This window comes from Scyliorhinus torazame, chromosome 9 (assembly GCF_047496885.1).
Source record: "Scyliorhinus torazame isolate Kashiwa2021f chromosome 9, sScyTor2.1, whole genome shotgun sequence".
Taxonomy (NCBI): domain Eukaryota; kingdom Metazoa; phylum Chordata; class Chondrichthyes; order Carcharhiniformes; family Scyliorhinidae; genus Scyliorhinus; species Scyliorhinus torazame.
The window spans coordinates 64,423,522-64,565,880 of NC_092715.1; the positions used below are offsets into that span (position 1 = coordinate 64,423,522).

Sequence of the window (142,359 nt, forward strand, 5' to 3'; positions counted from 1 at the left end):
TGTAACATCTCAAAGTTTTCAGACGATACCAAGTTGGGTGGGAGGGTGAACTGTGACAAGGATGCAGAGACCCTACAGCATGATCTGGACAGGTTGGGCAAATGGGCAAATCAACAGCAGAGGCAGTATAATGTGGATAAGTGTGAAGTTATTCACTTTGGAAGCAAAAACAGGAAGGCAGATTACTACCTGAATGGTTGTAAATTGGGAGAGGGAGTGCGTAGCGAGACTTGGGTGTCCTTGTGCACCAGTCTTTCGTGTAAATCAGTTCGGACAGAAGTGAGGAGACACTTCTTCACAGACATAGTGGTGAGCCTGTGGAATCATTATCACAGAACGTAGTTGATGCTAAAACATTCAATATATTCAAGAGGCCCTGTCTGAGACCCACAGCACCCACTGTGAGCACCCCGTCCGAGACCCACAGCACCCACTGTGAACACCCTGAGACCCACAGTACCCACTGAGAGCACCCTGTCTGAGGCCCACAGCACCCACTGTGAGCACCCTGTCTGAGACCCACAGCACCCACTGTGAACACCCTGAGACCCACAGCACCCACTGTGAACACCCTGAGACCCACAGTACCCACTGTGAGCACCCCGTCCGAGACCCACAGCACCCACTGTGAGCACCCCGTCCGAGACCCAAAGCACCCACTGTGAACACCCTGAGACCCACAGTACCCACTGTGAGCACCCTGTCTGAGACCCACAGCACCCACTGTGAGCACCCTGAGACCCACAGCACCCACTGTGATCACCCTGTCTGAGACCCACAGCACCCACTGTGAGCACCCTGAGACCCACAGCACCCACTGTGAACACCCTGAGACCCACAGTACCCACTGAGAGCACCCTGTCTGAGACCCACAGCACCCACTGTGAACACCCTGAGACCCACAGCACCCACTGTGAACACCCTGAGACCCACAGTACCCACTGTGAACACCCCGTCCGAGACCCACAGCACCCACTGTGAGCACCCCGTCCGAGACCCAAAGCACCCACTGTGAACACCCTGAGACCCACAGCACCCACTGTGAGCACCCTGTCTGAGACCCACAGCACCCACTGTGAACACCCTGAGACCCACAGCACCCACTGTGAACACCCTGAGACCCACAGCACCCACTGTGAACACCCTGAGACCCACAGTACCCACTGTGAGCACCCCGTCCGAGACCCAAAGCACCCACTGTGAACACCCTGAGACCCACAGCACCCACTGTGAGCACCCTGAGACCCACAGAACCCACTGTGAGCACCCCGTCCGAGACCCTCAGCACCCACTGTGAGCATCCCGTCCGAGACCCAAAGCACCCACTGTGAACACCCTGAGACCCACAGCACCCACTGTGAACACCCTGAGACCCACAGCACCCACTATGAACACCCTGAGACCCACAGTACCCACTGAGAGCACCCTGTCTGAGACCCACAGCACCCACTGTGAACACCCTGAGACCCACAGCACCCACTGTGAACACCCTGAGACCCACAGCACCCACTGTGAACACCCTGAGACCCACAGTACCCACTGAGAGCACCCTGTCTGAGACCCACAGCACCCACTGTGAACACCCTGAGACCCACAGCACCCACTGTGAACACCCTGAGACCCACAGTACCCACTGAGAGCACCCTGTCTGAGACCCACAGCACCCACTGTGAACACCCTGAGACCCACAGAACCCACTGTGAGCACCCTGAGACCCACAGTACCCACTGTGAGCACACTGAGTGACACCCACAGCACCCACTGTGAGCACTCTATCAGAGACCCACAGCACCCACTGTGAGCACCCCGTCCGAGACCCACAGCACCCACTGTGAGCACCCCATCCGAGACCCAAAGCACCCACTGTGAACACCCTGAGACCCACAGCACCTACTGTGAGCACCCCGTCCGAGACCCACAGCACCCACTGTGAGCACCCTGTCTGAGACCCACAGCACCCACTGTGAACACCCTGAGACCCACAGTACCCACTGTGAGCACCCCGTCCGAGACCCACAGCACCCACTGTGAGCACCCCGTCCGAGACCCACAGCACCCACTGTGAGCACCCTGAGACCCACAGTACCCACTGTGAGCACCCCGTCCGAGACCCAAAGCACCCACTGTGAGCACCCTGTCTGAGACCCACAGCACCCACTGTGGGCACCCTGAGACCCACAGCACCCACTGTGAACACCCTGTCTGAGACCCAAAGCACCCACTGTGAGCACCCTGTCTGAGACCCACAGCACCCACTGTGAGCACCCTGAGACCCACAGTACCCACTGTGAACACCCTGAGACCCACAGCACCCACTGTGAGCACCCTGAGACCCACAGTACCCACTGTGAGCACCCTGCCTGAGACCCATAGCACCCACTATGAGCACCCTGTCTGAGGCTCACAGCACCCACTGTGAACACCCTGTCTGAGACCCACAGCACCCACTGTGAACACCCTGAGACCCACATTACCCACTGTGAGCACCCTGCCTGAGACCCATAGCACCCACTATGAGCACCCTGTCTGAGGCTCACAGCACCCACTGTGAACACCCTGTCTGAGACCCACGTTACCCACTGTGAGCACCTTGAGGCCCTCAGTACCCACTGTGAGCACTCTTTCAGAGACCCACAGCACCCACTGTGAACACCCTGAGACCCACAGTACCCACTGAGAGCACCCTGTCTGAGACCCACAGAACCCACTGTGAACACCCTGTCTGAGGCCCACAGCACCCACTGTGAACACACTGTCTGAGACCCACAGCACCCACTTTGTGCACCCTGTCTGGGGCCGACAGCGCCCAATGTGAACTTCCTGTCTGGGACCGACAGCAACCACTGTGAACACCCTGTCTGAGACCCACAGCGCCCACTGGGAGCACCTTGTCTGAGACCCACAGCACCCACTGTGAACACCGTGAGACCCACAGCACCCACTGTGAACACCCAGTCTGAGACCTGTGATATTGTACAAATGTATATCATGTGAAGGGTTCATGTTGTGTTAAGCGTAGACACTGGAGGGAGCTAAGGGACAGTACTATAAATTGCACTGGCTCTTGGCCTTGGGGTGGAGATTCGATTTGGATCTGAAGAAGATAAGATTAATAGTGTATTGCAGAGTTAGGACTTCCGGGTGCGGCTATGCAGAGCTAGGTCGCCTGTTCGGTAGCTCCCGCTTGGAACGGCCTTTTGGGCTCTTTACAGGGCCCCCAACGGCATTTGTTTGACATTTCCCGGTGTGGGAAGAAGACTGCAACATACCCACAACAACAGTGTCCCCCAGGAATGGTATGTCTCTTGGTTACCATACCCGGCAGAAACAGTAAAATATTTGGCTGTCGCTGCAGGGGAGAGAAGGGCCTCTTCCAGCATGCAGGCGGGGGAAGGGCAAGCTTAAAGCTGCAAGCTGACCTGAGGGCCTTTATTAAAGGTGAATTCTAGCAGCAGAGGGAACAACTGTGAAAAGATCTACCAAGGCCATTGAAGAAGCGTGGCCGAGGCTTCTGGTGGCGGCCATGGAGGAGTAGGTCGCGCATTCGGCAGCTCCCGTCTGGAACGGACTCTCAGACCTTTTTCAGAAGTTTCCACAGACATTTTGGGGCAGATTGGTGAAGCGAACACTGCCAAAAGGATTCCCTCTCGAGACTTCCGGTTGCGGCTATGCGGAGCTAAGTCGCACATTCGGCGGCTCCCGCAAAAACGGACCTTTGGGCTCTTTTCAGGGCCCCCAAGGGCAGTTTTTCGATGTTTCCCGGTGTGGGAAGGAGTTAATAATAGCTCCCCGTCAGTATATGGCTTTAAGTAGGAGTGGGGTGACAAAAAAGGTGGTGGTGGACCCGAAGAAGGGAGGGAAGAAGGACAAAATGGCGGCGGGCGGAGACCAGGCAGCGTGGAGGCAGTGGGCGGAGGAGCAACAGGAGGGTATACAGCGCTGCCTCAGAGAGATTAAAACGGACCTGCTAGAGCCGATGAAGGCTTCTATTGATAAGCTGCTGGAGACACAGACGGCCCAGGGGGTGGCGATCCGGGAGGCTCGACAAAAGATCTCTGACAATGAGGACGAGATCTTAGGCCTGGCGGTAAAGGTGGAGGCGCACAAGACGCTCCACAAGAAATGGCAGGAGCGGTTCGAGGAGATGGAGAATCGGTCGAGGCGGAAGAATCTGTGGATTCTGGGCCTCCCGGAGGGGCTGGAGGGGCCAGACGTGGGGGCCTATGTGGTCACCATGTTGAACTCGCTGATGGGAGCGGGGTCCTTCCAGGGGCTCCTGGAGCTGAAAGGGGCCCATAGAGTGCTGGCGAGGAGGCCCAAGGCTAACGAGCCTCCGCGGGCGGTGCTGGTGCGTTTCCATCGGTTCATCGATCGGGAGTGTGCGCTCAGGTGGGCCAAGAAGGAGAGGATCAGCAGGTGGGAGAACGCGGGGGTTCGGATATACCAGGACTGGAGTGCGGAGGTGGCGAAGAGGAGGGCCGGGTATTATCGAGCGAAGGCGGTGGTGCACAGGAAGGGGTGAAGTTTGGCATGTTGCAGCCGGCGCGATTGTGAGTTACATACAAGGACCGGCACCATTATTTTGAGTCTCCGGAGGAGGCGTGGGCCTTTGTTCAGGCCGAGAAGCTGGACACAGACTGAGGGTCGGGATGGGCGATTGGGGACCGCGGTGGATATGTTGTGCCTATTTTTGGTTCGGGGGGGGGGCTTTGCATTGTTTTGGGTTTCTTTTTCTCTGTGTTTTTCTCTTTTGGGTTGTGGAGGGTGGATGGGGCGGGTTGGGCACTGTTTTGGTTGGTGGTGGGGCTGGTAGGTGGAGAGCGCGGGCTTTTTTCTCGCGCCGAACACTGGGGGGTGGGGGCGGGGCGGGGAAACAAGGATTGTTTCCCGCGCTTAGAATGGAGGGGGGAGGGGGAGAGCCTGTGGATGGGGAGCGGGAGAGGAGGGTGTGCCACACAATGGGAGGAGTCGAAGGGGAGGCGGGAGTGCCCGGGGTCAGCAGGAGTCAGCTGAGTTGCGGAAGTGCAATGGGGGGAGTAAACCAGCTAGGGTGGGTCCTAGCCCGGTGGTGGGGGGGGAGGTGGGGGATTGAGTTGCTGCTGCTAAGGTCAAAAAGGAGCTGAAGCGAGTGGGGGGGGCTCGAGACAGGGGTATGCCGCTGTGGTAAACAGGCCGGGTGTGGGGTGCGGGCGCGTGGCTGGCCGAGGATGGGTCATGGCTGGTCGGCAGGGGAGGGGACGGGTAGCCCCCTGATCCGGCTGATAACCTGGAACGTAAGGGGACTGAATGGGCCGGTTAAGCGGGCCCGCATGTTCGCGCACCTGAAGGGGCTCAAGGTGGATGTGGTTATGCTCCAGGAGACACACCTGAAGGTGGCAGACCAGGTAAGACTGAGGAAAGGGTGGGTAGGTCAGGTGTTTCACTCGGGGCTAGATGCCAAAAATCGAGGGGTGGCGATCTTGGTGGGAAAGAAGGTGTCGTTCGAGGCGTCGAGCATTGTGGCAGATAATTGCGGTAGGTACATAATGGTAAGTGGTAAGTTGCAGGGAGAGAGGGTGGTACTGGTCAATGTGTATGCTCCAAACTGGGACGATGCGGGTTTTTTGCGGCGTATCATAGATTATCATAGAATTTACAGTGCAGAAGGAGGCCATTCGGCCCATCGAGTCTGCACCGGCTCTTGGAAAGAGCACCCCACCCAAGGTCAACACCGCCACCCCATCCCCATAACCCAGTAACCCCACCCAACACTAAGGGCAACTTGGACACTAAGGGCAATTTATCATGGCCAATCCACCTAACCTGCACATCTTTGGACTGTGGGAGGAAACCGGAGCACCCAGAGGAAACCCACGCACACACGGGGAGGATGTGCAGACTCCGCACAGACAGTGACCCAAGCCGGAATCGAACCTGGTGCCCTGGAGCTGTGAAACAATTGTGCTATCCACAAGGCTACCGTGCTGCCAGCGTATGTTGGGTCGGATCCCAGACTTGGAAGTGGGGGGCCTGATAATAGGGGGAGACTTTAACACGGTGTTGGATCCGGTACTAGATCGCTCCAGGTCTAGGACGGGTAGGAAGCAGGCGGCGGCTAGAGTGTTGAGGGGGTGTATGGACCAAATGGGAGAGGTGGACCCTTGGAGATTTGCAAGGCCGGGGGCTAGGGAATTTTCATTCTTCTCACATGTCCATGAGGCTTATTCTCGAATCGACTTTTCCATCTTGAGTAGGGCGCTGATAGCGAGAGTAGAGGATACCGAGTATTCAGCAACAGCCATTTCGGACCACGCCCTGCATTGGGTGGACTTGGAGATGGGGGAGGAGAGGGACCAGCGCCCGCTGTGGTGCTTGGAGGTGGGGCTGTTGGCGGACGAGGAGGTGAGCGAGCGGGTCCGAGGAAGTATAGAGAGGTACTTGGAGACCAACGACAACGGGGAGGTCCGAGTGGGGATGGTATGGGAGGCACTGAAGGCGGTGGTGAGGGGAGAGCTGATCTCCATTAGGGCCCAAAAGGAGCGGAGGGAGCGGGGGGAGAGGGAGAGGCTGGTGGGGGAGATGGTGAGGGTAGACAGGAGGTATGCGGAAGAGCCTGAGGAAGGATTGTTGAGGAAGAGGCGCAGCCTCCAGGCCGAATTCGACCTGGTGACCACCAGGAAGGCGGCAGTGCAATGGAGGAAGGCCCAGGGGGCGGTCTATGAGTATGGGGAAAAGGCAAGCCGGATGCTGGCGCATCAGCTTCGGAAGCGGGACGCAGCTAGGGAGATCGGGGGAGTTAAGGACAGGGGAGGGAGCGTGGTGCAGAGTGGGGTTGGCATCAATGGGGTCTTCAGGGACTTCTACGAGGAATTGTACCGATCCGAGCCCCCACGGGAGGAGGGAGGGATGGGCCGTTTCCTGGACCAATTGAGGTTTCCAAAGGTGGAAGAGGGACTGCTGGCGGGACTGGGGGCCCCGATTGGGCTGGAGGAGCTGATCAAAGGGATAGGAAGCATGCAGGCGGGGAAGGCACCGGGGCCGGACGGTTTCCCGGTCGAGTTCTATAAAAAATATATGGACCTATTGGGCCCGCTGTTAGTTAGGACCTTTAATGAGGCAAGGGAGGGGGGGGGCTTTACCCCCGACGATGTCCCGGGCACTGATCTCCTTGATCCTGAAGCGGGACAAGGATCCCCTGCAATGTGGGCCCTACAGACCGATTTCCTTGCTAAATGTAGATGCCAAGGTGCTGGCGAAGGTCTTAGCCACGAGGATTGAGGATTGTGTTCCGCAGATCATCCATGAAGACCAGACGGGGTTTGTGAAGGGGAGACTGTTGAACGCGAATGTGCGGAGGCTTTTGAACGTTATCATGATGCCGCGAGGGAGGGGGAGGCGGAGATAGTGGTGGCGATGGACGCTGAGAAAGCCTTCGATAGAGTAGAGTAGAGGTACCTGTGGGAGGTGCTGAAGAGGTTCGGGTTTGAGGAGGGGTTTTTCAGGTGGGTTAGGCTGTTGTATGAGGTCCCGATGGTGAGTGTGGCTACAAATAGGAGGAGGTCCGAGTACTTTTGGTTGCACCGAGGGACGAGACAGGGGTGTCCCCTGTCCCCACTGCTCTTCGCACTGGCGATTGAACCCCTGGCTATGGCACTGAGAGAGTCGAGGAACTGGAGGGGGTTGGTGCGGGGTGGGGAGGAGCATAGGGTGTCGCTTTATGCGGACGACCTGCTGCTGTATGTGGCGGACCCGGTGGGAGAATGCCAGAGGTAATGAGGATCCTTAGGGAATTCGGGGACTTTTCGGGGTACAAGCTCAATATGGGGACGAGCGAGCTGTTCGTAATTCAGCTAGGGGACCAGGAGAGGGGGATTGGCGAGCTCCCACTAAAAAGGGCAGCGAGGAGCTTCAGATATTTGGGGGTCCAGATGGCCAGGAGCTGGGGGGGCCCTGCATAGGCTTAACTTTACAAGGCTGGTGGAGCAAATGGAGGAGGAGTTCAAGAGGTGGGACGCGTTGCCGCTGTCCTTGGCGGGTAGGGTGCAGTCAATCAAAATGACGGTGCTCCCAAGGTTTCTGTTCCTGTTCCAGTGCCTCCCCGTGTTTATCCTGAAGGCTTTTTTCAGGCGGGTTAACAGGAGTATAATGGGGTTTGTGTGGGCGCGAGGGTCTCCGGGGGTGAGAAGGGTGTTCCTGGAGCGGAGTAGAGATAGGGGGGGCTGGCGCTGCCCAACCTTTGTGGGTACGACTGGGCCGCCAATGCGACGATGATGCGCAAGTGGGTGATGGAGGGAGAGAGGGCTGCAAGGAAGAGGCTGGAGACGGCGTCCTGTGTGGGCACGTGTCTGGGGGCGCTGGCAACGGCGCTGCTCCCATTCCCTCCAGGGAGGTATACCACGAGCCCGGTGGTGCTGGCGGCCCTCAAAATTTGGGGGCAGTGGAGGCGGCATAGGGGGGAAGTTGGGGCCTCGGCGTCGACCCCATTACGGGGGAACCACCGGTTTGCCCCAGGAAGAACAGGTGGGGGGTTTTCGGGGTGACACAGGGCAGGGATACGAAAGTTGGGGACCTGTTTGTGGACGGGACATTCGCGAGCTTGGGTGAGCTGGAGGAGAAGTATGGGCTCCCCCCCGGGGAACACCTTCAGGTACTTACAGGTAAGGGCGTTTGCCAGACGGCAGATGGTGGAATTCCCTCGGCTACTGCCACACACAGTACAGGACAGGGTGCTCTCGGGAGGTTGGGTGGGAGTGGGGAAGATCTCGGAAACTTACCAGGTGATGCAGGAGGAGGAGGAGGCCTTGGTAGTGGAGTTGAAAGGTAAGTGGGAGGAGGAGTTGGCAGAGGAGATCGAAGAGGGGACACGTGGGCAGATGCCCTAGGGAGGGTGAACTCTTCCTCTTCGTGCGCGAGGCTCAGCCTCATACAGTTTAAGGTGCTGAACAGGGCACACATGACCGGGAAAAGGGTGAGCCGGTTCTTTGGGGGTGAGGACAGGTGTGTTAGGTGCTCAGGGAGCCCAGCAAATCACACCCATATGTTCTGGGCATGCCCAGCGCTGGAGGAATTTTGGAAGGGCGTAGCGAGGACGGCGTCGAGGGTGGTAGGATCCAGGGTCAGACCGGGCTGGGGGCTCGCAATATTTGGGGTGGCAGAGGAGCCGGGAGTGCAGGAGGCGATTCTGGCCTTTGCGTCACTCGTAGCCCGGCGAAGGATTCTCCTTCAGTGGAAAGATGCGAGGCCCCCAAGCGTGGAATCCTGGATCAGCGATATGGCAGGGTTCATTAAATTGGAGAGGGTGAAATTCGCCTTGAGAGGGTCGGTACAAGGGTTCTTTAGGCAGTGGCAACCGTCCTTAGACTTTCTGGCAGAACGATAGACATTGGTCAATGGCAGCAGCAGCTCGGTGGGTGGGGGGGTGGGGGGGGGGGGTTACTTTATTTTTGTTTATGTTATTTACACTGGAGGGTCTCAGGGGGTGTATACACCTGTTGTGTTAAGTCGGGGTGTTAATGTTAATTTATTATTGATGAACGGTGGGGGAGGGGTTTGGGGGGTTGCTTTTTTAGATTGTGTTTTGTACTTAACCCTGTTGGGTTATTGATATTTTATGAAAACCTTTAATAAAAATTATTTTTTAAAAAAGAGTTAGTTAAGATATAATAGTTAAAGTTAATAGATAGAGATTGTGTTAATGAATGTAGTTTAATTCTTACATGTATGTTTGCTATTCAGAATAAGTGTCGAACACAAATTTAGTCGTGTTAATAAAATTAGTTCAGTTGTCCAAAATGACTTTGTGTATCCTTGTGATCACTTTGCCTTCCATCCCGGAAACCCATTACATAGATCACCACCAGACCTTCAGCACCCACTGCGAACACCCTGAGACCCACAGCACCCACTGTGAGCACCCTGTCTGAGACCCACAGCACCCACTGCGAGCAGCCATGCACGAGATCCTCACCAGTCGCGACTAACACAGCAACTTTGGCATCTCTGTCAAGTCGGAGTATTGCAGTTGCAGGTAAACTTTGAATGTTCCAGCTCTTAGAAAATATTTGCTTTTGAAAGTGAGCATGGGGAACATCACATTGATTATTCTTTACGCAATCACTTGTCAATGGCCCAGAAGTGGCTTAATGAGCCATCAAAACACCTCACAGGATGAGAAAATTGGAGAACTGCAATCAGGATATTGCCATTACCATTCAGTTAATTTGAAATGAAGCTTTTATGAATACAAGAGGAGTTCAGGTTGTAGTAAAAGGCCCATTTAAAGGTTGAAAATAGCCAATGACCTGCTAATAAGGATCTCCTCCTGATTTCCTGGCCCCACAGGCCTATTCTAAACCATGACAACACCTGTTATGCTGAATAGAACATTTGTCCTGTCACGTCCTACAACCATTATTCTAACTTTTTTGAAATACAATGAGTCATTTATTTTATTGATCTTATTTCCTTCGTATTGCCACGACTATCATTTTGGAATGAAAACTACATACATCTATTCATTCCTGTGATTCACTTCTGTAGAGTGCAAAAATCACCTAAACAATAGAATAAACTTTACCCAGAACCTCGCCAAGAGGTCCCTGTTCTGCTGCGTATTGATCTCAAAATCCTCATCCTCATTACTCTGTTATGAACCACCTCTGCAGTCTTCTCCAACATTAGTCCTTGCTTGTACCCCCCTGTTCAGGCACTTTGGCCATGTGTGCCAACCCTCACTCCCTCCCTCTCACCCCAATATCAATGGAACCTATCTGCTGCTCTTGTCCTTCTGATGGTAGTGGTGGTGGATTCGGCAGGTGCTGCCTAAAACCGTGGCCTGTGCTCGCTCGAACGCATCTTAGGTGTTGTGCTCTATAAATTGCAGATGCTATGTAAATGTACTGTATCGCTGACTGGATCACTGCAAAAAGTTCTGCTAGGACAGCAGACTGTTCTTGTTCCGGTTTTTAATATAGATTGTAGCATTTAGCATGTCCCCTTGGAGTCCCCTTCGAGCGAGCCCCTGATAAAGACGGCATCATTAACCAGATGGGAAGGGAGAAAGTAGAAACTCACAATTTCCCTACTGAGTGCTCCTTCATTAATTCACCTCCTGTTTACAAGTACCAACTTGTTTCCCTTACTGCATTCCATTTGACTTAAAAATACATTTTGCTAATAACAGAACCAAACAGTCATTAAAACACTTGTGACGAGTGAGACCATGCATGCTGTCTTTTAAAGCCCTCTTATTATTCAGCAACAAGAAGTTATTTTCCTGTAGAGATTTGCATACAGGAAACACTGGCATGCGTATGTTGATTCTACTCTGTTCTAACTTGTGGGACACAATAATTTTTCCAGTTTACTGGAAACAAACCACTGGAAATTGTTTTGGAAAATGGAAGCAATGGGTAACACGTTTCCCCAGCTGGAGCAGATACTTTTTTGGAAGAATGGATGATTAAAACAATACAAGGATTAGTTTGTTTTAAACTCAGGGGTGGAGTTATAAAATTAAGCAGATGAACCTCACAAAAATGTCAAAGAAAGACAAGCCAAATGTTTATGACTTTATTTCCTCAGGAGGTAGCTGACAGATTGCTATTTGTTAAACATAGCCCTGGAATTACCCTTTGTTTAAACCAAGTAAACTTGAATATTGGTTGAGAAATCTGATGGTTGTATTAAAATTCATTTTTGCTAAATAACATGCTGTAAAGAAGCACTTTCACAGACTTCACTAATGAACACAAAGGCATTTGTTGATAAGAATTGTACAGCAGCCTCGTGGCTGTAGCCAGCTCCCAAAATGTCTATTTGCCGAGGAGACCTTCTCACCACGGGACGATTCCACACTCTGGAGCCCTGATTGATCACCCAGGCCATGTGACTCTCACATTTAACTCTGATTTTCACAAACATGGATCAGGTGTACCGGCACTTGGGAAGTCTCCGAGGTGATTGGGTGCCCCTGGGTGGTCGAGCTCTGGGCAGGGTGGTACCCTGGCACCCAATGCCATCTGGGCTCCATGGTACTGCCAGGGTGCCAGACTGTCAATGCCAACATTCCCAGGTGGCACCTTGCCCATGCCAGGGATAGGGCCCCCGGGTGCCCTGTCCTTATGAGGTTGGGTGTGGGGGGGCTCAATGGCCCCTGATTGGTAAGTTGGGACGTTGAGAGGGTCCAGAGGCTGTGGTGTGGGTGGGGGGGTTCAGAAATTGGGCACCATTTAAAAATGATGGCCTGATCTCTTCCTGCACTGGTGAGTTGAGCTCGTTTGCGCAGGAAATGAGCCTAAATGCAGCCTCGGCTAGGCGTTCCTCGCCGAGACCCAAAAATTAAGCCGAGCCCCATTTAATAGCGGAGTCGTTCGCGGCGTTGCAAGCGTCGGAAAACACCCCGCTAAATGTGCCCAAAATGGGACTCATTTCCATTAAATCACACCCTAGGTCTTTGAGGGTTTTTTCTGTTTCTTGTAGAGCAGGGTAATTATGTTGTCTGAGATGCTTCCATAGGATCGATGTTCAGGAACTGCAGTAACAGGTATCTCTTCTGGCACAGGCGATTCATCACTATTTGCTTCCAGAGTCATCAGTTATGTCTATAACAGGTCAAGCAGGTATTTTAGTCCTTACAGGTTTGAAAACATTTCTTGGTGGCATGCAAAACCGGCATTTGCATGAATTTAAATGCGATTAGCAGGTTGGACACAGTATGCTCCGCCCTCCTGCGATGCTCTGCTCCTCTCATTTGGAGGTTTCACAGTGTGAATTACGACAAGTATTGACAAACGTGGACAAACATGGCTGCGGAGGGGGAGCAATGGGCGGCACAGTAACACAGTGGTTAGCACTGTTGTTTCACAGCGCCAGGGCCCCAGGTTCGATTCCCGGCTTGAGCCGCTGTCTGTGCGGAGTCTGCATGTTCTCCCTGTGTCTGCGTAGGTTTCCTCTGGGTTCCTCCCACAAGTCCCGAAAGACATGCTGTTAGGTCATTTGGACATTCTGAATTCTCCGTCCGTGTACACGAACATGCGCCGTAATGTGGCGACTTGGAGCTTTTCACAGTAACTTCATTGCAGTGATAGCGTAAGCCTACTAGTGACAATATAGATCATTAAAAAAAAGGAGGCTAAAGAAACACTGAAAAACCATTGAAAACCTTTGGGCTTGTGGGGCGCAGCTGCCTGGGTAGTGACTTGGTGCCAAGCCTGTTAACTTACCCCTCGGGATAGGGATGGCCTGGCCCAGATCACCATTGCTGTAGTCTTCCTTTTAAACGCACCCCTTTGGTGCTACTTACAGGCTCCTGGCTGCTCGCACTGCTGAGTGCTGCCTGTGTCCATTAAATTCTCAGGAGGGAACGAAGCAGGGGTGCCCCCTGTCCCCTCTGTTGTTTGCATTGGCGATCGAACCCTTGGCCATGAAATTGAGGGAGTCGAATAAATGGATTGGGGTGGTCCGAGGGGGAGAAGAGCATCGGGTGTCGCTATATGCGGATGACCTGTTGTTGTACGTGACGGATCCAGTGGAGGGGATGGTGGAGGTCATGCAGACTCTAAGAGAGTTTGGGGAGTTTTCGGGCTATAAGCTCAATGTAGGGAAGAGTGAGCTCTTTGTATTACAGGCAGGGGACCAAGAAAGAGGGATAGGGGACCTACCGCTGAGGAGGGCGGCGGGGAGTTTTCGGTATCTGGGGATCCAGATAGCCAGGAGTTGGGGGACCCTACATAAACTGAATCTGACGAGGTTGGTGGAGCAAATGGAGGAGGACTTCAAAAGATGGGGCATGTTACCGCTCTCGCTGGCGGGTAGAGTGCAGTCGGTCAAAATGGTGGTCCTTCCGAGGTTTCTGTTTGTGTTTCAGTGCCTTCCCATCGTGATCACCAAGGGCTTTTTTAAGAGAGTAGGTAGGAGTATTATGGGGTTTGCGTGGGTGAATAAGACCCCGAGGGTAAGGAGAGGGTTCCTGGAACGCAGTAGGGACCGAGGAGGGTTGGCGCTGCCAAACCTAGGGAGCTACTACTGGGCAGCAAATGTGGCGATGATCCGCAAGTGGGTTATGGAGGGAGAGGGGGTGGCATGGAAGAGGATGGAGATGGCGTCCTGTAAAGGAACGAGCCTGGGGGCATTAGTGACGGCACCGCTGCCGTCCTCGCCGTCAAAGTATACCACGAGCCCGGTGGTGGCGGCAACGCTAAGGATCTGGGGCCAGTGGAGACGGCACAGGGGTGCTGTGGGAGCCTCGGTGTGGTCCCCGATCAGGGGTAACCACCGGTTTGTCCCGGGGAAGATGGACGGGGGTTCCAGAGCTGGCATCGGGCGGGGATTAGAAGAATGGGGGACCTGTTCATTGACGGGATGTTTGCGAGCCTAGGGGAAGTTGGAGGAGAAGTTTGAGTTACCCCCGGGAAATGCCTTTAGATATATGCAGGTGAGGGCTTTTGTGAGGCGACAGGTCAGGGAATTTCCGTTGCTCCCGGCACAAGAAATTCAAGACAGGGTGATCGCGGGTGTATGGGTCGGGAAGGGCAAAGTGTCGGCAATACACCAAGAGATGAAAGAAGAGGGGGAAGCGCTAGTAGATGAGTTGGAGGGTAAATGGGAGGAGGAGCTGGGGGAGGAGATCGAGGAAGGTATGTGGGCTGATGCCCTAGGTAGGGTTAATTCCTCCTCCTCATGTGCCAGGCTCAGCCTGATACAATTTAAGGTGGTCCACAGAGCGCACTTGACGGGGGCGAGGTTGAGTAGGTTCTTTGGGGTAGAGGACAGATGCGGAAGATGTTCAGGGAGTCCGACGAACCATGTCCATATGTTTTGGTCATGCCCGGCACTGGAGGGGTTCTGGAGAGGAGTGGCGAGAACAATATCTAAGGTGGTGAAAGTCCGGGTCAAGCCAAGCTGGGGGCTTGCAATATTTGGAGTAGTGGACGAACCGGGAGTGCAGGAGGCGAAAGAGGCCGGCATTCTGGCCTTTGCGTCCCTAGTAGCCCGGCGAAGGATCTTGCTAATGTGGAAGGAGGCGAAGCCCCCCAGCGTGGAGTCCTGGATAAATGACATTGCTGGGTTCATAAAGCTGGAGAGGATTAAGTTTGCCTTGAGCGGGTCTGCGCAGGGGTTCTACAGGCGGTAGAGGAAGGTCGGTCAGCAGCAGCAACCCGGGGTGGGACATCTTTGGAGGGGGGGGAGAGAGAGGGGGGGGGGAATGGGGGATTGCTTGGGGGGATGGATGAGCAGGAGATAACATGAAGGGTGGGGGAAACTGGCACGTGCGGGAGAGAGCCAGTGTCTAAGGCTATGTAAATATACCATTTTGCCATGTATATATCTTGCTCAGTGCGATTTCTTGTTATTTTGTTACGGGGGGGGGGGGGGGCGGGGGGGGGGGTGTTATTGTTTGTAAGGGAGAAAAATTGCGTTGTCAAAAAACTTTAATAAATATATATATATATTTTAAATTCTCAGGAGGACTCTGGTCATCTGGGACACCTCCGAGGTGTTCTCTTCGGAGTCAGGAGAGGGTGTCGCCCAGGATGGGCCGTCGCCGTCGGCAGGGGGGCCTGCGGGAGGATGGACATGTAGTCAGTGGGAGGGATGGGTCAGTCAGTAAGGCAATAACAACTCACATTTGACAGCTCCCTTGGGTGGAGCTCGGTGTTTCCTCACCTCTGCAGCATCCGCCAGCCTCTGCGTGGGTGATCAATCTGTCCCCAGTCACCCCAGTCACCTCCAAGACCCATTCCTCGAAGGAGGTGAGGATTCTTAAGTCCGGCACCCCACCTCCAGTCTGGGGCCTCTCCCGCCGATTGTGGGAGAGTGTTTCCTGCGGAGACAAAGAGAGGGCATCATTAGCCATATACGTGGTTCACAGTGGTGGGTGGAGGGGGGAGGTAAAGGGAGGGTTTGGGGGGTTGAAGGAAGAGGCGGGTAGAGGGAGGGTTGGGGATCGCATGGGGAGTTGGGTGTCGGTTGCTCTCTTGGAGAGAGGGGTGGGAGGCATTGGTTCTACTCACTCATGCTGCCTGGTTCAGGTCTTTGACCTTCTTACAGCACTGAAGGCCAGTCCTCCTGGTCACACACTCTGAGCTGACAGCTGCCGCCACCTGATTCCACATGCCTTGTGGCTGACCGTTTGGGACCCTGGGAGGAACAGGACACCCCTCCTGGCCTCCACTGCGTCTAGGAGCCTCCCCAGGTCAGCATCCCCGAATCTTGGGGCCGGTCTCCTCAGCGCCATTGTTGCGAGCTGGCTGGGGTTGGCTGAGCAAGTGCAGCTTAAGTGCTGCTCGACCTTGTTAGCGGGGTGCTGGTGGGCGTTGTCCTTCCCTAACTGGCGAGCAGTACCATTTTGTTCGCTCTGCATGTCTTGTGCACCTTTTTCAACACTTTCCATGGGCAGCGCCATCTCCATTGTTTGTTTAAAATTTATGTCAACCTCTGCAAGAAATCTGTGTTGAATAGTGTTGTTATTTACACCACAGATTAATCTATCCCACAACATGTTATTTAGGGTGGCTCCAAAATCACAATACTCTGATAACTCCTTCAGTTTAGCAATTTAAGTTGCGATCGATTCGTCTGGGGTGCTCACCCTTGAATTAAATGTAAATTTTTGGAGTATGACTGATGGCTGATGTTGCAATTGAGCCTTCACCACATCCATGAGCTCATTAAATGATTTGGAGTCAGGCATGCTTTGGGCTATAAGACGACAAATATGGTTATATGTTTGAGTTCCACAGACACTTAGGAGACTTGCTTTGCGTTTTGCCTCCTCGCCCATTTCATTTGCTTGGAAATAATACCCACGGCGTTCAACATATTGGGGTGAATTCTCCACTGGCATTCTCTGTTCCACCAGCAGCACATCCCGATCTTGGGTTTCCCAGTGGTGTGGGGTGTCTACAATGGGAAATCCCATTGGCCAGCAGTGGGAACAGAGGACCCTGCTGCCAGCGACTGTGTGCTGCTGAGAAACACGTGGCTGGGGATGCAGCGAATTCATCCCATTGTGCCCTGTCCTCCCCAGAGGAGTCAAATGGGTCTATTCACCCAAAGAGGCATTCTGGTGAGTACTGTTTTTTCAGACTTATTAAAACAGAATACTCACAGGTACTGACAGGATAAGTTATCCTTATCACCAGATGTAAAGATACACTTTCACAGACTTAATTTGTGAGTACAAAAGGTTAGAACATAGAACATACAGTGCAGGAGGAGGCCATTCGGCCCATCGAATCTGCACCGACCCACTTAAACCCTCACTTCCACCCTATCCCCGTAACCCCTCCTAACATTTTTTCTGATGTGGAGATGCCGGCATTGGACTGGGTTGAGCTCAGTAAGGAATCTTACAACACCAGGTTAAAGTCCAACAGGTTTGTTTCGATGTCACTAGCTTTCGGAGCGCTGCTCCTTCCTCAGGTGAATGAAGAGGTATGTTCCAGAAACATATATATAGACAGATTCAAAGCTGCCAGACAATGCTTGGAATGTGAGCATTAGCAGGTGATTAAATCTTTACAGATCCGGAGATGGGGTAACCCCAGGTTAAAGAGGTGTGAATTGTGTCAAGCCAGGACAGTTGGTAGGATTTCGCAGGCCAGATGGTGGGGGATGAATGTAATGCGACATGAATCCCAGGTCCCGGTTGAGGCCGCACTCATGTGTGCGGAACTTGGCTATACGTTTCTGCTCGGCGATTCTGCGCTGTCGCGCGTCCTGAAGGCCGCCTTGGAGAAAGCTTACCCGGAGATCAGAGGCTGAATGCCCTTGACTGCTGAAGTGTTCCCCAACTGGAAGGGAACATTCCTGCCTGGTGATTGTTGCGCGATGTCAGTTCATTCGTTGTCGCAGCTTCTGCATGGTCTCGCCAATGTACCACGCTTCGGGACATCATTTCCTGCAGCGTATGAGGTAGACAACGTTGGCCGAGTCGCACGAGTATGTACCGCGTACCTGGTGGGTGGTGTTCTCACGTGTAACGGTGGTATCCATGTCGATGATCTGGCACGTCTTGCAGAGATTGCCATGGCAGGGTTGTGTGGTGTCATGGTCACTGTTCTGAAGGCTGGGTAGTTTGCTGCAAACAGCAAACCTTTTTTTTGGACACTAAGGGCAATTTAGCATGGTCAATCCACCTACCCTGCACGTCTTTGGACTGTGGGAGGAAACCGGAGCACCCGGAGGAAACCCATTCAGACACGGGGAGAACATGCAGACTCCGCACAGACAGTGAGCCAGCAGGGAATCGAACCTGGGACGCTGGCGCTGTGAAGCCATGGTGCTACCGTGCTGCCCGCTATTACCAAGCCTCATGGCTGTAGCTCTTTGCCTAGGAGCCTTTCTCACCACGGGGTGATTGCACACTCTTCCGATTAGCCACCCAGGACATGTGATCCTTACTCTGCTGTGTTGCCCTTCAAGGAGTAGTCACCAAACGTGCCCACATACTGGGCTGCATTATTGTTGTTTAAAAGGGTACATATTAATGAGGTGCCTATCTGGTTGTAAATGCACAGCAATTTCTCCAAACTGGAGAATTTTATGGCTCCCTCGCTGATGGGTTTGCAGGTGGGTGGGGCCTGTAAAAGTTTTCTGGTGGCCTTCCATCTCCCAGCTGCCCACAAACAGTCTACCATTAAGCAGCCCACCCACGCTCTTCCCGTTAAGATCCTCTGAGTGGTCAATTATTATTTACTAGCAAGTCACCCTGCTTTGGGCCTTGAGTAGGAAATTAGTGGGGGCAGTCCCATCAAGGGCCTCTTTTCCACATTAGGCACCCCCCACCACTGTCTGCTCCCCTACCCCCACCACACACCACCATGCAGGCATTCCCACCCATCACAGCCTCTCCGTCAAGACTTTCCCACTCACCAACCTCCCTGGGACCCTCATCCCTCCCCCCACTGTGGAAACTCCCGCCGTCTGAAAAATCCCGCCCTTTGTTTGGAGATACGAGGGGCCCAGAAATATTTTGAGCAGAGTCAACCAATTTATGGATTTATTTTAATACAGTGCTTTGAGAGCAGAATCATGGAAAGTACAGAATTTGGAAAAGTAAAGCAATTTTTATTACTGTTTAATAATGTTTTATCACGATGCTTCGGGCAAATATTTTGTGTGTATGACGTTTCTTGGATTCTCACATTGATGGTTAGGTATTGTAACATCATTCTATAATCCACAAAATTCCAAAATCCAAAACTGACTTAAGACCAAAGAACAATAGAGCACAGGAACTCGGTCCTCCACGCCTGCGCCAATCACGTGTCCTATCTGGACCAACCGCCTGAATCCTTCTATGCCCCGTCTGTTCATGTGCCTATCCAGATAAGTCTTAAAGGTCGCGAACGTATCAGCCTCAACCACCTCATTTGGCAGTGCATTTCAGGCCACCACCACCCTCGGTATAAAAAACTTGCCCTGCGCATCTCCACTGAACCTATCCCCTCTCACCTTGAACTTGTGCCCCCTTGTAATTGTCATTTCCATCCTGGGAAAAAGTCTTCAACTATCCACCTTATCTATACCACTCATAATTTTATAAACTTCTATCAGGTCGCCCCCTCAGCCTCCGTCTTTCTAAGGAGAACAATCCCAGTTTATTCAATCTCTCCTCACAGCTAATACCCTCCATACCAGGCAACATCCTGGTTAACATTTTCTGTACTCTCTCCAAAGCCTCCACATCCTTCTGGTAATGTGGTGACCAGAATTGGACACAGTATTCCAAATGTGGCTCTAACCAACATTCTATCAAACTGTAACATAATTTGCGAGCTATTATACTCAAAGCCCCGTCCTATGAAGGCAAGCATGCCATATGCTTTCTTTACCACAATTTCCACCTGTGCTGCCACTTTAAAGGATCTGTGGACCTGCACGCCCAGATCTTTCTGTGTGTTTATGCTCCTGATGGTTCTGCCGTTTGTTTTATAGCTCCTACCTGAATTGGATCTACCAAAAATGCGTGAAACAACGCGGCCCCAAACCCCCTCTGCCTAGCTTACTCCTAGCTAATGTCCAATCTCTAGAAAACAAGCTCGACGAACTTAAAGCCAGACTCACTTTTCAAAGAGAACTAAGGGACTGCTGTGTGCTCTGTTTCACGGAGACATGGCTCACTCCTGCTTCACCGGACTGTGCTCTACAACCAGAGGGCTTCTCAATCCACCAAATGGACTATACGGCGGCCTCAGGCAAGGCAAGGAGAGGTGGGGTCTGCCTCCTAAACAACACCTCCTGGTGCCTAGATGTAGCAACACTGGCGAGTTTCTGCTCCCGGACCTAGAATACCTGACACTAAAATGCCGCCCCTACTACCTTCCACGTGAGTTCAGCTCCGTTATCCTGACGGCAGTTTACATCTCACCCCACCACAAATAGCCTTGAAACGAAAGATCCCAAGGCCTTGTTCATTGTAGCTGGGGCCTTCAATCAGGCCAAGCTCAAGAGTGTACTACCAAGTTACCACCAACACGTCACCTGTTCCACCAGAGGCCCAAACATCCTGGACCACTGCTACACAAATATCAAACATGCTGTAGTGAAACCACTGTGTTGTATTGTGCTGCCACATATTGCGTGTTGTAGAGTATTGCCACTATATTACATGTTGTATGGTTTTGGCTCTGCCCGTGGCTCCCCCCCCTAGGGCCTGGGTATATAAGCTGCGGACTCTCACACTGCCTCATTCTGGGGCACGATGCCAGCTCTGTTGTAAGTCAATTAAAGTCACAGTTAATTCACTCTGCGTTCTCCATCTTAATTGATGGCATATCACAGGCCTACCACCCTATCGCTCACCCACACTGGCAAATCTGACCACAAAGCTGTGCTCCTGCTCCTGGCTTAGAAGCAAAAACTGAAGTGGGAGAATCCGTCAAAGAAAGTCGTGCAATGTTGGTCTGAGGAATCGGATGATCTCCTACGGGACTGCTTAGAGTCAGTGGACTGGTCAGTATTTAAAAACTCTGCGACCAGCCTGAACGAGTACGCCACTACAGTAACTGACTTCATTAGTAAGTGTGTAGAAGACTGTGTGCCAAAGAAGCAATTCCGCGTGTTTCCCAACCAGAAACCCTGGATGAACAGGGATATCTGCTGCTTGCTGAAGTCCAGGTCTGAGGCGTTCAAGCCAGGCGACTCTGACCTTTACAAGAAAGCCAGATATGATCTAAAGAAATCCATCAAAGATGCCAAAAGACAGTACCGGACCAAGCTCGAGTCCCAGGCTAGCCACACGGATCCCCGCCGTCTATGGCAAGGTCTGCAAGACATAACAGGCTCCAAGATGAAGGCATGTAAAATCGTCGGCTCCAACGCACCCCTCCCTGATGAGCTCAACGCATTCTATGCACGCTTTGAGCAAGAGGTCAGCAAGAGCATGCCCTCCACCCAAGAAGCCTCGGATGAACTTGTATCTGAGATCACCACTACAGACGTCAGAACAGCCTTCTCGAAGGTCAACCCACGGAAAGCCACTGGCCCGGATGGGGTACCCGGACGAGCACTCAGGTCTTGCGCGGATCAGCTGGCGGGGGTATTCGCAGGCATCATCAACCTCTCTTTACAACAATCTGAGGTCCCTATCTGCTTCAAGAAGACGACCATCATCCCTGTACCAAAAAAAGTCAAACAGCGTGCCTTGATGACTATCGTCCAGTGGCTCTGACATCCATCATCATGATGTACTTCGAAAGGTTAGCCATGGCACGAATCAACTCCAGCTTTCCGGATTGATTTGATCCACTACAGTTCGCCTACCACTGCAACAGGTCCACAACAGACGCCATCGCCTAGATAACAAAGACACCTATGTCAGACTCCTATTTATCGACTACAGCTCAGCCTTCAACACCATCATCTCCAAACTCCGTGGCCTTGGCCTCGGCTCCTCCCTCTGCAATTAGATCCTGAACTTTCTAACAGGCCACAATCAGTAAGGATAGGCAACAACACCTCCTCCACGATCATCCTCAATACCGGTGCCCCACAAGGCTGTGTCCTCAGCCCCCTACTATACTCCTTATACACCTATGACTGTGTGGCCAAATTCCCCTCCAACTCGATTTTCAAATTTGCTGATGACACCACCGTAGTGGGTCGGATTTCAAACAATGATGAGACAGAGTACAGGAATGAGATAGAGAATCTGGTGAACTGGTGCGACGACAATAATCTCTCCCTCAATGTCAACAAAACAAAGGAGATTGTCATCGACTTCAGGAAGCGTAGTGGAGAACATGCCCCCGTCTACATCAATGGGAACAAAGTAGAAAGGGTCGAGAGCTTCAAGTTTTAAGGTGTACAGATCACCAACCTCCCATGGTCCTCCCATGCCGACACTATAGTTAAAAAAGCACACCAACGACTCTACTTTCTCAGAAGACTAAGGAAATTTGGCTTGTCAGCTACGACCCTCACCAACTTCTACAGATGCACCATAGAAAGCATTCTTTCTGGTTGTATCACAGCTTGGTATGGAGCCTGTCTGCCCAAGACCGCAGGAAACTACAAAAGGTTGTGAATGTAGCCCAGTCCATCACGCAAACCGGCCTCCCATCCATTGACTCTATCTATAATTCCCGCTGCCTAAGAAAGGCAGCCAGCATAATTAAGGACCCCACGCACCCCGGACATACTCTCTTCCACCTTCTTCCGTCAGGAAAAAGATACTAAAGTTTGAGGTCACGTACCAACCGACTCAAGAACAGCTTCTTCCCTACTGCCATCAGACTTTTGAATGGACCTACCTCATATTAAGTTGATCTTTTCTCTACACCTTGCTATAACTGTAACATTATATTCTGCAGTCTCTCCTTCCTTCCCTACAATATGCATTGTTTGTACAGCATGCAAGAAATAATACTTTATACTAATACATGTGACAATAATAAATCAAATTTTAAAAAATGCATCACCTCGCATTTGTCCGGGTTAAATTCCATCTGCCATTTCTCTGCCCAAGTTTGCAGCCTATCTATATCCTGCTGTATTCTCTGACAATTTTCATCGCTATCCTCAACTCCTGCAATCTTAGTATTATCCGCAAACTTGCTAATCAGGCTAGCTACATTTTCTTCTAAGTCATTTATATATAGTACAATCAGCAGAGGTCCCAGTACTGATCCCTACTTGGATTTGGATTTGTTTATTGCCACATGTACCGAGGTACAGTGGAGCAGCTCAAACAGATCATTTAGTACATGAAAAGCAAAGAAAATACATAATAGGGCAACACAAGGTACACTGGCATCGGGTGAAGCATAGAAGTATAATCAGGTCAGTCCATAAGAGGGTTGTTTAGGAGTCTGGTAACAACGGGGAAGAAGCTGTTTTTGAATCTGTTCGTGCGTGTTCTCAGACTTTTGTATCTCCTGCCCGATGGAAGAAGTTGGAAGAGTGAGTAAGCCGGGTGGGAGGGGTCTTTGATTTTGCTGCCCGCTTTCCCCAGGAAGCGGGAGGTGTAGATGGAGTCAATGGATGGGAGGCAGGTTTGTGTGATGGACTAGGCGATGTTCATGACTCTCTGAAGTTTCTTGCGGTCTTGGGCCAAACAGTTGCCATACCAGGCTGTGCTGCAGCCAGATCGGATGCTTTCTATGGTGCATTTGTAAAAGTTGGTAAGAGTCAGTGTGGACATGCCAAATATCCTTACTTTCCTGAGGAAGTATAGGCGCTGTTGTGCTTTCTTGGTGGTAGCGTCAACGTGGGTGGACCAGAACAGGTTTTTGGTCAAGTGCTCACCTAGGAATTTGAAGCTGTCAACCTTGTTGATCTGACAGGGGTGTGTACAGTACTTTGCTTCCTGAAGTTAATGACCAGCTCTTTAGTTTTGCTGGCACTGAGGGACAGATTATTGTTGTTACACCACTCCACTAGGTTCTCAATCTCCCTCCTGTATTCTGACTCGTCGATGTTCGAGATCCCACCCATTATGGTGTAAAATTCCTTGAGGTTCTCCTTATTCCTGTCTGCCAAGGACATTTCGTGACCCCTTTTTGCCCTCCTAACTCTCTGTTTGAGCTCTTTTCTACTTTCCTTGCATTCCTCAAGTGCTTTATCTGTTTTTAGTTGCCTAGACTTTACGTATGCATCTTTGATTTTTTTGACCACACTCGCAATTTCCCTGGTCATCCATGGTTCCTGAATCCTGATTCCAAGAGAGGACACCTTGGCCCCATGCATTCCGGATTGGGGAGGTTACAGTGTACTATAATTTGTTTTATATTATAGGCAAAAATATGATACTGTATTAGCTCTTTATTTGCTCATAAAGTTCTACTGCCCAGTATTTTAGTAGAAGGATTAATGCATTTATTTTAGGCAGTTAAAGTGGAAATGAAACATAATTAAATGTTCACAAAGTAACATTGCCAAGAGTAATTTTGCCCAATATATTGTAAACGTACCTGGTAATCCATTTGTTTTCTTAGCAAAAAATGTCAAACAAATTAAATGCTGCTGATTTGAATTCTGATTTGTAGATCCCTCATGTCCCTTCCAGAAGAAAACATTCTTTTCTCCTCAGGATGTAATGAAAAAATACATCTGTACAAGTGATTGCGTTCGTTATACAATTGACATTTATTAACAATGGAGAATTGCTAAATGGTTTGTGAGGCTATGATTGAAGTGAATTATAATCAGCGAATATTGAATATTGTTATCGGCAGCACGGTAGCATTGTGGATAGCACAATTGCTTCACAGCTCCAGGGTCCCAGGTTCGATTCCGGCTTGGGTCACTGTCTATGAGGAGTCTGCACATCCTCCTTGTGTGTGTGTGGGTTTCCTCCAGGTGCTCCGGTTTCCTCCCACAGTCCAAAGATGTGCAGGTTAGGTGGATTGATAAATTGATAAATTGCCCTTAGTGTCCAAAACTGCCCTTAGTGTTGGGTGGGATTACTGGGTTATGGGGATAGGGTGGAGGTGTTGACCTTGGTAGGGTGCTCTTTCCAAGAGCCGGTGCAGACTCGATGGGCCGAATGGCCTCCTTCTGCACTGTAAATTCTATGATCCATGATTCTTATGACTTAGCCGTACAGCCCTCCATCACAAGAGCATATGTTAACTGAAGAGTATTTCACTGTCAGTATCTGGCACCTCTTTGTGTTATTTTTGTGAGGCCATAAAGAAACAAGCACAAGTTCATTAAGTCAAACAAAAAGTACCTTTTATTTGCAACAATATTTACACAGCATCAGTTGTTCACTACTGGTTCTTTCTCTAGCTGGTACCACACTGGCCAGCTCTATTCATACAGCTGAAAGATTAACAATTGCCCCACCCCTATATGGGGGGAGCACATATTCCCCAAGATCCCAGGGGTGGCAGTTTTCCCCAGCCAATAGGATCTGGGCAGGCTACAGCAGTTATGAATGGGTTTTACTCAATTTCAGGCTTACAGGCTGAAGAAATAAAGAGTCAATTTTGGAAATTTCTCTCTTGGGTGAAATCTTGTTGCTTCTCCTATGGCATGTTTGGTGGCAGGAGAGCATTTAATCCGGCATGAGGGTGGCAGGTTGGGACCTCAAATGCCTTTCTCCACCCCAATTAAGTCCAAAGCCTATCATCCCCATCCCGCTGTTGCTGGTATTAATCCATTGGCGGGTAGGGGGCTCTCCCTGTGAAGAGCATGATAAGCAAATCCTGATATGTTTGTTTACAGGCTCCCAGGGGAGGTCCCTTGTTCAAAGTCTCTTGTGCCTGATCGAGGAATCAAGCATCGGAAAGTGGCGGGGAGGGGGGGACCCCATGAAGTCTCATGGCATCAGATCAAACATGGGCAAAGGAAACTTCCTGCCGATTGCCATTGAACCCCCCCTGCCCCAGTCAGCTGATGAATCAATACCCCTCCCTGTTGAACGCTACTTAGAGGAAGTACTGAGGGTGGCAAGGCCATGTAATGTATTCTGAATCGGGGATTTCAATATCCATCACCATGAGTGGCTCTGTAGTGTCACATACAGATTGAGCTGGCCGAGTCCTCAAGAACGTACCTGCTGGGGTATGCAGCAGGTGGTGAGGAGACCAACAAGAAAGAAAAAACAGGTTGAGCTCATCCTCACCAAGCTGCCTGCTGCAGAATGCATCTGTCATTGACAGTATCATCCAAACATATGAATCAGGAGTAGGCCACTCGGCCCCTCGAGCATGCCCTGCCATCCAGTTAGATCAAAGCTGAACTGATTTCCAACAACCACAGAATTATGCATTCAGGAAAAAGTGATACGTAAAAATGAGTGAAGTGAGTTATCGACACATGATCTAGACAAGTCCAGTTAATAATAACAGCAATGAAAATTTGGTTAAAATCTACTACTAGGAAACAAGGCCTGAATATTCAGGATGACAGGTGCTCAGTGCCTGAGAGTCAGTGGGGAACATGTCCTCACTGACCCCAACAGGCCCATTGTCATTTGACGCTCAATTAAGCATTGATTGGCAGCAGCTGTCAGTCAAGTTGATTGACAAACAGCTCTCCAACCCCTCCAGACATAGTGCTCCAGTGGCCAGAAGAGATACTGCAGCACCATGCCTGAGCCTCAATCCCAAGACTGTACATCGCTTGTGTGCTGGAGATGATCATATTGTGCAGCCAGTCATCTCCATACTAAGATCCTGATGTGCGGGCAAGTCCAACAGATGGGGTGAGTGAGGGATGTGTGTGTTTACTAGGACCTGAGCTGCAGTGTTATGTGGAGCCTGAGTTTAACACACTGGTTGTGACGGGGAGCTGGTCAGGTTTCCTGGCCGGGGTGGGATGGATGGGAACAGGGGTGTGGTGGACAGGCAGGGTTTGGAGACATCTCATGATCCTCCGGGGTGGGCTAGCCAATAGTGTCACAGGTGAGGCTTTTATTCTGAGAGGGGCTGTGTGCCAGGGGAGGTTCTGACAGCCACAGGGCATGTGTCCTTTGTTTGGGGTGATCTCTGCTCAATCTCTGCTTCCTCTGCTGTGAGGCACTTTTCAGGAGTGCACTGAGGAGTGCTGACACCTGGTGGGCCGGCGATTGAACATGGCCATGCCCATCCCCTTGATGATACTGCTGGGATATGGGGTTTCCAGAGGGACGGGCTGGATGGGGAGTCACATGCCCCCTAAGCATTTGCAGGATACTGTCAGAAGCCAGAAGCCCCTGAATTGCAGCTAGGGGTTAGGTTTAAATAGAGTCACATAGTCATTGATGTTTACAGCATGGAAACAGGTCCTTCGGCCCAGCTTGTCCATGCCGCCCAGTTTCTATCACTAAGCAAGTCTCACTTGCCCGCATTTGCCCCATATCCCTCTATACCCACCCTGCCCGTGTAACTGTCTAATTGTTTTTTAAAGGGAAAAATTGTACCCGCCACTACCCCTGCCTCTGGCAGCTCGTTCCAGGTGCTCACCACCCTCTGTGTGAAAACATTTACCCTCTGGTCTCTTTTGTATCTCTCCCCTCTCACCTTAAACCTATGCCCTCTAGTTCTAGACTCCCCTACCTTTGAGAAAAGATGTTGACTATCTACCTTATCTATGATCCTCATTATTTTATAGACCTCTATAAGATCACCCCTAAGCCTCCTACACTCCAGGGAAAAAAGTCCCAGCCTATCCAGCCTCTCCTTATAACTCAGACCATCAAGTCCTGGTAGCATCCTCGTAAATCTCTTTCTAGTTTAATAATATCCTTCCTATAATAGGGTGACCAGAACTGAACACAGTATTCCATGTGTGGTCTTACCATTGTCTTGTGCAACTTCAACAAGACGTCCCAACTCCTGTATTCAATATTCTGACCAATAAAACCTAACATGCTGAATGCCTTCTTCACCACCCTGTCCACCTGCGACTCCACCTTCAAGGAGCTATGAATCTGTACCCCTCGATCTCTTTGTTCTGTAACTCTCCCCAACTCCCTACCATTAACAGTAGGTCCTGCCCTGATTTGATCCACCAGGATGCATCACCTCATGAATTAATGCAGCAATGGGGGTCTCAGCCTGCGCACCCCGATCCTTATTACCAAGTCATTCCTTGCTACTCTCTGAGGTCCAGGCATATACCCACCAGCAAACCCAAAAGGTTTGGAGATTTTTCTTACCTTATTGCTCCCCCTCAACAACCATGGCACCCGGGCCCCACTCATAAATACTTTCCCCAATTGATCCCGCCTGAGAGGGCTGGAGCATTATGGGGGGTGGAGCATTGGGCTTCCAGCTGGGTAATTGCATTTAAATCCATGTAAATTGTGGTTTTGCATGGTGCCACTGGCGCAGGGCATCTACCTCACTGCTGCCGCCAGTGGGGGACCAGAGCATGGCAATGGGATCAGAGCGGATGGCCGGTCACGTTTTTAGGCCGACACTTGATTCTTCGCCTGATCACGAATCTCGCAACCGGTATTGGGTAGAGGAGAATCTCCCTGTGATGTAGCAATTATAACAGGTAAGCAATTTAAGTTTGCATTTGATTGGCAACTTAATATTCCTAGTCATTAATTTTTCAGGAACAGCTTGGAGAAAATAAAGAGATGTGGGCAGTGTTAGTGAAGGATTATATTATAGGGCTGGGACGCATGGATTTCCTAAGGGGTTAAAGTAAATCAGAATCCATGTAAATAGAGTTAAGAAATCGAAAGAGAAATGTTACAATTTTTAGTGTCCAATATAAACCACCTAACAATGGAAATAAAATGAGGGTGGAGATCAATGAATGGTTTGGGAGACAGCAAGAACAACAGGGCATTATATTGAGTATTTTGAACTATCTCAAGGGAATGTATATGGCCAAAGTAGGGAGCACTTTTTCCATCAGCCATTGAATGGCACCATGTTGCTCCAACACGTTTAAGACTGCTTGATAAGTCAGTATGTCTAATAAAGAATTATTAGCTTGTTTCAGTGTGAGCATTTCAATATAATTTAGAAATGCATGAATTAATGAAGGCCAGCCATCACAGATTTGTTCAAGGTAGCTCCCGACGCTGGAATCGTGGCAGGCGCCGGTTTGCCGCTGAATCGCAATGCTCCGCTTCCTCGAAAACGGCGTCAATGTGACGCACGCCGCGTGTAGTTGAAACGCCGTTTACATATCATTAGTGGGCTCACCCATGATGCTGCGCCTCTGTAGGGCCGTGTGCCCGACGGCACGGTCCACGTGTGGTCTCAGAAATCATGAACCTGGCGAGGTGGCTGTTGAGAGAAGGGTGTATGGACAGTGCCCAGCACCGCCACACTTCGGTGACAGCTATGCCACTGGCTGGGCAGCTTCTGCCAGGCTCGGAGGGTATTGTGGGGATGGCCAGGAGGTGGGCTGTGAGGTCGGAGGGGACGAGCATGCAATACTATTACCACAGCCAGCAAGACAGCCGTGCGGCTGCGCATGCCGCTGACACTTGCTGGATCGTATAGGTGCACCCCCCGCCCCGCCCCCCGCCCCGCCCCTGTGTGCTCTCTGGTCCCAGCCAACCCATTAGCTGTACAGGTGCTGCAGCACAACCTGTCCCACCTTTTCGCCCCCGATCAGTGTGTGTGGGGGTGTATTGTTTAAGCGCGACTGCAGTTTGTCAACCCTGCGAGTGTCTATCATGGACCCAGCGATATCTGCACCATTTTTCGTTGGTTTCGAGGGTGTTCCAAGCGACGCCGGTGCTAGCCCCTCACTGGTAGCAGAATCGGTGCAGGTGTGGTGTCGATTTTTCTGACGTGAAAGTCCACGGATTCTCCGTTGGCGTCAGCACTGAGACTCAGAAACTGAGAATCTGGCCCGATATGTATTCTCTGCGCTTTCTATTTTGAATAAAACCTTCCTACTAATGGAGGGATTATTGGAAGTAATTTGAGACCTGCATTAATCGGCTGCTGGCTGATGAACCTTTCAAAACGAAGTGTTGTGAAATCAATCCAGGTGAAACATGCGAGGTTGCAGCTCAAGATATTACAATGTCACCTGAACAGTTTTAACTGAGTGCAGTAACTTGAATGTGAATTACAGGAATAAAGACAAGGCGGTGGCTTCTCCACAAATCGCGATCAGGCGGAGAATTGGGCGTCAGCCGAAAACCGAGGTCGGACCGGGGGCCCAACGGGAGCGCCATGCGCCGGTGCCTTGATTGTGGCATGAATCCGTTCCACGCTTCACACCGGTGTGGGCATGCAAAACGTACAGTAGCATTCGTTTACATATCATTAACGGGTCCGACGCGGTAGCCTCCGGCCTCCCACCATGTGCCGTCCCCACCTGGCGGAAGAGACACCGTCGCGGTTCACTTGTGGTGTTTAAAAACAGGGATCGTGCCGTGGCTGCTGAGGGGGTAAGAGGAGATAAGAAAAGTTTCCAAAGGCGCAATGGTGCACTGACCGTTGTGCTGCATGCTGGGGGGGAGTCTGCCAGGGCCTGGGGAAGGAGCTGTGGGCGACCAGGAGACGGGCTGTGGGTCCGGGGTGGTCCCCCGGGGCCGGGGTGGTCGGGCATGGAGTGCCATCTGGCTGCACGCCCTGCTGACTGCCCACTGTGTCTCGTAAATGTGCAGAGTGCCACCGGCCGTATGGGTGCCCCCCTCCCCCCAGGCCACTCCCCGAAGAATTCTCAGACTCCACAGCCGACCCATCAATGGGTGTGGCGCGGTCCAGCGCAGGCCATGGCCCACCAGGTGCTGGCACTCCTCCGTGCACCCATCTGAGGCACTTAGCCACTGCAGTGGGCGCAGGGGAAGAGCAGAGCACACCCCGAACAGCGGACGCATGCACAGTGGTCTTTGGCACCCACCCTGGCTCACTGCCCCTTACAGGACAACCGGCCATCACCAAACCCTGCCTGCCCACTGTGCCCCTGCTCCCATCCACCCTCTCCCGCACAGGTAGGCACAACCTGTGCATTACAATGAGGACACATGCAGCTAATGTCCCAATGGGTGCCCATCCCCCTCGCCCAACCCTATCAGTTGGCCCTGCCCACACATGCCACCAAGCATGGCACCGGTTGGTAACACATGGTGGCCCCCGCCACAGCCAGGTGCCACCCTGCTGGTGGGGTAGCACACAGCCCACCCGAGAAGGGCACCCTCAGTAGACCCCACAGAAGGGCGCAGGACAGCGTTGCGCTGGCATGGGTAGCACCAGCCACTGGCATCCTGCCAGCAAGGACGGGTGGCAGGGTTAGAGGCCCCCGGTGCCTTGCACCGACAGGGCCAGTGGCATGGTGTGGAAGGCAGAATGTTGGGTGTAGCGGTCGGGAGTGGGGGTGGGAGGGGAACATGTGGGGTAGGGGCTGCAGGAGAGGCTAGGGCCACCGCGTAGCCTGTTGGACCCGAATGGGAACTTGGAATACGCACCATGCTAACATGTCTGCTCCTTCAGGCAATGGATTTAGGAGTCCGGCCAAGAATGGTTGGCATCTGCCTGTCCACGGTGGTCCTTGCGGACGCACTGAGGCTGCACGAACAGGAGCTGCTTGGGGAGGACCCTGCAGAACAGGAGCTTACACCAGAGCAGGGGCCAGCCAGTAAGGCTGGCGTGCCGGCTGTCCAACAGGCCAAGGAAGAGGTGGGAAGGAGGCGCCACCTCAGGTGTCGCGTTTATCGGCAGCACCTATCCTTCGAGGACCTGCCAGAGCGTGTCGCCGATGACTGTGGCTGAGCAAGGAGACCTTGCGACATCTATGCCGGATGTTGGTGCAACTGGAACCGGGGAGGGCTCCTTCCAGGCTTTGAGTGGAGACCTGTCTGGGATCCTGCAGGCGTCCATGCACAGGGGCATCCACGCTTCACCACAGAGTGTTGGCCCTGTGTTGGCAGTATCAGTGGGTCGAGCCCATGGGGTGGAGGATGATGACACGCCCAGATGTCCCATTCCATTGTCCCCCGGGTAATCCCTGCATGCATATTAGCCAGTCCATCACATGGGCGCACAGGCCTTCAGGGGAGGCAGGAGTGGGGATGGGGTCCGGGGAGGGATGGTAAGCCAAGATGTTTCACTCACCAGGAAGGCCCTCCCACATGGCACCCCACATCTCTGGCCCGATCCCCCACTGCCTCCGAGCGCAGCCCGATGGGTAACCCCGACTGTCCCGGGAGCCCTGACCCATGCTGTCTTCCAAGACCCACACCCCACATCACTGGCCTCCCACACACCTCCCACCCACTGCACCACCCCCCCCCCCACCCTGCCCACATACACACACATTACCTCACCGCCCAACCGGGACAACATCCGCACCCAGCCCATTTCTTACGCCCTTCAGATAAAGCACTGAGACAGTTCAGAACGTCAGTGAACATGTGTCTATTTGTGCCAGTGCTATGTACAATAACTGTGCTCTAGCCCCTAACGCTATCCTACGTGCTGCACCCATGTCAATTTAACTGGTGTCTATCTTTTTAATCCTATGTGTCCTCATGCTCTGTCTAGGTGGGTTCCCAGCGGTGATTCAGAGGTGGAGGTGGCCTGGGTTTCCCACCCTGTGACCTGGGTCCCCTTTGGTGGTTGTTCTCCGGAGCAACCGGTCCTGGATGGGCCTGGCAGTCTTCGCAGGTGGTGTGGTGCGTGCCAGCCTGTTCGGTCCGCTGCCCATCGGAAGCGCAGGGACAGGTGGGGGGGATTCAGAGACACGGCGGTGTTCCAGCATTTTCCCTTGCGGGAGCCACGACAGGGGCCTCATCATCTCCTCCTCCCTCAGGGTGCCTGATGGCCTCCGGGCTACTCCTTGGGACGGTTGTGCAGCCAGAGCAAGCTCCACTGCCACCTGACACTGCCAGTCTTGGAGGCCCACTCTCGTCTCAACCAGGGTTTCAATGCTCGCGGCCATGGAGCACAGGGACTGTGCCACATCCTTCTGGGATTGTGCCAGCCAGGCTCCTAAGTATCTGGCTCATGTTAGCCAGTGCCCAGCCAATGGCCTCGATGCCTGCAGCCATGGCCCAATGTGACTGGGAGTGTGGCCAGGGGCATGGAGCTGGTGACTCACCCGGGCCGCCCTGAGGTCATGAAACTTCTTTCTGCATTGCTATCCAGTCCTCGTGGTGGGGCCCATGGTGCCCACAACATCTGCCACCTCCGCTCAGGCCCGCTTGACATCAGGGGTGGCAGCCTCCTTCCCACCCAAGGGTGCCCCACCTCTCCTCCATTACATCCAGCAATATTTTAAGCTCTGCATCCGCGAATCTCAGAGCCACACTCCAGGGTGCCATCTTCTTGGCTGGAATGAGTGTGTTTGGGGAGTGGAGTGCTTATATACAGCTGCAGATTGTCAGGCCCTTGAGTGCCATTCCCGACCCAGCGAATCACACGCCGGTGTGCGTTGGAATTGCACTCGAACTTTGTTGTGTGAATGTAGACCCGTTAGCACACCCTGAATGGCTCCAGCAGTCACACCCACATCGGGACCGTGGAACACCCCCTATTCAGTCCTCGCTTCAGCATTTAATCTCACAAATGTAGAATTCCACCCAAAGTCACGACGAGCGATAATCTTTGTCAATAAAACAGTACGTTTGAAAAAAATAGATAGTTTATAGTACTTTATTTTGTCTTTGGATTCAATATAGATGATTAAACTTCAATATACAGATTATCATGCCATTAAAATGTTTATTAAAAGGATTTAATTGGGGTGACAGCATACTAAATAATGATACAACTATACTTAATAATATTAAAACCTCTTATTAGAAATGCTGCATTAGTTAGTTAATGGAGAACACCGCCTGAACTCTCCTGTCACTCTTTTGGGTGGAGTAGCTTTTACTTATGAATACACTGGGAGTGACACGGGAAGGGGTGGGTTGGCAGTCAAAAGTCTGGCGAAATCCTTTGTTTGCCTACCTAGATTGGAGTTTTAACACACAGGATGCACCTTCTATCATGGCTAGATTAACTGCCCAGCCTGACTGACAGGCGGGAAGGCAGGAAGGAGAATGGTAGTGACGAATGTGATATAAAATAGTTACTTTAGAGATATTAGTTACTGTAATGTAGAGATAGACCAGTCTCATTCTGGTGAGTTCACAGACAAAGGATTTCAGACCGCATGGCAAAGCAAGGAGGAGGTGTGTCCACCAAAGGAGGAGAAAAGGATGCTGGGTAATAGGGGCCAGAGGAAGGAATTGGAAGTGAGCCAATCAGAATGTCTGACTAGGGAGGGGTATAGGATGACCTATGGGAATCGTGTATGTGAAACTTGATACCATTTGAATTGATTTGCAGAGATCCCTTTGTCTCTTTGTTCATTCGCTTTCCGGGGTGTAGGAGACTGGATGTGTCTTATGCCTCTGAGATGAATCAGGCTTGCAAGCCAAATAAAATAACTAATGCTGTATCTGCAAATCCATCTCGACTTTTATTGAGGCCAGACTGACGGGTAAAGAAATTTGGGATTTGTCAGTAGAGGCTATGGGGACCAGGTGGGTCCAATCTATGGCAGGGAAAGTGTCTGATCCTGGGGCATCAGGTCCTAGGTGTGGAGAATCGGGTCCCTGGGCCTGGTCTGGAGAGGTTTGAGCCTTGGTCCAGGGGTACCCAACTGAAGAGCGACCCAGTCTCCAATACTGGGTACAGACCCTGGGGGGGGGGGGGGGGTTGGTGGAACTGTGGCAAGGGAAGAGAGGAATCAGCACATACTTAAAGCGTTAACCTTCCTTCTGGCAGAGGATTGGTTGCCAACCTTTTTCCGACTGTAATGAAATCCAGAAGTTGCCGAGTTGGAGCCTGCATCCCAGCACACTCGGAGTTTAACCCTTTAACTACCACCCAATTCCACCCTTTTACCCAGGTTAAAATTCTACTCTTGGTCTTATAAAATGCGAATGTGCTTCGCTTTGGAAATTTTAATGCAAGTTTGATCCCCGAAAAGAAATTAAGTTGCCACCTCGTTATTGTCAACCAATCCGGTATCTTTGACACAAATTGTGGAGGGGACTGGTCGCCCTTCCTCAGAGGGATTTTAACACTTTCCAAGTACATACTGAGTTTACAATTTGTCATAACAAAACAAAATGACCACTCCAGTAAAGCATTGAATGAAGATATTGCTGTTAATTATCTTCATTTATACCATATTAGATTGCCTCACAATGTGTTTTATACAGTGCTGGAGGTCTGGTGTAACAGAATCGATCCTAAACAATAAATATGAAGTAGGCATAATGACATCACCATTGAAGCAAATCAAAAGTTTTAGCAAGCAATGGAACACTTTCCTGCTGGCCGAGTGACCATTCTGGCTGCCGATCTGACTAAACATTTACTGACTAATTGACTGGCAGAGCAGCAGGAAACCACCAGAGTTAATTAATTAATCAGAGAGAAAACTCAGCAGCTACCTGGCAAAGTTCTAATAAATGAATTAACAAAGTAGTAACAAGACATCCACTATAGATCCCAAAATGTATTTTTTGACAGCATTACTGCTGCGCCGCAGCCTTACTCCCTAAATCGGAGAGTGGGAGGAATCTGCACACAGGAATCCACTCAATCAGCGGCGTAGCAAAAATCCTCAACCCCATTCTCGTTCTGTTTGTCCAACTCGTGGCGCCCCAGCTGACTGTACTCAAACGTTAGGCGATTTATGTACTTGCCGCTGGACACAATCCGCACCACGGTGTTGTCACAGCTGACCTTCATCTGTGCTGTAATGAAAGATTTTTCGGTTGAAAACAAATTACTTTCAAAAGTGGGTCCGATAAAGAATCGAAGGCAACAGCTGTGGACCTGACTGCTGTTGCCTCCTGCAAGCACAGAAGAATCTGACAGAATTGTACGGCACACTAACCGCAAATTCCCACCTTCTGAAAGTTTACCAAAGTTATGCAAGCGAACCATAGGGGGAGAGAAATTGGATTAGACCCAAAACTGGACACTGCGGTTCCTGATATGTGATGAACCCCACCCTTTCACTGCGATGCAGGCAGCAAACAATCTTTTATTGTCACAAGTAGACTTACATTAACATTGCAATGAAGTTACTGTGAAAAGCCCCTAGTCGCCACATTCCGGCGCCTGTTCGGGTACACTGAGGGAGAATTCAGAATGTCCAACTTACCTAACAGCACATCTTTCGGGACTTGTGGGAGGAAACCGGAGCACCCGGAGGAAACCCACGCAGGCATGGGGAGAACATGAAATGAAAATCGCTTATTGTCACAAGTAGGCTACAAATGAAGTTACTGTGAAAAGCCCCTAGTCGCCACATTCCAGCGCCTGTTCGGGGAGGCTGTTACGGGAATTGAACCGTGCTGCTGGCCTGCCTTGGTCTGCTTTCAAAACCAGCGATTTAGCCCTGTGCTAAACAGCCCCAGTGCATGCAGACTCCAGTGTCCCAATCCAGGCATCAAACCTGGGACCCTGGAGCTCTGAAGCAACAGTGCTACCCATTGTGCTACTGTGCTCACACTATCTGCCAATTCTAATGGTGGTATTGTGTGATCCAGTGCTCAATGCCTCCAAATCTCAGCAGGAGGCCTGGTTCCGTGCAAGGCTATCTCTCCCAAGTGTATTCTGGCTGCAGGTAGTGCTGGAAATAGCTGGGGAGAGTCTTGGAGCAGAATGAGCAGTGCAAATGGTGTAACATGACAAGAAAGTATATTCCTATGGTCTCTGATGCAGCACTAGAGGCCTTGGTGGAGAAGGAGGAGAAAGTTCCTCTACCCACAAGGGTCATGAGACCCTCCAGGCAGTATGAAGGAATTGTTCACTGCTGTCAGTCCAAACAGACTTGCCCCAAAGATTTGGAAGCAGTACAGGGGGATGTTTAATGACTTCACAGGAGTGGACAAGGCTAGAGATGGCATCTTGAAGGGCTACAATTTACTCTCCCTCCGCTTCACCCACTTACCAACATTCTCCATCAAGCATTCATACTGAGCACCTCACTTCACCCTCACATGCCTAATGTTGCAAATCTTACATCCACATCTCAGTTTGCCAACAGTGGCAGCTATTCAACTGTGGAAGGCACATCACCCAAACACATTGCACTACACTCAATGATACACTTCCCTCTTTCTTACAGGACATGGAGGCCCATAATTGGGGGGAGGGGGACCGGCAGCAAGGATGAACAGGCATAACATCCTTGATGGAGAAAGTTGCCTTAGAATAATAGAGGTCTACAGCACAAAATTGGCTCTTGGGCCCATCACTGCGCTGGCCAAAAACAATCACCGAAGTATTTTTTTTTAAAAATTCTAATTAAGTGGGAATTTTGCATGGCCAATCCACCTACCCTGCACATCTTTTTGGATTGTGGGGGTGAGACCCACGCAGACACGTGGAAAATGTGTAAACCCCACATGGACAGTGACCCAGGGTCGGGATCGAACCCGGGTCCTCGGCGCCATTAGGCAGCAGTGCTTACCACTGCGCCACCGTGCCGCCCTCCACCTAACCATTCTAATCCCATTTTCCAGCACTTGGTCCATACCCTTGTATGCCTTGGCATCGCTAGTGCGCATCTAAATACTACTTAAATGTTATGAGGGTCTCTGCCCCCACCACTCTTTCAGGCAGAACTCCCATCACCCTCTGGGTGAAAAATGTTTCCTCACATCCCCTCAAAACCTCCTGCCCCTTACCTTAAATCTATGTCCCCTGGTCACTGATCCCTCCACCAAGGGGAAAAGTTTCTTCCTGTTTACTCTATCTATGCTCCTCATAATTTTATACATTTCAATCATGTCCCCCCTCAGTCTCCCCTGCTCCAAGGAAAACAACCCCAATCTATCCAATCTAGCTTCATAACTGAAACTCTGCAGCCCAGGCAACATCCTGGTAAATCTCCTCTGCACCCTTTCCAGTGCTATCACATCCCTTCTGTAATGTGGGTTGCAAGAGCTGGATTCTCCGCAGCCCCGCGCCGAAATCACGTTCGGCGCGGGGGCGGAGAACGGCCGTTTACAAGGAAATCGGGACCGGCGCCGCTGAAGCAATTCTCCGGTCCCTGCACGGTCTACGCTTCGCGGCTAGACCATTGACAGAGGCCCTCCCCGCGATTCTCTGTGCAAAACTGGCCGAGTTCCTGACGGCGTGGTTCTAACCATGTATCGGCCTTCGGGAACCGGGGTGGTCCGCGGCCGCCCTGGTTGGGGGGGGGGGGAAAGTCGATCACCGGGTGGGGGGGGGGGGCCCTCGTGGATGGCCAGGGGGTGATCGGGCGGCATGGATCTGCAGGCGTGCGCGATCTCGGGGCGGGGCCTACAATTTGGATGACAGTCCGAGTCCGCCATCGCGCAGGGCGCGGACACCTGACCGGAAGTGCAAGGCCCCGTATCCGCAGCCAGAGCTGAGAGGAGCAAACCGGGGCCCTGCCAGACACCTGCAGGTAGGAGAATCGCTCAGGACCTTCTTAAGGAAAGTCCACAGTGATTCGCCAGCGTGGGGACATAGCCACATTTTTGGAGAATCCAGCCCCAGAAATTCAGACAATACTCTAGCTGTGGCCTGTGGTTTTATAAAGTTCCAGCATAACCTCCCTGCTCTTAAATTGCATGCCTCAGCCAATAAAAGCAAGTATACCACATATTTTTTAAACCACTAGATCCACCTATCCTGCTACCTTTAAGGGACCGGTATACATGCACATCAAGGCTCCTCTGATCCTTAGTGCTTCCCAGGGCCCTGCATTTATCATGCATTCCCTTGCCTTGTTTATCCTGCCCAAGTGCATCACCTCACACTTATCCATATTGAATTCCATTTGTCACTGATCAGCCATTCTGAGCAGCCTGTCTATATCATCCTGTAATCCAAGTCTATCCTCCTCACGACTTACCACCCAATCAATTTTCATATCATCCACAAACCTACTGTTCAATCCTCCTACATTCATTTCTAAATGAAGTACATAAACCATGAACAGCAATGATCCTTCACTGATCCTTGCGGGACCCCACTGGACACAGGCTTCCAGTCAGAAAAACACCCCTCAACCATCACCCTCTACTTCCTGCCACTCGGCCAATTTTCAATCCATTTTCTTGGATCCCACAGGCTCTTAACTTCGCTATCCGTCCCCCCATGTGGGACCTTATCAAACAGCTTGGTGAAGTCCAAGTAGACTATGTAAAAAGCATTTCCCTCAACCACACAACTGGTCACCTTTTTGAAAAATTCAATCAAGTTGGTCAGACATGACCTCCCCTTAACAAAACCATGCTGACTGTTCTTGATTAAACCCATTGATGCAGATTTTACTGTTGGTGGGTGGGCCAATTGGCCTGGCGGCCTTACGTTTTTGCAACAAACACTTTCCTGGGCGGGATAAAATGTTTGGAATGATATAAAAGAGTGATGCTTGAGGGTTGAAGTGCTGTGAGGGCTGCTGTCAGCTGCTTGAAATTGCAGTGTCGAAACAGTTTGAAGCATTTTGTTAAAACTCACTTCGTTTGTACAGAACCACACCTACCTGAGGCAGCTCCACAGCAGCTGTCAGCCTTCAGGGAACTCGCCGGAAATGCCTACCCACACCCTCACTTCATTCAGCAACCACCTTCTTCCCGCCATTGATTGCCACCCCCCACCACTGCTCCCAGCAGCATTGAGCCTTTCTCAGTGCGCATTTCACGCTGGCTGCCAGTTCATTGACCAACCAGCGTGAAATTGTAGTTGGGGTCCGATCCAGAAGCGCATATCGCATCCGCTTCCGAGGTCACGGAATGCGCGCGCCCGATGCGCACAAGTTTCAAGACAATTGAATGTTAATCTTTATAGCTCGAGGATTAGAATGGAAGTGGCAAGGGGCAGCATGATGGCACAGTGGTTAGCACTGCTTCCTACGGCACTGAGGTCCCAGGTTCGATCCCAGCCCTGGGTCACTGTCTGTGTGGAGTTTGCACATTCTCTTCGTGTCTGCGTGAGTTTCACCCCCACAACCCAAAGATGTGCAGGTTAGGTGGATTGCCTAAGTTGAATGGCCCCTTAATTGGAAAACAATAATTGGGTACTCTAAATTTGTTTCAAAAAAAGAATGGAAGTGGTGGAAATCATGCTTTTTCTATACAAAGCCCTGGTTAGAGCACACGTGGAATACCCTGAGCAGTTCCTGGTCACCAAGCTTTAGAAAGGATATATGAGCCTAGAGCAAAGGTTGACAAGAATGAGAGCTAAACTTCCTGGTTTAAATTTCTAGGAGAAATTACACAATCAAGGATTGTGTACACTGGGACTTAAGAAGTTTAGGGGAAGATTTCCAGAGGTTTTCAAGTTATTAAGAGAAACAGAAAAGCCAAATAAAGAAAAAACATTTCCACTGGTTGGGGAGCCCAGGTCTTAAGGTTGAAATTAGAAACCATGAGGAACAGGGAAAGGCAGGAGTTGAACACGTGGCTACAGGGATGGTGCAGGGGGGAGGGTTTCAGATTTCTGGATAATTAGGGCTCATTCTGGGGTCGGTGGGACATCTACAAATGGGATGGTCTACACCTGGACCAGAGGGGTACCAATATCCTGGGGGGGAAATTTGCTAATGCTCTTCGGGAGGGTTTAAACTAGTTCAGCAGGGGCTTGGGAACCTGAATTGTAGCTCCAGTATACAGGAGGTTGAGAGTAGTGAGGTCATGAGTAAGGTTTTAAAGTTGCAGGAGTGTACCGGCAGGCAGGAAGGTGGTTTAAAGTGTGTCTTCTTCAATGCCAGGAGCATCCGGAATAAGGTGGGTGAACTTGCGGCATGGGTTGGTACCTGGGACTTCGATGTTGTGGCCATTTCGCAGACATGGATAGAGCAGGGACAGGAATGGTTGTTGCAGGTGCCGGGGTTTAGATATTTCAGTAAGCTCAGGGAAGGTGGTAAAAGAGGGAGAGGGGTGGCATTGTTAGTCAAGGACAGTATTACGATGGCAGAAAGGACGTTTGATGAGGACTCGTCGATTGAGGTAGTATGGGCTGAGGTTAGAAACAGGAAATGATAGGTCACCATGTTAGGGGTTTTCTATAGGCCTCCAAAAAGTTCCAGAGATGTAGAGGAAAGGATTGCAAATATGATTCTGGATAGGAGCGAAAGCAACAGGGTAGTTGTTATGGGGGGCTTTAACTTTCCAAATATTGACTGGAAACGCTATAGTTCGAGTACTTTAGATGGGTCCGTTTTTGTCCAATGTGTGCAGGAGGGTTTCCTGACACAGTATGTAGATAGGCCAACGAGAGGCGAGGCCGTATTGGATTTGGTACTGGGTAATGAACCAGGACAGGTGTTAGATTTGGAGGTAGATGAGCACTTTGGTGATAGTGACCACAATTCGATTAAGTTTACTTTAGTGATGGAAAGGGATAGGTATATACTGCAGGGCAAGATTTATATCTGGGGGAAAGGCAATTATGATGCGATGAGGCAAGACTTAGGATACATCAGATGGAGAGGAAAACTGCAGGGGATGGGCACAATGGAAATGTGGAGCTTGTTCAAGGAACAGCTACTGCGTGTCCTTAATAAGTATGTACCTGTCAGGCAGGGAGGAAGTGGTCGAGCAAGGGAACCGTGGTTTACTAAGGCAGTCGAAACACTTGTCAAGAGGAAGAAGGAGGCTTATGGAAAGATGAGACATGAAGGTTCAGTAAGGGCGCCCGAGAGTTACAAATTAGCTAGGAAGGACCTAAAGCGAGAGCTAAGAAGAGCCAGGAGGGGCATGAGAAGTCTTTGGCAGGTAGGATCCCTAAAGCTTTCTATAGATATGTCAGGAATAAAAGAATGACTAGGGCAAGAGTAGGGCCAGTCAAGGACAGTAGTGGGAAGTTGTGCTTGGAGTCCGAGGAGATAGAAGAGGTGCTAAATGAATATATTTTGTCAGTATTCACACAGGAAAAAGACAATGTTGTCGAGGAGAATACTGAGATTCAGGCTATTAGACTAGAAGGGCTTGAGGTTCATAAGGAGGAGGTGTTAACAATTCTGGAAAGGGTGAAAATAGGTAAGTCCTCTGGGCCGGATGGGATTCATCCTAGGATTCTCTGGGAAGCTAGGGAGGAGATTGCTGAGCCTTTGGCTTTGATCTTTAAGTCATCTTTGTCAACAGGAATAGTGCCAGAAGACTGGAGGATAGCAAATGTTGTCCCCTTGTTCAAGAAGGGGAGTAGAGACAACCCCAGTAACTATAGACCAATGAGCCTTACTTCTGTTATGGGCAAAATCTTGGAAAGGTTTATAAGAGATAGGGTGTATAATCATCTGGAAAGGAATAGTTTGATTAGACATAGTCAACACGGTTTCGTGAAGGGTAGGTCGTGCCTTACAAACTTATTGAGTTCTTTGAGAAGGTGACCAAACAGGTGGATGAGGGTAAAGCAGTTGATGTGATGTATATGGATTTCAGTAAAGTGTTTGATAAGGTTCCCCACGGTAGGCTACTGCAGAAAATACGGAAGCATGGGATTCAGGGAGATTTAGCAGTTTGGATCAGAAATTGGCTAGCTGGAAGAAGACAAAGGGTGGTGGTTGATGGGAAATGTTCAGACTGGAGTCCAGTTACTAGTGGTGTACCACAAGGATCTGTTTTGGGGCCACTGCGGTTTGTCATTTTTATAAATGACCTGGAGGGCGTAGAAGGATGGGTGAGTAAATTTGCAGATGACACTAAAGTCGGTGGAGTTGTGGACAGTGCGGAAGGATGTTACAAGTTACAGAGGGACATAGATAAGCTGCAGCGCTGGGCTGAGAGGTGGCAAATGGAGTTTAATGCAGAAAAGTGTGAGGTGATTCATTTTGGAAGGAATAACAGGAAGACAGAGTACTGGGCTAATGGTAAGATTCTTGGCAGTGTGGATGAGCAGAGAGATCTCGGTGTCCATGTACATAGATCCCTGAAAGTTGCCACTCAGGTTGAGAGGGTTGTTAAGAAGGCGTACGGTGTGTTAGCTTTTATTGGTAGAGGGATTGAGTTTCGGAGCCATGAGGTCATGTTGCAGCTGTACAAAACTCTGGTGCGGCCGCATTTGGAGTATTGCATGCAATTCTGGTCGCCGCATTATAGGAAGGACGTGGAAGCATTGGAAAGGGTGCAGAGGAGATTTACCAGAATGTTGCCTGGTATGGAGGGAAGATCTTATGAGGAAACGCTGAGGGACTTGAGGCTGTTTTCGTTAGAGAGAAGAAGGTTAAGAGGTGACTTAATTGAGGCATACAAGATGATCAGAGCATTGGATAGGGCGGACAGTGAGAGCCTTTTTCCTCGGATGGTGATGTCTAGCACGAGGGGACATAGCTTTAAATTGAGGGGAGATAGATATAGGACAGATGTCAGAGGTAGGTTCTTTACTCAGTGAGTAGTAAGGGTGTGGAATGCCCTGCCTGCAACAGTAGTGGACTCGCCAACACTAGGGGCATTCAAATGGTCATTGGATAGACATATAGACGATAAGGGAATAGTGTAGATGGGCTTTAGAGTGGTTTCACAGGTCGGCGCAACATCGAGGGCAGAAGGGCCTGTACAGCGCTGTAATGTTCTATGTTCTATGTTCTATGGGCGGGATTCTCCACTGGTGGGATGCTCCGTTTTTCCGGCAGCCCGGGGGTTTCCCGACGGCATGGGGCTGCCCCATAATGGGAAATCCCATTGACCGGCCAGTGTAACGGAGCATCCCGCCGGCGGGGGGAAACAGAAATGTAGTGGGGCGGAGAATCCAGCCCCATTTCTGCACACAAAGGATAACAGACATTGGGAACTCTTCAAAAAACAGCAATTGATTGTTAATTAAAAACTGAAATTGTTAGGTTTTTGTGAATCAAAGCTGTTCAGGGATGTGGGGCAAAGGTGGGGCTGGGGCTGGATTCTCCGATTTGCAGACTAAGTGCTGATGACGGCGTGGGAAGAGTGGGGTTTGACACCAGAAAAAATGATGCAACAGTTGCACCAATCCTCCGTGTGGTGGGGGGCGAGCGGCTTTACCTGTGGATACGGCTGGAGAATTGCCTGGTCCGTGGCCGCGCATACGCACGGCAGCGGTCTGCGGCGGCCGCACTGTGCAACATGGCACTGGGCGCGCGCGGACCTGGCCTGCCAAATAATGGCCCCCAGTAACCCCCCACCAGTCCCCCCAGCACTCGCCGAAGCCCCCCGGCCAGCAGCATGGCTCCCCCCCCCAACTGTGGCAGCGCTGGACACAGTCCGCAGCAATTTCGGTGCAAATGGGGATTCTGTGGCCGATTGTCGAACGCGATTTCGGAGTCAGACAATCCCACCCCTGGTGTTAGGTCGCAGACCAGCAAAGCATCTGGAAAAATTCAAGGCAAACAAGCAGAATCAACATGGCTGAATGAAAGGGAATTCATGGGTGTGATGTAACCACCATGTTGTGCCTGGTGTGTATCTGGGCGCACCGATAAAATTATCAAGAAAGGCCAAAATTGGGATTCGCACTGGATCTCGCCCAGATGTGACGACGTATCATTAACCTTCATTTGCATTAATTTCCATCTCATTAGTGCGACTGAAGTTGAATGCAGCGACCTCCCAGCAATTAACCGGCTCCCAGCAAGAAATCACGCGGGCATCATTTTACATTCCATTTTAAGCTGGCGCAATGGTTGCTGAGGGGAACTGAGATGGTGAGTAGTAATTTCCACTTTCTGGCATGCAGCTCAAGGGCACTGGAGCTGCTGTCCCGATGCTTTAGCCAGGGAATGCCTCAGGGGGGTTGGGCTTGGTTGGGGGCGCTGAAGTGTTTCAGGTCAGGGGTCACCCCTAGGCCAGGGTTGGGGGGGGGGGGGTAGGGGGGTTGTGGGGCTTTTTGTCTGGGAGGCCTTCAAGCCATCTTTAAATATTGTAAATACCCATAACAGGGGCAACTACAGCTGCTCTCCGTCGGTCCTACCAAAAACATCCAAGACAGAGTCCTGGTCTTGGTTCGATGCTGAAAGTCACTTGAACTCCCTTTGACTGTGAGCAGCCTCTAGCTTCACAGCTGAAGGCTATTGTGAATAAAAAATTGGCCTTATTAGTTGTAAGAGCACCTCACAGCCACAGAGCATGGTACCACAGAGGTTAGCACTGCTGCTTCACAGCACCAGGGTCCCAGGTTCAATTCCGGCTTGGGTGACTGTCTGTGTGGAGTCTGCATATTTTAAGATTGCTGATGCTTTTTTGCACACTGCAGTCAATCCCTCCAGGAACGCAGAGGCAAGTATATCTCCAGTGGAGCTGGCGGGACATGCCCTGGCACTGCCCCGGTTGGTACTACTAACCTGTGCCATGAGCAATGCTAGGGGCAGATCCAAGTGGGAGCCCCGCAGGGGGATGCATTGGTGTGCGGTGGTCATGGAGGTGAGCGGAGATTGGAGGGGGGGGGTTTGCCGCCGATGAATATCGGGAGGTGGGGGCGGTTCCTGCTAATTTATGTTGTGGGAGAGCCCTGAGACCTCCGAGATGTGGGCTGAGGGCTGTTCAGCTGCAGCGCTATTTGGGGTGCCCTTTAAAAATGGTGCCTCAATCTGTTTGGAGCAGGTTGACGGCTCTATGAGGCCCCACCCCACCTGACTGATGGTGTAAACCACACCCGCTCATTTGCGTTTGGCAAAGAGGCTCAAGATTCAATGAGGAAATTGGTCTGTGCAACTGGAAAGTTACACACCAGGGGCGGGATTCTCCGCAATCGGCGCGATGTCCGCCGAACAGCGCCAAAAACGGCGCGAATCAGTCTGGCATCGCGCCGCCCCAAAGGTGCGGAATTCTCCGCATCGTGAGGGGCCGAGCCCTCATCTTGAGGGGCTAGGCCCGCGCCGGACTGATTTCCGCCCCGCCAGCTGGCGGGAAAGGCCTTTGGTGCCCCGCCAGCTGGCACGGAAATGACTTTGCCGTGCGGCACATGCGCGGGAGCGTCAGCGGCCGCTCACTGCATCCCCGCGCATGCGCAGTGGAGGGGGTCTCTTCCGCCTCCGCCATAGTGGAGACCATGGCAAAGGCGGAAGGAAAAGAGTGCCCCCACGGCACAGACACCCCCCGGGGCCAGATCGCCCCGCGCCCCCCCCAGGACACCGGAGCCCGCCCGCGCCGCCTTGTCCCAACGGTAAGAGAGGTGGTTTAATTCCCGCCGGCGGGACAGGCATTCCAGCAGCGGGACTTCGGCCCATCGTGTGCCGGAGAATCGCCGCGGGGGGGGGGGGGGGGGGGGGGGGGCGCCGACCAGCACGCTGCGATTCCCATCCCCGCCGAATATCCGGTGCGGGAGAATTCGGCAACCGGCGGGGGCGGGATTCACGCCAGCCCCCGGCGATTCTCCAACCCGGCGAGGGGTCGGAGAATCCCGCCCCAGTTTTTTGTCTTAGCCTGACACTTTTCTTTTCTTAAATCTAGAGTACCCAATTAATTTTTTTCCAATTAAGGGGCAATTTAGCGTGACCAATCCACCTATCGTCGTGGTGGACAGATGGACAGGTGGACAAACTCCACATGGACAGTGACCCAGGGTCAGGATCGAACCTGCGGCCTCGGCGCCATGATGCAGAAGTGCTAACCACTGTGCCACCGTGCTGTCCCTGAACCCTGAAACATTACCAAATTCTGTTAAGCTTCAACCCAGAGATTTGGCATAAATAGGTCTTTGTCCAGCTCGCGGGTTTTCTCTCAGATGGTCGTTAGCTTCTGGGCTGTCTGGCGGATAGGCAACTTCTTCCTCAAAAGGCAATAGGAGCAGAGTCTTTGAATATTTTTAAGGCAGAGCTTGATAGATTCTTGAATGACAAGGGGGTGACAGGTTGACATAGGGGTGAAAGGTTGTTGGGGGGTAGGCAGGCATGCCAGGCTGAAGACAATCAGACCAGCCATGATCGTATTGAACGGTGGAGCAGGCTCAAGGGGCTGAGTGGCCTACTTCTGCTTCTATATCTCATTGAATGGTGAAATAGGCTCAGGGGGCTAAATGCCCTCCTCTTCAACATTTGCTTTGTTGCAGAGGACACAAGCCAGGATTTTGATGGGCAACATAGAGGAAAAGGCTAATGAACATGCAGACAGAAATGGTTGTTGTCCTGTTAAGTCTGCTAGAAAGTCTCCTCTCTCTGTAAAGGGGCTAACAGTCCAACACCAACTTAACACAAGGATGTGCAGAAGGTGGGGGCCCATTCTTTCCAATGCAGAAGTGGTGGCCAACTCCCTGTGAGCACGAGTGGACCCAAAGATGATGCTGTATCTCATGGCCAATATTCAGCTTCCATTGCAGCACGAAGCAGTGTCTAAGCAGCGCAGACTGAGGTCACAATATCTCAGTTTGATGCCAAGCAGGCTCAGACTGCTACTTTCCCTCAGAAAACTATGCTCAAGGAGGCTTGCAGGGTCTCTCAGCAGTCTAGCTGACAGGGTGGAAACAGCACGGGCGGGATTGTCCGTTGGCTGATGCCGGAATCGCGAAACGCGATTGGGCGGAGAATCGGTCTGGACGCCAAAATCGTGGCGGCCGCCAGGTTCACACCAAATCTCAATTCTCCAGTGCCTCGACAGCGGCCTCAATGTATTCCACTCCGCGCGTACAGTAAACAGCGTTGACATATCATTAGCGGGCATGACCCGTGATACTCCGAAGCCTCCACGATCCACCGCTTCCACCAGGGGAATTTCCAATGGCGAGGTTCACTTTCAAAAATAGTGAAACAGGTGCTGTGGCTGATGAGGGGGAGACAGGGGGGGTACGGGAAGTGCCCAACATTGCCATAGTGTGCCGAAAGTTGTGCTGCTCGCCAGGGCGATTCTGCTAAGGCCGGGGGGGGAGGAGCAGTGGTTGGCCAGGAGTTGAGCTGTGGGGTCGGAGTGGGGGGACACGGGACACCAATGGCGCAGCCTGCGAGGCAGACTTGCAGCTGGGCACGCCGCTGACTGCTCACTGTGAATTTAGTGCCACAGGTCGTATGGGTGCCCCCCCCAGGGCACCCCCCCTAGGTACCCCCTACTGACCCATCAACGGGAAGGACATGCTCCAGTGCCATCTTATTGGCTGTGCTGAGTGTGTGTGGGGAGTGGAGTGCTAATATACGGCTGCAGCTCGTCAGCCTGTCGAATGCGAATTTTGATCTCGGCCGACACCGTTTTCCATTGGAATCTATTGTGTTCCACGTGGTGCACCGCGGTGCTAGCCCCTGGACGGTTGGTGGATTGGTCCAGTTGTGGCACCAGTTTTGCTGTCGTAGAACTACACTAATCCTGCCTGGCATCAACACTTAGTCTCAGGAATGGAGAATCCAGCCACATCGCTGGCTTTGAAAGCAGGCCAAGGCAGGCCAGCAGCATGGTTCGATTCCCATACCAGCCTCCCCGAACAGGCGCCGGAATGTGGCGACTAGGGGCTTTTCACAGTAACTTCATTTGAAGCCTACTTGTGACAATAAGCGATTTTCATTTCATTTCATAGGTTTGGTTGGATCCCTGCAAAGCCACATTTGCACAAAGGCAATCTACCCTGGGAAAGCCCAATATTGTGGCAAAGTCAACAAAGAGAAAACAATAGGCTCCCATCTCCTGTCACATAAAACATCAGTTACCCCCCTTATTCAACAGCGGACAGTGAACTAGGAGATGCTACAGATGTTGCCTGCTTCAGCTTGGATAGATCCTGGTGTAAAGAAATTCAGGGCGACAGTGACCGTCACCGGCAGAGGCTGCAGATCTACCAACAAGACGTGGTAGATTTCCTTTTATAAAATGGGGTCAATGCATACACAGCTTCTGGGTAAGGTTCAGATTAGAGAAATGCTCCTGAGAAACCGTGGGTGGAAATGACCATCAGAACACTTGCACCCTGACCTCTTTTTCCCTCAGCGAACAGCTTTTCCTCTTCTGTTCTGCATCTGCTCCATCTCTCTGACAGGCTACGGTTCAAGAGGGTTGGTGGCTACAGAACCCATGATTGAGAACAAAGACCAAGACAAAGTCAGAACCAAGGCCTTTGCCACATGCAGCACCACTCCCTGTCGATGCCATCAACTTTAAACAACAAATGAATCAGCAACAAATGTGTAGAACTGGATTAATATTTAGACGCTAATGTTTTAGGCAGTGCAACAAAGTCATTTGATCTAGTCAGTAGATCAAAACTCTCCCTCGTACCTCAGATTCAATGGGCAAGCATAAATTAACAAGAAAGAAAATTCTGACAGAGAAGTTTACCTGCGATAAGACAAAATTGAATTTAAAACGTCAACATTATTGAACCACAGCACAGAAGTCTCTGAAGGAGTTAACAAATTGTCCCACTCAATTGTTCTTTCATGATAGCTCTGCAAATTCCCACAAATATCACAAAAGATCAACACAAGGGTACTAATTAATCAACTGCAACAAGGACATAGACAGAGGATGTCCTTCCAGACATGGAAATACATATATTTAAAGTGAAAGCATCTTGTTAGCCCACCTGTGGCTGGTGGATTTATGGAATCAATCCCTCTCACCTGGTCCACTGAAAGAGTAGCAAATGTCAGCCACTGGATACATCCTGCTGGGGTCCAGTCTGTTCCCTCCCAGAAGTTGCACAAAATCAGTTGCTCCAGCGCAGCTTTGAGCAGGTATCTAATGCAGATTACACAAGGAAATCCAAACAGCTCATTCATGGGTGGTACTCCATACGGGATAGATCACAAAGCAGAACATAATAATCTACTAAGGTCCGCAGTTGACTGAAGGTAAAGACATTGGGTATATCAGTTTAGCTTGAATGTAAATGTAAATTCTAACCAAAACTTGAATTTGCAGTGAGGGGCTGAAAGGATCATTGAACACGATTTCACGTTTAAGGCACACAAACTAAAACTAACATTGACCAAAACACTATTCCAGTTGGCAAATGATGCTCTAAACTACATAAAATTATCTCCCATTTAACATGAAAATGACGGAAAATCGCTCTGCCATGACTTATAATTTAATCCGTCCTATGAGTTGACATTTCAACTCCAGGAGTGATTCGTAGCTCCTGGGCGGGATTCTCTGATCCTGAGGCTAAGTGTTGACGCCGTCGTAAACGCCGTCGCGTTTCTCAACGGCGTCAACATGGCCTCGGGAGCAGCGATTCTGACCCCTACAGGGGGCCAGCACGGCACTGGAGCGACCCACGCCGCTCCAGCTGCCGATGACGGTGTCAGATGAGTGCTGCGGGTCTGCACATGCGCAGTGGGGCCGGCAACAATGCGCGCATACGCGGTGGCTCCCTTCTCCGCGCCGGCCACGGCACAACATGGCGTAGGGCTACAGGGGCCGGTGCGGAACAAAAGAGTCTCCAGCCCGAGAGGCCGGCCCGCCGATCGGTAGGCCCCAATCACAGGCCAGGCCACAGCGGAGGCCCCCCCCCCCAGGGTTGGACCTCCCTCCCCCCCACCAGACCGCCCCCGGATGCATCCACGCCGAGGTCCCGCCGGGTAAGACCACACGTGGACGGCGCCGGCAGGACTCGGATTTTTTGTATGGCCGCTCGGCCCATCCCGGGTGGAGAATCGGTGGGGGGCCGTGTAGAGTGGCCTCCGACCGGCACTGCGCCGGCGCCGATTCTCCACTTTCCGGCGGACCAGCGTCTGAGCGGCGTCGTGCGATTCGCGCCCGGCCCGGCGATTCTCCGGCCCGGCCTGGGCTGAGAGAATCCCGCTCCCTGTTTCCTTTTCCAGTCGGATGACTTCTAATCCCCAAACTTCCATGATAAGTGTTATCCCTCCCTCTAGCCAAAACTGAACTCTTTTCGCTTTGTTTAAACCCACAACCTCGGTCTCTTCAATTTGAGCACCGGCTCCTGACAATGTTTGTGTGGTGAAGAATAGAGATATGCTACCTCTATCTCGCTGCTCTTTTCTCTCAGATTCTTGCAGAATGACCCTGTTTGGGAGGTTCAGTGATATTTTTGTGAAATCATCCAACCCTAAATTGGCTTCCCAAGGACTCTTCGCCTCTCAAAGTCCATTTCCATGGCAATGTGAATTGCATGGGTCTTGTATCCAGGTAGAAATGCTAATTAGTTATCCTCTAGACCCCATCTTCAATCTATTTTGGAATTAAATGGACAATTTATGTATAAGCATGTTTAAAGCTCTGATATTCCTTATACTTCCCTGGGACTGGGAGGCGAACAGCATTGTCAGCACAGTCACCATGCTCCCTGTTTCTTCCCAGTAAAACAACCTGCCGCCCCACCCCCACCCTCCCCCATATCCTTTAATAACTGACCCACCCAGGGTTATTGTCTGCAGAGCAGGTCTCAAAGCCTCCTCGTTCCCCCAAACTTACCCTAAATTAAGAACACAGGCCCAAAACACAACAATCTTACAAACGTCATGGGCGGGATTCTCCACGAACCGGCGTGGCGGGCCACTCCCGCGCCAAGGAGTGGCATGAACCACTCCAGCGCCGGGCCGCCCCGAAGGTGCGGAATCCTCCGCACCTTCAGGGGTTAGACTGGAGCCTGAGTGTTTGGCGCCGGACCAGCCAGCGCGGAAGGGCTTGGCGCCACGCCAACTTGCGCCAAAGGGCCTCCACTGGTCGGCACATGCGCGGGAGCGCCAGCATGTGCTGGCGTCATCCCAGTGCATGCGCAGGGGGGTTCTTCTCTGCACTGGCCATGGCGGAGATTGACAGCGGCCGGTGCGGAGGGAAAGAGTGCCCCCACAGCACAGGCCCGCCCACGGATCGGTGGGCCTCGATTGCGGGCCAGGCCACCGTGGGGGCACCCCCTGGGGCAGATCCCCCCGCGCCCCCCCGAGGACTCTGCAGGCCACCCGTGGAGCCAGGTCCCGATGGTAAGGACCTGTTGTGATTTACACCGGCGGGATCCGCCGAAAACGGGCAGCCACTCGGCCCATCGCGGGCTGGAGAATCGCCGGGGGGCCGCTGCTAGCGGCCGCCAACCGGCGCGCACGATTCCCTGCGCCGGTGAATTCGGCAGCCGGCAGGGCCGGGATTCACGCCGCCCCCGGCAATTCTCCGACCTGACGGGGACTCGGAGAATCCCGCCCCCTATTCGTAAAAACGTTGGTTGATGTTTATTTTTGATTAAATGAACCCATCTTTTATTTGTTCTTAAGACATACAAAGTCTCTCTCCTCGGGTGGGGGGTAGATGTGGAATTACTTAAATCAAACTTCACGTTTTAGTCCACTGTATACAACTTGGAAACAGGTTCCAGCCGTCATCACTGTCATGGGATGCGTGATAATCCTGCAGGAGGTGTGTGTTCAATCTGAACATTAACAGGTAGGTTGCCATGGGAATAGGGACGGTAGCAAAGTGAAGACTTTATCTGTATTGAAACAGCTGTCTTTGCTCTATTCAAGTTATACAATACAGCTCACAGAAACATGAAGCAGTTGTTTGCTTTGCATCAACATAGGCTGTGAAGTATAATTCAGATGTCAAATCGCTTTATTTCAATTTATCGAAGCGATCAGTGCCCACCTCCAGCGGGTTGCGTCACTCCACTTTGTCTTCTCGCAGATGAAAGTTTAAATTGTTTTGTTAGCAGTCAGCCAATGTTTGAACACCTATAAGCAGAGTTTTATGTATGCTCGAAAATTCACACAAACAGAAATCCATTTTCACTGGCCAGCGAATGACACTGCACCTAATGTAATGATATATCTCGTGCCAGTGTAGTAAAGGGTTAACATCTGAAACTATGTATAAATCAAACGTTAGATGACGTTACTAATTCACCGTATAAAAAAAACAGCATCTCTAGGAATTTTGGGAGAAGCTGAAGGGAACATGATGAGAAGCTTAGGAGAACAGAGTGAGAATTGATTGTAGAGATATTGGGGGCGATTCTCCGATATTGAGGACAAGTGTTCATGCTGTCGCGTTTCACAACGGCGCAAACAGGGCACGGACACAACCTATTCTGGCTCCCAAAGGGGGCCAGCACGGCGCTGGAGCAGTTCATGCCGCTCCTGCGTCCTTATGCGGCGCCCGCACCAACCCGCTCATGCGCAGTTGGGGCAGCCCAATCCTGCGTATGCGCAGTTGGGCCGCGCCAACCTGCGCATGCACGAGGAACGTCTTACGCACGCCTGTCCCTCACCAACATGGAGCTGGTGTTCTGGAGCCGCGCGCGGAAGGAGGTAGGCCCGGGGGGGGTAAGAGGCTGGCCCGCCGATCGGTGGGCCCCGATCGCGGGCCAGACCCCATCGGAGGCCACCCCGGTGAAGGAGCCCCCCCCCACCCCCCCACAGGCCGCCCCCCCCCAGCGTTCCCGCAGAGTTCCCGCTGGCAGGGATCAGGGGTGGACGGCGCCGGCGGGAACCTGTCGTGTCGTAGCGGCCGCTCGGCCCATTCGGGCCGGAGAATCACCACCCGCCGGATCTCCGAGCGGCCTGGTGCGAATCGCGCGCCGCTAGTTTCTGGGGGGGGGTGGGAGAATCACGTGAGGGGGTCGGGGCGGCATGGCACGATTCACGCGGTGCCCCGGCGGTCTCCCACCCGGGGGGGGGGGTTGGGGTGGGGGGAGGAGAATAGCGCCCATAGCATGAGGTGAAGTCATAGTGTATTTTATTCGTCAGATAGAATATTGATTACTGTACTACAGATTCAGAATTATTAGTTTAGTACCGGTTACTCAGTAAAGTGTGCGAACCTAATAAAAGTTAGGAGTGTAAAATAAATTTATTTTGATTCAAACTTCTTATTTTCATTTTCTTTGTCAACACTACAGGCACATTTCTCCGATATGGAGGCCAAGTGTTCGCGCCGGCGTGAACGCCGTCGCGTTTCATGACGGCGCGAACAGGGCCCGGGCATGACCTATTCTGGACCCCACAGGGGGCCTGCACGGCGCTGGAGTGGTTCACGCTGTTCCAGCGTCTTTACATGCCGCCAAATGGGCGCCGCGCCAACCCGCATATGCGCATGACACTGCACCTAATATTCTCCGATATTGAGGACAAGTGTTCATGCCGTCGCGTTTCACAACGGCGCAAACGGGCCATGCCATCCTGCGCATGCGCGGAGAACGTCTTACACACATCGGCCCCTCACCAACATGGCGCTGGTGTTCTGGGGCCGCGCGCGGAAGGAGGTAGGCCCGGGGAGCGAGAGGCCGGCCCGCCGATCGGTGGGCCCCGATTGCGGGCCAGACCCCATCGGTGGCCACCCCGGTGAAGGAGCCCCCCTCCCTCCCCCACAGGCCATCCCCCCAGCGTTCCCGCCGGCAGCAACCAGGGGTGGACGGCGCCGGCGGGAACCTGTTGTGTCGTAGCGGCAGCTCGGCCCATCTGGGCCGGAGAATCGCCGCTCGTCGGTTCTCCGAGTGGCCCGGTGCGAATCGCGCGCCGCTGGTTTCTGGGGGGGTGGGAGAATCGAGTGCGGGGGTCGGGGCGGCGTGGCGCGATTAGCGCGACGCCCCGGCGATTCACCCACCCGGCATGGGGGGGGGGAAAGAATAGCACCCTACATATTTGGCTATCTTGAAGGAAAAGGGCAAGGAATATAAAACCTAATGGTTCCTTGTCACTTTCCGTAGCTACCTTCAACATGTCAAGGAGCTGAAACCTGTGTGTGGCAGTGGAGATTAACAATGTATTCCTATCTAAGGGAATATGTAATGTATATTGCAATTAATAGAGCTATGATTGGTGAAACCAGGCAACAAGTTACATGAAGCTCATGAGAGTTGACTATACTTGTACAAAATTAATACATTGCAGATTTATGACATAGGCTTATTTTAGTACATACAGTGAACAATTATTTTGTGAAGGTCACAATAGTCCCCAAATACTCATACAGGGAAATTTGCTCAATCATCTCCAATTTGCTTATTTTTCTGTATGGGTTCATCAATTGAGAAATGAAACATTTTCACCTTTTTGCATTAAGTATCAACCACAAGGAAGCGAGGTGAAGTATCGTCAGGTGTAAACAGATTATAGCTGCTCTCACTTCAATGATCTCTGTTCTATCCCAACTTAATGCCGTAAAACCAGTGTCAGGAAAACATTAACTGGTATCACATTTTCATTTCAACAAAAAACATAAACACCTCCAGGCGCTTTGCAGAAGCGTTATAACAATCTCAACGACGTAAGGAAAATCTTAAGACAGATGACCAAAGGTATGGTCAAAAAGGAAGGTTTCAGGTAGCATCTTAAAAAAGGAAAGAAAGGTGGGGAGGTTCATGAAGGGAATTCCAGAGCCAGCTGAAAGCACTGCTGCCAATTGTGGAGCAATGAACATCGGGCATGAGTCGGAGGATTGTGGGTCTGTAGGTGGCTACAGAGATAATGCTGGGCAAGGCCTTGGAGTGATTTGAAAACAAGGATCAGAGTTTCAAAATTATGACAGTGAGCACGGACAATGATGTTAATGTAGGTCAGTGAGCACAGACAATGATGTTAATGTGGGTCAGTGAGCACAGACAATGTTAATGTAGGTCAGTGAGCACGGGCAATGATGTTAATGTGGGTCAGTGAGCACAGACAATGTTAATGTAGGTCAGTGAGCACGGGCAATGATGTTAATGTAGGTCAGTGAGCACGGGCAATGATGTTAATGTAGGTCAGTGAGCACGGACAATGATGTTAATGTAGGTCAGTGAGCACGGACAATGGTGTTAATGTGGGTCAGTGAGCACGGACAATGATGTTAATGTGGGTCAGTGAGCACGGACAATGATGTTAATGTGGGTCAGTGAGCACAGACAATGATGTTAATGTAGGTCAGTGAGCACAGACAATGATGTTAATGTAGGTCAGTGAGCACGGACAATGATGTTAATGTAGGTCAGTGAGCACGGACAATGATGTTAATGTAGGTCAGTGAGCACAGACAGACAATGATGTTAATGTAGGTCAGTGAGCACGGACAATGATGTTAATGTGGGTCAGTGAGCACGGACAATGATGTTAATGTAGGTCAGTGAGCATGGACAATGATGTTAATGTAGGTCAGTGAGCACGGACAATGATGTTAATGTGGGTCAGTGAGCACTGACAGACAATGATGTTAATGTAGGTCAGTGAGCACGGACAATGATGTTAATGTAGGTCAGTGAGCACGGACAATGATGTTAATGTAGGTCAGTGAGCACGGACAATGCTGTTAATGTGGGTCAGTGAGCACGGACAATGATGTTAATGTAGGTCAGTGAGCACAGACAATGCTATTAATGTGGGTCAGTGAGCACGGACAAAGATGTTAATGTAGGTCAGTGAGCACGGACAATGATGTTAATGTAGGTCAGTGAGCACAGGCAGACAATGATGTTAATGTAGGTCAGTGAGCACAGACAGACAATGATGTTAATGCAAGTCAGTGAGCACGGACAATGATGTTAATGTAGGTCAGTGAGCACAGGCAGACAATGATGTTAATGTAGGTCAGTGAGCACAGACAATGATGTTAATGTGGGTCAGTGAGCACGGACAATGATGTTAATGTAGGTCAGTGAGCACGGACAATGATGTTAATGTAGGTCAGTGAGCACAGGCAGACAATGATGTTAATGTAGGTCAGTGAGCACAGACAGACAATGATGTTAATGCAAGTCAGTGAGCACGGACAATGATGTTAATGTAGGTCAGTGAGCACAGGCAGACAATGATGTTAATGTAGGTCAGTGAGCACAGACAATGATGTTAATGTGGGTCAGTGAGCACGGACAATGATGTTAATGTAGGTCACTGAGCACAGACAATGATGTTAATGTAGGTCAGTGAGCACGGACAATGATGTTAATATAGGTCAGTGAGCACGGACAATGATGTTAATGTAGGTCAGTGAGCACGGACAATGATGTTAATGTAGGTCAGTGAGCACGGACAATGATGTTAATGTAGGTCAGTGAGCACGGACAATGATGTTAATGTAGGTCAGTGAGCACGGACAATGATGTTAATGTAGGTCAGTGAGCACGGACAATGATGTTAATATAGGTCAGTGAGCACGGACAATGATGTTAATGTAGGTCAGTGAGCACAGACAATGATGTTAATGTAGGTCAGTGAGCACAGACAATGATGTTAATGTAGGTCAGTGAGCACAGACAATGATGTTAATGTAGGTCAGCGAGCACAGACAATGATGTTAATGTAGGTCAGTGAGCACGGACAATGATGTTAATGTAGGTCAGCGAGCACAGACAATGATGTTAATGTAGGTCAGTGAGCACGGACAATGATGTTAATGTAGGTCAGTGAGCACAGACAATGATGTTAATGTAGGTCAGTGAGCACGGACAATGATGTTAATGTAGGTCAGTGAGCACGGACAATGATGTTAATGTGGGTCAGTGAGCACAGACAATGATGTTAATGTATGTCAGTGAGCACAGACAATGATGTTAATGTAGGTCAGTGAGCCCGGACAATGATGTTAATGTAGGTCAGTGAGCACGGACAATGATGTTAATGTAGGTCAGTGAGCATGGACAATGATGTTAATGTGGGTCAGTGAGCATGGACAATGATGTTAATGTAGGTCAGTGAGCATGGACAATGATGTTAACGTAGGTCAGTGAGCACGGACAATGATGTTAATGTAGGTCAGTGAGCACGGACAATGATGTTAATGTAGGTCAGTGAGCACAGACAGACAATGATGTTAATGTAGGTCAGTGAGCACGGACAATGATGTTAATGTAGGTCAGTGAGCACGGACAATGATGTTAATGTGGGTCAGTGAGCACAGACAATGATGTTAATGTATGTCAGTGAGCACAGACAATGATGTTAATGTAGGTCAGTGAGCCCGGACAATGATGTTAATGTAGGTCAGTGAGCACGGACAATGATGTTAATGTAGGTCAGTGAGCATGGACAATGATGTTAATGTGGGTCAGTGAGCATGGACAATGATGTTAATGTAGGTCAGTGAGCATGGACAATGATGTTAACGTAGGTCAGTGAGCACGGACAATGATGTTAATGTAGGTCAGTGAGCACGGACAATGATGTTAATGTAGGTCAGTGAGCACAGACAGACAATGATGTTAATGTAGGTCAGTGAGCACGGACAATGATGTTAATGTAGGTCAGTGAGCCCGGACAATGATGTTAATGTGGGTCAGTGAGCACGGACAATGATGTTAATGTAGGTCAGTGAGCATGGACAATGATGTTAATGTAGGTCAGTGAGCACGGACAATGATGTTAATGTAGGTCAGTGAGCATGGACAATGATGTTAATGTAGGTCAGTGAGCACGGACAATGATGTTAATGTAGGTCAGTGAGCACGGACAATGATGTTAATGTAGGTCAGTGAGCACAGACAGACAATGATGTTAATGCAAATCAGTGAGCACAGACAATGATGTTAATGTGGATCAGTGAGCACAGGCAATGATAAGTTAGCCGGATTTGGAGGGAGTTAAGACTTGGGCAGTAGAGTTTTGGATTACCTCAAATTTTGAGGATAGAACAACGGAGGATGGCATGCAGTGCACTCCAAGTCATGGAGTTACAAAGGCGTTAATGAGGTTTCAGCAGATGAGCTGAGGGATGCTGTTGGATAATGTTATGCAAGTGGACATAGGTGGCCTCAACAATGGCAGGTATATGTGATCAAATGTTCATCACATGGTCAGATATGATACCAAGGTTACGGACACCATGGTTGGGCCTCTGACAATTTGCCAGTGAGAAGGCTCGAGTTAGTGACTAAGAAATAGAGTTTGCTGCAGTGGCAATCATCTCTGTAACCTCTACAGTGAGACTGGCAACTTCATAGCAATTAGCGTCAAACTGGATTTTTAAAAAATGGTTGTACCCATGCTTTTACAGGCCAGGATTGAGGGAATTGAGGGATTAAGTGTATTCGCAGATATCTTCACTGCTCCGCTCTGAGGTCCCCAGCCCCTTCAAGAAGACTACCATAATACTAGTACCAAAGAAGACAAGGTAGCCTGCCTCAACGACTACCGACCCTGACATCGGTTATCATGAAATGCTTCGAGCGGCTAGTCATGAGACGGATCACTGCCAGCCTCCCATTCGGTCTCGATCCACTGCAGTTTGCCTATCACTGCAACCGTCCACAGCAGATGCTGTCTCCCTGGCTCTACAATCAACACTCAAACATCGCAACAACAAGGACACCTACATCAGACTGCTGTTCATCAACTACAGCTCCGCCTTCTACGCCATTATCCGGACAAAACTAATAACCAAACTCCGCAATCTGGAACTTGACCCCTCCCTGTGTAGCTGGATCCTCGACTTAATCACCACAGACCGCAATCTGCCAGGATAGGCAACAGCACCTCCTCCTCAATAGCCCTCAACTTCAGGGCTCGCAAGGATGTGTGCTCAGTCCTCTACTGTACTCGCTATACACACATGACTGTGTGGCAAGATTTAACTCCAACTCAATCTATAAGTTTACGGATGATACGACTGTGGTGGGCCATATGTCAAACAATGACGAATCAGACTTCAGAAGGGAGATAGATCACTTGGTTGCATGGTGTACCGAAAACAACCTCTCTCAAAATGTTGGAAAGACCAAGGAACTGATCATCAACTTCAGGAAGCGTAGCACGACACACACTCCCATCTGCATCAGTGGCTCCGAAGTGGAGATGGTCGATAGCTTTAGGTTCCTGGGGGTCACCATCACCAACAATCTGTCTGGTCCACTCACGTTGATGCAACAGTCAAGAAAGTCCAACAACGTCTCTACTTCCTACGGAAGCTAAAGAAATTTGGCATGTCTGCATCGACTTGGTATGGCAACTGCTCGGCCCAAGATCGCAAGATACTGCAGGGTGTGGTGAACTCAGCCCAACGCATTACACAAACTTGCCATCCCCACATTGATTCTATATACACCTCCCGCTGACTCAAGAAGGTAGACAGCATTATCAGAGACCCCTCCCACCCAGGCAATGCCTTCTTCCAGACCCTTCTATCAGGCAGAACGTACAGAAGTCTGAAGACCCACACATCCAAACATAGGAACAGCTTTTTCCCCACAGCTACAAGACTCCTCAACGACTCCCCCTCGGACTGATCTGTTCTCTGTAAGAACACTATTCACAACGTCCTATGCTGCTCTTGCATTTGCTTTGTTTGGCCCCTTGTTCCGCACTGTAACCAATCACAGTTTGCCGATGCACCATTTGTCAATGTTCTTTGTTAATTATTCTTTTTGTCTACTATGTACGTACTGTATACGTTTCCTTGGCCACAGAAAAATACTTTTCATTGTACTTCGGTACATGTGACAATAAATCAAATCAAATCACTTAAAATTCCATCTGACGTTCCAGAATTCTGATCTGGAGAAAGCACCTCTATAACCTCTGACTCTCCTCAGTTCCTGGAATGTTTGTGAACAGTTTTGATGTGTTGTCCTGTCCCCAAAACATCCAACATTCTGTAACCTGTCAGGTTCTTCATGCATACATGTTTTGGTTGTGCCCGAAATTCTGGGACACTTTCTTTAGCACCATGTCGGCAGTGTTACAGGTGGACCTAGAATCCAGTCCCCTGGGAACCATATTCGCGGTGTTGAACTTGCCGAAGCTCCAGACAGGGGCAGCGGCAGATATCTTAGCCTTTGCCTCGCTGGTGGGTTCGATTAGGTTGGAGATCAGTTTCTCCACCCTGTGTCTCAATACGGCTGGGAGATGTAATTGAGTTTCTGAGGCTAGTGAAGGTTAAATTTAGTTTAAGAGAGAATGATGGGGGGCGGGAGTTTCTGAAAGATGTCGCCATTTATTTCTCACTTTAAGAAATTAACCTCAGTCAGCAGCTAAATTGCTGAGTTAATTAATTAATTGTTTTCGGGTTGAGGAAAGATTTTTAAATGTTAGTTAAATTTGTGTAATGTAATTTATGTATAAGAAAAATTCTGAAAAAGCTAATAAAAATGTTTAGAAAGATTGTTCAGATTTTGCAGGATTCAGCAGCAAGCTTTTCCGAATGCTTTTGAAATCATAATTTAAAAAAATTAATTACAGTATTATGTGACGTGTTACATTACACACAATTGTAATCCAGCCTGAATTCTTTGTGGATCATAATTACCTGTAAGTCATTGAAATGTCCCAGGGTCAGCTCAGAGATCCTGATCTCGGTTGGATAAATGATGGAAAAGCTGCAGTTTCTCTTCTGATGCGGAATGACCAATGTGAATCTTCCATCAGGGGTCTGCGAAATCACATTGCAAGCTTTGTGGAAGAGCAAACAATACTTGAGAACCAGAATAGCTACAAAAGTGCAAGCTCTTCAGCTCTAAAGGCCTGGTTCTGCTTTCAATGCCAACCCTTTCATCCCATTTTATTTTGCTAGCCTGTGCTATTTCAAAGAACAAAGAAAAGTACAGCATAGGAACAGGGCTTTCGGCCCTCCAAGCCTGTGCCGACCATGCTGCCTGTCTAAACTAAAATCTTCCGCACTTCTGGGGTCCGTATCCCTCTATTCCCATCCTATTCATGTATGTGTCAAGATGCCCCTTAAACGTCACTATCGGCCCTGTTTCCACCATCTCCTCCAGCAGCGAGTTCCAGGCACCCACTACCCTCAGTGTAAAAAAACTTGCCTCGTACATCTCCTCTAAACCTTTCCCCTCGCACCTTAAACCTATGCCCCCTAGTAATTGACCCCTCTACCCTGGGAAAAAGCCTCTGACTATCCACTCTGTCTATGCCCCTCATAATTTTGTAGACCTCTATCATGTCGCCCCTCAACCTCCGTCGTTCCAGTGAGAACAAACCGAGTTTATTCAACCCATCTTTTCATCTCCATCTTCATTTTACCCATTTTCACCAGTCCATTTCCTGAACATAGTGAAAGAGAATTCTCAGCCTCCCTCTGTGGATCTGGTCGGTAGCAGAGGGCAGTGGATCAGGGATGTGTTTCATCATGCCCCTCCCATTTCTCCATCGAGCCACACCTGTTCCATACAATATGCCAATCCATTTATCGAACATCTCTTGTAAAAGATATCTAAAAGGCAGATGCACATTGTCTGATGTATTTCTCGACACCTGTACCATGATAGTGCTGGGTGCCAAGGATGCCTGCTCGCCGCTGGAGCCCAACATTGCAACAGGAGTGGAGAGAACTCTTTTACATTTTAAAAATCCAGAATGCCTGTAAAATCAATTGATTGCATTGGCCAGAAGGCAAATTCCAAAATTTAAAAACATTCTGGATTTGAGGCCCAATACAGGCAGGCTCCCAAGTGCAAAATGGGCATCATCCCAAAAGGGAGTTTCACAATTGGCCCGAAGCAGGAACATATCAATTGAGAATAAATTAGCTATTCCACTTTGTCAAGGGAGTAAAATGTGGGCCGAAGTATTCTAAAGAAACTGAGGTTCATTACTCCTTCCGACAATTCAACTAAAGTGAGGCATTAAGTATAATGTTCAAACAGATGTGAAAATGCTGAGTGCTTTTTAAGGTAATGCTCCATCAAGATTGATATATGGGAGTGCAAATTGAACAACATATATCATACATACATTTACAGTGCAGAAGGAGGCCATTTGGCCCATCGAGTCTGCACCGGCCCTTGGACAGAACACCCTACTTATTCCCACACCTCCACCCTATCCCCGTAACCCAGTAACCACACCTAAACTTTTTGGACATTAGGAGGCAATTTAGCGTGGTCAATCCACCTAACCTGCACATCTTTGGACTGTGGTAGGAAACCAGAGCACCCGGAGGAAACCCACGCAGGCACAGGGAGAAAGTGCAACCTCCACACAGGTAGTCACCCGAGGCCAGAATTGAACCCGGGTCCCTGGTGCTGTGAGGCAGCAGTGCTAACCATTGTGCCACCGTGCGGTCACTGTGGCTATTCCTCAGGTACAGAATTTGGGTTATGCTCTCTTGCATTCAATCTTTTCTGAAATATTGCTGGCTCTTGGAAGCTCTACTTATTGAATATCTCCCATATGGCATCTATTTGTACACATAAGGCACTGGATTACTCCCTAATCTAACAATCCACTCTTTGAACAATTACCCTCGAGCAATTGGAGTTAATGACCAAACAGCGTACACATAGAGTTAATGTAGTTTGCAGTGTTGAAAGGAGAAATATGTCAGAACACGCTTTCTGGAAACAAATCCCGAGAGCCTATTCTACTGCTTTCTCTGTGCTGTATTACTTCTGATAGAGGGGGTCAACATACAATTCTCATCATGCATTTGCTCAGCTCGAGCCACAAACTGATTTAATGGCTGTGTAATGTTCAAAAGACATCATGCATGAAGCCAGACTGAATGCTCGTTGTGCTAACGTAAGCACGTGGTAGCTACTTTAAAAGCTTTTTTTTCTTCTAGGCTGTGCTGAAAGCTTCATCATATCTTACAGCTAAAGCATATTGTTTTAAATGAATTCTTGGTTGACAATAAGTACCCAAAGATGAGGTGCAAGGCTAGGAATCAATCCTCGCAGGTTTTCAGGTCCAGACTCAGTGGGCAGCAAGTCGAGTTCGGACCCCAATGATGGGTGAAATGGGGGTCACAACCCCACACTATGTGACGAAAATTTTCCCGTCAATGATTTACTCTGAATTGTCCAGTTAGTGGGCAGAGAGTGGGCTCGGCCTCCAATTAAGAATGGCAGGTTGGGTCTGGATGTTGGAGGACCAGCAGGAGGCTCTCCAGCTCAAAGGGAAATGTAATAATCTACAGGAGGCAGGGGTTCTGTCACCACACCGGTATTTATTTGCAGTAACTTATATACAAGAGCAGCTCCAATGGTGCTGCTAGCATTCCAGTCAACTTAAGACTGCCTCACAAAGCCTACACAGGTGCTTATATGGGCCCCCTCAATGAGCTATCATTGAGGGAGCTCATACTCCAATTGGCCAACCAATAATGCCAATTGGAGGTCATTACACCCCTCCCCCCAAGGAATTCCTGCCAGCTGGCATTCCTCTGAGCTTCTTCTTGCTCCTCCTGTCAGGGTCTGTCACCTGTGTCGTCCGCCGGGTCGTTCTCCGACGTGGGTGGGGTGTACCTTATAGGTGCCTGTCTTTTCCTTGACGACCCTTGGAAGTTGTACTTCCTCCTCCTCGGGGAGAGGTGTCGCAGCGGCCTCGTCGAACGTGTCCATCTCCGACGACTGGATGACGGGGTCTGGAGAAATTGCTCGGGGCTGGGGATCTTTCCCGTCTGAGCTATCCCAGCTTGAGGCAGTCCTGCTTCGACTGCCTCCAGGTGTGGTTCTGCTGCCCTTATTTGGTCTAGGTGTTTCTTCAGCACCTTACCTCCTATCGAAACTTGATATGATATGGGCCCTGTTTGGGACCTTACCATGCCTTTGACCCACGTTGGTCCATTCCCATAATTCTTGACCCAAACCGGTGCCCCCACCTGGAAATGTCTCTGCTGCCGATTATTATCATGCCCCCTGCATTGGACCTCCTGTTGTTTCTCCACTTTCCCCGTTAAATTTGGGAAAAGGAGACTCAGCCTCGTTCGCAGCCGCCTTCCCATTAAGAGTTCAGCTGGCGGTATGCCCATTGTGGAATGCGTCCTGTAATCAAACAGCCAGCGGGAGAGCTTTGTGTCCATTGACGCTGCCGGCTGCTTCTCGAATCCCGCTTTTAGTGTCTGGACCGCTCTCTCTGCGAGGTCGTTGGACGGTAAGGGGCCGTTTTGATGTGGCGGACTCAGTTTCCCTTTAGGAATTTTCCAAATTCCCCACTTGTGAATGCCGTTCTGTTGTCCGATACCAATACCTCCGGAGGTCCATGTGTTGCAAACGAGGCCCTGAGCTTTTCAATTATCGATGCTGTGGTTGCCGCGTTTACCTGGTGGACGTCCAACCATTTGGAGTGGGCGTCCACTATCACCAAAAACATTGAGCCCATGAAAGGGCCGGTGTGGTCAATATGCAGGCGGGTCCACGGTCTGCCTGGCCATTCCCATGGGTGCAATGGCGCAGCTGGTGGCACTCTTTGTCCCTGTTGGCACTCCTGGCACCGACGTACCAAGGCTGCTATGTCGGTGTCCAGTCCTGGCCACCAAACGTAGCTTCGAGCTAGCATCTTCATTTTAGATGCCCCTGGGTGTCCGTGATGTAACTCGGTTAAGATTGCCCGACGGCCCTGAGCTGGGACTATTACCCGGGCTCCCCATAATAGGATACCGTCTTCTACGGTTATTTGGTCCCTTCTGTTCCAGTATGGGTGCATCTGGGGCTCCACTGGTCTCTCCAGTTCCCCTGTTAGCAGTAAATGCTTCATCTTGGCTAAAATGCGTCTTTTTGCGTCCACAACCGAATATCTTGTGCGTCCACTGGTAGGGTGTCCAAAAAATTTAGAGTCATTACTGTCTCCTCTACTTTCGGTATTAGCGGCGGGGTGTCTGGGAGGGGAAGTCTGCTCAAAGCATCTGCATTTGTTACTCGCGTTCCCGGTCTGTGCTCCAGAACGTATCTAGACGCCGCCAGTAGCAACGCCTAGCTTTGGATTCTAGCTGATACAATTGGGGGTATTGACTGGTCTTCTTTTAATAACCCTAATAACGGCTTATGGTCCGTCACTATGGTGAATTTCCGCCCATACGGATACTGGTGAATTTTTTTTACTGCAAATATCACCGACAGTCATTCCTTCTCGATTTGGGCGTATTTTCTCTCAGCCATCGGCAAGGCCCAGGAAGCATAGGCTATTGGCCGTTCTTCCCCATTCCTTCCTCTATGGGCTAAGACGGCTCCTACCCCGTAAGGTGATGCGTCACACGTGACCACCAACTCCTTCCTTGGGTCATAATGCTCTAGGACATTTTCGGATGACAGCTGCTCCTTAATGTCCCTAAATGCTCGGTTTTGGCGGGCGGACCATTTCCATTCTTGTCCCTTTTTTAATAGCTGGTGGAGGGGGTTCTAGGATGGACGCCCTATTGTCAATAAATTTGCCATAATATGTTACCAATCCTAGAAATGATCGTAGCTCCTGGACCGTGGTGGGAGCTGGGGCTTCTTTTATTGCCCTTACTCGGTCTTCCAATGGGTGTAAGCCCGACTCGTCTACTTTATATCCCAGGTACGTCACTTGTGGGGCCAGAAAAACACATTTTTCTCTTTTCAGCCATACGCCTGCCTTTGCGAAATGCCTGAGCACTTCCTCCAGGTTCCTTAAGTGTTCCCTGTTTGTCCTACCCGTGCTTAAGTCATCGTCCAAATAAATCGCCACCTGCGGTAGTCCCTGCAGAATATTTACCATCGTACGCTGGAATATAGCGCAGGCTGATGACACTCCGAAGGGTAGCCTAGTATAACGAAAAAGTCCCTTCACGGTGTTGATCGTAGCGAACTTCTGGGAGTCCTTGTCCAGTTTTAACTGCAGGTAGGCGTGGCTCATGTCCAGTTTCGTGAACAAAAGCCCACCTGCCAATTTGGCATATAGGTTGCCTATTTTCGGGATCGGGTATTTGTCCAGCAGTGCGTATTTGTTTACCGGCTGTTTGAAATCTCCACAGAGACGTATCGAGCCGTCTGGCTTCAAAATTGGTACCACCGGCGCTGCCCATTCCGAGAACTGTACTGGTCTGAATGCCGTAACCTTTCTATTTCGACATCTACTTTCTTCCTTAATGCAAAAAGGTACCGGCCTGGCCGTACAAAATTTCGGAAGGGCTTCTGGGTCCACGTGCAAAGTTGCTTTGGCGCCTATAATTTCCCCCAAACCTTCTTGGAAGACCTCTGTGTATTTTTGGAGTACTCCACTCAACTACCCGCTTCCACTCTGGAAAATTTTCATCCAATCTAAGTTTAGGTCTTTCAGCCAGTTCCATCCTATTAAGTTCTGTCCGGAGCCCTCTATTATCGTCAATGGTAATCTGAGCAATTGTTTGTCATATTCCACGGGTACATGAGTCGTGCCTAGAACTTCCAGGGGTTCCCCCGTGTAGGTTTTAAGTTTTGTCGATGTTTTTGTTAGGGTTAGTGGCTGGAGTCCATCTTTGATTTAAAAAATGCTGCCACTCCCATTACTGATACGGCCACACCAGTGTCTATTCACCGTTCACCCGTGGGGTAATCTTAATAGGTTCTGCTTTCTTCGTCACACTATTATATAACTGTTCCCCTTCGGAGGAGGATGGGGCATCTAGGTTGTGTACTTCCCTGCGTCCCCACCTACTATTCCTCTTTTGCCACCTCCTTCTAGGGTTTCTGTCGCTGTTACCCCACTCTGTCTAGTGCCAGAAACGGTCCTTCTCTGTTGGGGGAGCCTCAGCTGGTAGTTCCCTCTGTCTCCAGTTAGTCCTAGCAGACTTGGGGGCAGTTCTGGGGTTTTCCTTTGGCCCTCTGTTCCTCAGGCTTTTCCTGAGGCAGCTATCCGGTAGCTGGACCCATTGTGGTAGTCCCTCTCCCAGGTATCTACCTCCATTGGCGTGCCCTGTAGTTCCAGCGCCCCACTTGCTGCCTTTTCTAGAGACAGTGCGAGCTGTAACGCCCACCTGCAGTCTAGCTGCGTTTCTGCCAACAGGCACTTCTGTATTTGGAGGTCATTTATGCCACACACTAACCGGTCCCGAAGCATTTCGTTTAGCATCGGGCCAAACTCACATTTTTCCACCAGCCTTCTCAGGCGGGTCAAGAAATTTGTGACTGACTGTCTTCCCGCTTTGTTGTGTAGAATCTGTACCTACTCAAAATGAGGGGTGGTTTTGGGTCATAGTGCTCTTCCACCAATTTCGTTAATTCTTGGAAAGGTATCGTGTCCGGCGTATTGGGATAAGTTAGACTACGTATAATGGCGAAGGCTGAGGGTCCGCACGCCGACAGCAGTATAACCCATTTCCTTCCGTCCTCCGTTATCTCATTGGCCTGGAAAAAGTAACACATTCTCTCCACATACTGGGACCAGTCCTCAATAGTCGGGTCGAATGCATCCAACTTCCCAAAAAGAGCATTTTTGAAAGAGCAAGGCTTACCCTCCGAGTGCGGCAGCTGGTCTCCGCAAGGTTCTTTGTTTACCTCGTCGCCACTGTAATAATCCACAGGGGTTCCGTCACCACACCAGTATTTATTTGCAATAACTTATATACAAGCGCAGCTCCAAACAGTGCTGCTAGCATTCCAGTCAACTTAAGGCTGCCTCACAAAGCCTACACAGGTGCTTATATGGGCCCCCTCAATGAGCTATCATTGAGGGAGCTCATACTCCAATTGGCCAACGAATAATGCCAATTGGAGGACATTACAGGAAATGAAGTTTGCAGTTCGGGTAAGAGAGCGAGAGAGGGAGGGTTTCCATTTTTGAGGGGCCCTCTTGACACATTTTGAAACTTTTAAATTAAAACTGGCCTCAGTAGCCAGGCAAGCATAGAGGAGGAAGAACCCTTCCACACAGTGGCCTGTTGCCACAGCTGAGGACAGACAGATAAAGAAGGCCTTAAAAGCCTGGTCTCCCATTCAGCCACTGGGAGGCCTTCTTCAGGCAGCTGGCCAAGTTTCTGAGTGAGAGGGGCACCAAGGTCAACTGGAAGATTCCAGTTAGCTTCTGACGATAGGTCTTATGCTGTCACTTCAACCCTTTAATTGGCTACCTGCCGCACCTGACCACAAACCTACGAAGAGAAAAATGGCCTGGTGGCAGGCGTACTGATGATGGTGACAATTATTGTGTTCGCCTGCCCCTGTGCTCAGCCCCATCGATGGGGTGGGGGGGGGGGGGGGGGTGACAAAAACCCTATCCAGTGTTGCAGAGGGAGCATGCGGCCACCGCAAGAGACCCGAGAATCAAGAGACGTTGGTTGTCAGAACTCATCTACAAAATTGGGATGCGCCGCTGCTCATCGCCCATCCCATGGGAAGTTTACTGATGGGAGAAATAAATTCTGGTGCACCTGACTCACTGGCAGAATTCCTCAGGTCCGTCATGGTTGGGGAGTTGGAACGTTCTGGGAGTTGGAATGTTCTGGGGGGATGCTTAAATGAATGAGGCATTGTTACCTGTCATGCGCAGGCTGTCTCATTGCTAAATGAGTGTGCTCTGCGCCTGTTATACCTGACGAGCAGGCACAACATATACTCATTTCTATGCCATCCTGTTTGGCTAAAGGCATCCAGTTTGCATTGTCTTTATTTTACAATAATAAAATGAATATTTTTGTTAAAATGTAAACCTTGTGCAATTTTCACAACTCAGTTTCACGTCTCCTGCATTCTCTTTGAGAGAAACATAATCCAGCTGTTCCACTGTAAAACATTACAGAGGTTTTGTCGATGACAAATGGCAGACTGATAAATTATTTTTCAAACTATAATAATGTGTATATTATTTATATTTATTATGATAACCTAATGAATTCAGAATGATCAAACACTGCACATTTTTAAAGTTGCCAATAGCTGTATGTGCTACTGATGTTCGTCTAATAATGCTATTCAATTGATTTATGGCATATGATTAAAATCTGGATGCCACAATTTTTCATGGGGATGTGCTTTGCTTATTCAATGGAACGAAGATGTTCCAATTCTTCCTCATTTTTAAATGTTTGCCTTATTCATGCTTTGAATGTTCTCAAAAGACTATTTTATATTTAATGTACATATTTATATTCAATTTTTTCCTCGTGCTAGCACGGAATCACAGGTTTATGGCTCAGAAGGAGGCTATTTGGCCCATCATGTCAGCACCAGCTCTCCAAATGATTAATGTCCCTCGTTCCACTTCTGCCTTCTCACCGTAACCATGCATATTCTTCCTTTTTAAGTCTTTTGAATGCTTCAGTTGAACCTGTCTCCACCACACTCTCTGAGCATTCCAGACCCACGGCCACTCGCTGTCTGAAGAGGTTTTCCCTCAGATCACTGTTGCTTCTTTTATAAATTACTTTAATTCCATCCCCTCTCATTCTTGACCCTTTAACGAGTGGGAAGTTTTTCCTATCAACTCTGACCAGACCCTTCATGATTTTTACTTCCTCCACCAGATTTCCTCTTAGCCTCCCTTTCCCAAGGACAAGAGTCCTACCTTCTCCAATCTATCTTCATAACTGGAGCTCCTCATCCTTGGAACCATTCTCATGAAACTTTCCTGCACCCTTTCGAATGCCTTCACATCCTTCCTAAAATGCACCACACACACCTGGATTAAATACATTGTGGCCAAACCTGTGACTTTTAAAAGTTCAACAGCAGCTCAGAGCCAGGGAACCGTCACAGGCGATGATTGTGGAGTTCCACAAATACCAAGATAAGTGGAGTGGATCCTGAGATGGGCGAAAAGTACAAAAGGTGCAAGTGGGTGGACATCCCATCCACTTGTACCAAGACATGGGGTGGACCTGGCCAAGCGCTGGACAAAGGGCATAAGAAGCAGAGAATCATAGAATCATAGAAGTTTACAGCATGGAAACAGGCCCTTCGGCCCAACCAGTCCATGCCGCCCAGTTTTTACCATTAAGCTAGTCCCAGTTGCCCGCACTTGGCCCATAACCCTCTATACCCATCTTACCCATGTAACCATCTAAATGCTTTTTGAAAGACACAATTGTACCCGCTTCTACTAATTCCTCTGGCAGCCCATTCCAGACACTCACTACCCTCTGAGTGAAGAAATTGCCCCTCTGGGCCCTTCTGAATCTCTCCCCTCTCACCTTAAACCTATGCCCTCTAGTTTTAGACTCCCCTACCTTTGGGAAAAGATGTTGACTATCTACCTTATCTATGCCCCTCATTATTTTATAGACCTCTATAAGATCACCCCTAAGCCTCCTACGCTCCAGGGAAAAAAGTCCCAGTCTATCCAGCCTCTCCTTATAACTCAAACCATCAAGTCCCGGCAACATCCTAGTAAATCTTTTCTGCACTCTTTCTAGTTTAATAATATCCTTTCTATAATAGGGTGACCAGAACTGCACACAGTATTCCAAGTGTGGCCGTACCAATGTCTTGTACAACTTCAACAAGACGTCCCAACTCCTATATTCAATGTTCTGACCAATGAAACCAAGCATGCCGAATGCCTTCTTCACCACCCTGTCCACCTGCGACTCCACCTTCAAGGAGCTATGAACCTGTACTCCTAGATCTCTTTGTTCTATAACTCTCCCCAACGCCATACCATTAACTGAGTAGGTCCTGGCCTGATTCGATCTGCCAAAATGCATCACCTCACATGTATCTAAATTAAACTCCATCTGCCATTCGTCGGCCCACTGGCCTAATTGATCAAGATCCCGTTGCAATCCTAGATAACCTTCTTCACTATCCACTGTGCCACCAATCTTGGTGTCATCTGCAAACTTACTAACCATGCCTCCTAAATTCTCATCCAAATCATTAATATAAATCACAAATAACAGTGGACCCAGCACCGATCCCTGAGGCACACCACTGGTCACAGGCCTCCAGTTTGAAAAACAACCCTCTACAACCACCCTCTGCCTTCTGTCGTCCAGCCAATTTTGAATCCAATTGGCAACCTCACCCTGGATCCCGTGAGCTTTAACCTTCTGCAACAACCTACCATGCGGTACCTTGTCAAAGGCTTTGCTAAAGTCCATGTAGACAACGTCTACTGCACTGCCCTCATCTACCTTCTTGGTCACTCCCTCAAAAAACTCAATCAAATTTGTGAGACATGATTTTCCACGCACAAAGCCATGCTGACTGCCCCGAATCAGTCCTTGCCTCTCTAAATGCTTGTAGATCCTGTGTCTCAGAATACCTTCTCGCAACTTACCTACTACAGACGTTAGGCTCACCGGTCTGTAGTTCCCAGGCTTTTCCCTGCTGCCCTTCTTAAACAAGGGCAAAACATTCGCCACTCTCCAATCTTCAGGCACCTCACCTGTGGCTGCCGATGATTCAAATATCTCGGTTAGGGGACCCGCAATTTCCTCCCTAGCCTCCCACAACATCCTGGGATACATTTCATCAGGTCCCGGGGATTTATCTACCTTGATGCGCTTTAAGACTTCCAGCACCTCCTCCTCTGTAATATGCACACTTCTCAAGACATCACTATTTATTTCCCTTAGTTTCCTAACATCCATGCCTTTCTCCACCGTGAATACCGATGAGAAATATTCATTCAGGATCTCACCCAACTCTTGTGGCTCTGCACATAGATGCCCTTGTTGATCCTTAAGAGGCCCTACTCTGTCCCTAGTTACTCTTTTCCCCTTTATGTATCTGTAGAATCTCTTTGGATTATCCCTTGCATTATTTGCCAAAGCAATTTCATGTCCCCTTTTTGCCCTCCTGATTTCCCTCTTAACTCTATTTCGACAATCTCTATACTCTTCAAGGGATCTACTTGATCCCAGTTGCTTATGTACGTCATATGCCTCCTTCTTCTTTTTGACCAGAGTCTCAATATCTCGAGTCATCCAGGGTTCCCTACTTCTACCAGCCTTGCCCTTCACTCTAAAGGGAATGTGCTTACCCTGCACCCTGGTTAACACATTTTTAAAAGCCTCCCATTTACCAGCCGTCCCTTTGTCTGCCAATAGTCTCCCCCAATCTACCTCTGCAAGTTCCTGTCTGATACCATCAAAATTGGCCTTGCCCCAATTAAGAATTTTAACTCTTGGGCCAGACCTATCATTCTCCATAGCTATCTTAAAACTAATGGAATTATGGTCACTTGTCCCAAAGTGATCCCTCACTACCACTTCTATCACTTGCCCTTCCTTATTTCCCAAGACGAGGTCAAGTTTTGCCCCCTCTCTAGTCGGTCCATCCACATACTGAATGAGAAATTCCTCCTGAATACACTCAACAAATTTCCCTCCATCCAAGCCCCTAATGCTATGGCTGTCCCAGTCAATGTTGGGAAAGTTAAAGTCCCCTACTATTACCACCCTATTATTCTTGCAGCTATCTGTAATCTCCTTACATATTTGCTCCTCAATTTCCCGCTGACTATTTGGGGGCCTGTAGTACAGTCCTACCAAGGTGATCTCTCCCTTCTTATTTTTCAGTTCCACCCATATAGACTCAGTGGGCGAACCCTCGGATATATCCCCTCTAAGTACTGCCGTGATGTTCTCCCTAATCAAAAACGCCACTCCCCCTCCTCTCTTACCTCCTGTTCTATCCTTTCTATAGCATCTGTACCCCGGAACATTGAGCTGCCAGTCCTGCCCCTCCCTTAGCCATGTTTCAGTCATAGCTATAATATCCCAGTCCCATGTGCCCGTCCATGCCCTGAGTTCATCCGCTTTGCCCGTCAGGCCCCTTGCATTGAAATAAATGCAGTTTAATGTAGACCTTCCTTGCTCTCTGCCCTGCTTTCTCTGGTCATGCTTTACACACTCTCCCTTCCTGCCTTTTGTTTCTGTCCCCACTGACTTCCTACATCGGTTCCCATCCCCCTGGCACATTAGTTCAGGAGTGTGGAGGGGGTAGAGCTGAGAAAGGGGGGAGGGAACTAGGAGGGGGGAAACATGAGGGGGAGGAGTAGTACGGTGGTTGCAACGGGCTACATGTGGAGATGAAGGGAAAGGGGAAGCAGTTGCCGGATATTTTGAATGGCCCGAGAACGAGGGCAGGCCTGATCGGACAGGGCCAGGCCCACATGGTGAGTATGGTTGCCCCCACAGGAAGGGGGGGGGCGGGGCAGGCCCCCCATCCCCTCATCCGCATAGTTACATGGAATGTGAGGGACCTCAACTGGCTGGTGAAGAGATCCTCGCCCATCTCAAGAATCTGAGGGTTCACTCATGTTTCAATACCAGAATGAGGGTGTGTGGCCATGTTAGTTAGCAGGATAGTTTCATTTATGGCGACAGGCACAGTGACGGATCCAGGAGGGTGATTTTTTAAGATTAGCGGGACCCTGGAGGGGCCTCGGTAGTTTTGGTAAATATATACGCCCTGCACTTGGATAATTGAATGGCGCAGCAGACTTGATGGGTCGAGTTGCCTAATTCTGCTCCTATATCTTATGGTCTTATGACTTGGAGTTCATCAAAACATCGATGGGCGAAATCCCACTGGACTCCCACTGCCTAATCAAGGGGGCGGGGTCTTTAACTGTTTACAAGACTCGACGTTAGACAAGTCCAAATCCAGCACAGGTAACGTGTCAGGCATGGTACGTGAACTGAACACCTTTATGGAACAGATGGGGGGTGGGGGAGTGAGGAGGGGGGGGGTGGTAGACCTGTTGGGGTTCCACCACCCGGAAGAAAAATAATTCTCCTTCTCCCACGTGCAGAAGGCCTACTCACGGATGGACTTTTTTGTGGTAGGGAAGAGGGTGCTTCTAGGAGCAACAAAGGCGGAATACTCCGCCATTATAATCTCTGGCCACGCGTCACACTACATTGACGTGTGGTTGGAGAAGGGACGGGACCAGCGCCCTCCCATGGAGGCTGGATGCAGCTCTCCTCACTGATAAGGAATACAACACTAAGATACCCCAAGCCATCAAAGACTATGTATCCTGCAAGTTCTAGGAGGCACTGAAGACAGTGATCAGGAGGAAATCAGGGCCCTTAGGGACAGGAAGGAAAGGGAAACCAAGCAGCAGCTGATTGACTCCATACTGGAGGTGGATCGGTGGTACCCCACAGCCTCACCCGTGGAACTGCTGCTGGAAAGGAAAAAGCTGCAGGTGGAATTTGACCTGCTCTCCATACGGAGGGCAGACTACTAGCGCTGCCTTTTACGAACATGGAGACAAAGCCAGCCGCTTGCTGGCGCACCAGCCAAGAAAATAGGCTGCCAGGAAAGTGAAAGCCCAGATCAGGGACAGTAATGGTAGGATGTTAGTGGACCCAAACAAGGTCAATAAGGCCTTGACAAACTTTTCCCGAGGGCTCTACACCTCCGAGCCCCCGGAGGGGGCCTCTGGGCTGGAACAGTTCCTCAGTAGACTGGGCATACCGGTGATGGGGGAGGACAAAGAACAGGTACTGGAAACACCGCTGGGGCTGGGTAAAATCATGCAATGCATCAACTCTATGCAATCAGGGAGAGTGCCAAGACCCGATGGGTTCCCGGCATTTGGACTCGAAACGTTAGCTCTTTTCTCTCCCTACAGATGCTGCCAGACCTGCTGAGATTTTCCAGCATTTTCTCTTTGGTTTCAGATTCCAGCATCCGCAGTAATTTGCTTTTATCCTTTTGATGTCCTGGACTGTTCTCCTCACAGCTCAGGGGCGGGATTCTCCGACCCCCCGCCGGGCCGAAGAATCACCGGGGGGGCGGTGTTAATCCCGCCCGCCGCCCCGCTGGCGGCCGGTCGGGGGCCGTTGGCAGCGCCGCCCCCCCCCCCCCCCCGGTGATTCTCCGGCCCGCGTTTTTGGCGGGTCCCACCGGCGTAAAATACACCAGGTCCATACTGGCGGGACCTGGCTCTGCGGGGAGCCTGCGGAGTACTCGGGGGGGGGGGGGGTGCGGGGGGGATCTGGCCCCGGGGGGGGGCCAGGGTGGCCTGGCCCGCGATCGGAGCCCACCGATCCGCGGGTGGGCCTGTGCTGGGGGGGTACTCTTTCCCTCGGCGCCAGCTGGTGTAACGGTCCGCCATGGCAGGCGCGGAGAAGAACCCCCCTGCGCATGTGCTGGGATGACGCCAGCACATGCGGCAACTCGCGCAGGCCGGCGGAGGCCCTTCGCGCTGGCTGGTGTGGCGCCAACACCGCTGGCGCCGGCCTAGCCTCTGAAGGTGCGGAGGATTCCGCGCCGGCCCGCCCTGCTGGGTAGGGGAGAATCCCGCCCCATAATGCTTTCAAGTTGAGTAGCATCCCCGAATTTTGAAATTGTGCTCTGTCAACCAAGGTCATTAATATATGTCAGGAAAAGCAAGGATTCCAATACTGAATCCAGGGGAAATCCACTACAAACCTTTCTCCAGCATGAAAGACATCCATTCACCCAATAACCATTCCCGTTTGTCTCCTGTCACTCAGCAACTTCTGTGTCAATATTTCTCCTGTCCCTTTTATTCCATGAAGTATAACATTGCCCAAACAGTTGTGTGGAAGTTCATGTATACCATGCCAAAAGCATTTCTCTCATCAACACTCTCTGTTACCTCATCAAAACACTATTGACATTAGTTAAACATGATTATTCCTTAAGTAGTCCATGCTGGCTGTCCAGAATTAATCTGCATTTGTCCATGTGGCTATTACTTTTGTCCCAAATTATTGTTTCTGGAGGTTTGCCCACCAGTAAAGTTAAATTGATTGGCCTGTGGTTGCTGGGGTCATCCTCAGCCCTTTAATTGAACAAGGGTGTAATATTGCAATTCCCAAATCCTCTGGCACCACCTCTGAGTCTTAGGAAAAACTGAAAAGTTATGGCCATGCCTGCCCATATAATTTCCATTCTCACTCCCTGCATTAGTCTTGGATGCATCTCACCCTGTCCTTATCAACTTAAAGTACAGTTCGCCTATCCAATACTTCCTCCTTTTCAATGTTAAACACTTCTCGGAGAATCACCGAGGGGCGGCGTGAATCCCGCCCCGCCACTCCGATGCCGGCTGCCGTAATCTCCGGCACCGGTATTCGGGCGGGGGCGGGGATCATACTGCGCCGGTCGGGAACCGTTGGCAGCCCCCCCCCCGGCTATTCTCCGGGCCCCGATGGGCCGAGCGGCCGTCAGTTTCTGGCCAGTCCCGCCGGCATGGATTAGACATGGTCCCACACGGAAGGACCAGGCTGGTAGGCTGGCTGGTGTGGTTCTCAGGGAGGCCCCAAGTCCCTGAATTACATCCTCTTTCACCATGGCCTGGGTAACATTTTCTTCCTTGGCAAAGACAGATGCAAAGTATTCACTTCATACCTCAGCTATGCCCTCTGACCCCATGTGTAAATCCTGGGCGGGATTCTCCGGTCTCCGACACCGAAATCACGTTTGTCGATAGGCTGCAGAATCCACGTTGGCGGCGAAATCGGGCGGCGCCGCTTTTGCGATGCTCCGCCCCATCCAGACGGCAGACTCTAGGAGTACGCCACACGCCGTTGGGCCGGCCTCAGGACCTGATCCCCCGATGGGCTGAGTGCCCGACGGCGTTGGTCGCGTGTGCTATTTTTTCCCGGGAACTTGGCGTGGCGGCTGCGGACTGGCGGCTGCGGTTTTAAGTCCAGCGTCACCGCACTTGGGGGGAGCTGATCCGCGGGCAGGGGGGATTTTGGCGGGGGCTGGAGGCACTGGTGGGGGGGCGGCGCGCCTGGCCAAAGGGGGTCACTATTTCGCAGGACGGGTCCGCGCGCGGCCGGCCCGCCATGTTGCACGGCGCAGCCGCTGCAGGCCGCCGGTGCGGCCACGGACCCGGCAATTCTGCGGCCGTATCCGCAGCTACGTTGCGTGCCTGCTAGCCCCCCACCAGACGGTCATAAAACGCTACCGTTCCCACGCCGGCATCAGCACTCTGTCTCAAAATCGGAGAATCCAGCCCCCTGTTTTTGGTCTCGAAATGGCCCCACTCTTCCTTTTACTACCCCTTTGCTATTCATACGCCAATACATTTTTTTGCCACATATTCATTGCATCTGACATCTTATGTGGTTTATGGGTAATCCTCTGGAACAATAACAGTACTAGGGTGTGCATTTCCCCGTCGAGTCTCCATCAGGTGAGGACTTATTGTGCAACTAGATTTATCAGCTTGGGTGGTGCATGAACCTTGGCCAAGTTTTAAAAGCTCCTTTTAGCTTGTTATTGACTGCATCCGCTGTCCTTCCCTTCACACCTCTCTTATTTTGGTAATAAAATTTATTTGACTTTCTAACATTTCGCTCCCCCCCCCCAGACGTCCTTCATTTAGATCAGGGGTTCCTAAATTGGGGTCCGGGGAACCCCACGGGTCCCCGATTGCCTCCCAGGGGGTCTGCAGCAGAACAAGCAGACATGAAATTTTTATTAAATGCTGCAGGGTTGCTGAACCAATCGGAGCGGGGGTGGGAGACCGGGGGGGGGGGGGGGGGGGGTTGTTGAGTGCAGGGAGGGTGGGGCAGTGCGGGGGCCAAGGCAGTTCTTGGAGTGGATGCCAAAGCAGGGGGAAAGGCAACAGGGCAGGTGCAATAGGGGGGACCAGAACAGGTCTCAGAGCAGACATAGAAGTGGCGCCAGAGTGGATCCCCAGAGCGAGTGCTGGCATGAGCCTCGGAGTAGGCGCCAGAGTGGGGGGACCGGAGTGGGCCTCGGAGCAGGAGGCCATAGCCAGAGGCCGGGATGGCCTCGGAGCAGGGGGGTGGAGTGGGTTTCGGAGCAGGGGGTGGAGTAGGCCTCGGAGCAGGGGCCAGAGCCAGAGGCGGGGGCAGCATTGGAGCAGGGGGGCAGAGTGGGCCTCGAACAGGGGGCAGAGCCAGAGGCCAAGGCGGGCCTTGGAGCAGGGGGGGGCAGAGTGGGCCTCGGAACAAGGGCCAGAGCCAGAGGCCAAGGCGGGCCTTGGAGCAGGGGGGGACAGAGTGGGCCTCGGAACAAGGGCCAGAGCCAGAGGCCAAGGCGGGCCTTGGAGCAGGTGGGGCAGAGTAGGCCTTGGAACAGGGGCCAGAGCCAGGAGCTAAGGCGGGCCTTGGAGCAGGGGGGGCAGAGTGGGCCTCGAACAGGGGGCAGAGCCAGAGGCCAAGGCGGGCCTTGGAGCAGGGGGGGCAGAGTGGGCCTCAGAACAAGGGCCAGAGCCAGAGGCCAAGGCGGGCCTTGGATCAGGGGGGGCAGAGTAGGCCTCGGAACAGGGGCCAGAGCCTGGTGCCAAGGCAGGCCTTGGAGCAGGGGGGCAGAGTGGGCCTCGGAACAGGGGCCAGAGCCAGAGGCTAAGGCGGGCCTTGGAGCAGGGGGTGCAGAGTGGGCCTTGGAACAGGGGCCAGAGCCAGGAGCCAAGGCGGGCCTTGGAGCAGGGTGCAGAGAGGGTCTCGGAGCAGGGGCCAGAGCCAGAGGCTAGGATGGGTCTTGGAGCAGGGGGGCAGAGTGGGCCTCGGAGCAATGTATTGTCGATATTATGACATGCACTTCAGAGGTCACTAGAGGTTCCATTGCTCAAAACCCTGATTTAAATGATTGGGTTGCCTCGATGATCTACACTCTGCACTTCCACTTTGACCACATGGAGAATAATATTCTGGGCAAGATATTCTGGTCCCACTTGAGATGGGAATCTTCACAGACACAATTTGACAGACCTGTAAAAGATCTGTTAACTTTGGGCGTGAATTTGAGAGCAGAAAACCCTATCCTCTGTCTAAGGGTAAAATGTGCCCCTCTCTCCCCACGCTCCCATTCTTCATATTTCCTTTGGTTCAGTTGATGGATTAGACAATCAACAGATCAGATCTCATGAATGGTGCTGAACAGTTAAACAACTAACAGGAGGACAACATTTTATGAACATCCTCAATAATGATGAAGGCCAGCATGTGAATGCAAAAGGAAAGGCTGAAGTGTTTGCATCTTCGGTGAGAATTGCCGAGAGGAAGATCCATTACAACATCCTCTTGAGAACCCCGCCATCATAGAAGCTAATTTGGTTCACTCTAGATGATAAAACAATGGTTGAGCACATTGGTTAGGCTATGAGCCTCAACAGCCTCCTGGGGAATGCTGAAGATTTGTGCTCCTGAGATAGATTTGTATCTAGCCAAGCTGTTCCAGAAAGCTAGAACACTGGCACGTTGGTGTTTTGGCTACAAAATGGGTCAGTGGTCAATAAAAACTGCTGACTGCCCAAAACCTGTCCAGCAGCTAACAGGTACAAGCCAAGAATATGATGGAATACTCTCTACTTGTCTGGATGAGTGTAGCTCCAAGAACACTCAGTTCAACATCATCGAGGACAAAACAGCCCGCTTGATCCACACCCCATAAACCACCTCAAACAATCCAACACTGACCCACAGTGTTGACTCTATGTACCATGTACAAGATGTACTGCAGCAACTCACCAAGACCCCTTCAACAGCACTTCCAAACCTCTACCATCTTGAAGGACAAGTGCAGCAGACTCATGGGAGCACCACTACCTGAAAGTTTCCCTCCAAGCCACTCACCATCCTGACTTGAAACTATATCGCCGTTTCTTCACTGTCTTTGGGCCAAAAACCTGGAGCTCCCTTCCGAACAGCACTGTGGGTGTACTGCTGAAGTAAACATATGTTGTCAAAGCTTTTTGTCTTGCGCTTTACAGCATGTTTCTTTTTTCAGCAATACTCAAGTTCTGTACTATCAAACAATTGTGGGTGTATCTACACTAGATTGAATACAGCAATGCAAGATGGCAGCTCACCATCTCCTTCTCAAGGGCAATAGGATGGACAACAAAACGCTGACCTTGCTAGTGATGGTCATATCTCATAAATAGCAAAAAATCTGCCCGACAATGTGGAAAGTTTCCCAGGTAGGCCCTGTCCACAAAAAGCAGGACGAATCCAATATGCAATAACCAGGCCATTAGCCCACTCTCAATCATCTGCACAGTGATGTTTCCGGCAGAGCTCTGAAGTAGTACTTATCACATATAACCTGTTCGCTGAAGCTCAGTTTGGATTCCTCTAGGGCCACTTGGCCCTCATTGCAACCTTAGTCCACAGACAAGACGAGGGGCAGAATTTGACTGAGTGTGATATGTACTAGAAGCTTTGCTACTTTTATTGTTTCTCAGAAAACCACACACATTTCCCCACTTCTCACCCAAGGCTCATTTCTCCACCTCCATTAAAAAAGTATTTCTAATGATTAGAGACGGGGAGGTGCTTGAATGAATGGGCTGCCACAGCATTTATCTTGTGCTGCTTTTATTCTGAACATGTCTCTCAGCATTCACCTTTCTCTAATGATTTTCATTCTGTGTTGATCCCATCCTGTTCTTACATTTTAGCAGCATCTCTCAACTATGATCTCCATAATCTAGAAGGATAATGGCAGCAGATGCATGGGAGTACTAGCACCTCCAAGTTCTCCTTCAAGTCACGCAACGTCCTGACCTGGACATCTGTTATCATTCCGTCATTTGTCCTTGCTCAAAATCGAGGGAACTTCCATCGTTTGCCTGCTGCCCTTTGAAAAAGCTCTATTCCGTTGATAGAACACACTGCGACAATGGTATGCCAGTGGTGGAGGGAGCCAATGTCCAGGGACACAGACTCATGGTGGTGTACCACAATTCAAATCTAAAGCGGGTTTTAGATTTTGCACATTCTTAAGAATGCTTACAGTTTGGGTGGAAAGGAGAAGTGTAAAATGGGTAAAATATTTTACTTCAATGGAAAGGAAATTAGGTGCTTATGCAATGGCAGCAATCCAAATGTTGCCTGCTTTGCACCCCTACAGAGTTAAGAATGCATCGCAATCAGTTCTCGACTTGATGCTTGAAATGGTAAGTATTGGGACACCATCAAATTTCAATTACAAGCCTATGCGATCTCAGCTCGAATGGCAGTGCAATGTTACATCAGCATCATGGGGGGGGGGGGGGGGGCAATAAAAGACAAATCAACCAGGGTTCCCAATAGTTTCCAGTAGCTCACCTTGGAAAATTCTTGCATGCAGCTGTTAGGCAAGGCTGTGGTAAACACACACACACACAGTTAAATAGCACTCACTGTCTAAGAGTGACCCCTGAGCTGAAGCTCCTGTTAAGGATGCTGTATTCCAAAATCAATGCCTTCGGGAGACAAGCAGTGAGAAATATAGCATTCAGAGACCAAAGAGTTCACTTTTAAAAGACAACATGGTAGTTTATCGCTTCTAAATGCCCTGCAAATAAATTCCATAAAATAAATATCTCTTTCTACTTACGGAAAGGATTGACTAATTTCTTTACTGTTAAGGTAAACCCATTTCCAGGCGTGTGAATTCTGAAGAACAGCATTGCCACATTTTGAGAGGACCTGATTTCTGTCCTGATGTTGTTGCTGTCACAGAAATCGGTGTAACGCTCTGAGGTGGGGAGGGGGTGATCTAACGTGCTTGGAAACTTCTCCCCCTTCAATATCCAGCCATCAAAGACCTGTGCATCAACACAAAATGATTGAGGAGAATGGAAGGAAGACAAGTAGAAAATACTGACAACACTCAGTACATCAGGCAGTATCTGTGGAAAGAGAAACAAGAGTTAACCTTTCAGCTCCGATGGAAGGCCATCCACCTGGAAGGTTGGGATGGATTTAGCCATCGCAGTGCAAGTCCTGAAGATGATCCTGCTTCAGTGGTCTACAGGACCCCGGGGCTGACTTTGCTGTCCCTAGGGGCTTTTCACAGTAACTTCATTGCAGTGTTAGTGTAAGTCGACTTGTGACAATAAAGATTGTTATATTAAGAATGGTCACCCACCGCCAGCTGTCTGCCACCTCCTCATCACTGACCGGATGGCATGGCGGCAGGAAGATAACAGGCATGCCACCCAACATCTTCCTGCGCCCCCAGCAAACTGTTATAATCCAGCTTGTTAACTCTGTGTGTGTGTTTCTTTCTCTCTCTCACCATAAAGGCTGCCTGACCGAATGAGTGATTTTCACCATTTGCTGTTTTTTTGCTTTCAGATTGAAAAGCATCCGCGGTATTTTGCAACAGAAGGAACCTGTATTTAGATGTGCATAACACTTTACACGCAGCCCAAGGACATCTCAAAGCCAATGAACTGCATTGAGGTTATTCGCTTTTGCAATATGCCAAAAGTCAGTAAAAACAAAAAAAGCACAATTACCAAACGCTTGAAATAAAACAGAAATGCAAAAAACCATCAGTGCAGGGAACACAAGCAGTCAAGGCAACATCTGAAAGCGGAAGATGGGATAATGCTAATTCATCTTTTTCTGCAAAAGGTTGACCAGCCTCCTTCTTAGTTCCAGAATTTTCTCTTTTCTCCAGGTGATAATTGACAATATTAATGAAATTTGTATTGTTCATAAACAAAATAGGGTTGGTTTGACAGCTTTGATGTCACATGCGTTCTGTGATGTTGGGCGGAATCTCACCAGGATTTAGCAAAGTGTCAGGCTCAGACTGGAGACTGGTGAGTAGATCTCCAGCTGCACAGTTTTCTCTCAAGATCATGAGTCTTTTAAAGAAAACAAATTAGCGGGTGTGGTTTGCGCCATCATCCTGACGGGGCCTGATAGAGCTGGCACCAAACTGCACCAGGCGCGCCATCTTTAAAGGACACCCCAATCAGATCTCAAAATTAATGACCCCACCACGAAGGTATCGGGGGCTTTCCATCAACCCCCTGCACCCCCACACACCGACAATCATCACCGACATTCCGAACCATCCAACCCCCGAACCCCCCGACAACCATCACCTGCATTTCCACCCCACCACCGACAATTATCGCCAACATTTGCCCTCCCAGCCCGAAGAATCAAAAGCAGCATTCCATCCCCTACCTCCCAGCCCCGACCAACATCTCCGGCATTCCCCCACACCCTGACCATCATCGGCGGCATTCTCACCTCCCCAATCATTGCCAGCATTCCACACCACCCCCGACAGTCATTGCAGCCATTCCGCCCCAACCCTGACAACCATCAACAGTATTCCACTCCCTGTTCCCGACAAATGCCACCGGTATTTCCGTCCTCCACCGTCTGCTACCTCCGCAAATCGTTGCCAGCATTCCGCCCCAACAATCATCACCAGAATTCACTCCCTGACAATCATTTGCAGCATTCACTCCTCGACAATCATCACAAGCACCCTCACAACAATCATCACACGCATTCACCCCAACAATCATCACCAACATTCACCCCGACAATCATCACCAGTATTCACCCCAACAATCATCACCACCATTCACCCCGACAATCATCACCAGTATTCACCCCAACAATCGTCACCAGCATTCACCCCAACAATCGTCACCAGCATTCACCCCGACAATCATCAACAGCATTCACCCCAGCAATCATCACCAGCATTCACCCCAACAATCATCACCAGCATTCACCCCAACAATCATCACCAGCATTCACCCCAACAATCATCACCAACATTCACCCCAACAATCATCACCAGAATTCACTCACTGACAATCATCACCAGCATTCACCCCGACAATCATCACCAGTATTCACCCAGACAATCATCACCAGCATTCACTCCCCGACAATCATCACCAGCATTCACTCATCGACAATCATCACCAGCACTCACCCTGACAATCATTACCAGCATTCACCCCAACAATCATCACCAGCATTCCCGCCGAAAATCATCACCAGCATTCACCCCGCCAATCATCATCAGCATTCACCCCGACAATCATCACCAGCATTCACCCCGACAATCACCACCAGCATTCCCGCCGAAAATCATCACCAGCATTCACCCCGACATCATCATCAGCATTCACCCCGACAATCATCACCAGCATTCACCCCGACAATCATCACCAGAATTCACACTGCGACAATCATCAGCAGAATTCACTCCCTGACAATCATTTGCAGCATTCACTCCACGACAATCTTCACCAGCATTCACCCCAACAATCATCACCAACATTCTCCCCGACAATCATCACCAGTATTCACCCCAACAATCGTCACCAGCATTCACCCCAACAATCGTCACCAGCATTCACCCCAACAATCATCACCAGCATTCACCCCAACAATCATCACCATCATTCACCCCAACAATCATCACCAGCATTCACCCCAACAATCATCACCAGCATTCACCCCAACAATCATCACCAGAATTCACTCACTGACAATCATCACCAGCATTCACCCCGACAATCATCACCAGTATTCACCCAGACAATCATCACCAGCATTCCCTCCCCGACAATCATCACCAGCATTCACTCCTCGACAATCATCACCAGCACTTACCCTGAAAATCATTACCAGCATTCACCCCAACAATCATCACCAGCATTCACCCCGCCAATCGTCATCAGCATTCACCCCGACAATCATCACCAGCATTCACCGCGACAATCACCACCAGCATTCCCGCCGAAAATCATCACCAGCATTCACCCCGACAATCATCACCAGCATTCCCGCCGAACATCATCACCAGCATTCACCCCAACAATCATCATCAGCATTCACCCCGACAATCATCGCCAGCATTCACCCCAACAACCATCACCAGCAAAAACCCCGACAATCATCACCAGCATTCACCCCAACAAGCATCCCCAGAATTCACTCACTGACAATCATCACCAGCATTCACCCCGACAATCATCACCAGCATTCACCGCCGACAATCATCAGCAGAATTCACTCACTGACAGTCATCACCAGCATTCCCCCCCCCGACAATCATCACCAGAATTCACACCCCGACAATCATTACCAGCAGTCCACACACACGACACTCATCACCACCACCGGCCAACAATCATCACCAGCATTCACCCCACAATCATCACCAGCATTCACCCTGACAATCATCACCATCATTTATCCGGACAATCATCACCAGCATTCACTCCTCGACAATCATCACCAGCATTCACCCCGACAATCATCACCAGCATGTACCCGGACAATCATCACCGGTATTCACTCCTCGACAATCATCACCAGCATTCACACGGAAAATAAGCACCAGAATGCACTCCTCGACAATCATCACCAGAATTCACCCCCCCGACAATCACCACCAGAATTCACTCCTCGACAATCATCACTAGAATTCACTCCTCGACAATCATCACCAGAATTCACTCCTCGACAATCATCACCAGCATTCACTCCTCGACAATCATCAACAGCATTCACCCCGACAATCATCACCAGAATTCAATCCTCGACAATCATCAGCAGAATTCACCCCCCCGACAATCACCACCAGAATTCACTCTTCGACAATCATCACCAGAATTCACCCCCCGACAACCACCACCAGAATTCACTCCTCGACTATCATCACCAGAATTCACTCCTCGACAATCATCACCAGCATTCTCTCCTCGACAATCATCACAAGCATTCCCGCCGAACATTATCCCCAGCATTCACCCCGACAATCATCACCAGTATTCACTCCTCGACAATCATCACCAGCATTCACACCGACAATCATCACCAGAATTCACACCTCGACAATCATCACCAGAATTCACCCCTGACAATCACCAACAGAATACACTCCTCAACAATCATCACCAGAATTCACTCCTCGACAATCATCACCAGCATTCACTCCTCGACAATCATCACCAGCATTCACCCCAACAATCATCACCAGAATTCACTCCTCGACAATCATCACCAGAATTCACTCCTCGACAATTATCACCAGAATTCACCGCCTGACAATCACCACCAGAATTCACTCCTCGACAATCATCACCAGAATTCACTCCTCGACAATCATCGCCAGCATTCACTCCTCGACAATCATCACCAGCATTCACCCCGACAATCATCACCAGAATTCCCGCCGAAAATCATCACCAGCATTCACCCCGCCAATCGTCATCAGCATTCACCCGACAATCATCACCAGCATTCACCCCGACAATCATCACCAGCATTCACCCCAACAATCATCATCAGCATTCACCCCGACAATCACCACCAGCATTCACCCCAACAATAATCAACAGCATTCACCCCACCAATCATCATCAGCATTCACCCCGACAATCATCACCAGCATTCACCCCGACAATCATCACCAGCATTCCCGCCGAACATCATCACCAGCATTCACCCCGACAATCATCATCAGCATTCACCCCGACAATCATCGCTAGCATTCACCCCAACAACCATCACCAGCATTCACCACGACAATCATCACCAGCATTCACCCCAACAAGCATCCCCAGAATTCACACACTGACAATCATCACCAGCATTCCCCCCCCCGACAATCATCACCAGAATTCACACCCCGACAATCATTACCAGCAGTCATCACACACAACACTCATCACCACCACCGCCCAACAATCATCACCAGCATTCACCCCACAATCATCACCAGCATTCACCCTGACAATCATCATCAGCATTCACCCCGAAAATCATCACCAGCATTCCCCCCGACAATCATCACCTGCATTCACCCCGACAATCATCACCATCATTTACCCGGACAATCATCACCAGCATTTACTCCTCGACAATCATCACCAGCATTCACCCCGACAATCATCACCAGCATATACCCGGACAATCATCACCAGCATTCACTCCTCGACAATCATCACCAGCATTCACCCCGACAATCATCACCAGCATTTACCCGGACAATCATCACCGGTATTCACTCCTCGACAATCATCACCAGCATTCACTCCTCGACAATCATCAGCAGAATTCACCCCCCCCCCGACAATCACCACCAGAATTCACTCTTCGACAATCATCACCAGAATTCACTCCTCGACAATCATCACCAGAATTCACTCCTCGACAATCATCACCAGCATTCACTCCTCGACAATCATCACCAGCATTCCACCCCGACAATAATCACCAGAATTCACTCCTCGACAATCATCAGCAGAATTCCCACCCCCCCCGACAATCACAACCAGAATTCACTCTTCGACAATCATCACCAGAATTCACTCCTCGACAATCGTCACCAGAATTCACCCCCCGACAACCACCACCAGAATTCACTCCTCGACTATCATCACCAGAATTCATTCCTCGACAATCATCACCAGCATTCTCTCCTCGACAATCATCACCAGCATTCCTGCCGAACGTCATCCCCACCATTCACCCCGACAATCATCACCAGTATTCACTCCTCGACAATCATCACCAGCATTTACACTGACAATCATCACCAGAATTCACACCTCGACAATCATCACCAGAATTCACCCCTGACAATCACCAACAGAACTCACTCCTCAACAATCTTCACCAGAATTCACTCCTCGACAATCATCACCAGCATTCACTCCTCGACAATCATCACCAGCATTCACCCCAACAATCATCACCAGAATTCACTCCTTGACAATCATCACCAGAATTCACTCCTCGACAATTATCACCAGAATTCACCGCCCGACAATCACCACCAGAATTCACTCCTCGACAATCATCACCAGAATTCACTCCTCGACATTCATCGCCAGCATTCACTCCTCGACAATCATCACCAGCATTCACCCCGACAATCATCACCAGAATTCATTCACTGACAATCATTCCCAGCTTTCTCCCCGACAATCATCACCAGCATTCCCACCGACAATCATCACCTGCATTCACCCCGACAATTATGACCAGCATTTACCCAGACAATCATCACCAGCATTCACTCCTCGACAATCATCATCAGCATTCACCCCGACCATCATCACCAGCATATACCCGGACAATCATCACCAGCATTCACTCCTCGACAATCATCATCAGCATTCACCCTGACAATCATCACCAGCATTTACCCGGACAATCATCACCCGTATTCACTCCTCGACAATCATCACCAGCATTCACCCCGATAATCATCACCAGAATTCACACCTCGACAATCATCACCAGAATTCACCCCCCGACAATCACCACCAGTATTCACTCCTCGACAATCATCACCAGAATTCACTCCTCGACAATCATCACCAGCATTCACTCCTCGACAATCATCACCAGCATTCACCCCGACAATCATCACCAGCATTTATCCGGACAATCATCACCAGTATTCACTCCTTGACAATCATCACCAGCATTCACCCTGACAATCATCACCAGAATTCACACCTCGACAATCATTCCCAGCATTCACCCTGACAATCATCACCTTATTCCCCCCGACAATCATCACCTGCATTCACCCCGACAATCATCACCATCATTTACCCGGACAATCATCACCAGCATTCCCCCCGACAATCATCACCTGCATTCACCCCGACAATCATCACCATCATTTATCTGGACAATCATCACCAGCATTCACTCCCAGACAATCATCACCAGCATTCACCCCGACAATCATCACCAGCATTTACCCGAACAATGATCACCGGTATTCACTCCTCGACAATCATCACCAGCATTCACCCCGAAAATAATCACCAGAATTCACACCTTGAAAATCATCACCAGAATTCACCCCCCGACACTCACCACCAGAATTCACTCCTCGACAATCATCACCAGAATTCAGTCCTCGACAATCATCACCAGAATTCACTTCTCGACAATCATCACCAGCATTCACTCCTCGACAATCATCACCAGCATTCACCCCGACAATCATCACCAGAATTCACTCCTCGACAATCATCAGCAGAATTCACCCCCCCCGACTATCACCACCAGAATTCACTCTTCGACAATCATCACCAGAATTCACTCCTCGACAATCATCACCAGAATTCACCCCCCGACAACCACCACCAGAATTCACTCCTCGACTATCATCACCAGAATTCACTCCTCGACAATCATCACCAGCATTCTCTACTCGACAATCATCACCAGCATTCCCGCCGAACATCATCCCCAGCATTCACCCCGACAATCATCACCAGTATTCACTCCTCGACAATCATCACCAGCATTCACACCGACAATCATCACCAGAATTCACACCTCGACAATCATCACCAGAATTCACCCCTGACAATCACCAACAGAATTCACTCCTCAACAATCGTCACCAGAATTCACTCCTCGACAATCATCACCAGCATTCACTCCTCGACAATCATCACCAGCATTCACCCCAACAATCATCACCAGAATTCACTCCTTGACAATCATCACCAGAATTCACTCCTCGACAATTATCACCAGAATTCACCGCCCGACAATCACCACCAGAATTCACTCCTCGACAATCATCACCAGAATTCACTCCTCGACAATCATCGCCAGCATTCACTCCTCGACAATCATCACCAGCATTCACCCCGACAATCATCACCAGAATTCATTCACTGACAATCATTCCCAGCATTCACCCCGACAATCATCACCTGCATTCACCCCGACAATTATCACCAGCATTTACCCAGACAATCATCACCAGCATTCACTCCTCGACAATCATCATCAGCATTCACCCCGACCATCATCACCAGCATATACCCGGACAATCATCACCAGCATTCACTCCTCGACAATCATCACCAGCATTCACCCCGACAATCATCACCAGCATTTACCCGGACAATCATCACCAGCATTCACTCCTCGACAATCATCACCAGCATTCACCCCGACAATCATCTCCAGCATTTACCCGTACAATCATCACCAGTATTCACCCCTTGACAATCATCACCAGCATTCACCCCGACAATCATCACCAGAATTCACACCTCGACAATCATCACCAGAATTCACCCCGCGACAATCACCACCAGTATTCACTCCTCGACAATCATCACCAGAATTCACTCCTCGACAATCATCACCAGCATTCACCACGACAATCATCACCAGCATATACCCGGACAATCATCACCAGCATTCACTCCTCGACAATCATCACCAGTATTCACTCCTTGACAATCATCACCAGCATTCACTCTGACAATCTTCACCAGAATTCACACCTCGACAATCATTCCCAGCATTCACCCCAACAATCATCACCAGAATTCACTCCTTGACAATCATCACCAGAATTCACTCCTCGACAATTATCACCAGAATTCACCGCCCGACAATCACCACCAGAATTCACTCCTCGACAATCATCACCAGAATTCACTCCTCGACATTCATCGCCAGCATTCACTCCTCGACAATCATCACCAGCATTCACCCCGACAATCATCACCAGAATTCATTCACTGACAATCATTCCCAGCTTTCTCCCCGACAATCATCACCAGCATTCCCACCGACAATCATCACCTGCATTCACCCCGACAATTATCACCAGCATTTACCCAGACAATCATCACCAGCATTCACTCCTCGACAATCATCATCAGCATTCACCCCGACCATCATCACCAGCATATACCCGGACAATCATCACCAGCATTCACTCCTCAATAATCATCACCAGCATTCACCCTGACAATCATCACCAGCATTTACCCGGACAATCATCACCCGTATTCACTCCTCGACAATCATCACCAGCATTCACCCCGATAATCATCACCAGAATTCACACCTCGACAATCATCACCAGAATTCACCCCCCGACAATCACCACCAGTATTCACTCCTCGACAATCATCACCAGAATTCACTCCTCGACAATCATCACCAGCATTCACTCCTCGACAATCATCACCAGCATTCACCCCGACAATCATCACCAGCATTTATCCGGACAATCATCACCAGTATTCACTCCTTGACAATCATCACCAGCATTCACCCTGACAATCATCACCAGAATTCACACATCGACAATCATTCCCAGCATTCACCCTGACAATCATCACCTTATTCCCCCCGACAATCATCACCTGCATTCACCCCGACAATCATCACCATCATTTACCCGGACAATCATCAGCAGCATTCCCCCCGACAATCATCACCTGCATTCACCCCGACAATCATCACCATCATTTATCTGGACAATCATCACCAGCATTCACTCCCAGACAATCATCACCAGCATTCACCCCGACAATCATCACCAGCATTTACCCGAACAATCATCACCGGTATTCACTCCTCGACAATCATCACCAGCATTCACCCCGAAAATAATCACCAGAATTCACACCTTGAAAATCATCACCAGAATTCACCCCCCGACACTCACCACCAGAATTCACTCCTCGACAATCATCACCAGAATTCAGTCCTCGACAATCATCACCAGAATTCACTTCTCGACAATCATCACCAGCATTCACTCCTCGACAATCATCACCAGCATTCACCCCGACAATCATCACCAGAATTCACTCCTCGACAATCATCAGCAGAATTCACCCCCCCCCGACTATCACCACCAGAATTCACTCTTCGACAATCATCACCAGAATTCACTCCTCGACAATCATCACCAGAATTCACCCCCCGACAACCACCACCAGAATTCACTCCTCGACTATCATCACCAGAATTCACTCCTCGACAATCATCACCAGCATTCTCTCCTCGACAATCATCACCAGCATTCCCGCCGAACATCATCCCCAGCATTCACCCCGACAATCATCACCAGTATTCACTCCTCGACAATCATCACCAGCATTCACACCGACAATCATCACCAGAATTCACACCTCGACAATCATCACCAGAATTCACCCCTGACAATCACCAACAGAATTCACTCCTCAACAATCGTCACCAGAATTCACTCCTCGACAATCATCACCAGCATTCACTCCTCGACAATCATCACCAGCATTCACCCCAACAATCATCACCAGAATTCACTCCTTGACAATCATCACCAGAATTCACTCCTCGACAATTATCACCAGAATTCACCGCCCGACAATCACCACCAGAATTCACTCCTCGACAATCATCACCAGAATTCACTCCTCGACAATCATCGCCAGCATTCACTCCTCGACAATCATCACCAGCATTCACCCCGACAATCATCACCAGAATTCATTCACTGACAATCATTCCCAGCATTCACCCCGACAATCATCACCAGCATTCCCCCCGACAATCATCACCTGCATTCACCCCGACAATTATCACCAGCATTTACCCAGACAATCATCACCAGCATTCACTCCTCGACAATCATCATCAGCATTCACCCCGACCATCATCACCAGCATATACCCGGACAATCATCACCAGCATTCACTCCTCAATAATCATCACCAGCATTCACCCTGACAATCATCACCAGCATTTACCCGGACAATCATCACCCGTATTCACTCCTCGACAATCATCACCAGCATTCACCCCGATAATCATCACCAGAATTCACACCTCGACAATCATCACCAGAATTCACCCCCCGACAATCACCACCAGTATTCACTCCTCGACAATCATCACCAGAATTCACTCCTCGACAATCATCACCAGCATTCACTCCTCGACAATCATCACCTGCATTCACCCCGACAATCATCACCATCATTTATCTGGACAATCATCACCAGCATTCACTCCCAGACAATCATCACCAGCATTCACCCCGACAATCATCACCATCATTTACCCGGACAATCATCAGCAGCATTCCCCCCGACAATCATCACCTGCATTCACCCCGACAATCATCACCATCATTTATCTGGACAATCATCACCAGCATTCACTCCCAGACAATCATCACCAGCATTCACCCCGACAATCATCACCAGCATTTACCCGAACAATCATCACCGGTATTCACTCCTCGACAATCATCACCAGCATTCACCCCGAAAATAATCACCAGAATTCACACCTTGAAAATCATCACCAGAATTCACCCCCGACACTCACCACCAGAATTCACTCCTCGACAATCATCACCAGAATTCAGTCCTCGACAATCATCACCAGAATTCACTTCTCGACAATCATCACCAGCATTCACTCCTCGACAATCATCACCAGCATTCACCCCGACAATCATCACCAGAATTCACTCCTCGACAATCATCAGCAGAATTCACCCCCCCCGACTATCACCACCAGAATTCACTCTTCGACAATCATCACCAGAATTCACTCCTCGACAATCATCACCAGAATTCACCCCCCGACAACCACCACCAGAATTCACTCCTCGACTATCATCACCAGAATTCACTCCTCGACAATCATCACCAGCATTCTCTCCTCGACAATCATCACCAGCATTCCCGCCAAACATCATCCCCAGCATTCACCCCGACAATCATCACCAGTATTCACTCCTCGACAATCATCACCAGCATTCACACCGACAATCATCACCAGAATTCACACCTCGACAATCATCACCAGAATTCACCCCTGACAATCACCAACAGAATTCACTCCTCAACAATCGTCACCAGAATTCACTCCTCGACAATCATCACCAGCATTCACTCCTCGACAATCATCACCAGCATTCACCCCAACAATCATCACCAGAATTCACTCCTTGACAATCATCACCAGAATTCACTCCTCGACAATTATCACCAGAATTCACCGCCCGACAATCACCACCAGAATTCACTCCTCGACAATCATCACCAGAATTCACTCCTCGACAATCATCGCCAGCATTCACTCCTCGACAATCATCACCAGCATTCACCCCGACAATCATCACCAGAATTCATTCACTGACAATCATTCCCAGCATTCACCCCGACAATCATCACCAGCATTCCCCCCGACAATCATCACCTGCATTCACCCCGACAATTATTACCAGCATTTACCCAGACAATCATCACCAGCATTCACTCCTCGACAATCATCATCAGCATTCACCCCGACCATCATCACCAGCATATACCCGGACAATCATCACCAGCATTCATTCCTCGACAATCATCACCAGCATTCACCCCGACAATCATCACCAGCATTTACCCGGACAATCATCACCAGCATTCACTCCTCGACAATCATCACCAGCATTCACCCCGACAATCATCTCCAGCATTTACCCGTACAATCATCACCAGTATTCACCCCTTGACAATCATCACCAGCATTCACCCCGACAATCATCACCAGAATTCACACCTCGACAATCATCACCAGAATTCACCCCGCGACAATCACCACCAGTATTCACTCCTCGACAATCATCACCAGAATTCACTCCTCGACAATCATCACCAGCATTCACCACGACAATCATCACCAGCATATACCCGGACAATCATCACCAGCATTCACTCCTCGACAATCATCACCAGTATTCACTCCTTGACAATCATCACCAGCATTCACTCTGACAATCTTCACCAGAATTCACACCTCGACAATCATTCCCAGCATTCACCCCGACAATCATCACCGTATTCCCCCCCGACAATCATCACCTGCATTCACCCGGACAATCATCACCAGCATTTACCCGGACAATCATCACCAGCATTCACTCCTCGACAATCATCACCAGCATTCACCCCGACAATCATCACCAGTATTCACTCCTTGACAATCATCACCAGCATTCACCCTGACAATCTTCACCAGAATTCACACCTCGACAATCATTCCCAGCAATCACCCCGACAATCATCACCGTATTCCCCCCCGACAATCATCACCTGCATTCACCCCGACAATCATCACCAGCATTTACCCGGACAATCATCACCAGCATTCACTCCTCGACAATCATCACCGTATTCCCCCCCGACAATCATCACCAGCATTCACCCCGACAATCATCACCAGCATATACCCGGACAATCATCACCAGCATTCACTCCTCAACAATCATCACCAGGCAACTGTGGCGATGATCCGCAAGTGGGTTATGGAAGGAGAGGGGGCAGCATGGAAGAGGATGGAGACGGCGCCCTGTAAAGGAACGAGCCTGGGGCGTTGGTGACGGCACATCTGCCGCTCACGCCGACAAAGTGTACCATGACCCCGGTGGTGGCGGCAACGCTAAGGAGCTGGGGCCAGTGGAGACGGCACCGGGGTGCAATGGGAGCATCAGTGTGGTCCCCGCTCAGGGGTAACCACCGGTTTGTCCCGGGGAAGATGGACGGGGGGTTCCAGAGCTGGCATCGGGCTGGGATTGGAAGAATGGGGGACCTGTTCATCGATGGGACGTTTGCGAGCCTAGGGGCACTGGAGGAGAAGTTTGAGTTACCCCCGGGAAATGCCTTTAGATATTTGCAGGTGAGGGCTTTTGTGAGGAGACAGGTGAGGGAATTCCCGTTGCTCCCGGCATAAGAAGTTCAAGATAGGGTGATCTCGGGTGTATGGGTCGGGGAGGGCAAGGTGTCGGAAATACACCAGGAGTTGAAAGAAGAGGGGGAAGCGCTGGTAGAAGAGTTGAAGGGTAAATGGGAGGAGGAGCTGGGGGAGGAGATCGAGGAAGGTCTGTGGGCTGATGCCCTAGGTTGGGTTAATTCCTCCTCCTCGTGTGCCAGGCTCAGCCTGATACAATTTAAGGTGGTCCACAGAGCGCACTTGACGGGGGTGAGGTTGAGTAGGTTCTTTGGGGTAGAGGACAGATGTGGAAGGTGCTCAGGGAGCCCGGCGAACCATGTCCATATGTTTTGGTCATGCTTGGCACTGGAGGGGTTCTGGAGAGGAGTGGCGGGAGCAATATCTCAGGTGGTGAAAGTCCGGGTCAAGCCAAGCTGGGGCTAGCTATATTTGGAGTAGTGGACGAACCGGGAGTGCAGGAGGTGAAAGAGGCCGGCATTCTGGCCTTTGCATCCCTAGTAGCCTGGCGAAGTAAGTTCGCCTTGAGAGGGTCTGCGCAGGGGTTCTACAGGTGGTGGCAACCGTTCCTAGACTATCTCGTCGAGCGTTAGAGGAAGGTCAGTCAGCAGCAGCAGCAACCTTGGGGGGGGGGGGGTGTGGAGGGGACGAAATGGGAGGGGGGGGAAGGGGGGGGAAAGGGGGGGACTGCCTGGGAGGGTAGGTGAGCAAGAGGTAACATGAAGGGTTGGGGAAACTGGCACGTACGGGTGAGGGCCAGTGTACAAAGCTGTGTAAATATATCATTTTGCCATGTATATATCTTGCTCTGCGCGATTTCGCGTTTTTTGTTTTACGAGGGGGGGTTATTGTTTGTAAGGGAGAAGAATTGTGTTAAAAAACTTTAATAAATATATATTTTTTTAAAACAATCATCACCAGCCTTTACCCGGACAATCATCACCAGTATTCACTCCTCGACAATCAGCAGCAGCATTCACCCTGACAATCATCACCAGAATTCACAGCTCGACAATCATCACCAGAATTCACCCCCCGACAATCACCACCAGAATTCACTCCTCGACAATCATCACCAGAATTCACTCCTCGACAATCATCACCAGCATTCACCCCGACAATAATCACCAGCATTTACCCGGACAAGCATCACCAGTATTCACTCCTCGACAATCATCACCAGCATTCACCCCGACAATCATCACCAGCATTCACCCCGACATTAATCACCAGCATTTACCCGGAGAATCATCACCAGCATTCACTCCTCGACAATCATCACCAGCATTCACCCCGACAATCATCACCAGCATTTACCCGGACAATCATCACCAGTATTCACTCCTCGACAATCATCACCAGCATTCACCCCAACAATCATCACCAGAATTCACACCTCGACAATCATCACCAGAATTCACCCCCCGACAATCATCACCAGAATTCACCCCCCGACAATCACCACCAGTATTCACTCCGCGACAATCATCACCAGAATTCACTCCTCGACAATCATCACCAGCATTCACCCCGACAATCATCACCAGCATTCACCCCGACAATCATCACCAGAATTCACTCCTCGACAATCATCACCAGAATTCACTCCTCGACAATCATCACCAGAATTCACTCCTTGACAATCATCACCAGAATTCAACCCCCGACAATCAACACCAGAATTCACTCCTCGACAATCATCACCAGCATTCACCTCAACAATCATCACCAGAATTCACTCCTCGACAATCACCACCAGAATTCACTCCTCGACAATCATCACCAGAATTCACACCTCAACAATCATCACCAGCATTCACTCCTGGACAATCATCACCAGCATTCCCCCCGACAATCATCACCAGAACTCACTCCCCAACAATCATCATCAGAATTTACCCCCGACAATTTTCACCAGCATTCCCCCCCGAAAATTATCACCAGCATTCAATCCCCACCCCCGACAATCATTACCGGCATTCACTCCTCGACAATCATCACCAGAATTCACTCCTCAACAATCATTACCAGAATTCACTCCTCGACAATCATCACCAGAATTCACTCCTCGACAATCATCACCAGAATTCACTCCCTGGCAATCATCACCAGAATTCACTCACTGACAATTATCACCAGCATTCCCACCGACAATCAGCACCAGCATTTCCGCAGACAGTCATCACCAGCATTTCCGCAGACAGTCATCACCAGCATTCACTGCCCGACAATCAATACCAGCATTCCCGCCGACAATCACCACCAGCATTCACTCCCCGACAATCAATACCAGCATTCCCGCCGACAATCATCACCAGCATTCACTCCCCGACAATCAATACCAGCATTCACCCCCCGACTATCATCACCAGAACTCACTCCCCAACAATCATCACCAGAATTTACACCCCGACAATCAATACCAGCATTCCCCTGACAATCATCACCAGCAATTATTTCCACTTTGATGCCCTCCTGTTGTTACATTCCAAATCTGTGATCTCTACACTTAGAAGGGAAGGGCAGCAGATGCAGATGCATGGGATGACCAACCCCTCCAAGTCACCCATTATCCTGACTTGGAATTATCACCACTCCCTCACCTTGGCCGAGTCTAAATCCTGGAATTCCCTTCCTGTCAACCTTGTGGGAGACCTTGGCATTCACTACACAGATTGCAGTGTCATACAGTCATAGAGTCATAGATGTTTACAGCATGGAAACAGATCCTTCAGCCCAGCTTGTCCATGCCACCCAGTTTCTATCACTAAGCTAGTCCCACTTGCCCGCATTTGGCCCATATCCCTTAATACCCACACTGCCCATTGGAACTGTCTAATAACTACTTTTTAAAGGAAAAAAGTGGACCCGCCTCTACCCCTGCCTCTGGCAGCTCATTCCAGAAAGTCACCACCCTTTGTGTGAAAGAAATTCCCCTCTGGTCTCTTTTGTATCTCTCCCCTCTCACCTTAAACCTATGTCCTCTAGTTCTAGACTCCTCTACCTTTGGGAAAAGATGTCGACTATCTACCTTATCTACGCTCCTCATTATTTTGTAGACCTCTATAACATCACCGCAAAGGCTCCTACGCTCCAGAGAAAAAAGTCCCAGTCTATCCAGCCTCTCCTTATAACTCAGGCAGTGCTTCAAGAAGACGACAGTAAATCCTAGCCAAGCCAGCAGTGCCCACATCTAAAGAAAGTGGAACTTTGCCATCATGCTAACGTCTTTCCATTGTCCCTTCTTCCTAATCGGTCTCCATGTCTTTCATTCGCTAAGGATTATCACCACCACCTCTCCCCTCTTTCGGGCTGAAAAGAAAAGTCACTGTCCATCTCTCACTCTGCACATGTCTGTTAGCTCCCATGATGGACATTGGCCTATCTTGCTTTCTTTCCTCTTGAACATATGTTTTTCATTCCATCTCCTGCCAACTTCTTTCCAGAGCTGTCAGTGTGAACTGGAGTCTGGCAGCTTAACACAGCTGCTTCATCCAACTTCAGGCCGTTGTTTTTTTTTCTGTGGCTCCTTCCGTAAACAGTGAAATAAATAATCCTTTCTTTATATACGAATACCCTTGGAAGGCAAAAGAAGAGTTACACAATGTTTGGTTTGAGTAGAAGAAAAAGTAATGAAGAGCTAAGGTTAACTGCGAAGTAAACCAGCATGTTGATCTTGGATCCTCAAGCACATCACACTGATGTGCTGAGGCTGGATGTCACTCAATGGGTTATTTCTCAGTAATAGAGGAAATTATGGAATACGTCAGGAAGTAGCGGTTAGATTTTAAGAGCTTGCTATTTGGATGAGGAACGAAAGACCTAAGGAGGTGAGGAGTTCCACATGGTTTTCTCCTGGGAATGAACAGGAGTACTTTTATCCTAATCACTGGACTGAAACAGGCATGTTCAGGTCGGACACCCATTTTACATCCTGCTCGACTTTCCTCTGCATCGAAGTCAAGGAGAGAATAATCGAGTGGAGTTTAAAATGGGCGTCTGACTCCAAGAACCCGTTTTACACCCAGCAAATTAGTTTCAAATTGCCTGAAGAGACGGTAATAATCAAGAAGGGGAAACTCAGAGGTACACCAAGGGTAATATTATTGACCAAGTGGCTAAGGAAACCTTCAACGGAGAGAGAGAATCGTGAATTCTGGCAGCAAGAGTGCAGTTGTCCATCAGAAAATTCAGCTTTTTTCTTATCCAACAATGTATGAATTATTACCAGAGCTTTCCCCAGAGGGTGAGGATTACCCTGATCTTGGATGGACCTTGGTTTTAGAAGAATGTTACAAATTGAGGAGGTGAAAATACATTATGACATAAGAGATCCTGGAGGCAATTTTAGCACTGAAGGAATTGTGAAGGATCCATTTAAATTAGAGGAGATAATAAGGCCAAGAACTATCAATAGATGAAAAGAAACTGCCAAGAGTGGAACCATCAAACGTAGGAGACAACAATATTAATCAAATTAGGCTTTCTTAAACAGAAAATAAGCAATAAATATTTGAAACCGCTCTATTTATTAAAGTTTAAATGACTTCTCTTGAAAATAGCAAGCTTGTTTATGCTTACCTTGAGGAAGTCTCCACCTTGACAGTCTATGTTGACGTAATTATATTCAAGGGAGATAATCTCATCTGGATTGCCAATGAAGAAGGTACCACAATGGAGCTGTGGCTGATCAGCACTGAATGTGAACCGTCCGTCCACACTCAACATGTCAACGCATTCTGTGGGCAGAAGGATCCATTAAGCTAATCATAAGCTATCTGATGTCCAAAGTTAAGGGCTACTACTACATTTACCAACAGTCAGCTTTGGCACTTCAAAACTGAAAGTTTAAAAGTGAAAACAATGCAACATTTGTTAACGGTCATTTTACCAATCTGCCGATCATGGCAGTAACTTGATTAAAGATTGAGGATTGGTGAATAGCCTGCCTTTTCACCATTGAAATGACAGTTTTAATTCTTTAAAATTATTGTGACTGCTTTGCACATCAAAGCTGTGATCTGCTATTAAGAGTAGGCTTCACCATCAATCTCCTTTTCAACAAGCCAAACTCTTTTGTAGACAATGATGGTGTAATTTGGAAACTGGACTGGATGAATCATAGAATCCCTACAATGCAGAAGAAGGCCATTCGGCCCATCGTGTCTGTACTAACCCTCTGAAAGAACATCCCACCTGGCTAGACTCACTCCCTCGCAACCCTGTAACCCCACCTAAGCTTTAGACAATGAGGGACAATTTAACATGGCCAATCCACCTAGCCTGCACACGGTAGCACAGTGGTTAGCATTGCTGCTTCACAGCTCCAGGGTCCCAGGTTCGATTCCCGAGGGTGAATTGGATATTCTAAATTCTCTGTCCATGTACCCGAACAGGCGCCGGAATGTGGCGGCTAGGGGCTTTTCACAGTAACTTCATTGCAATGTTAATGTAAACCTACTTGTGACAATAAAGATTATTATTATTATATCTGGGCTGTGGGAGGAAACCAGAACACCCGGGTGAAACTTAGGCAGACACGGGGTGAGCGTGCAAACTCCACCAGTCACCCAAGATGGGAATTGAACCCGGGCCCCTGGTGCTGTGAGGCAGCAGTGCTAACCACTGCACCACCATGCCACCCGAGGAGGGGTTATCACTCTTCTCATTCGTAAGGGAACCAAACTCGCAGAAATAATTAAAATGGTTGCATATGGTACCACAGGCTGTTGATATTAATTCAACTCTTGCCATGTTGGTCTTAGTAACTCCTCCAAACCAATATTCTTAAACAAGCGCATAATCAGGACTCTTTATTTAAGAGCAGAAGTATTATAGTCGATGAACAAAAAAATTAAGGGATGCTAGAATTATCAAGAAATTGCCAATGGTTATAAAGGTCTTACTGATGGGTATTCTTTTAATTACTAAGGGGTGCAGTTATTTCCATCTACCCCAGCCCAGGAATCTCACTTAGGAATCTTCACTCCAAACTTACCTGAACCAACAAGGTATTTACAGAGTTCCAACAGCTCACATAATAATGTGGCTGATATCGCTTTACAACCTCATGGGGCATAAAGGAAACTTGCATCTGGGCAGCCAGCTGGAAGGGCATCTACCAGCTTCAACATACCACACCTCACTTCCAGCTATGGCCCATCCCAGGCAAATTCCTGTCTACGTTAACATCCACAGCATTCCCATCCTTTCCTATCCTGTTTCCCAGATTTCCAGCGCCTGCAGTTGGTTTCGAGTGCAGAGCGAGGCTGCGTGCCGTGCATGCCCATTCCATTCTCAATTTGGAGAACACATATGGGACCCAATGCCCCAAATAGGCCTGGCGAGTGGATCTGGAGCTGAGATTTAGAATGGAAACAAGTGAACATAAAGATGGTCAATGTTCACAAATTGTTTAAATTTGAGAAGGAATCTCCCCCTCCCCCATCCCAATTGTCAAGACAACACGATAAACCAATATGGGCAAGATTATAACTGGAACGCCTATGTGACAAGAAGTGGGCAAAACAAATGAGCAGATTTAGTATTTAGTTTAATATCCGTGCTTGTTTTTTCTAAGCTCCTACAACTGACTGAGGCTAAAGTGATTTGAAACAAACCTGTTGGACTTTAACCTGGTGTTGTAAGACTTCTTACTGAGGCTAAAGGGTTCAGGGTATGTGACTCTTTGAGAGTCTGGAACCACATACGACACAAGACCCTCTGTCTCGGCTAGTCCATAATACTCACTCAGATTCCGGCTGTAGATGTAGCCTTGAGAAAGTTCTCGCTTCAGCTCCGTGTTCAGGAGCCCCAAGGTGTCCTCGACTACTTCATTTTTCTTTAAAAAGTTGGAAACAAATATGTTAACTATGTGTACACATCTGTGAAATGTAAAAAGGAAATACATTATAGAGCCCTTGTGGGTCCTGAAAATGAAACGTAAGGCACATCGTGTGCGAAAAGCAAGCTTCTTTTTGTTGCAAACTTTGGTGGAAATGCATTAAACTGGATTTCTTAGAAATTAAGTGGAAGTCATTTGGAGTTAATGCTGTAAACGGACAAGCATGTCTCCCCACAGCTTCTGTCAATTACATTTGAACGAAACTTATCCCCTACCTTTCAGATCAGCAATATTTCATCAATTGTGCAGGACCTGAATCAGGATTTGTTTTCACAGCCCGTAAAAGGTTTGTGGACCCTATTGATCTGAGTTGATAGATAATCTAATCTGACATCAATTCAACCCGCCGGTTTAAAAAAAAATCAAACAAAGCGCTTTCTCTAAAGTTTCTCACTGTCTATAGCAAGGAAGCATTATAGGGGGTCTGCCCAGTAACATAAGCTTATATATATAGGACTGAGAATGGACATGGGACTGCGATGGGTATTAGCAATTGGAAATAAAGAGAGGACAGATTTATTTCAGCGCACAGCGGGGACAACGAAAAACAAAAACAAATTATCATCACTGAAATAAAAAGACTAGAAAGAGACGGACGACTGTTTGGATAAACACATGGGTAGACAAAGGAATCCCTGCCTTCCAGACACTGACTGATGGTAGGGTCCCCCACCTCAATGTATCTGGCTTGTCCCTGGAGAATCACCAGCCACAGCAGCAAGATGTGGAGCGGAACCTTGAAGCCAGAAGACATCTTTCTTTCTGTCTGTCTCGGCGTGTTGGCAGCTTGCGGTCACTGACGAGTATTGGAGAGCATCATGATTGAAATTCGCCTTTTATACGCGGTTGAAAGCTGTCTGTAATTTATGCCGTGAGTCTAAAGTCCCTGATAACAATCGAGTTACTCGGCTACCCTATCGCTTTTACCTAAGTTACGTGAATGTGACGGTGTGGCAGCACACGGATTGTCATCATCACATTGCCAGAGAGAAATAAAAGTCAGCCCACATGTTCCCTTTGGATGCAATATGACACCAGGAGCAATAAAGCGAACAGCAAGCTTCCATCAACAGAACCCAATCACTTCAATTAAAAACACAACTCTCAACTCCCACCCTGGAGTCCTTGGAAACATCCCGCTTTATAATTTGCAGTCTTCTTTGCGGTTTTTTAAATTATTATTATTTTTTTTTAAACAACGTCAACATAATTTGAAAGCAAAAGCAAAATGCTGCAGATGCTGGAAATCTGGCATAAAAACAGAAAATGTTGCTGAGTAGATCTGGCAGCATCTGTGCAGAGAGAAAGAGTTAACGTTTGGGTTCCAGTACAACTCTTCGTCAGGTTTTGTTTCACCGCGGGTGCTGGCAGACATTGAGGTTTTCCAGCATGTTTTTTATTTTCATTCAACATAATCTCTGAATTTCTACCCCCCACAGACACAGCGCTTTCCTAATTATACATGAATTATTATCAAATGGGAACTCTTTAAAGAATAGAGCAGGCACGGGTCTGACCCAGACTTCAGGCAATGTGCCCAGACTGTTGATCCGCTATATCCCACATTTTACCATTGTATATCGCGTAAAGCTAAAGCAGGGAAGAAAAAAAAGCACATCTCAGTTGATTCCACGCGGCTGAATGAGAGCATCTTTATGAAACATAATTACTTTGAATGCTAAATCATTTCGGACAGAGATAAGGAGACATTTCTTCACACAGTGGTGAGCCTGTGGAATTCATTACCTCAGGAAGTAGTTGATGCTAAAACTTTGAATATATAATAATAATAATAATTTATTGTCACAAGTAGGCTTTCAACTGTGAAAAGCCTATCGTCGCCACATTCCGGCACCTGTTCAGGGAGGCGGATACAGGAATTGAACTCGCGCTGCTGCCTGTTCTGCATTACAAGCCAGCGATTTAGCCCAGTGTGCTAAACCAGCCCCTTCAAGAGGTGGCTAGATATAGCACTTGGGAAGAATGGGATCAAAGGCAATGGGGAGAAAGCAGGATTAGGCTATTGAGTTGGATGATCAGCCATGATCGTGATAAATGGTGGAGCAGGCTCAAAGGGCCTCCTCCTGCTCCTATTTTCTATGTATCTTTGTATGTATCTGGCAACATCGGACAAGCTGATGATACTGCCCTAATGGCTGAGGACAGGGAAAAATAAATAAAAGCCCAATACTGCGCATGCTGGAAATCTGAAACAAAAACAGAAAATGCTGGAAAAACTCAGCAGGCCTGGCAGCGTCTGTGGAGAGAGAACCAGAGTTAACATTTCTAGCCTGTATTGCACAGAACTTTCCATAATGGCTGAGGAGCTGAGAACGTCAAAGTCTGAAGTCTAGGTTGAGCATTAACAACAGCAAGACACACTGGATGAGAATTCATGGAGAGAGCTGTGTGATGATTCAGTCTTAAGAATGTAGATCAATTTCAATTTCTGGGATAGTCTATCTGTGTTTATTTCTCTGAATGAAAAGAAAAACCATGATAACCGTAGTCATGGCAGAAATATTAAATAATTATTTTTGCTTCAGTATTTACCAGGGAGATAGAACAGAACGTTGAATGCAGAGTTCTGAGATATGTGTGACTAAAATAAAAAGGGATGCACTGAATAAGCTAAACAAACCCTGAGAGGATAAAGCCCTTGGTCTATACTGATTGAATCCACATGTTTCAAGATAATCTCAGGAAGAAATAATGGAGGCATGCACATTGCTACAATATTTAATGATAATAGAAGGAGAAGCTGTAGTGCCAGAGGACTGGCATATAGCTATCAAAGAAAGGGAACAGGAATTATAGACTCATCGGCTTAACAGCAGTGATATGAAACTAATTAAATCCTTACTAAATGAGAGAATAGATGAAGATCTAGATATGAGAAATATAAGAATAGTCAGCATGGATTTCAAAAGGAGGAATCATACTTGACCTATTGAAGTTTTTGAAGAGGTAACAGAGAAAGTAGACAATGATAGAAGGTGTGGTTTATCTCGATATCAAGAGACCTTTGATAAGGTGGTCATAGTAAACAAGGTCACCATAGTCTCAGATGACCACAGGCTGCTTCCCCCTTTGAGGGGAGAGCTGACTGATGGTGATTTCACCTGAGGATCACTACATGTCAGTTGAAGCTTAGAGTATGTGGAGTCAGGGGACAAGTGGCAGAATAGATAGTTAGTTGGCTTCAAGATAGAAAGCTGAGAATGGGAGTAATGGGTAGTTATTCAGAGTGGCAGAGGGAAGGAAGTGGTGTTCCATACTGTGCAGTGCTGGGATCACTGTGTTCTCAATTTATATTAGCAATTTGGACTTTTGAATCAAAACCTAAATTTGCAGATGACACCAAATTGGTGGTGTTGGGGGTGGCGAGGGGGTGGCGGGGGGGGGGGGGGGGGAGAGGGTGGGGGGTGGGGGGGTGATGTTCAAAACTGAGGATAACTGCAACAAATTACAAGAGAGCTTTAATGAACTTCCATAATGGGAAATAATTGGCAAATTTAGTTCAACAGATAGGTGGGAAGAACAGATAGGCCACTTATTGTTTCTAAGGTGGAAGTCTAGCTGGGGTAGAGAAAAACAGCGATCTCAGAGCACAAATACATCAATCACTAAAAGTTGCATAACAGGCTAGCAAAATCAGAAAAAAAGGAATCACGCACTAGTTTCATTTCTAGAGGGGAAGAATTGAAAAGTGTAGCGTGAAGCTAAACCTGTTTGGTACCTTGGTTAGAACTCACTGCGTGCTGTTCTGGTCACTATATGATAACAAAGTATGTAGAGGCATTGGAGAGGGTGTACAGAAGATTTACAAGGACAATGTCAGAAATGCATGGGTATTCATATCAGAAAAAGATTGACAGGTTGAATGTTTTGTCTTGACAAATAGGGCTGAGGGGTGACACTATACAAGTCTTTAAATTATTAAAGGTTTTGATAGAGTGCACACAGAGAGAATTAGATAATTTTTACTGTTCTTACTCTGGATTGTTCCTTTTCCTTTTCCATAGTCAATCTAAATCTTATTAAATATAAATCATAAAATCATTGAAGTTACAGAGCAGAAGGAGACCATTCGGCCCGTCGAGTCTGCACCGGCTCTTGGAAAGAGCACCCTACTTAAGCCCACAACTTCACCCTATCCCAGTAACCGCACCTAACATTTTTGGACGCTAAGGGCAATTTATCATGGCCAATCCACCTAACCTGCACATCTTTGGACTGTGGGAGGAAACTGGAGCACCCGGAGGAAACCCACGCACACACGGGGAGGATGTGCAGAATCCGCACAGACAGTGACCCAAGCCGGAATCGAACCTGGGACCCTGGAGCTGTGAAGCAACAGGACACTTAAGAGTCAACCATGCTAATACGGACCTGTCATATATAGGCCAGACCAGGTGAGGATGGTAGACTCCTTTCTCTGATGGACTTCATGAACCTGATGGTTTTTTACAACAATTGATGATAATTTCATGGTTACCATGGTCACTGGCTTTCGATTCTAGATTTTATTAGTCAATTTAAGTCCCACCAGCTGCTGTTAAACCGGTATCCCTGGAGCATTAGCCTGGGCATCTGGATTATGAGTCAAGTCACAATCGCACTATGCCACCTTCGCCCCTTCATCCCATAGGATGTAGACAATAGATTATTGGGTCACATTTATGTGTGGTGGAACCTGGTAATCCGGTGAGGAGAAAGTCACAGGCAATGTTCCCATCTGTGCCAGATGCAGAGAAAAATAGAACTGAGTTAAAATATGGGGGAAAAGTATTATATAATAACAATCTTTATTGTCACACATAGGGTTACATTAACACTGCAATGACGTTACTGTGAAAATGCACTACTCACCACATTCCGGCGCCTGTTCGGGTACGCGGAGGGAAAATTCAGATTGCACAAATTTCCTATTGCACATCTTTCGGAACTTGTGGGAGGAAACCAGAGCACCCAGAGGAAACCACGCAAGCACGGGGAGAACATGCAGACTCCACACAGACAGTGACCCAAGCCGGGAATCGAACCTGGGACCCTGGTGCTATAAGCAACCATGCTAACCACTGTGCTACCGTGCCAGCCCATGTGTAACTGCATTAGATCACCAATACAAGTTTCAGCTGGCAGATAGGGAGATGCTTAGGGAGGTACATAAAGCTATGGAACATTGTTATACACTAATCATAGGTACTTTGAACATGACAGGTTGAAGCAGCATATTAAAATTGTATCTGAAGAGAAATGTGAGAATATATTTTGAAATATCAGTGCGTCAGGCAGGAATGGTGTCTTACATAGCTTGTGAGTGTTTCGACAAGAGTCAGGTTTTGTTTGATTTTGTATTTAGCAAGCAACCAAGCCTAGTTACTAAATTGGAAGTGAATCTTTGAAAATGTGTTACTAATGTGCTAAGAAATGTGCACAGACCTTTGACTTAAATAATCTGGCAATACAATTTTTATCACAACAAAACTATTAATGGTGTTGTTATTTAAACGCACCGAAAGAAAGCATCCAACGCAAGCATGACCTACACAGAGTGGATCAGACTTATGAAATGTCTTCATGAAAAACTTGGCAGTGGATTAAACATGATGTTGAGCAATCTGAATTGTATTAATTGATCGCATCTTACACTTGGCTCAAAATTGTATATGTGAATGTTTTCTTTAGTTTAGGAACCTGGTGTAATTAGAAAATTGGCACTCAATTAGGATATACATTTATTCTCAGTCAACATTTGTAAGGGGTCATGTCCTAAATTTGATTTAATAGAGGGAAACCTCACATGCTTAGCGAACATATCAAATGTTCCGAAGCATGCAACAAGATATGGCAACCATTTCAAAGGAGGAAAATTGTTTGCAGTGTGTATATAATATCTATAGTATAACCAATAAGTTGGTGCGGGCAAGGTTCCTCCAAGTTGAAAAATTCCCTTCAATGCTTTATGCCTGACAGGCAATAGATATTTTGCAGACCCAGCCTTGGGGAAAGATGGGCATCAATCAGATTTAGCAGCTTTATTGGTTTTGAGTAATTGCTGCAGAACTTTCTGCACTGGTGCTTTAAAAAGTTTGACAAAACATTTGGCATTATAATTCCAGGAAGAATGAATTGATCTGCTTCTCGTGTGCAGCCTTTGTGATCCTCACAGCAAATATCACCACACTTCATATAAATGTCACAAGAGCATGATAAATGCACAATAAAAGATTTATCTTCAAGCTTCTCAATTCATATGGGCAGCAGCACAATTGTGCATGTGATATCTGGTTGCGAACATCTGTAATACTTAAGAATAAATCAATGCACACACTTCATGTTGAGAAATAAAACTGATCTTCCTGTGCGGTGCCACTACCATTGAACGATATATGATCCAATTGCTGATTGGTGCTGGCATTGCTGATTTCTGGTAGGGATGCAGTTTCAGGCTACTGTCGGTCTTAGCATCGTTAGGTTAGGGATGGAGAAACAGAATCAGTCAAAGTTTCTACTTCTGATCCTTATCGAATGACACCCGTCTGACAATATAGAATAACGAGTAAAATTCTTGAAAGGGTGCAGGAGCAGAGGGGTCTGGGTGCATAGATCATTGAAGGTGTCAAGACAGGTGGAGAGAGCAGTTAATAAAGCATGTAGTATTCAGGGCTTCATTTATACGGGCATAGAGTACAAAAAAGAGTAAGGATGTTATGCTGAACTTATACAAGGCACTACATAGAACATAGAACATAGAACAATACAGCGCAGTACAGGCCCTTCGGCCCACGATGTTGCACCGAAACAAAAGCCATCTAACCTACACTATGCCATTATCATCCATATGTTTATCCAATAAACTTTTAAATGCCCTCAATGTTGGCGAGTTCACTACTGTAGCAGGTAGGGCATTCCACGGCCTCACTACTCTTTGCGTAAAGAACCTACCTCTGACCTCTGTCCTATATCTATTACCCCTCAGTTTAAAGTTATGTCCCCTCGTGCCAGCCATATCCATCCGCGGGAGAAGGCTCTCACTGTCCACCCTATCCAACCCCCTGATCATTTTGTATGCCTCTATTAAGTCTCCACTTAACCTTCTTCTCTCCAACGAAAACAACCTCAAGTCCGTCAGCCTTTCCTCATAAGATTTTCCCTCCATACCAGGCAACATCCTGGTAAATCTCCTCTGCACCCGCTCCAAAGCCTCCACGTCCTTCCTATAATGCGGTGACCAGAACTGTACGCAATACTCCAAATGCGGCCGGACCAGAGTTCTGTACAGCTGCAACATGACCTCCCGACTCCGGAACTCAATCCCTCTACCAATAAAGGCCAACACTCCATAGGCCTTCTTCACAACCCTATCAACCTGGGTGGCAACTTTCAGGGATCTATGTACATGGACACCTAGATCCCTCTGCTCAGCCACACTTTCAAGAACTTTACCATTAGCCAAATATTCCGCATTCCTGTTATTCCTTCCAAAGTGAATCACCTCACACTTCTCTACATTAAACTCCATTTGCCACCTCTCAGCCCAGCTCTGCAGCTTATCTATATCCCTCTGTAACCTGCTACATCCTTCCACACTATCGACAACACCACCGACTTTAGTATCGTCTGCAAATTTACTCACCCACCCTTCTGCGCCTTCCTCTAGGTCATTGATAAAAATGACAAACAGCAACGGCCCCAGAACAGATCCTTGTGGTACTCCACTTGTGACTGTACTCCATTCTGAACATTTCCCATCAACCACCACCCTCTGTCTTCTTTCAGCTAGCCAATTTCTGATCCACATCTCTAAATCACCCTCAATCCCCAGCCTCCGTATTTTTTGCAATAGCCTACCGTGGGGAACCTTATCAAACGCTTTGCTGAAATCCATATACACCACATCAACTGCTCTACCCTCGTCTACCTGTTCAGTCACCTTCTCAAAGAACTCAATAAGGTTTGTGAGGCATGACCTACCCTTCACAAAGCCATGCTGACTATCCCTGATCATATTATTCCTATCTAGATGATTATAAATCTTGTCCCTTATAATCCCCTCCAAGACTTTACCCACTACAGACGTGAGGCTCACCGGTCTATAGTTGCCGGGGTTGTCTCTGCTCCCCTTTTTGAACAAAGGGACCACATTTGCTGTCCTCCAGTCCTCTGGCACTATTCCTGTAGCCAATGATGACATAAAAATCAAAGCCAAAGGTCCAGCAATCTCTTCCCTGGCCTCCCATAGAATCCTAGGATAAATCCCATCAGGTCCCGGGGACTTATCTATTTTCAGCCTGTCCAGAATTGCCAACACCTCTTCCCTACGTACCTCAATGCCATCTATTCTATTAGCCTGGGGCTCAGCATTCTCCTCCACAACATTATCTTTTTCCTGAGTGAATACTGACGAAAAATATTCATTTAGTATCTCGCCTATCTCTTCAGACTCCACACACAATTTCCCATCCCTGTCCTTGACTGGTCCTACTCTTTCCCTAGTCATTCGCTTATTCCTGACATACCTATAGAAAGCTTTTGGGTTTTCCTTGATCCTTCCTGCCAAATACTTCTCATGTCCCCTCCTTGCTCGTCTTAGCTCTCTCTTTAGATCCTTCCTCGCTACCTTGTAACTATCCATCGCCCCAACCGAAACTTCACACTTCATCTTCACATAGGCCTTCTTCTTCCTCTTAACAAGAGATTCCACTTCCTTGGTAAACCACGGTTCCCTCGCTCGACACCTTCCTCCCTGTCTGACCGGTACATACTTATCAAGAACACGCAGTAGCTGATCCTTGAACAAGCCCCACTTATCCAGTGTGCCCAACACTTGCAGCCTACTTCTCCACCTTATCCCCCCCAAGTCACGTCTAATGGCATCATAATTTCCCTTCCCCCAGCTATAACTCTTGCCCTGCGGTGTATACTTATCCCTTTCCATCATTAACGTAAACGTCACCGAATTGTGGTCACTGTCCCCAAAGTGCTCTCCTACCTCCAAATCCAACACCTGGCCTGGTTCATTACCCAAAACCAAATCCAACGTGGCCTCGCCTCTTGTTGGCCTGTCAACATATTGTTTCAGGAAACCCTCCTGCACACACTGTACAAAAAACGACCCATCTATTGTACTCGAACTATATATTTTCCAGTCAATATTTGGAAAGTTAAAGTCTCCCATAATAACTACCCTGTTACTTTCGCTCATATCCAGAATCATCTTCGCCATCCTTTCCTCTACATCCCTAGAACTATTAGGAGGCCTATAAAATACTCCCAACAGGGTGACCTCTCCTTTCCTGTTTCTAACTTCAGCCAATACTACCTCGGAAGAAGAGTCCCCATCTAGCATCCTCTCCGCCACCGTAATACTGCTCTTGGCTAGCAGCGCCACACCTCCCCCTCTTTTGCCTCCTTATCTGAGCTTACTAAAACACCTAAACCCCGGAACCTGCAACATCCATTCCTGTCCCTGCTCTATCCATGTCTCCGAAATGGCCACAACATCGAAGTCCCAGGTACCAACCCACGCTGCCAGTTCCCCTACCTTGTTTCGTATACTCCTGGCATTGAAGTAGACACACTTCAAACCACCTACCTGAACGCTGGCCCCCTCCTGCGACGTCAAATCTGTGCTCCTGACCTCTATACTCTCATTCTCCCTTACCCTAAAACTACAATCCAGGTTCCCATGCCCCTGCTGCATTAGTTTAAACCCCCCCAAAGAGCACTAACAAATCTCCCCCCCAGGATATTTGTGCCCCTCAGGTTCAGATGTAGACCATCCTGTCTGTAGAGGTCCCACCTTCCCCAGAAAGAGCCCCAGTTATCCAAAAATCTGAAACCCTCCCGCCTGCACCATCCCTGTAGCCACGTGTTTAAATGCTCTCTCTCCCTATTCCTCATCTCACTATCACGTGGCACGGGCAACAACCCAGAGATAACAACTCTGTTTGTTCTAGTTCTGAGCTTCCATCCTAGCTCCCTGAAAGCCTGCCTGACATCCTTGTCCCCTTTCCTACCTATGTCGTTGGTGCCAATGTAGACCACGACTTGGGGCTGCTCCCCCTCCCCCCTAAGGACCCGGAAAACACGATCCGAGACATCACGTACCCTTGCACCTGGGAGGCAACATACCAAACGTGAGTCTCTCACGCTCCCACAAAATCTCCTATCTGTGCCCCTGACTATAGAGTCCCCAATTACTAATGCTCTGCTCCTCTCCCCCCTTCCCTTCTGAGCAACAGGGACAGACTCCGTGCCAGAGGCCCGTACCCCATGGCTTACCCCTGGTAAGTCGTCCCCCCCACAAGTATCCAAAGCGGTATACTTGTTTCTCAGGGGAACGACCGCAGGGGATCCCTGCACTGACTGCTTTTTCCCAGTCCCTCTTACAGTTACCCACCTATCTCCAATCTTTGGTGTAACTAATTCCCTGAAGCTGCTATCTATGACCCCTTCTGCCTCCCGAATGATCCGAAGTTCTTCCAACTCCAGCTCCAGTTCCCTAACTCGGTCTTGGAGGAGCTGGAGATGGCAGCACTTCCTGCAGGTAAAATCAGCAGGGACACTAACTGCATCCCTCACCTCAAACATCCTGCAGGAGGAACATTGCACTCCCTTCCCTGCCATTCCTCTAACTTTCTACCAAGATCTGGCTAACAACTAAATTAAATTTTTATAAAAAATAATAATAATATAATAAAAATATGGTACTTACCTCAGACCAATGGGTTTTATTATTAGGTTAGAGGAGGAGGGCGGGTGGGAGACACTACACGTGTAGTGTCTCGGGTTTCCTCTCCACCAGAATTTATTGGTGAGGGTCTTCCCAGACGTCCGCGGGTCGACTTCCTGATCCCGCCTAAAAAACTAATTTAAAAAAAAAAGAAAAATTCTCAGCTCCTGCTGAAATTGACTAACCAGCCAGCTCCACTCCCGCCGAAATCGACTGGCCTGCCCCTGCAAAGAGAAGTGCTTTTAAAGGTTGACTTACCTCTAGTAGCACTAGTTAGAACTCAGCTGGGATATTATGTATAGTTCTGGGTGCCACCCTGTAAGAAGGGAGTGAACGCTTTGGAAAGAGTGCAGAAGAGATTTACAAGAAGGGTTCCAGGAATGAGAAACTTGAGCTATGAAGGTACAGTGGAGAGGTTGGGACTGTTCTCCTTGGAGAGAAGGAGGCTAAGACGAGAGTTGATAGAGATGTTCAAAATCATGAGGGGGCTGGACAGAGTAGGTGGACAGAAGCTGTTCCAGCATGTAAAAGGATCAAGAGTGTTAAAAAGGTTAGGTGGGGTTACTGGGTTACAGGGATAGGATGGAGGCGTGGGCTTCAGTAGGGTGCTCTTCCCAAGGGTCGGTGCAGACACGATGGGCTGAATGGCCTCCTTCTGCACTGTAAATTCTATGAACAAGAGGGTTCAGATTGAAAGTGATTTGCAAAAGAAGCAAAGTGATGTGAGAAGAAACATTTTCACACAGCGAGTGGTTGGGGTCTGGAATGCACTGCCTGGAAGTGTGGTGGAGGAGGGTTCAATCGAGGCATTCGAGAGGGCATCAGATGATTACTTGAGTGGAAACAATGTGCAGGGGTAATGGGGAAAAGGCAGGGGAATGTCACCACGTCATGATGCTCGTTTGGAGAGCCAGTGCAGACCAGATGTGCCAAATGGTCTCCTTCCGTCCGCACAGTAATAATTCTGCGATTCTGTGACAATGCGCATGGAAAAGGATAATTATCGAAGCATGTGTGGTTGAATAGCCCGCTGTTCAGTCGTGGGGCAATTCCATGATCTGCTGCTCTGACAGTTGGGAGCAGTGGGTGCACCTCAGGAAATTGCTGGCTGACATCTGGTCATTTCCCAAGCACCACAGATGGAACATAGAAAACAATGAGGGGTCAAGTTCCGACAGGGAACTTTGTCTGCTGGAAGCACATGTCATAAACTGAGGTATGCAACTATTTCCAAGGTCATTACACTTGTGAATTTCCATTCTGTATTCTTGACGGGTGAGGCTCCCTTCTGCGGCGTTGTTAGCTTATAATTTACTTCATACAAGTTCTTTACCAAAATTGAAATGCTAGTCATAGAACCCTTCAAAATCTGGGTTCAGCTTACCTCTTATATTTCAAACTTTGCTGTCAAAGTGTCATCTTTCATTTGTTTTGGTAAATTATAAAATATAAATAACAATCACAGTTCACTAATGACCTTCGCTTTGAGCCAGTGAAGTGGAATGTTTATGTTCACCTTTCTTTTGTTCATAAATCTATCCATCTTCCGAAAGGCACTCATTTTCTCTGCCATACATTTAATCCTTTTTTTTAGCAGGCTAAAGTTTAATCCCTATTGACTTATCTGTAGAACATGACCAACAGCAGCACTGATAGCAGTTAATCCCTGTCACTTTGGAGATTGACTAAAATTTAAAAGAAAACAAATGCTGTCCGGGTTGAATGCGATAAAGTCAAATCACGCGGCAATAGTTATTCTCAAATGCATGTGAAAATGAAACAAGTTCCTGGGGTTGTTCTCAGCAAATGGAATGACGCACTCTACAAATCTGATTTAGCGTTATAAAATATAGAAAGGCAAAACATTGCCTTGAGGACAGACAGATCCTGATGTGTTCAGTGGCATATATCGTTTCTAACCTTTCAATATCTAGCCATAACAGACATTGCTGAATATTGATTTGTAGGCTATAGAATACTGTGCAAGAAATGACATTCTCAGGATCCCTCTCCATACCGAGGTGTCTCTGATTGTAGATAGGGGAAGCCAGTTCAAGTATTGATGAGATTACATGATACGCCGAAATATCATTGGTATGTTTTTCCCCACCCATCATTTATTTTTTAAAGTATGTTTATTAAAGTTTTTCATATTAACAATCAATAGAAACACAAGAATGCAAATATGACAAACAAAGAAAAAATAACTAACATTAAGCCCTATACCCTAACAGCTAAAGGTGTCTAGATCTTTGAAAAAGGAGATAAACGGTTGCCATCTGTAGCCACCTGGGTTGGCCAAGTCCCGATTTAAAATGGAGAACAGCAAAGGCTGAAGGAAAATTCAGCCAACACAGGCATAAACTAGCAGGTGCAAGTTACTGTGTATTAAAGTCTGCAAAAGCCCAGGCAGCATCGATACAAGCAGCCATCTGCATAATAATGTAGCAGCCATCTACATACTAATGAGCGATCCCCGGGAACAATCGCAACATTTGGGATAAACAAAGCCAAGCCAGACTCCTCGGCGCCAGCAGGAGCCAACGCAAAAGAGGTTAACGGACACCTCAAGGCCGCCCATCGATCAGGGAACCGTTCCAGTATTGGAGAAATCGAACCAAGCGATTGGAACAAACGCCAATCACTTGGAACCAGGTACAGGGTCCGCCCCGAAAGGCGGGAAGCCCCTGGGGACTATAAAGTTAAGCCCCCAAGTTCAAATCGTTCTTCTTGACCGGGTCACTCAGCAACGCGAACCAACCCTTGACAGTGACTGGTGCAGCTGCCGCCGATATCCAGTAAGTCTTAAGTCAACGCTCGCTATGAGATAGACACTCCTAGCTACCAGTCCGTACCAACTTTGAATCCCGCAGACTCAGAACCCGAACGAAAGGCCATTTGTTCCCCTGACCTGGTGGGCCAGTCCGAAGCTAAGTATAGGCCTGTTAGTTGTAGAAGTAGCTTAGAAGTAGAATTTATGCATGAGTAGCGATTACTGTGTATAATAAATGTGCTTTGATTTGATTCTTACTAATTGGTGTATTGAGATCATTACTTGAACTTGAACCTCGTGGTGGTATCATAAAGATACCTGGTGACTCTGGAGCAAAGGTTATAAAACAGAGCCAATTGAACCAACCAAAAGTTAGCAACATATTACTCAGGTAGAACCTTTCCACTGAACCCTTGATGGTGAATTTAATCTTCTCTAAGTGCAAGGAGGACGTTAAGTCCCTCAGCCAGCCAGAGGCACTGTGCAGAATGGGAGACTGCCAACCGAGCAGTAGCCGCCTTCAGGCTATCAGTCAGGCAAAGGCGACAACATCCGCCTCTACCCCAGAGTGAATTGCCAGTGAATTGAAGCCCCAAATGTAGCTCCAGCGGACATGGGAGTAATTCCAAACAGAATATCTCCGACATAAAAAGGAAGCCCAGAAACTAGCGAGTTTGGGGGAGGACCAAAACGTATACTTATGAACCGCTAGGGAAAGTGAACAGTGATCACATCTGTTCTGAACACTTATAAAAAATCCACTCATCCTCGCCTTGGTCAAGTGCGTCCTATCTGAAATCTGACACCATAAACTGAATTAGGCTCAACTGGGTACATGAAGACATAAAGTTAATCCTGTAAAGGGTCTCTCTCCAAGCCTCACTAGTTAGTATTAGGCCCAGTACATCCTCCCATTCTGCCCTCACCCCGTATAGTGGGAAGGGACCAGACAAGAGAATGTGGCCATATAGGTCTGTGGTAAACCACTGTTGCACCTATATTAGGTGATGTATAGTAGGACCTGTACTACAGGTACGTCGGTAGTCCCCGCCTGCTGGCTCCGCTCAGTAGGCGGAGTATAAATGTGTGTAGCCTCCATGCAGCAGCCATTTTGCCAGCTGCTGTGGGAGGCCACACATCTTAGAGCACTAAAGCCTCAGTTGTATTCAACTCTCGTCTTTGTGCAATTGATTGTGCATCAATTTATTGCTCTAAGATTTTCAAAAGATAGACCTCCGTATAAAGCCGGATCGCCTGCAGCTGGGTCCGCAATCAAGCGACGCCTAAAAGGACTTTCAGCACTGGCTAGCTTGTTTTGAGGCGTACATCAACTCGGAGCCAAGCCCTGTCTCGGAGGCTCAGAAAATACAGATACTGTACTCAAGGTTGAGCTCCAGCATCTTTCCGCTGATCCAGGATGCGCCAAACTACGCCGAAGCCATGACACTTCTCAAAGAAAATTACGCCCAGAAGATGAACACGCTCTTCGCCAGGCACATACTCGCCACCCGCTCTCAACTCCCTGGTGAGCCCATAGAAGACTTCTGGCGGGCCCTAATCCCACTAGTCCGGACTGTGACTGTCAGGCCGTTACGGCCTTGGAACATTCAAACCTCCTTATGCGGGACGCTTTTTTTACGGGGATTGGGTTTGGACATTATACACCTGCGACTGTTTGAAGGGGCCACGCTCGATCTCGCAGAGACAAAGAAGCTAGCGCTCTCTATGACGGTCGCCTCGCGCAACATTCAGGCCTACACCCCCAGCTGCGCGGTCCACCCCTCCTACGCATCGTGGACCCTACAGATGGCCGCCCCAGCGGGGGCCTTACCCAGCCAATACGCCTGCACCACGCGCCAGCCAGCGAACCCCGGGGGCCCCCAATGTTACTTTTGCGGCCAGCAGAAACACCCCCGCCAACGCTGCCCAGCCCGCGCTGCCCTTTGTAAGGCTTGCGGTAAGAAGGGGCACTTCACCGTGGTGTGCCAGGCCAATGCAGTCGCTGCTATCGTCCCCACCCCCCTCGGTTACGGACAATGGGCGCTGCCATCTTCACCTTCCCAGACCACGTGCGGCCAGTGGGCGCCGCCATCTTCTCCCCCTCAGATCACGCGCGGCCAGTGGGAGTCGCCATCTTCTCCCCCTCAGGCCAAGGGGCGCCGCCATCTTCTCCCCCGTGCAACACGTGCGGCCCATGGGCGCCGCCATCTTGTTCAACCCCCGACACGTGTGGCCCATGGGTGCCACCATTTTGTCCTTCCAAGATCTTCAGGCGCCACCATCTTGTCTCCCCCACGGCACATGAGCACTGCCAGCATTCCAGGACCTGTGCCCCCCGGGCTCCCCATCATCCGATACCAGTGACAACCAACCACGACTCGCCTCAGTGACCATCGACCAGTCTCGTCTGCACAACCTGGCCACCGCATCGACCAGTGTTAAAATCAATGGACTCGTGACCTCTTGCCTGCTGGACTCCGGGAGCACCGAAAGCTTCATCCACCCGGATACGGTAAGGGGCTGCTCCCTCGCAGTACACCCCGCCAACCAAAGAATCTCCCTGGCCTCCAGATCCCATTCCGTGGTGATCCAGGGGTACTATACGGTCACACTCACGGTCCAGGGCATAGAGTTCAGCGGCTTCCGCCTCTAAGTCCTCCCTAACCTCTGCGCTGCCCTATTATTCAGCCTGGACTTCCAGTGCAACCTCCAGAGCCTAACCCGGAAATTCGGCGGGCTCCTACCACCCCTTACTGTGTGCGGCCTCACGACCCTAAAGGTCTATCCGACTTTCCTCTTCGCAAATCTAATCCCGGATTGCAAACCCGTCGCCACCAGGAGCAGACGGTACAGCAGCCAGGACAGCACCGTCATCAGGCCCGAGGTCCAGCAGCTGCTTCGGGAAGTCATCATCGAGGCCAGCAACAGCCCCTGGAAAGCCCAAGTGGTAGTAGTTAAAACTGGGGAGAAACACAGAATGGTTGTGGACTACAGCCAGACCATCAATCGGTACACGCAGCTCGATGCGTACCCCCTCCCACGCATATCGGATATGGTCAATCAGATTGCACAGTACCGGGTCTTCTCAATGGTAGACCTCAAATCCGCCTACCACCAGCTCCCCATTCGTAAATCGGACCGTCCATGCACTGCCTTCGAGGCAGACGGTCGCCTCTATCACTTCCGCAGGGTTCCTTTCGGTATCACCAAAGGGAGATGGACCGAATGGTCGACCGGTACAGTTTGCGGGCCACCTTTCCGTACCTAGACAACGTCACCATCTGCGGCCATGATCAGCAGAACCACGATGCCAAACTCGCCAAATTTCTCCAAGTGCGTGTTCAGCAAAAACCGCTTAGCCATCCTCGGCTATGTGGTCCAGAACCGAGTTCTGGGGCCCGATCCCGACCGCATGCGCCCCCCTCATGGAGCTCCCCTCCCCAACTGCCCCAAGGCCCTCAAGCGCTGCCTGGGGTTCTTTCCACACTACGGCCAGTGGGTCCCAAACTACGCAGACAAGGCCCGCTCACTCATACAGTCCACCCATTTTCCCCTGACGGCACAACAGGCCTTTGCCCGTATTAGAGCCGATATCGCCAAAACCGGGATGCACGCAGTAGACGAGCCACTGCCCTTTCAAGAAGAGAGCGACGCGTCAGACGTCGCCCTAGCCGACACCCTCAATCAGGCAGGCAGACCCGTGGCATTCTCTTCCCGCACCCTTCATGCCTCAGAAATTCGGCACTCATCCGTCGAAAAAGAGGCCCAAGCTATCGTTGAAGCTGTGCGGCATTGGAGGCCTTAACTGGCTAGCAGGAGATTCACTCTCCTCACTGACCCACTGTCGGTAGACTTCATGTTCAATAACACACAGAGGGGCAAGATCAAGAATGATAAGATCTTGAGGTGGAGGATCGAGCTCTCCACCTACAATTACGAGATTCTGTATCGCCCCGGCAAGCTCAACGAGCCCCCAGACGCCCTAACCCGAGGCATATGTGCCAGCGCACAAGTAGACCAACTCCGGGCCCTATACGACAGCCTTTGTCACCCAGGAGTCACACGGTTGTACCATTTTATAAAGGCCCGCAATCTGCCCTACTCCGTCGAGGAAGTACGGACAATCACAAGGGACTGTCAGGTCTGTGCGGAGTGCAAACCGCACTTCTACCGGATGGACCGGACGCGTCTGGTGAAGGCCTCCCGCCCCTTTGAGCGCCTCAGCGTGAATTTCAAAGGGCCCCTCCACTCCACCGACCGTAACACGTATTTTCTCAGTGTGGTCGCTGAGTACTCCAGATTCCCCTTTGCCATCCCATGCCCCGACATGACGTCTGCCACAGCCATCAACGCCCTCAATACAATCTTCGCTCTGTTCGGCTTCCCTGCCTACATCCACAGTGACAGCGGATCCTCATTCATGAGTGATGAGCTGCGTCAGTTCCTGCTCAGCAAGGGTATCGCCTCCAGCAGGACGACAAGCTATAACCCCCGGGGAAACGGACAGGTAGAGAGGGAGAATGGGACGGTATGGAGGGCCATCCAAATGGCCCTATGGTCCAGGAACCTCCCGGCCTCCCACTGGGAGGAGGTCCTCCCTGATGCACTACACTCCATTCAGTCACTGCTGTGCACCGCCACTAACAACATACCCCATGAACATTTCTTTGCCTTCCCCAGGAAGTCCACATCCGGGGTGTCGCTCCCGACTTGGCTCGCAGCTCCAGGACCCGTCCTTCTCCGTAGGCACGTCCGAGTCCACAAGGTGGAACCATTGGTGGAGAGGGTGCAGTTGCTCCATGCGAACCCCCAGTATGCCTACGTGGCAACCCCCCCAGGACCATCCGTCCTCCCCCTGCCCACGCCCGAGGATGAAGAGGATTTCGGCACGCTCCTGGAGTCACCGAAGACCAGACCAGCATCAGCATCGCCGCCACCACTGCGTCGCTCCCTGCGGCACATCAAGGCCCCGGACCGGTTAAACCTCTAACTGGTCCACTGGACTTCAAAAGACAATTTTGTTCTCTCAAATATTGTAAATGTAAATGTAAAATTCAGTTGTTGTATATAGTTCTCCACCCCCCCCCCCCCCCCCCCCCCCCCCCCCCCCGCTGGACTCAATTTTAACAGGGGGTGAATGTGGTAAACCACTGTTGCACCTATATTAGGTGATGTATGGTAGGACCTGTACTACAGATATGCCGGTAGTCCCTGTCTGCTGGCTCCGCCCAGTAGGCAGAGTATAAATGTGTGTGTCCTCAATGCAGCAGCCTTTTCGCCAGCTGCTGTGGGTGGCCACACATCTTAGAGCAATAAAGCCTCAGTTGTATTCAACTCTCGTCTTTGTGCAATTGATTGTGCATCAAGATCTGAGATAGATCCGTTGCCAGGCTGAGCTGAGGATTGAATCCTCTTCAACAAGGAGGAAGTGGAACCAGAAGGAAGGGAAAGCCGTACGAAAGAAATCCCGAACTTGAAAGTAGAGACAAAGACCAGAGTTGGGTAGCTGAAATTTGTTCGATAATTCATGAAAACTAGCAAAGCTCCCCTTCATGAACAGGTCACCAAAGTGCGCAAGTCCCTTTAATTTCCACAAATTAAAAATGCTGAGTCCAGCCGAGAAGGTAAGAAAAGTCGATTTCGGCGGGAGAACAGCTGGTGAGTCAGTTTCAGCGGGAGCAGTGTGGAAGTGGCTGCTGGGAGGTAAGTCTGTCTTTTAAAAGCACTTGTCTTTGCAGGGGCAGGCCAGTCGATTTCGGCGGGAGAACAGCTGGCGAGTCAGTTTCAGCGGGAGCAGTGCGGAAGTGGCTGCTGGTTGGTAAGTCTGTCCTTTAAAAGCACTTGTCTTTGCAGGGGCAGGCCAGTCGATTTCGGCGGGAGAACAGCTGGTGAGTCAGTTTCAGCGGGAGCAGTGCGGAAGTGGCTGCTGGGAGGTAAGTCTGTCCTTTAAAAGCACTTGTCTTTGCAGGGGCAGGCCAGTCGATTTCGGCGGGAGAACAGCTGGTGAGTCCGTTTCAGCGGGAGCAGTGCGGAAGTGGCTGCTGGGAGGTAAGTCTGTCCTTTAAAAGCACTTGTCTTTGCAGGGGCAGGCCAGTCGATTTCGGCGGGAGAACAGCTGGTGAGTCAGTTTCAGTGGGAGCAGTGCGGAAGTGGCTGCTGGGAGGTAAGTCTGTCCTTTAAAAGCACGTGTCTTTGCAGGGGCAGGCCAGTCGATTTCGGCGGGAGAACAGCTGGTGAGTCAGTTTCAGCGGGAGCAGTGCAGAAGTGGCTGCTGGGAGGTAAATCTGTCCTTTAAAAGCACTTGTCTTTGCAGGGGCAGGCCAGTCGATTTCAGCGGGAGAACAGCTGGTGAGTCAGTTTCAGCGGGAGCAGTGCGGAAGTGGCTGCTGGGAGGTAAGTCTGTCCTTGTCCTGTCCACTTGTCTTTGCAGGGGCAGGCCAGTCGATTTCGGCGGGAGTGGAGCTGGCTGGTTAGTCAATTTCAGCAGGAGCTGAGAATTTTTTTTTTTAAATTAGTGTTTTAGGCGGGAACAGGAAGTCGACCCGCGGACGTCTGGGAAGACCCTCACCAATAAATTCTGGTGGAGAGGAAACCCATTGGTCTGAGGTAAGTACCATATTTTATTATATTATTTATTTTTATAAAAAAATTAATTTAGTTGTTAGCCAGATCTTGGTAGAAAGCTAGAGGAATGGCAGGGAAGGGAGTGCAATGTTCCTCCTGCAGGATGTTTGAGGTGAGGGATGCAGTTAGTGTCCCTGCTGATTTTACCTGCAGGAAGTGCTGCCATCTCCAGCTCCTCCAAGACCGAGTTAGGGAACTGGAGCTGGAGTTGGAAGAACTTCGGATCATTCGGGAGGCAGAAGGGGTCATAGATAGCAGCTTCAGGGAATTAGTTGCACCAAAGATTGGAGATAGGTGGGTAACTGTAAGAGGGACTGGGAAAAAGCAGTCAGTGCAGGGATCCCCTGCGGTCGTTCCCCTGAGAAACAAGTATACCGCTTTGGATACTTGTGGGGGGGACGACTTACCAGGGGTAAGCCATGGGGTACGGGCCTCTGGCACGGAGTCTGTCCCTGTTGTCAGGGGCACAGATAGGAGATTTTGTGGGAGCGTGAGAGACTCACGTTTGGTATGTTGCCTCCCAGGTGCAAGGATACGTGATGTCTCGGCTCGTGTTTTCCGGGTCCTTAGGGGGGAGGGGGAGCAGCCCCAAGTCGTGGTCCACATTGGCACTAACGACATAGGTAGGAAAGGGGACAAGGATGTCAGGCAGGCTTTCAGGGAGCTAGGATGGAAGCTCAGAACTAGAACAAACAGAGTTGTTATCTCTGGGTTGTTGCCCGTGCCACGTGATAGTGAGATGAGGAATAGGGAGAGAGAGCATTTAAACACGTGGCTACAGGGATGGTGCAGGCGGAAGGGATTCAGATTTCTGGATAACTGGGGCTCTTTCTGGGGAAGGTGGGACCTCTACAGACAGGATGGTCTACATCTGAACCTGAGGGGCACAAATATCCTGGGGGGGAGATTTGTTAGTGCACTTTGGGGGGGTTTAAACTAATGCAGCAGGGGCATGGGAACCTGGATTGTAGTTTTAGGGTAAGGGAGAATGAGAGTATAGAGGTCAGGAGCACAGATTTGACGTCGCAGGAGGGGGCCAGTGTTCAGGTAGGTGGTTTGAAGTGTGTCTACTTCAATGCCAGGAGTATACGAAACAAGGTAGGGGAACTGGCAGCATGGGTTGGTACCTGGGACTTCGATGTTGTGGCCATTTCGGAGACATGGATAGAGCAGGGACAGGAATGGATGTTGCAGGTTCCGGGGTTTAGGTGTTTTAGTAAGCTCAGAGAAGGAGGCAAAAGAGGGGGAGGTGTGGCGCTGCTAGTCAAGAGCAGTATTACGGTGGCGGAGAGGATGCTAGATGGGGACTCTTCTTCCGAGGTAGTATGGGCTGAAGTTAGAAACAGGAAAGGAGAGGTCACCCTGTTGGGAGTTTTTTATAGGCCTCCTAATAGTTCTAGGGATGTAGAGGAAAGGATGGCGAAGATGATTCTGGATATGAGCGAAAGTAACAGGGTAGTTATTATGGGAGACTTTAACTTTCCAAATATTGACTGGAAAAGATATAGTTCGAGTACAATAGATGGGTCGTTTTTTGTACAGTGTGTGCAGGAGGGTTTCCTGAAACAATATGTTGACAGGCCAACAAGAGGCGAGGCCACGTTGGATTTGGTTTTGGGTAATGAACCAGGCCAGGTGTTGGATTTGGAGGTAGGAGAGCACTTTGGGGACAGTGACCACAATTCGGTGACGTTTACGTTAATGATGGAAAGGGATAAGTATACACCGCAGGGCAAGAGTTATAGCTGGGGGAAGGGCAATTATGATGCCATTAGACGTGACTTGGGGGGGATAAGGTGGAGAAGTAGGCTGCAAGTGTTGGGCACACTGGATAAGTGGGGCTTGTTCAAGGATCAGCTACTGCGTGTTCTTGATAAGTATGTACCGGTCAGGCAGGGAGGAAGGCGTCGAGCGAGGGAACCGTGGTTTACCAAGGAAGTGGAATCTCTTATTAAGAGGAAGAAGGAGGCCTATGTGAAGATGAGGGGTGAAGTTTCAGTTGGGGCGATGGATAGTTACAAGGTAGCGAGGAAGGATCTAAAGAGAGAGCTAAGACGAGCAAGGAGGGGACATGAGAAGTATTTGGCAGGAAGGATCAAGGAAAACCCAAAAGCTTTCTATAGGTATGTCAGGAATAAGCGAATGACTAGGGAAAGAGTAGGACCTGTCAAGGACAGGGATGGGAAATTGTGTGTGGAGTCTGAAGAGATAGGCGAGATACTAAATGAATATTTTTCGTCAGTATTCACTCAGGAAAAAGATAATGTTGTGGAGGAGAATGCTGAGCCCCAGGCTAATAGAATAGATGGCATTGAGGTACGTAGGGAAGAGGTGTTGGCAATTCTGGACAGGCTTAAAATAGATAAGTCCCCGGGACCTGATGGGATTTATCCTAGGATTCTCTGGGAGGCCAGGGAAGAGATTGCTGGACCTTTGGCTTTGATTTTTATGTCATCATTGGCTACAGGAATAGTGCCAGAGGACTGGAGGACAGCAAATGTGGTCCCTTTGTTCAAAAAGGGGAGCAGAGACAACCCCGGCAACTATAGACCGGTGAGCCTCACGTCTGTAGTGGGTAAAGTCTTGGAGGGGATTATAAGAGACAAGATTTATAATCATCTAGATAGGAATAATATGATCAGGGATAGTCAGCATGGCTTTGTGAAGGGTAGATCATGCCTCACAAACCTTATTGAGTTCTTTGAGAAGGTGACTGAACAGGTAGATGAGGATAGAGCAGTTGATGTGGTGTATATGGATTTCAGCAAAGCGTTTGATAAGGTTCCCCACGGTAGGCTATTGCAGAAAATACGGAGGCTGGGGATTGAGGGTGATTTAGAGATGTGGATCAGAAATTGGCTAGCTGAAAGAAGACAGAGGGTGGTGGTTGATGGGAAATGTTCAGAATGGAGTACAGTCACAAGTGGAGTACCACAAGGATCTGTTTTGGGGCCGTTGCTGTTTGTCATTTTTATCAATGACCTAGAGGAAGGCGCAGAAGGGTGGGTGAGTAAATTTGCAGACGATACTAAAGTCGGTGGTGTTGTCGATAGTGTGGAAGGATGTAGCAGGTTACAGAGGGATATAGATAAGCTGCAGAGCTGGGCTGAGAGGTGGCAAATGGAGTTTAATGTAGAGAAGTGTGAGGTGATTCACTTTGGAAGGAATAACAGGAATGCGGAATATTTGGCTAATGGTAAAGTTCTTGAAAGTGTGGATGAGCAGAGGGATCTAGGTGTCCATGTACATAGATCCCTGAAAGTTGCCACCCAGGTTGATAGGGTTGTGAAGAAGGCCTATGGAGTGTTGGCCTTTATTGGTAGAGGGATTGAGTTCCGGAGTCGGGAGGTCATGTTGCAGCTGTACAGAACTCTGGTACGGCCGCATTTGGAGCATTGCGTACAGTTCTGGTCACCGCATTATAGGAAGGACGTGGAGGCTTTGGAGCGGGTGCAGAGGAGATTTACCAGGATGTTGCCTGGTATGGAGGGAAAATCTTATGAGGAAAGGCTGATGGACTTGAGGTTGTTTTCGTTGGAGAGAAGAAGGTTAAGAGGAGACTTAATAGAGGCATACAAAATGATCAGGGGGTTGGATAGGGTGGACAGTGAGAGCCTTCTCCCGCGGATGGAAATGGCTGGCACGAGGGGACATAACTTTAAACTGAGGGGTAATAGATATAGGACAGAGGTCAGAGGTAGGTTCTTTACGCAAAGAGTAGTGAGGCCGTGGAATGCCCTACCTGCTACAGTAGTGAACTCGCCAACATTGAGGGCATTTAAAAGTTTATTGGATAAACATATGGATGATAATGGCATAGTGTAGGTTTGATGGCTTTTGTTTCGGTGCAACATCGTGGGCCGAAGGGCCTGTACTGCGCTGTATTGTTATATGTTCTATGTTCTAAAAAAATCGTCTGACCCTTCCCCACTAGATGGGGTGAGGGAGAAATGGGAGAATGAACTAGGCCTAATGCAAACTAGTGAGGCTTGGAGAGAGGCCCTTTAAAGAGTCAATTTTCTTTATAGACAGGGGTCAGTGTGTGAATTAGTTTCCCTTCAGTCTGGATGAAATGATCAATCGAACACCAAGCTACTCCAACGTACGTTTATTCACGGCCGGGACTTGAGCACTGTACACCAGAGTGTCTACAGATGCAAGTCGAAGTTAATACAGCAGACTATTACATATATAATAAAATGACAATGTTTCCTTCCCAAGGACAGCCCCTTTAGAGGAGGCCTGAGAAATACAGCATTCTGTGGCTCTCAGCTAAAATATAGCTATCTGTAGAATTAGAAACGATTCCCAAGGCCGTGTTTTGTTACTGCAACTGTCTAGTGCACAAACGTAAGAGATAACGAAGATGCCTTGAAATTCCATTAGACCAAAAGTTCTCTTTGACATTTAATTTTCCCATCAAGCCATATTCTCATTCCCCCCTTTTATCATTTCATGATAACTTCTAATCCTTAGCCAATCGTCTCAGTCTCTCCCATTCTATCTGTACTTCTATCATTTGCTTACGTTCCTCTGCACTTTCTTTCACATCCATTAACTCTTCAAGGCGCACTTCACGTTGCTGCATTAACTGTTGAGAAATTACTGCTGCACTGACACTTTTACACAAGCAACTCCCAGGATTATTAATCCATGCACCAGGTAAGTCCCCCATGATCCGGCAAATAACCAATCTAACCACCCATCCCTTGATGTTTCATGCAGTTTCTTAACCTCTTTGTGGATATGATCCACGAGGTGAGTGATGTTCTCCGAACTATCGGGGATGTAGGTGCAACATTCCGAACCGATCATGGCACAAGTTCCGCCTTTGTTTGCAAGGAGGTAATCGAGGGCCATTAGGTTTTGTAGGGCTACGGTTCTTATTGCCACCATTTCATTATTTATCTCAGTCAATGCTTCAGTGGTGTCATTTGCTACCTCCTCCAGGATTTTTGCTATCTTCCTTATTTCCTTAATTGCAAGAGATACCCCGATAGGGGGAAGCAGGATCCCAAAGTATCGTTGCGTTTCGGTTATTGCTCTCTTTTGTCGCTTCATCATTTGGTAATGGTCGCCTAAATTGGCGAGGTGGTGTATAAAGGGGACCACATACCCCAGATAACAGGATCCCGTCCAATTCTCTGGCAGCCAGGGCTATGCCTTGTGGCCACAAATAAAATACGTCCCATTGTACGAAGTCCACATCAAACCCTTCAGCCATCAAGGAGTACTTGAAGGTACCTGTCCCATTTGCGTATGGGACGTCCAGTGTACACCCATAAACCCGATGAGATGTATATACAGGATAGACCTCGGATATGTTGGCCACCACAAATCTGTGCTCGCATTGACTAGCACCTCCAAATATCCCTTCAACCACATTCCTTACTAACCATATTATTCCCAGTGGTCTTCCCATGTTGGTGGTATTAGTGAGGGTAAGAAACGGAGGCTGGTGGGATTTGTTATAACTTGGTTGGTACCACATCTCAAAGGTGTTCATTGGATAGCCCCCCTCTTTCCAAGGTCTTGGGATATGGGGAGAAACAATAAACTAGAAGCTGCCCTGCCGTCTGGGTGTCTTACCATAGATGCAATTCTTACAATCCTGGGGGATTGACGAGTACCATTCTGGTAAATATACCATTCTACTGTTTCTGACAGGTTAAGCGGAACAGGTCTGAGGGGATCCCTCCCTTAGCATGGGTCGGAATATGTGTACATACCCAGCAACCAGAAACATTCATGTCCTTTGCGTACACATATGACATATACAGATACGTGTTTACATGTAATTCCCTTTTTTTTCGCAGCCTTACCCTCAACGCATCCCAAGTGTAAAGTCTTTTTTTTTGTTTCTGCAGCTATAGTCCCATTTACAGTTGACCTGATGACAGGGTAGGTTGGCCTTAGTCATTCCACTGATGAGTATGGTCCGATTGCATCGTTGTACGTAGGCCAAACATCCGTCCGCAGGGGTCGCGTTCCAAGGTCCTTCTCCTGGGCCTTGACTGGTGCACTGTAAGGTGTCTCCTTGACAGAGGTGATGAGTCCGTCTTCCCTTGGGGCCACAGGTTCTTCGCTTGGCCTCTCCTCCCGTATCCAAAAGTCCCAGCAGGGTTACGATAATAAGGCTGTCCTTCATCCTTTAAGTGATGTTGGAGTTATTACCTAGGGCTCGAAACAGAGGACTATTCTCTATTGCATCTTCACAACCTTACAATGGTGGATGTGGATCCAGGCATTTCTGCCTTCCACTTTTACAGCAGTGGGAGTAGTGAGTAGGACCTGGTGTGGTCCTTCCCATCGGGGTTCTAATCCTTTCCTAACCCAATTATGAATCAGAACATACTCCCCCGGATTAATAGTGACAGAACTGGACAAGGGAGGTATCTCCTCATAAGCAGCTCGTACCCGTGAATGGAGGCCTTTTAGTACTTTAGTCAAGGCTATCACATAGTTGGCCATTTCAGTGGTCATATGGTGAAACTGTACTTCCTTATGTTTCCCTTGATCCCAAGGAGTACGCAAGGATCCTCCGTATAAAATTTCGGAGGGACTCAGTCGCGTCTTTCCAGCTGGGGTTGCACGTATTTGGAAGAGGGCAATAGGCAATAATTTGAGCCAAGTGGCTCCAGTCTCTGCCTGTAGTTTTGCCAGTTTTGTTTTTAATGTCTGATTAGCCCTTTCTACCATTCCTGCTGCTTGGGGTCGGTATGCGCGATGTAATTGTTGTTTTATTCCCAGCTGAGTACAAAATTCCTCATTGATCTGTCCCACAAAATGAGGTCCATTATCAAAGCTTAATCGATATGGAATCCCAAATCTAGGAACAATTTCTCGCATTAAAACTTTTACTACCGTGGAAGCTTTGTTATTTACAGTGGGGTAAGCTTCTATCCATTTACTAAATACATCAACAATAACCAATACATGTTTATAACATTGGCATCTTTCCAACTCAATGTAATCCATCTGGAGTGTCTCAAAGGGACCTTCCGGTAGCGGGGTTTTACCCATTTCACAGGGTATTGCTTTACCAGGATTATACTGCTGACATCCTAGGCAACGACTGCTAATGTTTTGCGCTATGTCCTGCAGTCTTGGATGCCACCAAGTCTTGAGCAATACATCACCCGTAGCTCGCGCACCACAATGAGTTGCAAAGTGAACACATTCGGTGACCCAGGCTGCTAATGCATCGGGCATACAGGTTTGCCCTGCCGGGGTGACCCACAATTTGTTTACAGGATCATAACAACATCCCAATTCTTCCCATAGTCTTTTTACACAAGCAGGAGCTTCCTCCTGTAACTGAATGACGTCAGTGATGGTTGGCATTGGCTTTTCAGAGGGAGACTGACCCTTAGAGCTTTTAGTCTGGCTCATCATTTTTGGTACCACCATGTCTTTTAAGCGAGAAGCCTCTTAGGCTTGGTGGTCCGCTTGCCGATTACCCGTGTCCACCAGGGTTTTGCCTGTCGTATGGGCAGCACACTTTATTACGGCTATTTGTTTAGGGAGCATTAAAGCCTGTAGTAATTGTGTAACTAACTGTTTGTGGGATATCTGAGTGCCTGCAGATGTAAGAAATCCCCTGTTCTTCCATAATTGACCGAAGTCGTGTGTGACTCCAACTGCGTATCTGGAGTCTGTGTCAATGTTTATTTTCTTATTCTCTCCTAACACGCACGCTCGGATAAGTGCAAATAGCTCGGCTTGTTGGGCGGAGAACGGCGTTTCAAATGCTGCTGCTTCCAGGGTTTCGCCCTGCTGATTAACTATAGTGTACCCTGATAATCTATCCCCCCTTTCGCCGACGGAAGCACTGCCGTTGGTGAAAACAGTTAAGTCTACATCGGGCAGGGGAGTGTCAGTGAGATCATCGCGCACGGAGGCTTCCTCTCTGAGGAGCGTCAGGCAATCGTGGCCCGGCTGTGAGCATTCCGAGGGTAGTTCGGAGAGAAAACTTGCTGGATTGATAGTGGTGCAGTGGCGAAATTGCAGCTTGGGATTATTCAGGAGCTATATCTCGTATTTGTTCTGCCGAGCCATGGTTAAATGTTGGGTTTGGAGCTGTCCGAGCAGTGCCGTGACAGAGTGGGAGCTGTAAACCACAATGTCCTGCTGGAGGGTAAGGTTAGCCGCCGACTGGAGGCTGTTGTAAATAGAAGCAAGGATCTGAGTGCAGGCGGGATAGTCAAGAACTGTCAATTTAAGAGAACTGTCATTATTCTGAATATTGCTTTATTAATTTTAAGAAATTAACATATCTTGCTAGTAGTGCTTTCTTTAATAGAATCGACAAATTCATCTACAGAAAACCAAGAGACAGCATAAGATTGGTTCAGTTATATATGTTTAATAAGTTATTGTGTTTGATATTTTAAAATAAATGTTTAGAATTAGCCTAGGAATTAAAACTTCAAACAATGTGGAAGCTGGTTTTAAAAAAACAAAACAACTCAGATTAAAAAGAACAGATCGTTCAAAGACATGTGATAACGGGAATTTGGCAGCAATCCAACTTTTACTCCCAGTCCATTTGAGTGACAAATATTTTTTTTAAAAAAAGTTTGGAGATGCGAATGGCATCATTCCAAGCTATACGCCTCTTTTTGTCTCTGCAAGAAAATTAACCCTTTCAACAAGCTTTTGTGTACAATCCAAAAGATGTCAAAGTGCAGAATGTTGCACTTTCATTCCCAATAACTCTAAAGAAGTTAAAAATTTGGCATTACATATCCAAAAAGAAATTTAAAAACTTGATCCACCCCAATTTATCTCTCTCTGGGATAAAATTTGTGGGTGGCTTGGACACACTGGAATGTCCACAATAAGAATAATCCTATTCTCCTGTGTAGCTGTATTCATCATTTACATAACATACCAATATGCTAAGTGCATAAAAAACTATTCGCTAAACGCAGGGGACCAACTATTAGAATTATTCAAACTAACCCAACTGTACCCCCAATCGATGAATCTGAGCTGAAATACTATTATTGAAATGTTACTGATCAATCAACTGTTTGACTGTATTATTAACATATTGTATAATTTATTAATACTGAATCAGCAGTATCAAATTTGATTAATTTATTAATTATAATAATTATTTTGAAATGCCTGGTTGTTGGGCCCCGGGGGTTGGCAGGGTTGTATGCTATATTGGGAACTTGCCGAACGGGGAACTGACACTGCGGCCGATAATCGTCTGGGTAATCAGGGAAATCCACCTCTGGTACCTCTTTTCCCGGGACTAACTCTTGATTCATCTGTGGGAATTGATTAGCATGGGTTTTAGAATGAGTGCGAGTCGCCGGACCTCCTTGCGACGGTGGAGGTGGTGATAGTGGCGTTGGGAGTGGTGGATAAAGGGCTTGAATGTAAGGTGGAGGCGGTCGTAGTGGCGGTGTAACGGTCGGTTGTCCCCTATATTGCCAACTTTCAGGGTCATCCTCATCGTCTCCCTCGGTCAAGGCAAGGTCGGCCATTTGACCGGACTGTCCTGATTTAGAAATGGGGGGTTTTACAGACTTGGGTCTTTTTCTATGGTTGGCACATTCCTTTATCAAAACCCCTGCAGTCTTAACAATTCCCCCTTCTGTTAATTCAATACCCAATTTTAAACGTTAGTCTGCCAACTAGCCAATAAAGATGTATCTTTTAATTTTTGGCAGTACTCCCACCATAACTCAATCAATGTCTTAGCCATGGAGCTACGGTTATGTTGCCAAATAATCTGCTGTGCCTCTATAACTGTAGGCAAATCTTTTGATCCTCCCAGGGGCCATTTCCCCTTTCCCAATTTCTTATGCAATTCTCCTGATAACTGCCGCAGCTGCTGAGAATGTTCCGGATACTGTTCACAAAGAATCTGAAGCGCGCTTCCAATATCAGAGGTGCTATCCAGAGTATTACCCATTGTCTCCTATCCTCGGATGATCCTTGTGGTTACCTGTTGTAGCGCACAATCACTTACGAGAGAGACGAGAAGTGATGAAGTCGATTGAGGCTTTATTAAGCAAGACTTGTCCCCAGCAGTTCAGCAACAGAATGAAGCGGCGGGGAGAAGCTCGGGTTCTTATACTCCGCCTTCAGGGCGGAGCCAGGAGTCAGCAGCCAACCAGGACCCGGGATCTGTCAGCCAATAGCATCACGGCTTCACAGTCCCACATGACCCCTAATACATACCACCACATTCACCCCTTGTTAAAAAGGAACCCGGCGGGGTGGTGGTTCGCATGGTGGTAGGAGTTTACAAGGCTGGTCCTGGGAGGAAAATTTCGGACATGTTACTACAGTTTTAGCCCTACACTGGGCTATGTACAAAGTTTGTGAAACTATTTACAATATTAGTAAGAGAAAAAAATTTTTTTTTTTTGTTACAATCCAACAACATTCTTGGTGTCACGCGGATGCCACAAGTCGAGCGGGCGGTCTGATCTTCCTCGTCGATCGCCTCAGTCCCGGTGGTGGTGCAGGTGCTTGTTCAGGCGTTGTCATCTCCGGGAGCGTTTCGGTGTTTGCTCCTGTTTCACTCCTGGGCGGGCACGGGAGGAGGACCGATCCTCCCGCGAAGGGGGCGGTCGCGGGGTGCGCCGGTGGTAGGGAGGGGATGGTCAGTGTCGGGGGGGTGTGTGTGTTGCCGGCGGGTACCAGGTCCCGCAGGGAGACCGTGTCCCGTCGGCCGTAGGCGTACTGCGGGTTCGCGTGGAGAAGGTGAACCCTCTCGACCAACGGGTCCGATTTGTGCACCCGCACATGTTTCCGGAGCAAGATGGGTCCTGGGGCCGCCAGCCAGGTCGGCAGTGACGTTCCGGAGGAGGACTTCCTGGGGAAGACAAGGAGGCGCTCATGAGGCATTTGGTTAGTGGTGGTACACAGCAGCGACCGGATGGAGTGGAGAGCATCCGGGAGTACCTCCTGCCCCCGGGAAACTGGGAGATCCCTGGACCGTAGGGCCAGCAGGACGGTCTTCCAGACCGTGCCATTCTCCCTCTCTACTTGCCCGTTCCCCCGGGGGTCGTCCTGCTCGAGGCTATGCCCTTGCTGAGCAGGAACTGGAGCAGCTCGTCACTCATGAAGGAGGACCCCCTGTCGCTATGGATATATGCGGGGCAACCGAACAGTGTGAATATGGTGCCAAGGGCTTTAATGACTGTGGCCGCTGTCATGTCGGGGCAGGGGATGGCGAAGGGGAAACGAGAGTACTCGTCCACCACGTGGAGATTTTAAAAGATCGCGGCCTAGTTTCGGGAGCCGTTCGGAGTAGGAGGAGCAGTCTCTGTCAGGGAGAGAACCTGAGAACATCTAAGACACTAAGAAGGTAAATAAGTGATTTTTACTCATTTTTACTTTTGTACCTTTTTCAAATTGTGTGTGTCGGGGGGAAACTGAAGTGACATCACAGAAAAGCTGTGGCCTGAGTGGCTGGTTGGGAATCTACACTAAATTTAAAAAATTAAGCATTGGTAACTAATTAAACATAATTACTTAATTATAATTTAGAGGGATATCTAAGCCAGAGATTGGAGAGTACTATATTTAGCTTTCACATTTCTATTAGAAATCTAGTGCTAGGAAACAGATATATTAGAAATCTAGTGCTAGGAAACAGATAGTTAACAGTAACTTTGAAATTTTAAAAAATATTTTTAAAAAAATAATTTTTTTTAATTTTAATTTTAATTAATTGACGCAATGTCAGTTAGAGGGGTGCAGTGCTCTGACTGTGAGATGTGGCAGGTCCGGGAGGCTTCCAGCGTCCCGGATGGCTTCATCTGCAGAAAGTGCACCCAACTGGAGCTCCTCACAGACCGCATGGTTCGGTTGGAGCAGCAATTGGATGCACTTAGGAGCATGCAGGTGGCGGAAAGCGTCACAGATCGCAGTTATGTAAATGTGGTCACCCAGAGAAATGGGTGACCACCAGAAAGGGCAGGCAGTCAGTGCAGGAATCCCCTGTGGTTGTCCCACTCTCGAACAGGTATACCCATTTGGATACTGTCGGGGGGGATAGCCTATCAGGGGAAAACAGCAGCAGCCAGAGCAGTGGCACCATGGCTGGCTCTGATGTTCAGAAGGGAGGGTCAAAGCGCAGAAGAGTAATAGTAATAGGGGACTCTATAGTCAGGGGCACAGATAGGCGCTTCTGTGGACGTGAAAGAGACTCCAGGATGGTATGTTGCCTCCCTGGTGCCAGGGTCCAGGATGTCTCCGAACGGGTAGAGGGCATCTTGAAGGGGGAGGGCAAACAGGCAGAGGTCGTTGTACATATTGGTACTAACGACAGAGGCAGGAAGGGGCATGAGGTCCTGCAGCAGGAGTTCAGGGAGCTAGGCAGAAAGTTAAAAGACAGGACCTCGAGGGTTGTAATCTCGGGATTACTCCCTGTGCCACGTGCCAATGAGGCTAGAAATAGGAAGATAGAGCAGCTAAACACGTGGCTAAACAGCTGGTGTAGGAGGGAGGGTTTCCATTATCTGGGCCACTGGGAGCTCTTCCGGGGCAGGTGTGACCTGGAAAGAAGGACGGGTTGCATCTAAACCGAAGAGGCATAAATATCCTGGCCGCGAGGTTTGCTAGTGTCACACGGGAGGGTTTAAACTAGTATGGCAGGGGGGTGGGCACGGGAGCAATAGGTCAGAAGGTGAGAGCATTGAGGGAGAACTAGGGAATAGGGACAGTGTGGCTCTGAGGCAGAGCAGACAGGGAGAAGTTGCTGAACACAGCGGGTCTGGTGGCCTGAAGTGCATATGTTTTAATGCAAGAAGTATTACGGGTAAGGCAGATGAACTTAGAGCTTGGATTAGTACTTGGAACTATGATGTTGTTGCCATTACAGAGACCTGGTTGAGGGAAGGGCAGGATTGGCAGCTAAACGTTCCAGGATTTAGATGTTTCAGGCGGGATAGAGGGGGATGTAAAAGGGGAGGCGATGTTGCGCTACTGGTTCGGGAGAATATCACAGCTGTACTGCGGGAGGACACCTCAGAGGGCAGTGAGGCTATATGGGTAGAGATCAGGAATAAGAAGGGTGCAGTCACAATGTTGTGGGTTTACTACAAGCCTCCCAACAGCCAGCGGGAGATAGAGGAGCAGATAGGTAGACAGATTTTGGAAAAGAGTAAAAACAACAGGGTTGTGGTGATGGGAGACTTCAACTTCCCCAATATTGACTGGGACTCACTTAGTGCCAGGGGCTTAGACGGGGCGGAGTTTGTAAGGAGTTTGTAAGGAGCATCCAGGAGGGCTTCTTAAAACAATATGTAGACAGTCCAACTAGGGAAGGGGCGGTACTGGACCTGGTATTGGGGAATGAGCCCGGCCAGGTGGTAGATGTTTCAGTAGGGGAGCATTTCGGTAACAGTGACCACAATTCAGTAAGTTTTAAAGTACTGGTGGACAAGGATAAGAGTGATCCTAGGATGAATGTGCTAAATTGGGGGAAGGCTAATTATAACAATATTAGGCGGGAACTGAAGAACATAGATTGGGGGCGGATGTTTGAGGGCAAATCAACATCTGACTGGCTTTCAAGTGGCAGTTGAAAGGAATTCAGGACCGGCATGTTCCTGTGAGGAAGAAGGATAAATACGGCAATTTTCGGGAACCTTGGATGACGAGAGATATTGTAGGCCTCGTCAAAAAGAAAAAGGAGGCATTTGTCAGGGCTAAAAGGCTGGGAACAGACAAAGCCTGCGTGGAATATAAGGAAAGTAGGAAGGAACTTAAGCAAGGAGTCAGGAGGGCTAGAAGGGGTCACGAAAAGTCATTGGCAAATAGGCTTAAGGAAAATCCCAAGGCTTTTTACACGTACATAAAAAGCAAGAGGGTAGCCAGGGAAAGGGTTGGCCCACTGAAGGATAGGCAAGGGAATCTATGTGTGGAGCCAGAGGAAATGGGCGAGGTACTAAATGAATACTTTGCATTGAGAAGAAATTGGTAGATGTTGAGTCTGGAAGGGTGTGTAGATAGCCTGGGTCACATTGAGATCCAAAAAGACGAGGTGTTGGGTGTCTTAAAAAATATTAAGGTAGATAAGTCCCCAGGGCCTGATGGGATCTACCCCAGAATACTGAAGGAGGCTGGAGAGGAAATTGCTGAGGCCTTGACAGAAATCTTTGGATCCTCGCTGTCTTCAGGGGATGTCCCGGAGGACTGGAGAATAGCCAATGTTGTTCCTCTGTTTAAGAAGGGTAGCAAGGATAATCCCGGGAACTACAGGCCGGTGAGCCTTACTTCAGTGGTAGGGAAATTACTGGAGAGAATTCTTCTAGACAGGATCTACTCCCATTTGGAAGCAAATGGACGTATTAGTGAGAGGCAGCACGGTTTTGTGAAGGGGAGGTCGTGTCTCACTAACTTGATAGAGTTTTTCGAGGAGGTCACTAAGATGATTGATGCAGGTAGGGCAGTGGATGTTGTCTATATGGACTTCAGTAAGGCCTTTGACAAGGTCCCTCATGGTAGACTAGTACAAAAGGTGAAGTCACACGGGATCAGGGGTGAGCTGACAAGGTGGATACAGAACTGGCTAGGCCATAGAAGGCAGAGAGTAGCAATGGAAGGATGCTTTTCTAATTGGAGGGCTGTGACCAGTGGTGTTCCACAGCGATCAGTGCTGGGACCTTTGCTCTTTGTAGTATATATAAATGATTTGGAGGAAAATGTAACTGGTCTGATTAGTTTGCAGACGACACAAAGGTTGGTGGAGTTGCGGATAGCGATGAGGACTGTCGGAGGATACAGCAGGATTTAGATTGTTTGGAGACTCGGGCGGAGAGATGGCAGATGGAGTTTAATCCGGACAAATGTGAGGTAATGCATTTTGGAAGGTCTAATGCAGGTAGGGAATATACAGTGAATGGTCGAACCCTCAAGAGTATTGAAAGTCAAAGAGATCTAGTACAGGTCCACAGGTCACTGAAAGGGGCAACACAGGTGGAGAAGGTAATCAAGAAGGCATACGGCATGCTTGCCTTCATTGGCCGGGGCATTGAGTATAAGAATTGGCAAGTCATGTTGCAGCTGTATAGAACCTTAGTTAGGCCACACTTGGAGGATATAATGTTCAATTCTGGTCGCCACACTACCAGAAGGATGTGGAGGCTTTAGAGAGGGCGCAGAAGAGATTTACCAGAATGTTGCCTGGTATGGAGGGCATTAGCTATGAGGAGCGGTTGAATAAACTCGGTTTGTTCTCACTGGAACGAAGGAGGTTGAGGGGAGACCTGATAGAGGTATACAAAATTATGAGGGGCATAGACAGAGTGCATAGTCAGAGGCTTTTCCCCAGGGTAGAGGGGTCAATTACTAGGGGGCATAGGTTTAAGGTGAGAGGGGCAAGGTTTAGAGTAGATGTACGAGGCAAGTTTTTTACGCAGAGGGTAGTGGGTGCCTGGAACTCGCTACCGGAGGAGGTGGTGGAAGCAGGGACGATAGTGACATTTAAGGGGCATCTTGACAAATACATGAATAGGATGGGAATAGAGGGATACGGACCCAGGAAGTGTAGAAGATTGTAGTTTAGTCGGGCAGCATGGTCGGCATGGGGTTGGAGGGCCGAAGGGCCTGTTCCTGTGCTGTACATTTCTTTGTTCTTTGTTCTTTGTTCAGGAAGTCTGCGTTGCGGTCGGTGGAGGGGAGGGGCCCTTTGAAATCCAAATTGAGGCGTTCAAAGGGGCGGGAAGCCTTGATCAGGTGCGCTCTATCCGGCCTGAAAAAGTGCGGTTTGCACTCTGCGTAGATGTGGCAGTTCCTGGTGACTGGACGGACCTCCTCCACAGAGTAGGGGAGGTTGCGGGACTTTATGAAATGGTAGAACCGAGTGACCCCCGGGTGGCAGAGGTCCTCGTGGAGGGCTTGGAGATGGTCTATTTGTGCATTGGCACATGTGCCGCGGGATAGGGCATTGGACGGCTCGTTCAGCTTTCCGGGACGGTACAAGATCTCGTAGTTGAAGGTGGAGAGCTCGATCCTCCACCTTAAGATCTTGTCATTTTTAATTTTGCCCCGCTGTGCATTATCGAACATGAAGGCTACCGACCGTTGGTCGGTGAGGAGAGTGAATCTCCTGCCGGCCAGGTAATGCCTCCAATGTCGCACAGCTTCCACTATGGCTTGGGCTTCCTTTTCCACTGAGGAGTGGCGGATTTCTGAGGCGTGGAGGGTTCGGGAGAAAAAGGCCACGGGTCTGCCCGCTTGGTTAAGGGTGGCCGCCAGAGCTACGTCGGATGCGTCGCTCTCGACCTGGAAGGGGAGGGACTCGTCGATGGCGCGCATCGTGGCCTTTGCGATATCCGCTTTGATGCGGCTGAAGGCCTGGCGAGCCTCTGTCGACAGGGTGAAGGTAGTGGTCTGTATTAGCGGGCGGGCCTTGTCTGCATACTGGGGGACCCACTGGGCGTAATATGAAAAGAACCCCAGGCAACGTTTCAGGGCTTTGGAGCAGTGGGGGAGGGGAAATTCCATAAGGGGGCGCATGCGTTCGGGGTGGGGGCCTATTATCCCATTGCGCACTACGTATCCCAGGATGGCCAACCGGTTTGTGCTAAAAACGCACTTTTCCTCGTTGTATGTGAGGTTCAGGGCGTTAGCGGTCTGGAGGAATTTTTGGAGGTTGGCGTCGTGGTCCTGCTGATCGTGGCCGCAGATGGTTACGTTGTCGAGATACGGGAATGTGGCCTGCAACCCGTGCTGGTCAACCATTCGGTCCATCTCCCGTTGGAAGACCGAGACCCCGTTCGTGACACCAAATGGGACCCTTAGGAAGTGGTATAGACGCCCGTCTGCCTCGAAGGCTGTGTACTTGCGGTCACCTGGGCGGATGGAGAGCTGGTGGTAGGCGGACTTGAGGTCCACGGTGGAGAAAACCTTATCCTGGGCAATCCGATTTACCATGTCGGATATGCGGGGGAGAGGGTACGCATCTAGCTGTGTGTACCTGTTGATGGTCTGGCTATAGTCTATGACCATCCTTTGCTTCTCCCCGGTCTTTACTACTACCACCTGGGCTCTCCAGGGACTATTGCTGGCCTGGATTATGCCTTCCTTCAGCAGCCGCTGGACTTCAGACCGAATAAATATCCGGTAATGGGCGCTGTACCGTCTGCTCCTAGTGGCGACGTGTTTGCAATCCGGGGTGAGGTTTGCAAACAAGGACGGCGGTTCAACCTTTAGAGTTGCGAAGGCCGCAGATAGTGAGTGGGGGTACTGGGCCGCCGAATTGAAATGTTAGGCTCTGCAGGTTACACTGGAAATCTAATCCCAGTAATGTGGGCGCGCAGAGTTGGGGAAGGACGTAGAGCCTATAGTTTTTAAACTCCCTCCCTTGCACCGTTAGGTTTGCGATGCAGAACCCTTTGATCTCTACGGAGTGGGATCCTGCAGCTAGGGAAATCTTTTGCGTACTTGGGTGGATGGTCAGAAAACAGCGTCTTACCGTGTCTGGGTGAATGAAACTTTCGGTGCTCCCGGAGTCGATCAAGCATGATGTCTCGTGTCCGTTGATCAGCACCGTTGTTGTCGTCGTCTGGAGCGTCCGGGGCCGTGATTGATCCAGAGTCACCGAAGCCAGTCATGGTAGTAGTGTCGCGGCGTCTTCTTCGGACCCTGTGGAGCCGTCGATGCTGGGGTCCTTTGTTGTCATCCAAGACGGCGGCATCCATGAATCGCACGCGGCCGGGGGTGGACAAAATGGGCGCCCCCATGGATCGCACTTGTTCGGGGGTGGACAAAATGGCCGCCCCATGAATCGCACGTGGCTGGGGGGTCACAAGATGGCGGCGCCCATCCTCCCCTCGTGGTGCCCGGGACCCAAAATGGCAGCATCCGCGGCTCGCACATGGGGCGCTGGGGGGGTTGGGGAGCGTTTGGGCTATGCTGGGCTCGTTCTTCTCCGGGGATTGCGGCGACCCCCCGGGACCGGCACACAGCCGCGTAATGGCCCTTCTTGCCGCAGCTTTTACAAATAGCTGCGCGGGCCGGGCAGCGCTGCCGGGGGTGTTTCGCTTGCCCGCAGAAATAGCAGCGGGCCCCCCCGGGATGGTCTGGCGCTTTAACCGCGCAAGCCTGTGAGGGGAGGGGGGGGTTTGCCGCGACGGGGGTCCACGGAGCCCAAGGGGCTGCCGCGCGGTCGGGGCCGTAGGCGCGGGCGTTTTGCGAGGCCACATCTAGGGAAGCTGCAATGGCCCATGCCTCTGAGAGTCCTAACGACTCTCTTACTAAAAGTCTTTGGCGGATTTGGGGAGAGTTCATACCTGCCACAAAAGCATCGTGAATTAGCATGTCCGTGTGTTCGATCGCGTTCACCGGCGGGCAGCTGCAGCCCCATCCCAAAATTAGCAGCGCGGCGTAGAATTCTTCTAGCGATTCTCCGGGACTTTGCCGTCTCGTTGCGAGTTGGTAGCGCGCGTAGACCTGGTTCACGGGGCGAACGTAGATGCTCTTCAGTAATGCGAGCGCCGTCGGGAAATCCTCTGCATCTTCTATGAGAGGGTAAATTTCCGGGCTTACCCTCGAATGCAGGACCTGCATTTTCTGGTCTTCTGTGATCCGGCCGGGGGCCGTTCGGAGGTAGCCTTCAAAACATGCTTGCCAGTGTTTAAATACTGCTGCCGAGTTCGCTGCGTGGGGGCTGATCCGCAGGCATTCCGGGGCGATCCGGAGCTCCATAGTCCTTTAAGCTCGCTTAATAAATTGTAGCGCACAATGACTTACGAGAGAGACGAGAAGTGATGAAGTCGATTCAGGCTTTATTAAGCGAGACTTGTCCCCAGCAGTTCAGCAACAGAATGAAGCGGCGGGGAGAAGCTCGGGTTCTTATACTCCGCCTTCAGGGCGGAGCCAGGAGTCAGCAGCCAACCAGGACCCGGGATCTGTCAGCCAATAGCATCACGGCTTCACAGTCCCACATGACCCCTAATACATACCACCACACCTGTTTAATTTTGGTAGCGATCCTAAATCGCCTATTCAATCAAGAATTTAAACGGGTTTATCCTGCCCCGTTACCCAATCAGGAGGCTTAGGCAATTGTTCGAAAGTAACTTTTAGAAGGTCAAAGTCTGGAAATGAAACATGAAAAGAAAGAGAGAGAGAGAGAGGACTGATTTAAACAGACTGACAGACTCAGGGAATCAAAGACAGAACTAACAGATTTAAGAAATTGTTTGAGTGTTCCGACAGGGTACGCAACGGTGAAACCCTGTTTATTGTGGAGTTTAAGGCGTCATCCGCACCTGGTGAGAAGTACTATAATTTAGACGGAGTTATCCGTTCTCCGCTGTAGCCAATAGTCAACCCGGAGTGTCGAACAAGTCGAGACACTGGTTGAGACAATCACTTGTTTTAAGGGCAACCTTTTATCGCGAAGGTATCAAGCAACCAGAAGGATCATCAACAGCCAAGCACCTTTAGAATTCGAAGAGGACTCTAAGCTCCTACGGGACTCCAACCCAGAATTTGAGGAGAACTCTAAGCTCCTACGGGACTCCAACCCAGAATTTGAGGAGAACTCTAAGCTCCTACGGGACTCCAACCCAGAATTTGAGGAGAACTCTAAGCTCCTACAGGACTCCAACCCTTCTTGGGCCTCTAACCCGGACTGTAACGGGTTCGCTGGACTGACCTGATCTCGTAAGAGTCTCTCCAGAAACAGACGGTAGGACCAGGTCGCGCTCAGTACAGCGGAGGGGGAAACCAAAGTGGTAACAAGGGTACTCACATTTGGGGGCCCAATTCCTCCTCCACCTCCCGACACGATCAGTCAGTTACACCGTCTGCTCCTGGCAAGGCTCCGTGAGAACCATTCTCTGCTACCAAATGTGAATTAGTTTCCTTTCAGTCTAGATGAAATGATC

The 142,359-nt window shown here is 49.3% G+C and overlaps 1 protein-coding gene across 3 annotated transcripts; it reads right to left on the bottom strand.

Moving 5' to 3' along the window:
- Window positions 1–33,469: 33,469 nt before the first annotated feature.
- Window positions 33,470–103,397, bottom strand: crhbp (corticotropin releasing hormone binding protein). Of its 3 annotated transcripts, none has more exons than XM_072516030.1 (7): window positions 103,024–103,397; window positions 102,197–102,287; window positions 100,028–100,185; window positions 81,516–81,726; window positions 60,869–61,011; window positions 49,324–49,441; window positions 33,470–35,590 (listed from the first exon to the last, which is right to left on the bottom strand). In XM_072516030.1, exons 1-7 carry the CDS (start codon window positions 103,102–103,104, stop codon window positions 35,433–35,435), a joined length of 960 nt encoding a protein of 319 aa, XP_072372131.1. In that variant the 5' UTR covers window positions 103,105–103,397; the 3' UTR covers window positions 33,470–35,432. The 3 variants fall into 3 exon arrangements, with proteins under 3 accessions (XP_072372131.1, XP_072372134.1, XP_072372133.1); XM_072516033.1 differs by having other exon boundaries at window positions 103,278–103,298; XM_072516032.1 differs by lacking the exon at window positions 103,024–103,397 and adding an exon at window positions 102,566–102,694.
- Window positions 103,398–142,359: the final 38,962 nt, after the last annotated feature.

Excerpts from the sequence above, each read along its gene's own strand:
- crhbp (XM_072516030.1), bottom strand. The coding sequence starts at position 103,104 with ATGTCTTCTGGCTTCAAGGTTCCGCTCCACATCTTGCTGCTGTGGCTG. Across the intron at positions 102,288-103,023 it reads GACAAGCCAGATACATTGAG|AAAAATGAAGTAGTCGAGGA; the intron begins GTGGGGGACCCT and ends AACTTTTTAAAG. Across the intron at positions 49,442-60,868 it reads GACATTTCAATGACTTACAG|ATACCTGCTCAAAGCTGCGC; the intron begins GTAATTATGATC and ends AATCTGCATTAG.